Source organism: Salarias fasciatus, chromosome 8 (genome assembly GCF_902148845.1).
Source record: "Salarias fasciatus chromosome 8, fSalaFa1.1, whole genome shotgun sequence".
Classification (NCBI taxonomy): Eukaryota; Metazoa; Chordata; class Actinopteri; order Blenniiformes; family Blenniidae; genus Salarias; species Salarias fasciatus.
The window spans coordinates 6,726,233-6,869,417 of record NC_043752.1 but is presented as its reverse complement, the minus strand read 5'-3'; the positions used below and the strand labels follow the sequence as shown (position 1 = coordinate 6,869,417).

The 143,185-nt window shown below is 42.2% G+C and overlaps 7 protein-coding genes across 19 annotated transcripts; 5 read left to right on the top strand and 2 right to left on the bottom strand.

The window, feature by feature from the left end:
* The first annotated feature begins 63,925 nt into the window (after positions 1-63,925).
* LOC115393107 (urotensin-2 receptor) lies at positions 63,926-65,042 on the top strand. Its single transcript, XM_075410426.1, is given in 2 exon segments — positions 63,926-64,638; positions 64,640-65,042. Coding segments are annotated over 2 exon segments (1,086 nt in total). The 3' UTR covers positions 65,013-65,042.
* Positions 65,043-72,327: 7,285 nt separating this feature from the next.
* ogfod3 (2-oxoglutarate and iron dependent oxygenase domain containing 3) lies at positions 72,328-96,087 on the bottom strand. Its single transcript, XM_030097945.1, has 9 exons — positions 95,914-96,087; positions 94,737-94,963; positions 91,256-91,331; positions 91,133-91,175; positions 89,029-89,093; positions 88,484-88,540; positions 88,015-88,168; positions 84,634-84,757; positions 72,328-73,091 (listed from the first exon to the last, which is right to left on the bottom strand). The coding sequence occupies exons 1-9, from the start codon at positions 95,994-95,996 to the stop codon at positions 72,955-72,957; spliced, it is 966 nt and encodes a 321-aa protein (XP_029953805.1). The 5' UTR covers positions 95,997-96,087; the 3' UTR covers positions 72,328-72,954.
* Positions 96,088-96,200: 113 nt separating this feature from the next.
* On the top strand, positions 96,201-99,373 carry hexd (hexosaminidase d). Its single transcript, XM_030097756.1, has 11 exons — positions 96,201-96,349; positions 96,429-96,544; positions 96,659-96,746; positions 97,001-97,165; positions 97,236-97,419; positions 97,921-97,992; positions 98,168-98,366; positions 98,454-98,615; positions 98,691-98,798; positions 98,979-99,068; positions 99,202-99,373. The coding sequence occupies exons 1-11, from the start codon at positions 96,263-96,265 to the stop codon at positions 99,371-99,373; spliced, it is 1,443 nt and encodes a 480-aa protein (XP_029953616.1). The 5' UTR covers positions 96,201-96,262.
* A 393-nt stretch (positions 99,374-99,766) lies between these two features.
* Positions 99,767-101,943, bottom strand: cybc1 (cytochrome b-245 chaperone 1). Its single transcript, XM_030097761.1, has 6 exons — positions 101,770-101,943; positions 101,033-101,120; positions 100,912-100,953; positions 100,658-100,828; positions 100,436-100,580; positions 99,767-100,146 (listed from the first exon to the last, which is right to left on the bottom strand). The coding sequence occupies exons 2-6, from the start codon at positions 101,118-101,120 to the stop codon at positions 99,993-99,995; spliced, it is 600 nt and encodes a 199-aa protein (XP_029953621.1). The 5' UTR covers positions 101,770-101,943; the 3' UTR covers positions 99,767-99,992.
* Positions 101,944-102,843: 900 nt separating this feature from the next.
* Positions 102,844-109,754, top strand: narf (nuclear prelamin A recognition factor). 3 transcript variants are annotated; one of them, XM_030097759.1, is made up of 12 exons: positions 102,844-103,034; positions 103,720-103,881; positions 103,962-104,027; positions 106,226-106,354; positions 106,456-106,588; positions 106,835-106,969; positions 107,393-107,511; positions 107,633-107,762; positions 108,131-108,203; positions 108,291-108,428; positions 108,575-108,732; positions 108,825-109,754. In XM_030097759.1, the coding sequence occupies exons 2-12, from the start codon at positions 103,828-103,830 to the stop codon at positions 109,070-109,072; spliced, it is 1,383 nt and encodes a 460-aa protein (XP_029953619.1). In that variant the 5' UTR covers positions 102,844-103,034; positions 103,720-103,827; the 3' UTR covers positions 109,073-109,754. The 3 variants fall into 3 exon arrangements, with proteins under 3 accessions (XP_029953619.1, XP_029953617.1, XP_029953618.1); XM_030097757.1 differs by having other exon boundaries at positions 107,630-107,762; XM_030097758.1 differs by lacking the exon at positions 102,844-103,034 and adding an exon at positions 103,343-103,443 and having other exon boundaries at positions 107,630-107,762.
* Positions 109,755-112,513: 2,759 nt separating this feature from the next.
* Positions 112,514-118,029, top strand: LOC115393018 (uncharacterized). 3 transcript variants are annotated; one of them, XR_003931918.1, is made up of 6 exons: positions 112,514-112,712; positions 114,043-116,315; positions 116,607-116,696; positions 116,793-117,083; positions 117,176-117,265; positions 117,356-118,029. XR_003931918.1 is itself a non-coding variant. In XM_030097760.1 (5 exons), the coding sequence occupies exons 2-5, from the start codon at positions 116,633-116,635 to the stop codon at positions 117,559-117,561; spliced, it is 651 nt and encodes a 216-aa protein (XP_029953620.1). In that variant the 5' UTR covers positions 112,524-112,712; positions 116,607-116,632; the 3' UTR covers positions 117,562-118,029. The 3 variants fall into 3 exon arrangements, 1 of the variants encoding a protein (XP_029953620.1); XM_030097760.1 differs by lacking the exon at positions 114,043-116,315 and having other exon boundaries at positions 112,524-112,712; XR_003931917.1 differs by lacking the exon at positions 112,514-112,712 and having other exon boundaries at positions 113,553-116,315.
* Positions 118,030-119,762: 1,733 nt separating this feature from the next.
* fdxr (ferredoxin reductase) lies at positions 119,763-137,020 on the top strand. 9 transcript variants are annotated; one of them, XM_030097751.1, is made up of 16 exons: positions 119,763-119,942; positions 121,025-121,390; positions 123,277-123,401; positions 123,610-124,003; positions 124,535-125,522; positions 127,718-127,821; positions 130,048-130,143; positions 132,321-132,443; positions 132,537-132,650; positions 132,727-132,828; positions 133,062-133,169; positions 133,807-133,891; positions 134,929-135,122; positions 135,203-135,374; positions 135,594-135,767; positions 136,615-136,745. In XM_030097751.1, the coding sequence occupies exons 5-16, from the start codon at positions 125,441-125,443 to the stop codon at positions 136,743-136,745; spliced, it is 1,485 nt and encodes a 494-aa protein (XP_029953611.1). In that variant the 5' UTR covers positions 119,763-119,942; positions 121,025-121,390; positions 123,277-123,401; positions 123,610-124,003; positions 124,535-125,440. The 9 variants fall into 9 exon arrangements, with proteins under 9 accessions (XP_029953611.1, XP_029953607.1, XP_029953608.1 ...); XM_030097747.1 differs by having other exon boundaries at positions 123,610-124,017; positions 124,446-125,522; XM_030097748.1 differs by having other exon boundaries at positions 123,277-123,405; positions 123,610-124,017; positions 124,446-125,522.
* Positions 137,021-143,185: the final 6,165 nt, after the last annotated feature.

Sequence of the window (143,185 nt, the reverse complement as noted above, 5' to 3'; positions counted from 1 at the left end):
ACTCAACTACACGTTTGTATAAACATTTTGAAAAGTCCTAAGCAAGAACTGGAAGGACAAATTCACATCAGAGGACCCTGAACGCTGAAAGTCTGAAAGCCTGAGAGTCTAAACTGAGGGTAAAGAAACCCAAGAGGGACAGGGTTGGCTAAGGTTGAAAACAAGGTTAGGCCATACACACACTCATCTCAACACACACAAGCAGGCAGCATGCTTGTATGCAAAAAATATGATACACTCAAATCTCTTTGCAGAAATGTAATTATTCAATTAAAACAAATCTAATTAGGCGCACGCAAACTGAGACACACAAGCACACACTCAGCTGTCCACACACATACAAGGGTCATTTAGTGACTGAAATAGCGCCAAAGTAAAGCTATATATTCCAAGCTGAGTCACACTTGAGGTCAAGTAATCTTGGGGATCATTTAATTACTGAAAAATAATCGACTCTTGAAGGGAAAGCGGCCAGCGACGTGTTTTCAGTTCACCAGGAGTAAAAGTTCCTGACCTGAAGAGAAACCTCGATACCCTGCTGTGCATGCTGACACGACATTCCTCGGCTACCAGCGCTGCTAATTTCCCATGTATCAGCGTGACGGACGCGTTACCGAGCGCGGTGTCGATCGTTCTACACCTGTCCTACAAAGCCTTTAACTCCCGCTAGTCTTCAGAGCATGCAGTTACCCATGAGCACAGCTCGCCCGCTGTCTGAGCCGTCAGGCGGGGGCTCCGTCTGAAGGCTTGTCGGAGGTTAGCGTGGCTGTGTGACAGCTCCGTGACTCATTCCTGACCCTCACAGCTGGATGCAGACCTCTTGTGATCATAGCGGGTCGCTGCTTAAAATAGTCCTGTTAATATCTCCGAAGGGGGCTTTTCTGTCCGTCAGCAGCCTCTCGCTCCCCCGACACGTCTCACCTTATCTGGATTCACTCAGAGGAGCGACTCTCTTTGCAATTTTATTTTCTGTCTTTCTATTTTGTTGAACAAAAGGCAGTCTTTCAAAGAGACTCTTTCCTTTCAGCTCCAGATAATGAATGTGATAAAAAAAAAAATATATATATATATATATAGTTTTTCAAGTCAAGCACACATCATTTGCACACACTCTTCAAAAGCTGAATGTGGATGCAAAGAACTAAAAGTAAATCCTTTCCTCCAATACAGAAAGATTCATTTGCTTTCACCGCCAACGATGTGATTTAACGGCACATTTCATACAGTTTGTCTCCACAAAGCTGTGGTGAGACTCTTAAAAATGGGCAAAACAGATGGCTGAAGAAGGAAAAGTATTTAAAGAAAAGCCTGAGGTAAGATGGATGGGCCAGTAAAGTAATGCGTTATAATAGAGGAGATATGCTTATGATATTTCATGGCACTTGTATCCTTTTTTTCTAAACGTTTCATATATTCAAACTCATTTTCAATCTATGTGGTCATTGAGGTTGGGTGACTTTGAGGAAATCACATAAAATGTACATCCTGAATGTAGTTTATTTCTACTTTAGTTAATGGACTCGCTTGTTTTAAATGAAAAGGGAGGGGGGGAAAAAACTTACGCAGGTCACAAAAATACTCAGAGCTTAAAATAAATACAAACATTGGCAAGCTTTCCCTGTACATCAAAGGCGTACCAAGGTTGCGCGGCGAAGCGTCATATTTCAGAGCGGAGCGAGCGGCCAAATGTTTGTTCCGGCGCCACCGAAGAGTGGGCAGGTCAAGAAGAGCGAGCGTCCCAGCCGGGCGCGCTGAATAAATGAGTCGCCGGTATCGAAACGCTAAAGCGGTACACAGCGCGCTCAAGGACTGGGAGATCTGTAAAAAGCTGGAAATGGGCGTATTATGCAGGAGCGGTTGTGCTTTTGAAGCCTTTATTCTTCAATTTCATTAAAAGTTTGGAGCGAGTTCTAAGTGGCTTCGAACTGGGTTGACAGTATCTGAGACCTGTTCTTCACCTGTTTTCAATGACTTTGTACATATTTTGATAAATTATAAATTTAAATAAAAAATTTATAACTTACTTATGTGATTAAAATATTTCATCCTTTCAGTTCAGTTTTTATTGTCCCTGGACGGCAAATAGTGTTGCAGCAAAGTATAAAGCATGAATGATGCACATACATGGAATATCAAAAGCATAGGTAGCGTATATCATTTAAAAATCCAAGGCTGAGGGAGAATATAGTGTCCTGAAACAACTGAATGGTAAAATAAATTGAAATCAGCTCCAGCAGCCTATCTGCTATAAAACATAAGATCAGTGTGTATTATAATGTCCTGCCTACCTGAGACGCCACATCGTGCAGTGGTTCAGTGATTCTGAGCACCATTGTAGCTTCATATTCAAAATACATCGAAAGTTTCTGTTTTCCGCTTGAAAACCTTGTATTGTAAACGGAGCCTTGAGGCTCTAGGAGAAGTGGTTATGAACCGGACAGATAAATGTACATACTTTAGGAAACGGCATGCAGAAAACCATTATTTATGTCTCTTAAAGTGAAGGCTTAATGGGGATGGGAAACTCTGGAGGCCTAAAACGATTCACGATTCAAAACACTTGAGTTTGAAGTCCTGAGGGCTGAGGAAAAGATCGGCGGAGGTCAGCCGTGGCGTAGAGAGGAAAGGAGACAGCGATAAGGGAAAGTGAAGTGGAGTGAGTCCGGGCAGAGGCCACGGGAGGAGGAGACAGCTGGAGGAGGACACTGTGAGGATTCAGTGATTCCAGAAGGGCTGAGGACAGATACCGCAGTGCAGGGACGGCGACGGCGAGGACAAGAAGGCACAAGGCTTAAGCAATGTTAAAGCACGTGTCATTTACACCGTCTGCACAAGATTTCTCAAGGTAAATCAGAACGAATGCGGGGAATGAGGTTGTTTGGCATGATGCATCCATTACAAACCAGGCATCGGCAAAGACTCATGAGTCAGGATTTACATTTTTCTCTCACATTGAACTAATATACATGTATAGAGAAAGACCTTCTTGTGAATCAAATTCCAGAAGGAACTTTAACACAAAATGATGAATACTTGTTAAAAAAAAGTTTGCTTTAGTGAGAGGTTTTAAATAATCCAGCTCCGGTTCAATGGAGGAACTGCATCAGTGGCTTCACCTTCAGATATCTGCAGCAAAGACTTCATAAAACGCTGCTGTATAATGTAAACACTTTGTCAATGTCAGCGTGTTCTCAGTAATATTGCTTTGGCCTTTCTTCAGTGCTTTCCATTGATCTTTGTGTTTTTCCTCAAAAGCAATAAGCCAGAATCGTCCCCGGTCTTGTATTAGTTCGCCTGTAGCATACATCACCTCGTAGTGAACATCATGTCACATTATGGACAATTTGGACAATTTGGAGTAAAAAATAACCTGGCGAGCATGAATTTATATTCTGGGTGAAGCTGGACTTCCACATGGGGACAGAAGGGAAGGAGGTACATGCAAACCCCACACAGAAAAGCCCCAGCAAGGTATCAAACCCTGGTCTTTCCTTTGTGAAAAGCAGGAATGCGTACCACTACACCACCTGACATCGCTCAATTATTTGACCTACTACGTACTGGACATCTCAGACATCCAGAGCACATAGTATTTGCTGTAATTTTAGAAATATCTGCAGAGTTTAAGTATCTGTTCTATTCTATTGGAGATACATTTTTCGGGTGTTTTTTCCATGCTTAGAAATCTTGAAACAATTAATTAAAAAAAAAATCATAATTTGACAGCACAAATACATAATTGGATTCTATTAGTATTTGTGAAGGGTAATTTCAGACCCCATTGACATGAAAACACATCTTTTTTGTATGGCAACATTTTTAAAACGATGTCCGTTTACACAGAAATGACAGAAATTCAGAAATTTCTGTAGTTACCATGTCGTTCCATGAGATGGCGCTGTTGGTTGTTCTTGTAATAAAACCACACAAATGCAGATGTGCATTAGAAAAGTTTTGTTTTCCCCGGAGTCGGTGCATTTTCAAAACGCTGAGAGCTGCTTTCAAATAGTTGCATTTTCTGTGGCTGGATAATAATCACATCTGATATTGAGATTGAGTTTTAATGATCTTCTTCTGAGTGAACTGAGACACCTTTGAGTTTTGCATCCATTCATTTCTGTTTAATTGATCATATGAAATAATTCATTATTTGAATATTAAGAATGGCATTTTAACCATTAAATTTTTCTGGCAAATGTATGTTTTTTATCACTATTTTGTATTGTATTCACAGTATTCACAGATGTTACAGCGAAGAAAAGGGTTTAAAGGAGAAAACATTAGCATTAATTTTCCCATTAGGTCCTATAAAACAAGAAGCCACCTCAGCTGACACCAGAGGATTACCTGACTTTACCTCCCTACGTATGATATAAGTAATAGAAATAACAGCAACAGAACTGAGTTTCTGAATATTATTTTTATTTCCGATATGTTTTAATTGCTTCCTGCAGGTTGTCATTTATCACTGTGGTGCAGCATATGGATGTCGTCACAGAGATCATTTCAAAAGGACAATAATCAGAATTGGGCTTCATATTTCTTTTTTTACATTTCCACGGCTGTTTTGCCATTAATGCGGTTTCAGATAATGGCTTCCTTTCATGTTAAAGCAAGCCTATTTTTAACACATTCCCAGAGGCAGCCGGAAAGAAACACCTTTAATTAAGCCTGTCGCTATCATGGCTCCACAGACCGGCCACGCCAGCTGCACCACCACTGAGACGTGCGTGCCTGGTCATTTTGCCGCAGAGTTCACCTTAACAATGCTGGAAAAGTCAAGACACAGAGGTTTAGATCCAACAGGATATCGTTCAAGTTGTGCGTTAATAATTAAAATAGTAAGAATACGTTTATTCATAAAGCTCCACTTTGAAGAATCATCTGCACAACAATGAAAAGGGATCTCAAAAGAATGCAAAATTCGACCCAAAGGTGTCAGAAAACAACAGTGGACCCAGTACAGACCACTGCAAAGCCCCATGCCGAACAGCACAGGACTCAGAGAACATGTTGTTGAATATCACACCTTCTCTGACAGTTAGGAGCTCAATCACTGGAGCACCTGGCCTGAGAGGCCAACGTAATTCTCAGATATATGTTTAATAAAATACAGTGATCGACTGAATCAAAATCTGAGCTCAGATCCAGCAACAGAAGAGACGATGCCTCTGAGTCAACAGTAACAGATCATTCACCAAAACTGTCACTCTGTTGCTGATTTCCTCACCCCAACAGCACCGAACGGACGGACAAATGAAAAAAAACTGGTCTCCTCTTATCCTCATGCAAGCTCAGAGAAGTTGAACTGGTGCAAATGACTTGAAATAACACTTGTTTTTCATTTTCTATGAATCTTGCAGTTGAACAGACTTGCAGTGTGGCTACAATGTGTCCAGCCTGAAGGTGTTCTGCAGAAACTGCTTTCTGTTCTCCCGATCCGCCTCACTCTGTTCTGACATGATGTACTTTGTCGGTCGCTGCTAATGACGAGGTGCCATGGCTTCAACTTGACATTTGCTGTTTCAGTAAAGCAGCCAAACCTTCAAATTTAAGTCTTTCCTCTACGTCGTGCATCGGACAGAGAAATTACTTTGATGTGGTTTGAACTCTTGATTTCTATTCCCCTGTAATTTCTCACAATGGTCAGAGACCCATTGCACAGTTATTAAGTGTTGGATTTTCTTTAGCTTTTTATAGATTTTTCCATCAAAAGAAAATTCACCGGAAGTTTGAGCACCTTGAATGGCTGTTGTCACAGTTGATGTGTCAGCATGCGTATATGTGTGTGAATGGGTGAACAGTGTAAAGTGCTTTGAGACCACAAAAGCTGTGAAAAAGCACAAAAGAAGAAAACTGGGCTGGAGACATTTCATGGCTTCCACTAAAGTGATGAAATGTCGAAAGGAATACTGTGCAGGCGTGTGTTATTTCAGTCCTCCTACACAATACTGCATAATAATAATTTGCATTTGTCCTGAGATTTTATAATAACTTTTTAATTTTTGTCATTATCAAAAGGAACTGATTATATGGTTGTGCTGCAGAAGAGCTGACTGATACCACAATCATTAGACATTTACAAAAAAAAAAAAAAAAACTATTTCTTCGCTTTTTTAGTAATGTTCTGATGTTATGATTGTGAAAATAATGCCTGTTTAAAAAGTTACGCTATTCAAACTGAAACTGTCCAACTTCAATGAAGTGGGAAAAGCTGGGAAGTCACGACACTCAAAAGGGAAAAATAAGTTCCTGTTAATGTTTTCAAGTGAAAATATAAAACTTTCTTTGAGGTTCAGGTAGACAGTGTTCAAGAACTCCCACCTTACGGACTTCGTGACAATTAAGAAAATAAAAATATCTCTGTTTGGCCAAATCTTACTTTCCTGCTAAAAAAATCCTGCAGTAACCCAAATTAGGTAAAAGTAGTTTTCTTTCCAAAAAACGATCTCAGAAGAACTTTTGAGTTTCATTTTTTTCCCCCACCAAAAATTACATCAGTTTCCTAATATTTATTAATGTACTTTGGGGATGAAATGCTCTAAGAAATCACTGTGCTTGTGCTGCAGCCCGCCACATCCAATCTTAAAATAAAGTTAAACACTGAGCGTCGGGGCAAAAAACAGATAAGACCACAGCAGGGAGGCCAGGCTTCCCATCACAAATGTAATTTGGTCGGGATCATATATGCACTCATCTATAATTTACCGGTGCAGTGTGCTGTGGGAACTCTCCCGTGTTCGCTTCATCTCCAAGGAGTGCAGGTGTGAGATCTGAGGTGTAATTACCGAGCATGTTAGCTGGCTCAGACTCCAGCCCCACAGCTGCTCTCTGCACCCCCACATCGTCGGCCACCACCGTCACACTCTCTGATTCACATTTCTGATGTGTTCATCCAGCGTTTTTTTCTTTTTCTTTTCGAGAACCCGACTGTCATTTCAAGGGGAATGTTGCCGAATAATGCAAAGCACTTCAGTGTTTTTCGTTTCTATATTCAATCGGCTTCCCACGCCTAGTAAGCCTCAATGAAAAGCCCAGATACCACACTGTTATTTCCATCAGAAGTGATGCAAAAAGATTCTTAAGCTATCACTGAATTACACATTACGAAACTGCTATACTTACAGTGGAAAATTAATGACAAGGTTAAGTTACTAAGTTCGCTAAAGTCTTGTACAAATCATGCTAAGTTGCATGCTCAAACAAATGGCTTGGCTGAAAGCAGTCAAAGATATATTATCTTTACGTTTTGAAGGGAAAATGGGAATCTGTCATCGTGTTTGTTGTGTTCATTTGCCTGACGGAAGAAACTAGTTTTGTGGCGGTGAACTACTTTGTGGCACATACAACCTTGGTGCAGAACTTTCAGGGGTTAAGAGAATTAAGAAGGGGTAAAACAGACAATACCTTAGAATAAAGTTAGCATATGAAAGCTGTGGGGAGCCAGCTGTGAAAGTGCCTCATATAACATCAGCAGCAGCTTCTCTGCTAAAGACTGAGCACCACCTTCTCCAACGTATCAAAAACAAACACGATCACAAAAAATGCAAATACATCTAGACACTGGAAGAAGCATAAATTCTCTCAAGGATTTTTAAATACCCTTGCCTTGAATTGCACATGTATGAAGGCAATCTTCGTGGACTATGTTATTTTACACGCCTGTTAATTCCTTCCTCAGCCCGCCCCATTGAACTAGATGAACTTGTACATGTGTGGATTGTGTGACCATTTTTATCCGTACAAATCTATGGTGGATCATTCCCTTTGAGCCAAACATATTTGTCATTCCCCCAGTTGATGTGAGGTGTGTCAAAATACCCATTATAGTTCTTACCTTGCCGTCAGCGAGTGGAGGTCTAAAATTGTTCTGATGGACTCTACACATCCCCACTGGTATTAATTATCGTAGATTCATGGCCATAATTATAATTTTAAAACCATCTCTCCCACTCCCTCTGGGAAAACATGCCCATTTGATCAGTGACTGTTAAAGTATGTGCTATTAATGGGATAGTCACTTACTAAATCTCTGTGAGAGAAGAAGAAAATAAGGAAGAATCTACTTTTAAAAAAAATGCACGCTTCGACTTTTGCATCCGAGTCATGACCGAGCTCTCAACATTTGTGGAGCAGTGGCGTCCAAAAAATGAACAGCTGGTGTCATGAAAATGGGCAGGACAAGCTCAGGGCTGAAGGTGTCGGGCTCAGACCTTCCCGGGGCCGTTAAGTTTAACGGGGGACGTCACCGTGACTCATGTCTCCCTCCGACTGAAATACAGCAGGTCGGAGGAAATGCAGGTTGTTGGAAGTAACGCGTTCCAAAGCAAGTGGGGAGGCTGAAGGCTGGACCTCTGGCTGTAAATATGAAACTGCTTATCGACATAATGAAACCTGTTTGTTACTCACCTCACCTTAAAATAGTAATTGGCAGAATCAGCAGTATTATCTTTCAAGGAGTGAAAATGGTTGCAATGAAGACAATTACCATGTTACATGATGTTTATTAACAGGTGCTGTCACCTAAATGCATCATGTGTATTGCACCACATAGCAAACAAATAGTTATCTTGTGCACACAGCTCAAAACTCTGAAGGTGCAGCTGTTGACTGTGACAGCATCTCATCCAACGAACCAAATCGAGGCCCATGTCAGGTCGTCTCAGTAAGACGGTCATCGCTGTTTATCGAAACCCAGAAAATCATTCAGATATGACTAAAAAACAAATGGAGGCAAAGATAGAGGCACAACAGAGGATAAGGTATGTGGTCTTTTGAGCACAAAAACAAGCTCAAGAAAGGAGATCAAAGTCATAAATTACTTTAAATTTGACCTGTTTGTCTCTATTAAAACTTATTGGCCTATTACACGCTGGTCACAATGGAGATGGTTAAAACTGAGTAATTACTGAACGTCTTCTAATCTACATTGTAACCCCAACTTCATTTATTCTCGTCTTCATTTTCATTTAGGATAACTGGGATAGTATTGTCTGCCTATCATTAGTCCCTTTATTTTCTACTTTCTTGTTCTCTAATTTCTGACTCTGTTCCAGCAGTAATTACCTCAATATGCTTTTGCAGCCTCCTCCTCTCATGTCTCTGAAAACTCAGTTTCAGACATCTGTCTGAGCGCCGGGCAGCCTGCCTGGAGATCTTGTTACAAGGTGAGGACAGGAAAACTTTTAAAAGGACACTTTTACAGGACGTGTCAGACAGTGGATGTTCTATAAAAACAATATATACAAAAACTATTGTTTCCTAAGTTAATATTTACCCACATAGCACTGGAGGCAGCTGCCACGCCAGGAGATCAGTGCATCCACCGGGAGCAATTTAGGGGTTCATTGTCTTGAATGGGAGGCCCTGTGCACAGGGGCAGATGGGGAATCAAACCTGCAACCTTCCAAGTGAGAGACAACCACTCTATTAACTACACCACACCGGGAGTGCGGGTTTTCAAAAAGCTCTAACAAACTGGAACACAGGCAGGAATACAAGAACCCAGGGAACACAGCAGAATCCAGACGTTGAAATATATCATTGAGATATAATAACAGTAACAATTACAATATATTTTAGTGACCATTTAAAGATTCTTCCCAATGTCTCTAACAAAATCCCTCATTTGCACATAGCGTGTGTGTTAACCCTGCAGTGTGTGAGGACCCTGCTGGTAATCCAATCTTACTGCTCAGACATCCGAGACTGACTTTTATCGACAGAACTGTCACTTTCTCCAGCCTTACCTGTTTCGGATATTGTCAGGCCATCAAGATGAAATCTTTAAATCCTTAGAAAGGGGACGGATCGATCAAAGAAGAAAACCAGCTTATCTCCGGTAATTGCTATTAACGGAATTCTAAGCATCATGTTCACTTTTAATCTTTTATCTCCACTTTATTAACTCAAAGAATTTGTTACATAATCAGATTCTGTTTGGTTCTGCGGCATGGAAATGAAGATAGAACTGAGATAAATCATTTGATTTTGGTCATTCGTCTTGCAGGCTTTCTATCCATCTGTCAATCCTTTAAAGGAGGGGGAGTAAAGATATGGCCTGCAAGCCAAAAACTGGCCTGTCAGAGGATCTATGACCTCCATGGAATGAATGACAGAAAATATTGTGGACTTTTTGTCAGGGGTCAGTCGCCGTTATCGAAGTCTATCACTGCTGCCACCCTCAATTTGTAGATTTGTATTCATGTCAGAGTCTTGGATCATATCAGAGGAGCACATCTCCTGTAAACATACAGATTGAACTTCAGAGCACTTCACTTTGGCTAATTCCGCCAGCAGATTCCTCACGCCGTCTCTAATAACAAACACGAGGAGAAATTAAATATGAACAGCTTTGCCAGAGATGAGGTTTAAAAAGCGGCCGCTGCTACCTTCCAAACCGAACCTCTGCAGAATTTTAAAAGAGTGAATTCACCTCGACGTCTGAGGGTAATAAAATCCACTGCTTTGCTCTCTGAAATGTAATAGATAAATGGGAATGGAGGATTCAGTTTATATTAAAGAACCAACTATACGAGAAGTACGCACATACAAAAATGTAATGTGCCACATCCTTTCACTGCTGCATGCGTCTAAATACAGTATATTACATGAACCTCACAGTTCAACAGTGCTCACACTGATATCGTAAAAGAAAAACAAATTCATGCAAAACTGGTTCCCAACTTTCTTCCTCCTTATTTACTTCTCAGGAGAGTTGCAGGCCCCATTTTTGGCTTCTTATTTGCCAATCATAACAGTGAAGCTAAGCGCGGCTATGCAAACAAACACAATAAAGAGCAGCGGCCTGGGAAACACAGGCATTGGGCTGTTCCACAGGTCTGCTCTTCTAGGAAGCTTTCATGATGATAGAAACCAGATCAGAGATTCTCATGCAGACGGTCCAAGATCTCAACAAGTCGCGCTTTATTTATTACACTCAGAGGCTAAAGTTCAACAATCCACATTCCGAATATCTAAACCCAAGAATCCACAACACAATCTGGCATTTATTTGATGAGTGCATAAATATTTTGATTAATTTTTTTTTATTATATATTCTTCAATAATAGACCATGAAGACAGACCTTTTCAAACCTGTTGTTTTTTGTGTCGCACCTGTAAAATAGCAAATACTGGCCCTTCAGCCCCGGTGTAGATGCTCCCTGAAATTTGTTCATCCTATTAAATATTCTTGCAAAAAAGACAATCTTTCAAAGTGACTCTTATGCACCTCGAGATGACTAATGTAGTTTTTCATGTAAATTCGCCCACCTGCTGCCTTTCCCTGCAGGTGGTGGATGTTGATTTTCCCACTGCGTAAATAGGAAACTAAACTACAGGTCGATCCATAAAAAGACATATTAGCCTTTACTACCAACATTGTAGGTTTACTTCTTTGTTTTATATGTGGAGGGGAAAGAACAAGTAAAATTTTAACTCTAGAAATGGTTAAAAATGTGAAAAACGTTCTAAATAAAATGATTATGCAGCTCCTAAATGAGCGACCAAAAAGCAGAGAAAGAAGAATAATTTCTCTACTTGTTCACAAAATGAGATGGGACACACTGACAGCCGCCGTAGTTTTTCCACTTGAATGGCTTTATTCCCTGTAGAACGGTTTCAACCTTTTCCATTTGCAGCTACACGGCGCCGACTCTCGCTGCCAGGATGGAGAATTAAGTGTTTCCAGGAGTGTATTGAGTGGAAAGATATTTGTGATTGTGCGTAAACACGTGTGATAGGTGGTCAACTCAACACCCCCCCCCCCCCCCCCCCCCCTCCCCTCCCCACATCCATTCAAACACATATTTGTAATTGAGTAACAATCACTCCCTCAGAGGTGTCTGTCAGGCTATTTGCTGATCCCGAAGGAGTCGGAATCCCATCACGGCGGGAGAGTCGGGCTCTGAAACACATTTGACTGTCAGTGTGAATAATTGGATCCCCCGATTCAAAGACGTTAATCTTTCTCTTTTTTTTCAAGCCTTACTTAAAGAAAATGGGCTGTGCTTAATGGCAGCTGTGATCGAGTCAGAGATGCCGGGTCGTGGGTCAGGTGCCAGAGATAACTGCAGCAGTGGCATTAAAGCCGCTTCAATTATTCATTTTGTCTCATTTACACAAAATGACCGTTGCTCAACAACATGATGGCACTTCAGCTCATTGTTTTTATATTCCAGTGGTGAATCTACATTACCATTTGTGGAACGTCAAACTATAGGTTACACAGTGGCATTATTCTTTTATTGCCTCCCCCTCAGAAGAGGATCTATTGAGATCTCATCTGTTTAGTCCACACTATGCAGGTTGAAGTTCATGGCAACGCTGACCTGAAATCAGAGCAGATTATGAGAATCAGGCTTACTTCTGCCACTCAGTGTACACTCTAAAAAGTAATTCAGAGAAGCTTCTAACACCACTTGATTTAATACATGGATCCAAGTAAAAAATTGTAATTAGTTGATTTTGATAAACTTTCTAAGTTTCAAACTTATTTTTTCAAGTTATGAATAAATAAAAATGTTCCTAATTACATCAACTTAATTTTGCTTGCAATTTGAACTCAAAATTCATTGTTGATGGGTTTAAAACAAAATTTAAGTTGTTATAACTTAACAAACTTGGCTTCATAATTTGATTTTGTCAACGTTGACTTCACAATTTTAAGTTCCCTCTCGCCTCACACCATGCCTGGACAAGTTGGACAGTGGGTTAGCAGGATGAAAAACCTTGATACAAGCAACATTTCATGGCGAGTAAAATTTATTTCTAATAGTTCTAGTGGGGTAAGGACACCACATCGGCATGGTTAGTGTTGGTCACAGCATAAAGGGAACAGGCTCTTTGAAGAATTTAACAATGATGATGGTAGTGTCGCAATGAATCATGGGAGTTTGGGATGAGATATTCAAGATTTAAACACTGATTTCATGATTTATTTCAATGTTCTGATTTTAATAGTGTTATTGGTAGTTGTGTTTGGTTGTGTTCTTGTTGTTCAGTTAATCTAAATAGTTTAGTTACTTTTCGTGTCAAACCTGGAATGAGAAGTATTGAGCATTTGATCTGTCCCTGCTACTACTCTAAAACTCATGGAGTTCAACAGAACAGTTGCCATTTGCCTCTGGGGTTATTAAAGGCCAGAGACTGCCTGTGCAGAATCAGTCCACATTGGCTATGACAGCATTGTATTCCCAAATAATCGCAATATTAAGGTAAATCAAAAACTGGCCATTTTAACTACTTAAAAGTGGGCAGCCAATTTATTTAAGTTATCAACATAAAAATCTTGCATTTATTAAGTAAGCAGTACTTAAAATGATTTTTGACAGATGACAAAAAATGAATTCACCCAAAGCAATATAGTTTGTTGGTTCAATGTAATTTCTAATGAGGTTGCCATAACTTAAAAAGACTAATGCAAACTGTTGCATTGATTTTTTTTTTTTGTTAAGTCTAGACATTTGTTTTTAGAGTGTACGAGAATACACTCATACATTTTTTGCAGGATGTTTTCACCAAATGATGAAAAAGATAAGAAAATTGGATTTTGAAATCTGCAGCAGCAGCTCTCCTAGTCCGGGGGTCACAGATCCGAGCGCTCCTCCAACTATGGGAACCAAGTCAGCCTGAACCCTCCACAGCTGTTCCTCCAGCCCTTAATCATTTCTTGCCCTTTCTTTGTGACATTGCTTTCAGCCGAGAGGCATCTTGGACACATGATCATGACATATGCAGGCGTGTCAACATCTAAAACGAGCAAGAGAAGGTTTCCTCCGGGGCCAGGGTTGGTGACCGGAGTTATCGAGGAGCACCAGAGATCATATAGAGGTGAGTGAAATTTGTCGATGTTAAACATGTCGACTACAACACAAAGAGATCATGTTTATCTGTTCATATGAGTGGTTGTACCCACCCATCTGCAGCCGTTTTTTTTTTAGATGTTGACAGGAATGCAATTTAGCAACTACAGTGGGGTCATGGTTACTAGTCACACCAACAAGGCAGACTGAGGCCTGGATGGGTCTTTATCTGTCATGGTCCACGCTCAGGGTCAAATGGTGACCTGAACTTACCTGTAGTTGTCCTTTTGAGTGTGTCTTGTGTCTTTCTGCTATAGCCCGGTGATCTATCTACTCTGTTACTCTTGGCACATGTGAATAAAACGATGTAGATTGATGGATGAACCCTTCTTCAGAGGCTACTTCAACAACGTGTAATATCCACGTGTTCGTTCGTACCAAAAAAAAAAAAAAATGAGAAAGCTTTCTTTGTCGGCTGATAAAAGCCACAAAACGGCTCTTTTAGTAGTGCGTTGTAATTTACGGTCCTTAAGAAAGGCTCCGGATTTACTGCATCTTCTGAGAAAACAGCTGGACTGCCAGCGGAGCGTTTGTCTGAGCAGACTCCAGCGAGAGGCCTCGACATCTGGAGGAGATTACCGCGGCTCGCCGGTCGCCTTATTTCACCTCTCATTGGTAATCTCACTTTCAGTCACCCTGCAAAGAGCCTTTAGATTCAAGGTTTATTCTGCAGTATAATCCAGATTACATTTTATTAATCATAAATCCAAATATGAGCGGCTTGGCTCCGCTGCAGCCGTGTATCTTCTGTCAGGGCTTCGGCGAACGGGAGTTCCTGGCAGCCTCGGCACCTGTGGCGAGGGAGTTTATACCATTCCAAGGGGGGGATCATTCATTACATTTATAACTTTTTTTTTATTATGTCCTACAGTGTTTTGGAAGTTTGGTTCATTCTTTCGTAACTCAAAGTTTCAAAACGACTTCTACTGTTTGTTTCATTACAGCTTTACGACCGCAGCCGTGCCGACTCATTCTGACATTTTGAAGCCATTAAAACCGACGCGCTCACCCCGATCAGACCTTCGCTAATGTGGCTGTAAAACTACAATGCGACATGCACTCATCCGTGCAAAATAATCGGTACCTGCGTGTGTGCAGGTGCCGATTTCACGGACGCTTCTGTCTTCTGTAATTATATTTGGGAAACACATTTCACGAGTCGGTAGGAATCCTGTGAAGACTGAAAAACTTGCAGCATTGTCAAATTGGCTCCATGCAGCTCAGTGCTGTCATGAAAGCTTAGCAGAATAAGCCTTTTCTTTGTTTTTTAATTGTTTGTTTAAATTTAAAAGATACCATATAAACAGAGTCATAACTATTTGCCGACAAGAATAAAGACGACTAATGGAAAGAGAAAAAAGTCATTTCCAAACTGCAACAGATGTTGATATTAATTAAAGGAATACGCAGAAGCGTCTGTCTATGAGTTCATTATTGGAGATGATTAAAAATAATGAGGTGAGGCTTTTATTTAAAGAATTGTGAAAATGTATTCATACATCAGACATAGACTAAGTTGTTTTCTCTAAACTGACATTGCAAAACTGGGTCCATCCTGAAAAATAAGAATGAAAATGAATTTGAGCAAGTGGAATAAAAAATGACTGAGTATGTGTTTGCATACCTAAAGCAAATACCTAAAGCAAGATACTATAAACTCTCTAAAAGGCTGATCAACAACAGACCGTACAGAGCAAACAAACATCGTATTCTTGTTCTGTTTTCTCAAAGGTCGGCGCTGTCAGAAGAACCACTGATCAACAAGACAAATACACATGCCAGACCTGATAGGAGCCCAGCTCAGTATGAAGCATCCAGGTGAATTCTTACATCGTGACACATCTGTTGGAATGAAGTCATCTTCCAGCCAAATTTTTCAATTTCAGAAACCTGATGTAGAAATCAGGAATATCGCTCTTAAATTTGCAGAGAACACAAAGGGCACAGTGCTTGAGGCTGCACGCTCTCCTGCTTCGTTCATTGATCACAGTGAGAAACAACGACTGCCTCAGTCTCTGGGCCTAATTGAAAGGTGTGCGCGTGCATCCATGATTCGCTAATGATTAGCCAATCGCTCCTTGCATGTGAAGAAACCAAGGCCGTTGTCAAGGTTTTCAATCATGGCAAAGTAATTATTCTGGACGCGGGCGTTCCTGAACATTAGAACCCTTCCAACAACCAGCTCCAGCAACAATCAGCCTCCTCCTCTTGTCTTTTATTCCAGCCTCTCCTGAACAATCGCTAAATGTCACATCTGTGGTTCCCAGCTCGTGCTATTGGGATCGCTAATAAGCATGACATTATGAGCACTATGGGTATTTTAATAGTCCTCCCAGATATCGACTAGCACTTACTGGGTCTTGAGGTGCAAAATTGCATATTGTTCACCTGAAAATGTCAGAAATAATCCCTGGTCTTAGCCAGTGTTGGTTTCATCATTCTAAGGGGAGAAAAAAAAGAGAAACCTTACTCATGGATTGTGTGTATCATGGGTTTGGGGCGTTGGTAAATACAATGTTGACTGAATATAAATGGGTTTACATGATACACCAACGTTTACCCTGGACTGCACCACTGCTCTGAGAGTTGTGATGGATGTTGGAGAGCATGTTGTGGAAACCTTCCCCAGAACTATTCACCCCTGTCCATATGTAATTTCATTGCCAACATTGTTGAGGTCATTTCCCATTTCTTTCTATGCTTTTCTTCACATCACACATCCATCTTCATTTAATCACATCATCCTCACCTGACCTAAAGTTTCTGCTGTATTGGTCCTGATCTGTACATTCCTCTACACGACAGGGGAATTGAAAGGTCATTAGGTAGCAAGTTATATTATCTTATTATCTTTGGACTTCTGTTCTGACAGGTTGCAGCACTGTAGGAAATCCCGGCTGACATGATCCAGTCCTCTTGAGTGGGCAAAGGATATACTCCCCTGTATTGCCTGCTTTCACTTCTCCATTTCTTCTCAATGTCACATGAAGTCTGCACTCCTTGTAATGATCTTAATTCTCCTGAGCCAACTTTATGTTCATTTTTCCCCAGATGTGGATCCTTTTCTGTCTTGTTTCCTTTCTCAAAAACCTCCTTGCTTCCTGGAAAAGCAGAGGCATTCCACATGCCGCGAACACCTGCAAATGCCGAGAACAATTTGACATGGCATTTTCATCCAATTATCTAAAGTCAGCAGTCAACACGGGCGCCTTACGTTCCTTCCACAGAAAGGTTGGTAAATGTTCCTTTGTGCATTTGTAGTTAGAAATGATCGACTCAAACAGAGAGATGCAGGACACACTCACTCATCTGTGATTTGTGTTTCAAAATCAGAGTTTGCAGTTCTCAAACTCAAACTAAGACTGTCCTAACTCGATCAGCATGAATCTTTTATAACATACTGTGTGAATTATTTACAAGCACAGTCTCTCTTTAGGACTTTATTTATTCATTACAATAGAATTAAACATATGCTAAATCAGCAATACCTCCGCCTCCATGTCTTTGCCCAGAAATTACCTAAACTCTGAAATGAGAAAATGCAGCCTTTCTGAAATACTGCGACTGCATGCGCGCAGCACGCCTGCTGGAAACAGTTCTTCTCAACATGTAGATGCACGGACTGCAAGGTGAAGCCAATTGTAAATGCGTCATCTAAACACAAACAATCTGCGTCAACCAGAACCCTTGTATACCGGGATGAATGTGGATCGCTTTATATGTCGTCGATGTATATAAATGTGTTTAATACAATTGTTTTCAATCGGATTGGAGAAAACACCCATGTGCACTGAGCCGATGTCATGACTCCCAGTCCATATTCTTCTGGGACTCGGTAGTTTTCTAGTTGAGAGTGACCCAGAACAGCAATCCAACTAGACCGCCTGTTCATACGAATGTCTGTGCACCAGTGCAGCAATTTTTTTTTTTTTTTTTTTTTTTTTTTTTTTTTAATGGTTTCATTAGAAAATTGTAATTATAATTTAGGATTGGACCAGAGCATGGCAGAGGCAGACGAGGCCTGCATGTCCTACTCCACAAGAAATACTGCAGAAGATTGTAAAATCGATTACTTCATGGCTCTGGTCTTAAAAGCAAAGTTTAAAGACAAAGCTAGTGTTTTCCTACAAATTTGAGCACAAGCAAACAGGAAAAAAAAACCCAGGAACAGAGAAAAGTTGAAATTTTATTACTTAGTATTTCCTGACAACAACAACAAAAAAAAAACTGACTCAACAGATCAACCAGTTCCTGCGTTAATGGGCCTCAAGCAGCAAACCAGTACACAGACTTGTATTGCCAAGTACTGATAACCAAGCCAGACGTGCCAAATAGAGACAATCATCTGTACATCTGTTCTATTGATGATAGCAAAGGATTCAGGCACAAATCAGCTGATTGAGAGCAAAGCTGCTGCTCCGAATGGAACCCTACCCAATTCTGCCATAATTTCAGTTGTTTTTATGAGAGCAATTTCACATCTGAAGACTTTAGAGCAACATGCTGGGATTAAAATCCAACGTGGCAATGGAATGACTGACTGAAAGCTTGACACCAATGCATTACATTACGTCAATGAGTAACATTCACTGGGAAAAAAAGAAAATTTGATTTCAAAGAATGTAATTCCTTTAGGTGTTATCAAGTGAAACGCGTGATATATGCTGGTCCAACAATTTTCTTTTTTTCAGTGTTGAATAGATAATAACCAGACCTTTTAGAAGGTTTGTCACAGTAAGGCAACTTGCACTGTTACACTGTATAACCTCTGGCTCACCACTGGGATTCAAACCCAGGTCCCCCACACTCACATTAAAACCCAGTGTACAGTACCACCAGGTGCAAATTGAAATAAATGCTTAAGTGTCTATTTTTCGCCTTTTCAAAGAGCCCTTTTTATATAAAGCAAAGAGGTAAAACTACCTGGTAAGTGCAGCTGCACTTCCTCACATACACAGATTTCTACTTACAGCGCAGGTAAAGTGTGTAAGTGGAGGGTGCACTGAGTGCAAAGTCATGTCTTACATCCATCATTAAAAAATCATTAAAAAAAGACAGAAATGGATACTGTCAGAGGAGGGATTCACAGGTTTTCACCTTAAGTAAGGATTACCGGCATATTACTGACAAAAACACTGATATCGTATGCAACATGGCCCAATATATTTCAAAGGTGGGTCATTACAAATAAAATTTGCAAATGCTAAACAGTGAAGAATGTAATATATTTAAATATATGCAGGCTGAGCTGTGGTGGAGTGGATTGCACTGCTACCCTGACTTCATGCCTTTCTGGTTGGGTTTCCAGTTACTCTGGTTTCCTCCTACAATCCAAATAAAAGCTCATTGAATTTGTTATTGACTGATTTTCTGATGTCAGCTGGGATTCCGCCCCCTTGGATAAAGTGCTTAGAGGTGAGGGATTAATGGTCCAGGTGTGGACAGGACCTCAATACGAAGGACAGAAGAGAGGCACAACGTCGACGTGATGCAAGCACTCGCACCAGAATGTCAAAGACGCAGTTCGATCCTGGTTTTCATCGTGGCTCCCGTGTTGCCGATGTGTCACGTCTGCTGGAACAATCGTTCATCTACATTCATGACCAGTTACGTCTGAATTGAGATTAATTTGCGGGAGCATCACTTTTCTTCGGAGGATGAGGAGAAGCTCATATCGCTGTCATCTCTGTCAACAGAATCAGATATCGGGTAACTTACATCTATTCCAAATGAAACGGCCTGACTTGAAGATCCTTATTTCCCCTGGTGCTTCTCTCATCACAAACTCTGCCTGTTTTGATGGACCTCACTCCTACGTTGTGTTTCCTGCCAAATGTGGCTGATTATTGATTTATTGCGATAAAGCACTTAGATATTTCCTTTTGTTTATTATCTGGATGTTAACCCTGAAAACCCTGAGAACAAATGTGGCAGTCAGTATTTACTCAAAGGCAGTCTGGAGCAATATTCATTACTAAAATATCCATGTTCACTCCATTTGCAGCTACCAGACGTGTGTTTGAAGCGTCTAAAAAACAAAAGTGTGGTGAGTGTGAACATGTGCATCAGGAGGCTATCCTGCCTTCACCTTGTGATCCAAACAGCATAAATGATGCATGGAAGCATGGATGAATATCCATGCTCACTGTTGTAAACAACCAATAACTGAACAGCTAAAACAGTCAGGGCTGCAGAATATGTAAGCATAAATGTAAATGCTACATCATTTTAGACCAGGGATGTCAGGGGGAAACATACCACCCATTGTCATCTTGACAGCACTGGACAGTAAATACATACATACATACATACATAAATAAAAGACCTATAATAACCTTTAAATATAAACTTTGAACTTATTCTCTGTAGTGTAGTGTAGTGAGCACAATGAAAATGTCAATATTTTTCAGAAAAACCAAACAATTAATTCAAAAAAATCACTACAATCTCAGTATAATGCCAATATTAATGATATCTTCTGGTACAAAATACAGTGAAATGTCGAAAAAAAAACATCTACGGCTCCTTCTGCTGATGCATTATGGGTGTTTTTCCAAACTCACCCCGACAGCATGGCTTTGGGGCTCATGCTAGTTTCTTACAAATCTTAATAAATGTGTGATGCTGGTTTTGGCACACAGGCCTTATGTTGGACACCCCTGCGTTGTTTTGGGTGTTTTTTTTTTCTTTTTCCTGTTTCTTTTAATTCTTAGAAAGACTGGGCGTCTCTCAAGAGTCTATTCAAGTATTTTGAATCAGTCGAAAGAGAAACACTCACACCACTAAAGACATATATCGCTATATTAGCAAGTAAACAACCCCTCAATAACCCTCCACACTGTCATTCCTCCAACACTTGAATCGGCTCTACCCACCCAAAAGACACTGGTTTGGACAGAGGAGAAGTGGAAGATAAATAAACGAATGGACGGACGACGACGTGTGTGTTTGAAAAGCTGGAAGAGTTCCCTCACTGTCCAAGGCCGAAGTGAAATAAACTGACAGGGCTTGATGTGTTAGGAATATAAAGAGTCTTATATTCTGTTGAAGACAAAAACAGTTGTCAGTCTCTGTACCAGTGGTAAATATTTAACATTTTCTCAGGCCAGAGCCAAAACTGAAAATAGTCAGTTGAAGGATGAAAACATTTCAAAAGTACGATGGAGTATTGCTACTTGGAAGTACTTACAGCAGTCAGTACCAAGCAGTAGGCACATTTAAAATTTCTTGTAGAACTTTCTAGTATTTAATCTTAGTGGCGTGAGTATTTGGAATTTTATTATTTTCATATGTGGTGAAATGTATTCCAGGGAAAGTTGATATAAGAACTGAAACTGGATGAACTTTGTGTGGAATATAGTTTCTGGTAAATTAAGATTAATGGTGTATTTCAGTAGCTATAATTGTGTGTTCTGAAATATTAGAAAATGTCATTTAGGGCCAGTGGCTCTTCTAACATCTTTTAATAATATAATACCACTTTGGAGGAAAAACTCCACGAAATCCCCTGGAAACCTCATGAAAGATAATGCAAGTGGTAAATTTCCCTTTGGACGCTGCTCAGATAAATGGCACGGTGAGCGTTCACACAATATCAAGGGTGACTGGTGATTACACCCTGGAGCCGAGCTGCAGCACAGAAGCGCTGTTGCCCAATAAATCTAACAAGTTCACATCAACACTTCCCCTTTTTGTCTTCCTCTCCCGTCCTGTTCAGTTCGAGCTGAGCTCCGGCAGCCGACACTTCTGAATGACTCAGGGCACAGTCTGTCCCGTGAAGCCGGGCCTCCATCCCTCTGGACATTTTGACCAAACGCCCTTCAAGAGAAGGCGAGGAACATCCATCATATGGATATTTCTGAAAATGCTGTCAAAATAACCAATAATGTCCCCCATCAATCAAACCCAGACACAGTTTTATCAGAAACACTTCTGGCCAAAAATGAACCGGTCCTCGAATGATTGTTAGCAGGTACATTTATACGTCATTAATCTAAAAGTGAGGCGCGGTGAGATATTACTATATCTATTAATCTCAATGGCTATGTCGTCTCCTTGAGTTGTATTTTCCAAGGACATGCAATGCGGGATATGTGATAACTTCTCAGATTCCGGGGTTCAAAGGTCCGTCTTCCTGTTCTGGGCAGCATCATGGAGGACCTGACTTTCAGGATTGGCATCTTGCGGTTCATGAGGATCCACATCTGTCTGCCTCTGTCCTGCATAGCGCACACCTTTCAGCGCCCCACTTTTCATCCCTCTCAGGCAGAGCGGTCCACGTCTGGTCTGACCTGGGATGACCTCCTGTCGACTCGGTAGATAAATAACAGCTCATTCATCCATCGTCTATTCCACCGCACACTCTTCAGGGTCGCGTCATGCAAGACGCTGGTCAGTCAACAAACAGAGACATCAAGAGACTGATGTCTTCACTCCAACAACACCACAGATAACCAGGTTAGGATACGGTTACTTAGACTTACACCTAAACCCACTTTTTGTCTTACATCATGAACAGCAGAACAGTGAGAATTTGCTGGGAGTCAGTAGGCAGTGCAATCACGGAAGAGATGGTTCGATCCCCCGTCCGGCCCTGTCCACGTGACACTAAACCCCTCACTGGAGGTCGTGCGACTGTCGTCAATGGTGTTTATGTTAATGGAGAGACCATTTCAGTGTTGCGACTTCACCTGTACTGTCTGATAATTCAGCATAAAAGGAAAAGAGAAATCAATAATACAGGAGTAGAGAATCCACTTCAAGTGATTTGTAACTGGAACTTTTCTGAGCTGGTCAGGTTAATTCATCTTAGCACTTTAGCTCCAGTTAAGACCCCAAGTTTTTCCCGACGTTGCCACTTAATCCTCCTTGTCATGCTCCCATGCCGGCTATTGATCAAAGTGACTCTGCTGATTGAGTAATTGATAAAGAGGCAGAGGAGGCCGGCTGAACAGAACGACAGATCGGGGCTTTTAGAAGGTGATTAGTGACGGGGTGATTTAGTAAGATAAAGACAGTGGTGTCTGGGTCGATGAGAAGGCAGACAGTTTTTCAGTGTAGGATGTGTGTGTCAGACTTCAGTCTGTTTAGAGTATGATAAACAAAAGCAGGCGGGACTATTGGCTTCTGTCAAATTACAAACTGTATGTCTTCCTTTAATTTTCGCCATGACTTGCTCCTTTGAACTTACTAATACTCTGAACCGCGCTCTGTTTATGAAACAGCCCGCCATGAACACTCATTCGAAGTCAATAACTTCGGCCTTTGCGTCTGTATCAAAGGCCCTCTGCTCGGAGCACCGGAGCTCATTTGGCCTCAGCTTTTGATCAGTGTGACCCACAGATGCAACACTTTAATAGGCGAGCCAGAGAAGCCGATGTGTCGCGCACTGTGAGATACGCTTCGGCCCTTGTCTGTGTCCGCTAATACGCCCTCTTGTACCATTCCCTTCATCTCTTCCCTAACAGATGATTTGGAAAACAGGAACGCACAGCGGCTGCTGGTGTCACGGGTCATTACACAGCTCATATTCAGAGCGAGAGAGGAACGGAGCGCATGTTGATGGAGAAGACAAGAAATGCTTGCAGGTTTCAGAGTGACTGATGCATTATTGGTCCTGAAAGGGAACTGAAATAGCAAAAGATAATGACTTTGCAACATCAAAGGATCAATGGGTCTCTCGGTGAAACATGCTCTTTAAGATTAGAAACCATTCATAGAAGCCTAAAGGCAGTTTTCCTGATCTTTCCCTTTATTCCCAAAGTGTACTCCTTTGTGGTAGAACGCTGCGATAAACATCTCTCCTCAGCCACCACATCTACTCAGTCATGACGTCAAACTGGGCTCCTGTTTGAGAAAGCGGAGGAGGGAAAATCATCGCCATGGTAACCACAATACACAAAGCCATGTGGACTTCCCATCAATTGATGTCGTGTGTATGAGCATTAATAAGCTTCACGTCCGGAGATGTATATTCACCTGAAAACAAGCAGTTAATTCTGACTGGGAAATGTTATATTCATTGCTTTTTTAATGTGCGTGTATCCATTTTGCAGGTTGTGAAGTGTTTGTGGAAAAAAAATGATAAAAAGTAGTCAAAACAATGTTTCATTTCATTTCCTTCTTAAATGCACTTTTCTATTTTTAGACAACCCCACAAAAAAAAAAAAAAAAAAAAAAAAAAAAAAACGAAAACAAATCCTAGCTGCATGGCCCACCACTGCCACTTAATGATTCAATTCTCAATTATTCACTTTTTTTAATAAAAAATATATGATGAATTTTTTTACCTAAGATGACAGACTGCAATATCAAAGTGTGCTAACACACAATTACAATAGTTAAATTCATGATAAGTGGCACAGGTGGAAATACCAAAGAGAAAAATTATTTCATGCTCAAAATACTACATTGTGTTCAAAACCAGATTAAAATCTCTCTTCATTTGTCTTTTCTTAAATACTCAACCATGTTTTTACCCATTAACATGAGATATAATGGATCGATAGGTGTCAAAATGAGGGTTTCAACCCTCCTTTGTTCTCAAAATAATAAAATCCATATCTGATGTTTTGCATCGTACCTGTGCTTTAGCATGCTCGAGGTGTAAATGAAGCCTTGGCATTGTACCCTGCCAGCATTGCTCTGGGGAATTTAAATGACAAAAAGCAGAAATTTCACGCAATAGAATTGAGGTGCGCTGATAAAACTGCATAGTCCCAGGAGAATATGGACTTGGAGTCTTGCCACTCTGGAGGCTGCCGTTGTTCTCATATCTATATAGAACTCTCATAATACTCATTCATGAATACAGTGAGTGTTCTGAATGAGCACAATCACGCACAGCGGTCAAAGCCAGAGTGTCGATTGGTCTTCGCAGGTGCAGCTTTTGTTCGGCTCCTCCCAGCAGATATCATCAGCGTGCAGTTTGACAGGTTTGCCTTTGTCAGGGTGTCAGCAGCTCCTACAGCACGGGCTGATGGAAACCAATCAGCCGAGGAGCCCGGGTCAAACAAGTCGGCAGCTTCCTCTGAATGCACCGTGAAAATAAACACTTCTTCATGTGAAATGAGGCGTTTCAGTTTCTGTTGTTTGTTTTGGATTCTCTGATATTGAACGTATTAAGAGTGTTTCATTTGATCGAGTGTCCAAGCCAGTTGAGTTTGCTTTGGTCATGCTGCAGGGATGTTCGGGGTAGAAATGAAGCTCCTGTAAACATGTCCAGACTTGCAGTGATTGAAATTTCTAAAACAGAACCAGGTCCATGTGCTGCTTCATACATTTTACAGGAAGAGTGCTCCTGCATTTTCCTGGTTTTGAAGTCTTAATCCATCAGGAGGTCCATCGGTCTTGTTGTGGTTTGCCAAAACTACCTTCTTCTGTTTTTCCACCCACAACTTTGCTGTAGAAAATATCCTAAAAACAGCATCTCAGTGTTTGTCATTATTTTTTTTGTAGTCGAGGTAAATTTGGAATGATTATTTTATGAGCAACTGCAGCTTGTAGCAGAGTTCCCATTAAGAGTGGATGAAAAACTTTGCCTGAAGCGATTGATCTGGTTCTTTCTCGGGTTTTTTTTCTTTTTTTTAATGAACATACCAGATGTGAGGCAGATGACAAATACCTGGCGGAAAACTTCTCAATATCTAATGTTTATCAAGTAGATTGGCTGAAGTTTCCGTGCATCAATTCCAGAGTTAATAAAAACTGCAGACTCCCTGATCGTGAGTCATCAGCAAACATCTGTTGCAAACCGTAATGAAATTAAGAAATTTCCATACAAAGCAAATTTTGTTTTTTTTTTGTTGTGTGTGTGTGTGTGTGTGTGTGTGTGTGTGTGTGTGTCAATCTCGAATTAACAGCTGTCATTAAATCAGAAGCACCCAACACCCTCGCAATGATTGGCACGGTACTGATTAAAAAACCTGGAAACTTTTACACCTCTGAGGAGTTATATGAAGCGGTGGCAAAGCGAGCCGGCCGGTTTAATATTTTAATAGAGCGACTCGACTCTAAAACCAGTTTTATGAGGTTTGTAAAAGAAACGAGGCACTTCAAAACATCACCAGCCGATTCTGGTCAATTCGGCATTTTCTGACTCAGAAATTGGAACGCAGACACCGTGGTTATATGAGTGAAAAGGAATCCGATTAAATTATCATGTAAATATCACTATCTGATTAGACTGAGTTTACTGGAGTCGGTGATGTAATCCTGTATGTCGGGGGTGGACTGGCCGTCTGGCAAACCGGGCTGTATCCCGGTGGGCTGGAGTGTAGTGGAGGCTGATCAACATCGATTCTGACTAGAGGCTTCGTTTAGTTCACTACTATGTAGACCTCGCCCGCAGGCTGGATCCACCCCACACCCTGAACTCCCATGATGCATTGCACTACAGTAAGAGTGACTTGCTCCATGATTGCCATTGTACAGTAATGTGCAGGCTTTAGAGGCAGGGGGTAGAGCTTCAAATGTTTTTAAAAAACCGGTAAGATAAGATAGGGGGCGCTCGTGAGTCCAGAGACTCTCTACGCTACAGCTGCAGAGGAAGAAACTGCTCTCTTTATGGAGGATTATGGATCCAGGATTAAAATAGTGATCTTTGTCTAGAAGGATCGGCATATAAATTCCTTTTTTAAGTAAAAGTAAGACCAGAACAGTTTTTTTTTCTTTTTTAATGAAATCAGCATCATGTGATCTAAATATCAATATTTCCTTGAGCATGTATTTACGTTATCCTTACTTACTTTTTTTAATTTTTTTTAATATTCTATTAATATTTCATTCTGTTCTGCGTGGAGCAACTGTAAAAAGTTTTCTGCTGAAATTAATAAAGTGCGGCAGTGCGATGAGGTGTTGAGTTTGCATGTTCTCCCCACGTGTGTGACTTTTCTCCCACGGTCCAAAAACATGCATGTAAGGTTAATTTGTGGCTCTAAATTCAGGCAAACACCAGACACTTTTACTTCCTCAGGAAGCCAGAGCAGGCTCACCTCTCTCGCCCCCTGCTGGTGAACCTCTCCATCCAGTCCATCCTGACCTCCTGCTGAACAGTCTGGTTTACCAGCTGCACTGTCGAGAACAGGAAGGACCTGTAGAATAAAATAGAACGGAAATACTTCCATTTAAATTCACTCACTTAAACGATCAAACTTGTCCCATTTTTATGCTTTAAACATTTCCAACTGTGAGGATAAAGTACTCACTTGTTGGCTGTTGTGTTCCACCCACTAACAGATCTCAGGATAAAGAGATCATGTTATTTTCCCATCATCATACTTCAAACATGAACCACAACAAGCTAATTTCAGAGGTATGAGGAGCAGAGAACATCATGTTTCATGACGAAGGTACAAGAAAATAGCAGCATCCAACATAAACATATATTCTGCCCCCGTTATGAAAGCTCTGAGTCTGTTTTTAACCTCTCAGCAGGAATGAATGTAGAGGTTAATTCAACCTTTTAGCTGTTCTGTCAGTCCTTTTCTCCACCTGCTTGTTTCTTCGCCAACGAATGCAGCTCTGGATGAATCACCTCCAGGTTTTCTCACCGTGTTTGACAAATGCAGGTGCTGCACTCCAGATCTGATACATGACGCCTGTGTAATTGCACCAAAAGCTCCACAATGGCTTTTTTGCGTAATGTTGATAGATGAGAGCTGTCTCCATTAAACTGAACTGCTTCACTTTTCTGTGCTAGTCTCTTTTTTTCTTCTTCTCATCGTTCACTGTCACTCCGGCGTCCGTGGTGGATTGTGAGAACAGAGGCAGTACAATCTGCCAGTCTGCAGAGCGGCTTGATCGCTTTTATCGGTCCACGAATTGAGAGATGTAAACACAGATTCCTTAACACATTTACAAGCGAAATACAACGCTCTTTTTCCCTGTATTCAAACTCCTTTACACAGAAAGTGAACACACTAACCAGCCATAAAATTGCAATTACTTAACAGGTGAAGTGAAAAACATATTATCTTGTTCCAGTGGCAGCTGTAACAGCAAGTGAACACTGCGTTCTGTAAAGCAGATAAAAAGGCAATGTAGTGGATTTTGATGGCTAGATGACGAGAGCAGTGAAGCACCAACAGGGTCATGGGTGACCAGTGCTTCGCTGAGGGCCCTTGAGAGAATAACAGCCTGTTTGTGTAGCTTGATTCGGGAAAGGGCTTTAACCAGACACCGCTGAACCGTTTGTTTTTTGATCATGCATTCCCCACCAACACCATTTCAGAAGCAGAAAAGTTTTGCTGATTTGCATTTTATCATTTTTCCTTGATTTTTGTGCCTCTCTATTCTGGAATTTAACCACAAGGTATGATGCAATGGTGGAGTAATGAAGTGAAATGTGATCTGTCATTGACATGGCAAACAGTTCAGAGTCAGAAGTCAGTGCAAACGGTCCAAAGGACAGACGATGGAAAATCCTGAGACGCTGTCAAGAAAGAAAAGAAAAACTAGAACAAGGACCGAATGATTGACAGCTGACAACAAATGGTGATCAAGTGAACTGTGCACAGGGAAGAAGTGAGATCACAAGAGGAAAAACAGCAAATGAAGGAACAACAGGTGTTGTGACAGTTGCCATGCCATCGCAGTCCGGGACAGTCGGGCTCCTTCTGATTGGTCAAATATGAAACAAGCAGAGCATGAATTCACAATGTAGGGGAACATTATTCATCGCATGACAGTCTTCTTTGTCATTTTGACTGGTTTTTGCAATGTTTGATTCCACAGATTTGAGGAACCACAATGGCTTCATTTCTTAGCATAATCGCTTTTCAAGCAACATGAACAAGACGTTATGTTCAAGGAATTCATCAGAGCAGACTGCCGTCTTCTTTCATGGTTATATGGTCCTGTTCTGCGGTTCGGTTATCCTTTGTTACACAGGATCAGTGTGTCAGCACTTTGCCTGGTCTGCATCGCTTTTTATTCAGTGCACTGTGTGTTCTGACACATTGTTCCAAACCAAGTACATTCCTTTATGGGAATGGTATTCCCATGCAGCTCAGGCCTCTTTCAGCAGGATGATGCACCTGCCACACATTACAGTGTTTCAGGAAAGGTTTTAAGAACACAACAATAGCTTTATGATGTAAATTTTGCCTGCAACGTTTTCATCGTAATGGAGAACTGGTGGAATTTGGTGGATTTTATTCAGAGCTTCAACAGGTTTGAGCTGTAACAGGTTCACTAAAGCTTCACTACATCATGTGTTCATTGTATGAACTCAGTTTCAGGAACGAATTAATGAAAGCTTCATTCAGAGCTTCAGAGCTGAGCAAACTGGAACATGTCACTACATATATTCACCTTGTCACAGTTGTGTGTTTTTGCTTCATTTGTGATGATTTTTTTCTTCATTCAGTGTGTCAGATCACCCCAGGTCATGTTTGTGTCTCATTCTTCACCCCATTCCTGCACATATATGAGCCCCTGTGTTGATTTAACTGCGACTGACGGTTCCATTCTGTCTATTTTCCCTCCGGTTATCCAGCCGACGAATCCCCCTGCTTGTTTCCCATCAAGATGTTGTCCGTTCATGTGAAGTTATTTTATTTTTATGGAGTTTCTTTTCCATGGTTCTTTCTGTTTGAGGTTTTCATCTTGATTAATTAAAGACTGATCTTTTCTTTGAACTGTGTCTTTGAAAAAACACCACAAACAACAAGTTAAGCAATTACGGTATATTTCTGTGTTTATTGAGGTTGTTCTTATTTCACTGGAATTCTTTGTTAGTAGTTTAGTACTAGGTTTGAACTTTTGTAGTTGTAGCACTGTAACCATCGATATCTCTATTGCAGTTTTACTTCATTGTACAAAAATGTTTGATAATTTGCACCAGCATGCACATTTTAAAGCTCAGTGGTTCTCTTTTTCTATTCAGCTGCATTATGATAATTTAAAAGCGACTGCAGGCTCACGAAATCCCCGTGGTTCAGTTTGCAAAGCATCAAGAGATGAGTTGAAAGGCTTTAACTCTGAGTTGCAACGCTGCCGTGCACTTTTCTCCCCTTCTGTTTGCTTTGGTGTGCATGTATACGTGTGTATGTGTCTCTGTGTGTGTGTGTGTGTGTGTGTGTATGTGTGGTGTCTTTTCCTTCGAACTTTTCTCGTCGTCTCAGCTGCCTTTGTACCCGTCACTGCTCTCCGTTCTCCCAGTTCGGAGCCAGATGGCACAGTGACGAAAGTGCCAGCATGCACACACACTCTCTCTCTCTCTCTCTCTCACACACACACACACACACACACACACACTTGCTCGCCTGGTGGAAAGAAGCTCCAGGGGCACTGAGTTGCCATCATGCTGTTTCCAGCCAGCATAATACAAATAGACAGCAATTGCATGCCATTTACTCTTGTTGTTGCGTTAACTTTCACAGGCAGCACTTAGTTTTGCTCTAATATGCTTTTGTTTGTTTGTTTTTTAACTTGTAAAAGAAGCCCATTTTCTGCTTGAACGCTCACTTTAATATCTTCAGTGGTTCAGTGCTGACTTCGCCTCCTTGCTCAGAGGTGAAAGCTGCTGTCCGACAGACCGCGCATGTAGCGGGACGTGGATCTGGCAGCCGTCGTCCGGACCAAATTGGGAATCGGCTTTCCGTCTGCAGCGAGAATCTACAGCGGGGGAATTATCCGTCCCGTTGTCTCGGTTCGTCCTCCTGAAGCCAGCTGGAGGAGGAGAGGCTACTTCTCTGCGTTCCTCTCTCTCTTTGAATCTCAGTAAACCGCACAAAATTACCTTGATCTAGTTATCCATGAATATTATCAGCTGGTATTGAGGTTTGAGTCAAGCACTGTTTCAAATACAGGACTGTAGACTGGAATCCAGTTTTTTTTTTGTTTTTTTTTTCCCAATGTCCCCACTATTAGAGAAAGTGGTATTGAAGAAATACAGCTAATTGCAGATGGAGAATTCATTTTTTTAAGTGATATGCCAGCTGGGACTGATGCTGGCAGACGTTTCCATGTTTTCAGGTTTTCTATTACTTGTATCATCTAATTGCATTTTTGGAAAAGCAGTACTTTTTTCCCTTCTATCACGAAATTGATGAAATAAGATTTACTGTTCTGGGAAAGCAAAAGAAAAAAAAAAACCCTAAAATGCAGATAATATGGAACACCCTTGTTTTTAGCTGATGGTGCAGTATTGCTGTTGTTTTAAAGGGAGAAAGAACCGTCACACTCTTCACTCTGCTAGACACAGATACATTTTCAGCCAAAACAAAAACAGCTGAAGTTTCACAAGAGAAAAACTCTTCCCTCTGAGCTGTATCAGGATTTCTGCACACATTTCCAAGCCGGTGCACCAGATGGTTATGCATATTCCCTGACTAACGTCAACGTTTAGCTGTAAAGATTCTCTTCTTTTGTACTTTTCTTCTTTCCACAGAGGCAAACTCTCACACAGAAACAGTATATTTGTCACACAACAGTTGTGATAGTTATGATTCAAAAAATAATGCAATTAGAGATGCACCAATAACACTTTTTTAATAGATGAGTGCAAGTTCAAGTATCAACCTTCAGCTACTTGTTATTGATACGAGTACTGATACAACACAACTAAACATACTTCACACACAAATGGTGCATGAAGGATGTGCGCTGCCGTGAACCACCACCTGAAAGTCTTTGGTATGCAGCTTTTAATAAAGTCAGTGACACAATAATTCGCCTTCATGTGATAAAACAGCAAAATATTTTTGACAATCGTAATTGAGAGTGCTGCATGTATCTGCGCTGAATGAATATCACGACTGTGCCATCCATTATACTTATTTTTTTGCTAAGGAAGCTGCACTACACCTATAAAAAACCTTTTATTTCCAAGAATTCAATGTTATTTATGCATTTTGAACATTTAGATTCTTAATATAGTAACCTATTAAATTGTTAACAAATTTTTATCATGAAATTAACTGTCCTTTCATACCACTGGAGATTTATTACCTTATTGGCTGTATTGAATTTAAAAGGACCAAGACAATTACATTATTGGTAAGCATTGTGTTTTTCGCCATTATGACATTATTGGTTGGTGTAAACTCCCATAAACTCCAACAGCAGTGTGACCTGAATGATAGAAAATAATTGTGTACTTTACAACACACCGCTACAAACCAACTGAAAACATACAAGAGAAGGCTGAGAGCTATTCGAAAAAGAAAACACCCTAAACGCTTCACACAAACATAATATACTTTCGGGTTTGCATTATTTGTGGAGAAAAAAATTGTGAAAGGCAATTAAAAAAAAAAAACCCTCACACTCCTTTGTGCTAATGTTCTTTTTTTCCTTTCCTGCTTGAAGAACCTCCACCTGACAGATGTCCAGTGACGGGTTTAATTCCACGGTGGGAAAACAATCAGAACGTGTGAAAGATGAAAACAGAGCGGAAGTCGTATCTCGTGAGGAGCGCCAGTCCCTGCAGGACGGACCCCTGCTCACCAATCCAGACTTCATTAAAGAAGATTCACACGTTTTACGGCAATGAGAGGAGGAATCGTATGGAAATTCTGTACTGTGAAAAATCTAATACAGGAAGGTTTTGATGATTGAGATACAGGTGTTTGTTACAGCTTATGGTACGTGTCCACAGAGGTGTTTGTTTCTCTCACCGATGCGTGATAGATCCTGCTAAATACTGAGAGATCTGTTTAACAATGTCTGAAAATGTTGCAGTTGTATTCAATGCATTTGAGACGGTGGGAATCAGCTTAACTTTCAGAAATAATGCTGCTGCAGTGAGAAGCATTTCCTCAGGTGGCCCACCATGACTTTTACCTGCAGCCTTTATTCTCAGATAGTATCTCTGTTGTACCTTCAACTTTGACTTTGTGACAGATCATCTCCCATACTCTTCACGTGTAACTCTTCAATGTTTCTCGTCAACTTCTTATGCAGTGTCACATTTCATTTTTGACTTCATGCATCCTCTACAGCAAAGTCAAGCAAGCAAACGCAGAAACGATACCATTTCCATCAGATGGTCTCGTATAAACAAGACTTCATCCATGGAAAACCTTCATCTGAAACACAAAGTGAAAACAGATTTTGAACCATTTTGAACTGCTTTAATTTAACATTGGGTTCTGATTTCATGGCAGTTGGATAGAGTGTCCCAGCTCTTCTTGAATTGAGACTGTAGACCAGAGAAGACTCAACAGATCAGTAGAAGAGAAACACGACTACATTCAATGTTTTTCCTGCACAAAATGTGGAGTATTTTTTTTTCCCTTCACTATTAATGGTGCTAAAGCTCTGCCAGAGAAAGCACAGCAGAGCGGCACGTCAGCAGAGCTGCAGCATTAGCCACTTGAGGATCCGACCCTTTCAAAGGAGGAGCTCAAAGTGCTCTAAGTTCTGTGAATACACAGTAGTTCGGTGGAAAATGAAGGAAACAAGATATATTGAAGATACGTAGGAATATTTCCAGGAAAATGAAAGCTCTCTTTCTCTCCTGGCAATATGTATATATTTTTTTTATTAAATTAGAAGCACTATAATATCTTCCATTAGGTGTGCAGGAGATTTAATGATACAAAAATATAACAGCTGGAACTCTTAAATTGAAATGCTTTTTGCATGTTTCCTTTGAACGAAGGCCCCATTTGCGCGTTAATGTTTTCAACTGAAAACGGAAAACATCCGTCACTGTTTGGGGGTCCATTTACAGAAACTTCCCTGAAAAGTTAAAAACAGTTCTTCAGATATTGAGAACACAATAACAACAATAGATGTTTTCCTTTTTCTTTATTTTGTGTCACTATTTGTCAGTGCATTGGGCTCCTATAGATCCTATTCTTTATGACTAAAGTGATAGAAAATCCCAATTGTGATTCAGTCGGTGCCTTTCTATACATGCCTTCATCAAAAATTAATCCCCCCCTCTGTTCTCCTCCTCTCCCTCTGTTTTCTCTCTGTTTCCGTCCCCCCGGGTCATGTGGGGTTTCTGCAGGTGGGACGTGCGTGTTCACCTGAGGACCCCCTCCTCTGTACAGGCAGCTCATCGGACGCCCCGCTCACGTCCTCCTCGCTCATCCACATGTGCATGCAGACATGGCCGGTTCACTCAGAGGTGAGACCCTCCCCTGGAATACTTGCTTTTATCACTGGATGAAAGGGACTCCCCCTCATGAATTTGCCGTCACAGATGGATGCAGCGTCTGTGTTTATTTCCAGTGTCTAATTCGAAAAATAGCTGGTAAAAGACAAGGTGATGCAGGATATTTATCCTCTTTCTGCTGCACTTACAGCACTAACCGTTCAGTGTTAGAGATTTAAAAGCAAAGAAGCTCAAAATAATTAAAGTTAAAAGGGAAAATGCTTTTCTTCTGGAAATAGTTTAGTTTTCATTGAGAAGTGCCAAACAGGCTACTGAATACACAATCTACTGAGAAACATTCGTCTTGAAGGGGATAAAACTCTTGATATTACACCAGAAGCCATGATTTCCACTTTACTGTCACTTCACGAACTAAAATTGGAATTCATGTCCGTAAAATTCTGACAGTTTGTCTTTGCCACATCAGCTTCAGGACAGAATGAACGATGGACGGTTGTGTAAACACACTTACTGCAATCTGCCATCATGTCAGAATCTGATCTCTGCAAACCAACACGGTTGTCATCACAAATTAATCTGCCATCTTTTTAACCGACTGACGCTTTCTGTAGATTGGCGGAACTAATCGATCGGTATCTTCAGCAGGGGCCCCGTCCTCGCCGTGTTTACAGTCTGATGGACGTGGACGCTCGACGCTTTCTTGAGTTCTTAATGCATTGACGGCATTCGCAGGTCACATTTCATACCGGCCTCCATTTCATTTGCCCTCAGAGTCGTAATTAATGCCCGGACTACATTAGCAATTAGTGACTTAATCTGCCGCCTTGCGCTGCATTAGCTGATATCAGCGGTGCGCTGGAGGGGTCACCGAGCTCGTCTTTGATCCAACAAGACATACATTAATTGTCAGATCCATATAATTGCGTGTTAATTTGAAGCACAGCCCCAGCTGGGATTAGCACTTCTTAAAAAGATGAGCGTTGAGCTTTCCGCTGACCTTTTTAGCAGCTTCAGGCCGGCCCGAGCCGGGAGTTAATGAAACGTGCCGGTCTCATCGGCGGGCTCCGGGGGTCAGCGACGAGAGGAGAAAATGAACAACGGAGTGGCAGGAGGGACCTCGGGTCAAGACCTCAATTTCCACCGCAGAGAGGTCAACCTGAGGGGACGGACTGTCCATTTATTGACTGCAAATGACAATTCAGCAAACACCACGGAGCAGTAAAGCCCTCTAACCAACACATTGCTTTTTGGCGTTTCTCCAGATTGGATATCTAATATCAGCACACAAGGAAGCTTTACGGTCACTGCGCTTCAAATTCTGATGGTGCTTTTATCAGAAATGAGTTGTGAAAGTACATAGTTTGTAAGTTTGTGACTTATCCCTGTTCTAAAAGGTTTAAAAAAAAGATAGGATAATCTTCAAAAAGTAGTTTCAAAAACCTCTAACGTCCCACGTGAAAACATATCATTTTTGTATTTTCATTCCAGGAAAAATTTGGTCAAGGTGGGCATATAAGAAAAGGTAATGTCTTCCATCACTTATGGCAAGATGAAGTGTTCACCAGAAGTTGTGTGTTCCCCTGTTTCCACTGAGACAATGGTCTATTTCAAAATTAAAAATGACGACATCTTTCCAAAAAGTTTCACTCTCTGGAAGATGCCTCCAAAGAGTTGTGTTGCCAGTGAGTCCAGCTGGCTTTGTCACCTGAACGAACAGCCAACACCCACCAACAGAGTTTTATTTTCACTTTAAAATGCTGGTGAACATCTCCTCCTTTGATGTAGGCCTCCAGTTCATTTGATAACTTTATTCACCAACTCATCCTACTCCATGATATGTTTCTTTTTCTGCTTGTGGTTGCTCAGAGCTCCATTCAGTCATTCCATGGTGAACTCAAGCAACAGTGCATGCAGATATGTGCAGGATATTAGTAAATAAAGCCCTAAATTGAATAAAGAGTGGATAGAAGTTATACTTGAATTTTTAAACATGCCACATCTTCATCCCTACGCTGCACCCACCCCGAAATCACCTTTGGTCTTTACCATACATTATCAAGGAGAAGAGTTTAATATTACTAAAATTACTAGCAATATGGTATCAACAGTGCCACTGATTGATTATTCCAATAACTGGTTTATGGGCTGGACGAGCCTGTACAGAGCTGTGCAGCGAGTTTCAGCTTTCCCAAGGTTATCCCTGACAATTAGGAGTGAAGGCATTCCAGCACCTGGCTCCAAAACCCTTCATTGCTTTTCTGTTGGGCTGAACTGTAGAGACTGCGGAGGTCATATGATGCTCCTGGAGCAATTTTCCACACTAATCAAATCATTCAGTGATCCAATCTGTAGCCTGCACATAATCATATGGATCCATTTTAGACCCCATTTCTTAATTCAGGCTTCCGTGCTTAATCACTCACCCTTCTATATCTCCATAGCTCTAATTTACCACTGAAGAATCCAAACATTCCTTTATTTTTTTTAGATTTTTGGGTAAATTTTCAGTGTGGAGACATGCGCTGTGGAGGCAGCGCTACAGCTTACTGCGCCTAATGCTGACAATCTCCTATTGGTCATGGAACGCAAAATTGAATCTGAGCTTGTGACTGCACTCAGCTCCGTTGATGGAATCTAATTTACAGTGTTTGTCAGTGACAGTCACACGTCGGTTTTTATAATTCCCCAGGGTCTCCACACATCATCTGAAATAAGTTTCGCGATCAAGTGTCGCATTTACTTCGGCGCCGATTAATGAAACTCCCGTCTCATAAATACTTCTTGCACGGTTTCTTATATTCCATAACTATATTTTATGAGAAGAAATTGTTCATTCTACACACGTCTCCACCGGCTAAGATGGTGTGACGGTAAACATATGAAGTTTAATCGCTGATTGCTTTTCATGTCACCCTGCGATGGCGCCAAGGATGCAAGCTAACCTGAAAAATGCATTGCAGGATTAGGTACGCAACCTTTTCTTCACCTTGACGCTATCTAAGACATTCTAACAGAAAGAAGGGAAATAGGTCTGCATGTTCTCTTCCCACTGCGGTTTGTGCTTGCTCATGTTGGGTTTTCTGTTCTTACTTAAATTTGATTTGAAAGGCCACAATCCCCCCCCCCCCCCCCCCGCAAGCGCAGACTCAAACCAGGGGCTTTCTCACTGTGAGGCCACTACCGCACTGACCGTTCCGCTGTAAGTGTGTTCACTATGGTGACTTACGTGGTAAATCCTCAAAACTTAAACATACCAGTCACGTCACAACATTTGACATACGACCTTGTATCATTTTATTCTCTCTGCAACTTTTTGGATCAACAGGATCATCCGTTTAACTGAACATCAAATAACGTCACACACACACGTGTTTGTATATACTGGTCCTGAAATCATACACTCATATTACAGTCAATGGTTAAATTGTTGTCCGGCTCAGCGGTCAAGCAGATCTTGACCTTTGGGCGGGTGTTGTCATCATCAGCGGTGTAGCACATGTGAAGGTGGCAAACTCTGGGGCGGGGGTTCAATGCTATGTCATTTCCTGCTATCAGAATTGATTCCAGCAGAAAGGTCCCATCTCACCATAACGCACTTTGACTGCCAATTACCTGCTTCATCACCCACTCAGCAGATGCACTCTGGAACAGGAAATTGATGGAGAACTGGGGGAAAATGGCCGAGCTATTTTCAGCCGCGCGGCACAGAGACGCTCGTTTCCCACCTCACATGCCTGAACGCCGTGTCCATCCGTCCTGCGGGGAAATTACAGTGTGAGGTAAGAAATTTAGAATTCAGCATGATACTTTGAAGGCGACAGCTTTAGATTCCAATCTCTTTGAAGTGACTGAAGGGAAAAGGCAGACGTGCTGGTTCATGTTATGTACGTTTGTAGTTTTTTGAAAGTTTCTGCAAAATGTTTGGATCTTGTGGGTTGTACAGCCACACAGATGGATCTCATATAATCCCACTGTATGTGAATCTCGTTGTTTTCTACAGGTAAAACTGGAATGTATAGCGCAAAAACTTGGGAAGTCTTAGTGTTTCATCCTGGGGGAGAATCCGCCTGAATGCTGACCGCCTGGAACTCCATATGAAAAATTAATAGTTCACAATACAATAGCACCTGTCCATCTGCATTAGAAAATATGCAATTAGAAGATGAAGAAGAAGATGTTTGCAGTTCAGAGATCATCTTCTTCTTATTTGGAGCGGGTGGCGACCAACAATTTAGGTGCACAGCGCCACCTACAGTGTCTCTTGGTGAATGTACTTCAGTTTACATCCTGATCACCGTGTTCACTTCAGAGATCTGTAAAACCGCAACAGCATGTTTTTTGCAACACCGGGCTGTGGTGGGGGAGAGGCGTGAGCGGACCATGAGGAAATATTGGTGAAACTAATGAGTTTTTGGACGATTAAAGCCGTTTTGGGAGCCGGCGCCACACATGCCCCATTGGCTAACAGTATACGGAGGTCTGCAGCTCGACTTTGGATCTAAATTTCTCCCGAAGCACTGTTTGGAGCAGAAAGGCCTTCTGGGTGAGTATATTGTTCTACTTTGTTCTATAAAGAACGTGAAAACTGTTTAAACCGAACTTATCCTTTAATTACGGTGGGTTAAATGCACCTGTGTAAGCACACTTACATACAGTACATACAAGGAGACAGCAACTGTGACTATCCTTGTATGTACTGTGACTCCAGCGATGGAAATTTAATCAACTTGTGAAAGCAACAAACACAGCCTTGTTAGAGCGTTCATTTGGATGAATGAAAGAAACCTGTGGAACGTTCTCCTGGTGCCTGAGTGGGTTTTTCTGATATAGTTTGTATCAACCCAAAGGTTACCTGTTGACTGATAAGGTGGTCATGTAGGTGAACAAAGACTGTCACATTCACAGAATGGGATTTTTCTTCAGGTCCTCGTGACCTTACTTTAAAAAAAAGGTGTGAATATCAGCTGGATGGCAAAAAGCCATTCTTTCTTTATTCAAACCACAGCTTCATTCAGACCACAGTTCAAATGATTCCACTTGTTTCACGTGCGCCAATGTTTTCCCAATCCCTCAAACTGACCTTCCTAAGAAAACAATTAGAGTTGTGAGCAACCCTGAGAAAGTTTATTAAAAAAAAAAAAAACTTCTCAGACATGTTTCATTTGTTTGTGCACTGTGGCTTTACTATTGTAAGGATCCAAACCCACATGCTGATCCAAAAGCCCGAGTTCTGGTGTGAATTACAAAAACACTGGAAATGGGTAGACCCACTGGTCCAAAAGACAAACCCAAACAAATACGAAGAGATGTTGGGTCTAAATCTCTCACTACCATGTTCAAAACAGAATCCGCAACAAGACACAAAGGACTGGCAGCGCAAACAATTCAAATAATTCAACCGTTGTATAATTTCTTTTTTTTTTTTTCACACTTCTTCTACAAGTTTCATCAACTAACAGTTCGCACATTTTTCAAAACTAAGAAACAGTTCAGGAAGTCATAAAGTTTGAATATGAAGTGGGAAAAAAACTTATATTTTGTTAGAAAAAGAAGTTTCTTAGAAACATTATGACATCTCGCTGAAGATGAAAGAAAAACTTATTGTTTTCATTTCTCAGGTTCACGATCGGCAGTTGTTTTCTTGTCCAAACTAATTAGTCGACGACAAAGCAAAGTAATAAAAGCAATTGAGAGATCATTAAATTATTATGTTAGATATGTTCTTGCATCAATTCAAAGTGTGCTTTTCTCAAGATTAAAGGAACTTGTTCTCTCAATAAAATGTTTTGATGTCTTGATATAATAACATAATTCACTTGTCTTCTGCCCACTAGATTTGCTTGCAGTTAAACACCCCCCGACGAGGACCATTGAGACAACATGAGGCGTGAGTGATGCGCATTAAAGCTGCTGTACTTCACCTTAAATACTCTTCACGGGGCTTTCGGTCCCCCTGCAAGGCTGCAGTCTATCCGTCTTCATAGCGGCGCCTCATTAGAAGCGTTTTCCCTGCATCAGACAGCGACCGCACCGCAGGTACACAAGGATCACAAGCAGCCTTGGTGGATAATGACAGCCATTCATCTTTAGCTGCAGCTGACTCCGCGTGAGCCCGTCAGCGCTCAGGAAGGTCAAATCCTTATATGGGGAGACCCTCGGCGGGCGGTTAATTGGTCCCCAATCAATTAAGCAATCTCTTCCTGCTGAGAGTCGAGCCACGAAGATCACCTTGATATGCTGGACTGCAGGCTGAAACCCCCACACCCCATGTGGAATAGGAAGCGGCTATGCCGGGAAATTCCCATCTGTTTAAACCTTTGCTGCGTGCTGATATGGCTGCTAAACTCCATGTTATTAGAGGGGATGGTGGCTCCTGCTTAGTTCTTCCATTGCTGTGTTTGTCCAACGACAAGATTGCACGACGGCGGAGACAGAATGCGCAGCTTGCTCTGACACTCAGCCATCTGTCAAAGACTGTCGGAGCATTCAAATTCCTGATCATATACCAACAGAGATTATATTTACAATGTATTCAAATGCACTTACTATAGATTGCTTTTCAGAAAGCAGCAATTACAGCTCCCACGCCTCTGAGAAGCCTTTCCTAAAGATTAATCTATTATGGTGTCACCTTTGAGTCTGTAGTCTTACCAGGAGCCATTTGTAAATATGTCACTGTTTTTATGTGATTGAGCATTCTTACATGACAAATATAAACTATCATTGAGTAGGCATACAGCAATATAACTCTAATGTTATGTCATATTCGTTACAGTTACGCTTTGTACTAAATGTGAAAGATTTGAAGGAAGTGAAGGATTATTATTGCAACAAGACATCATCAGTAGGTAAAACTAACCTGTTTCACGACGGTCTAATCCCAGCTCACGTTCCCGATTAGTGGGGTGAACAATCCAACGCTTAGGGAATTCTGCTTCACAATGATAGGAAGAGCCGACATCGAAGAATCAAAAAACGATGTCACTATAAACGATTGGCCGCCGTCAAAACTATCATTCTAAAAAAGAAAAGTCCTTGCAAAAGGGAAGTGAAACTGAAATATATGCAGGGGAGGAGGAGGAAACCTTTCTAAACTCTAATAAAGATCATCTATGTAGTTTACCAGGTGGTCTCATTGATTGAGGGTTGTAGAGCTCGAAGGACAAATGTCACCCTCTTCCTGTGCCGTAGGAAATGGACCGCGGAGTCTGCAATTAATGGAAGAAGTCTGAACACAGGGAACAGGATGTGAGATGGATCCATATCCTACGGTGCTATCACAGAGCGTGGACAGAGATGTCACATGCTGGCCATTGATCTTCGCAGACAACTCCCATCAGCGATTACTGTCCTGCATGGAGATCAAATGGCGCCAGTAGGTGAAATATGTCCAAATGGATCAACAACAATAGCAATGGCAGGTTCTGAAGCGCCGCTTCTGCTGTTCAGTGCAACACTCACTTTGTACATTTTCCTACACCATCATCTGCATCACAGAGGGAGACGCTTGAGTGGATGTCGGCAGGGTGGAGTGCTACATTAAGGCGAGTGTGGCTCATGCTGGTGTGGTGACGTTAGCAATTAGTTCACAGCACCATGGTGCTTTGCTACAGCTTTACAAAGATACATTTTCCATCCAGTTTGGGCCTAGACTGTCCAATGTGTCTGACAAAAATCTGAGCATTATTTTTTTTTTCTTTGACATATACAAATTAAGCAGTCAAGCCCCTAACGGAGGCAGGAACCATTGTCCTAAACAGCGTGGGCGCCACACCTTGACCGAGCCATCCCACCCCCGTGAACTAGTCCTGAAGTTCACTCAAAATCAATTTGCGATGCATTTCCTTCATGCACACACACACAAACATGCACAAACATGAATTAAGGATGAAGATCTCAAGCATGTGGAATAACTAACTACCGTTTTGCTGTCCGCTGCTCTGCTGATAGCAGCTTAGATAAAGATGTTTTGCATCAATCATATGTTCACGAGTCCCTTTCACCAACAGCGCTTGACTTTATGTAAGCTCGCCGCATTATGTCACCACACAGAAACAAGTGCACGTTTTAATTGCAGTCTGAAAGGCTGAAACGGCGGCAGAGGCAGAGATGCTCATTAACATCAAGATATGAAAATGGAACATTGTCCTGAAATTAATTGAAACAGCGTTGGGAGCGGCCTACATTGAAATGCTGTTGATGAGATGTATTAGTCCTCAAGCATTTCAAATTAGCATACAGGAACACAATACGTACACAACCGCATATCATGTCGAACAGCAGCCCCTCAAGGGCGTCGTTTTAATTTCAGCTTTAGGAAAGCTGTCGACATCGGCACCGGGAAGCCCGAGTCCTGTTGATAGGCCTAAAGTGCTGCGATAATCCTGTGGCACTTAACGTGATGTTCCGGGGCCCAACTGAGACGTGTGGCCTATTAGCTGTAATTAGACACAAGCGGCAGAAGTGGCAAAAAAAAAAAAAAAAAAAAAATAGGAATGGGGACCACTTTTATGGCTTCAATGCACTTTCCACTACAGGAGTATTATATGTGAAAGAAGCAGCGTTACAGTCTTTAGAAATGTCGAATGAAGTTTCAACAGAGTGTCATCACTTTAATCTCCGGAGGGCAAAATAATTGCAGGGATATTAGAAGAGGAATTAGGTGGATTGTTTTTTTCTTTTAGCAACTTTAATGGAGAACTCCATTACTGTACATATATCCATCTCTTTTACATCCATCAACTTTACTAGCTTCGGTCCCAGAAGGCGCTCAGTAGTAATATGTCCATAAAGAAGACCAGATATCCATAAACTCCTTGTTCGATTGTGGACTGAGGCCTGCTACCCTGTGGAGAAATCTTGTTGTTGAATCCAATATCACAATTTCAAAAGGCAGTAACTTCACCAGTAGGGGGAAAAAGTGTCCCGTGAATGAGAAAAAAATTAACTTTGACCTAGAGTTTGTCTCAGGACACTTACTCATCTAATTTGAGACGTTACAAGCAGTGGCCATATTGGATTACCTGGCTTCTCTCGCTGACTTTGCTCTTTCTCTCTACTCCTGTCGCTCTGCAATACACGGTGTGATTCAAATTCATTTACCTGGAAATTAGAAGACAAACTCACCTGCCAATGACGTTAGGATGCAAAACATACGTGTTGATGGAAAGAGGGAACAGGACTTGGAGCTTTACTTGGAGCAGTTGTACTCAGCACTGTTGCAGTTTTGCAACAGTAGTGATTGGATGGCTAATGATTGAATTTAAAACACTTTTTGGTGGAGAAGACAATCAGATGGCAAATGTTGAACCAATGTTAATCATTCGAAGTGAATAAAAGCTGCTCATTGCTATCATCCACAACTTACCTGAGGGTTACAACACGAGTTTGAACGTTTTCCCCATGACTCGGCTCATCCCTTCACACAGACCATGTCTCACCTCTTTGACAAGCACAGAGCAGATTGATTCATCACTCCAGCTTTAACAACTCTAACTTCTATAGAATGACTAAACGAGCCAATGAGACACAGTAGAACTCATTTGTTGGGAAAAAATAATGAGATGAAACCAATGTCAAGGTAAAGGCATGAAAGGAGAATGTAAATTAGTGGAAAATGAAAGGAAGAAACACCAACATGTACATATGAAAAACAAAAGAACTGCTTTGGGTCATTCACACATGTTTTGAAGTATTTTCTGAAGTGGTTTCCTGTGCCGCTTTGGCATCATATCTTTTCACATTTTTCCGTCTGAGCTTCACTGTTATGGCTGGAGGCAGAGCCAATTACAGGTTCAAAAAAAAAAGGCTTCGATAAAATGGAAGCCCTTTCAAAGGAAAAGATCTGAAAAATAAGCTAATTGTGTTTTCAGATCTGATCCTTAGTATTTCAATCAGAAGCATTCTAACAATGTCCACCGAGAGCTGGCATTGCTTTGTTGTCTCCTTTCAAGATGAGCTCCAAGGTGCTTTCTTTGTAAAACATCTTCAGGATGAATTGAAGAAGGAGGTGGCAAGGAGTATTTAGAGCGGCTGTGCCCTTGCAGAATGTGATACTTGGAAGGAGAGATGGAATCAAGGACCTCAAAGGAAGGGAACTTAATTATTGTGAATGTTCGACTTTGTTCAGGAACTTTGAGGAACTGCTTGACACTGACAAACTGTCTTTGCTCCTTTCAGACAGATGCAAATGTGTCGGTCCAGCAGCTTAAATCCCATTTATGGTTAACACACCGGTGCATTCAAGAGATCATTGATCTTGTGTGTGGTCATGTGCAATAGAGTCACACTAATATCATAACTCAAGCAAGCGAACAGCCAATTATCCAACCTAAAACCTGATCTGTGCACGACGGTGAGGCACAGACACCCTCAGTCAGACCTTATCATTTTAATCAGGAAATGTGTCATTTCTGCTGTTCGATTATAAAAAAGACTAAAATTATTAAAAAATATCACACAAGCCGGTACAAAAATGTTAAGATTTGTTTCTATGTTATATTTTATTTTATTTTTTATACCTTCCATGTACTTCTCACCTGCCTCCAACCCAACACCTGGCAGCAGGAGGGGGGTTTCACATTTCTGACATCGATGATCGATGAAGGTAGACTCAAGATGCTGATACTGGCATCAGTGGAACAGAAGTTTATATTCATGATACACCAAAAAAAAAAAACAACAAAATCAAAAGACCAAAACTTCAAAAACACAAAATCCTGGAGATCAGAGAAACTAATGTGGAGACAGAGGAACGTTGCCCACACTGATTATAGAAATCCAGGTTGAACCCACAACCAAAAACCAAGACACCAGAGAGACAGTTTCAAAGTAAAGGGTTTCAATCATATTGTTCTTGTTTTGAAAGAATTTCTGCCTTTTTTGGGAACCTCTACCAGGCTGAGATATGAAATAGTAAACATGAAAAAGTTCAACAGGAAAAACGATAAGTTGCTATTTGTGATAAACATGTGCATCTAGATTAGTGTCTAAAACAGGATTCTGAGTTCTGAGGATAATTTTCACTGCCTGGATTGATGCAATGAGTAAAAAATAAGCAGATTAGTACTCCAACACACATTTACCTCAGCGGTGGGCGTGTGGAGCCAGAGAGTCTGAGACTGCTGCACTAAAGTCCTTTTAATGTAATGCCTCACCTCCTCCTGGCGCCTGTCACATACAATATCTTTTGTTTTAATTACTGCAAGCAGCACAACTTTCCAGATGTCCCCTCGGTCATTTGTCTCCATCACGGATGGATTACCAAACAGGCCGACTGGGATCAGGACCATGAGCCTCTGCAACATCACAAAGTTCTATCAAAAGATACAAAATAACTTGAAAGAAGTGCAAACTATTTGAAATTATCTGCAAGAGGCAAAAAACTACTCTGTATGCACAGAGGCAGCATTTCAGAAAAGTTCTGTTTCACCAGACGAGACAGAGAAGAAGCCGGTTCAACCTGGGGAGCTGTTTTTAGAAGGTTTCGTTTACACTGTTCTGACCACTGTTGCCAAATAAACAGGGCTGAAGCAAACAAAACTCCCAAATGAATCCATATATCGAACAACTCCACAAAAAAAAAACCATGTGACTTAAAACGAAAACCCCACAAAGACACATCAAACATGCACAGAGACACATAATTGAATATCACCCTCAACATACTGTATGTCAGTGAGATTGAAGAAACTAAATAGAAATTATTAACAAAACACAAAATTAATACTTACTGGATGAAACTCCAGCTTTCTCGAGCTTTCTTTGTCTCGGTGGATTGGCTCAGAGAGAGGAGTGCCACTAGCAAAGCCCGTAGGCGGGCTATGCACTTACGAAGTAGAACCACAAAAAAGACCAAGAAAGTGACTGTTTGACACACAAGAGTGACACAGGGAGAAATATCAGACATGAAAGGATTTTATGACAAGCAAAGAGGTTCCAGGAAGACTTTAATCTGCATCAGAAAGACATAAAATGATCCCACGGCGAGGTGAAACCACCAAAACACCCACAAATACTAGATAACCATGAAAATACACGAGACGGAGAATGAAACGTTAAGACTGGCTACATAACATCAACATAATGGACTTAAAGTATCTTAAAGAGTCGCAAAACCACGTGGGAAGGACTGAAAATGGGATGAAAAAAGTTTCACAACACAATAAACTGGCGACACAATATCACAGAGGAGCAAAACCATCGAGAGTCAAGACGACAGTACAGCTGTCTTTCACTACTTGTATATGGAGCAAGCAATGTGTGTGAGTAGATACTGTACATGCTGTAAGTGTACAATAAAAACAGGTTGAAGATACTGAAAAATTAACTTTTTAAAAACTGGCTGCCAAAGATGGAGCTTCTCACAAATCGCATGGCCGCGTGATCCGCTCAGCTCGTAAAATGACTTCTGCTGACGTTTCACGCATTTCAGGTGTTTTTCTGCTGCTGCATCAACTTGTCAAAGTCTGTCTCGTGCCTCCGAGTGGACACGGCCGTCATTTATTGTCCTGCTGACGGAGTGAGACCGAGAACCCTCCCTCCCTCCCCCGGCTCCCTTTAAATAAATTCATCATCGCGCCCGGCAAACCTTTGTGCAACGGCAAGCACTTTGTCCGGAGAGCCTCTTTAGCTTGTCCGCTCATTGAAATGATTCGGCGGAGACGTCCGTGAGAGCGAGGTCGGTCGAGGTGAGCCTTTTAATCAATGGAGGTGTGCTGAAGCGGCGCTCTTTTTCATGGAGGGGAATAGTAATGACACCAGGCTCGATACAACACAACCACTGGAAAACATCCAAGACGCACACGCGAAGAAAATAACACAATTTTTGTGGATATAGTCGTGGGCATTCATCCTGAAACTGCTCATTTATCTCATCTATAGATTGGTAAAGAGTAAAAATTCCAGAAGAAACTCAAGACTTGCATAAAGGTCTGTCTTTGCTATTCAATCTTTGCATTAGTGGGTGTCCTTTTGGATGGGATTAACCAGGATTTATCGCGATACATAAAGTAGCAGGGCCGCGGATGAGTTACGTCGTTGGCTCAATGATTAACTTACCGTTAAGGTCATGAGGGAGCTGGCAGCCAATATCCATCTCCTGGAAGAGTGATGGACCCCCCCCCACAGCTCAATAATTGCATGCACAGTCATGCTGCTGTATTTGCAGGAATAATTACTGCTACCATATATAGGCTGACATGAATGAATATTTATTGAGTGCGACGCCTGCTGATGGCCAATTGACAGTTAGTAGAGGGGATATCTTGTAAGGAACTGAAGCTGTGTGGTAGAATTGCAGAAATGGTTGTGGATAAATGAATAAGAGTTCAGGTTGAAGAAATTTACCTTGTTTCTGAAAGGTTGTGAACATAGCCGAGCATTAATACCTACAGGTGACAGGAATTGTTAGTTTGTTGCGGATTTTCCGTTTTGTCTCCTTTTAATTCAGCTCGGTAAACAAACTGAGATCCCAAAGAAAGACAGAGAGGTACTGACGAAGCGCTCGTAACAGAGACATCGCATTAATCTCCCCTCATTTACACCTCACGATGCGAACGGCCATGACAGCCTGGGCTTTGACCTCGTCAGAGCCCTGCAAGTCGCCGCTCCCCCCGTGGGGACGCACACCTGCACGCCGACGGCGCCACGTATTGCCTGGCTCTTCCGTGTTTATGCCTTTTTGATCACGCCTAATAACCCGTATCCCCTCTGAATTGGCAATAAGCTGTCAGGATAAGTACCCGCGCCACTTAAGCCTGCTTACATCCTTGATCTGACAATCCCCCGTTTCTCGTGTCTTTATCATTGATGTAGTAAAATTAAATGGTGAAACTCAGGTTTTCTAAATCCGTCATAATGAACTGCTAGCAAGCTCCTGTTAATATTCTAACCCTATAAGTCACATATCATTTTACCATATTCTTTTAAGATTGCGGCGTATCTGAGCAAGTAAAAGAAAGCAAGAATCACTGTGTTGCTAACAATATGCAACAATGAAGGGCAACAGTGGTTATAAAAGCTAGACAAATTTATTTTTTCTCTGAAAAGCTACCTGAAAAAGATTCCGTGCATTCAAACCCTGCTTTAGATGCCCCCGCTGATGAACTTTTATTGTGCAAATGTATGAATGAACCACATAGCGCATAAAATATCCCCTGACAAATTGCGTGGATTAAATGCCAGAGTGAGCACGGCACATTAGGTAGCAATTAGCATGTGATTTAGCACCTAGCCTCGGCGTCGCCATCTGCCTCTTTTTACCGGACAAGCTGCGTTTCCAGCTAATAAACTCGAGTTACCGCTGCATTCGTGACAGTTCTGCTCATAAACAACTTTGGTTCTCAATTATAGTAGATTCCCATCAGCGTTTTGCTTTCTTCTCTTCAGGTGAGTTGGCTTATGAAACACACCGTTGACATATTTTAACGCTGTTGCTCCATATTCATCAGGAACATCCTCTGGTGGTGGAGTATGACGTGACTTTTATCAGCTGCTGTCACTGACATGAGACCAACCTGTGACTTAAGAAAATCGAAATTAGTGTTCAGTGTTTCAGTACTTTTACAGACTCACTCAAAGGTATAGAAGTGGACGTCTTTTTCCTGTATTCAGCCAACATGATGCCAGTGAGCTCCTTTCTATCAATCTCTTTATTTCTCCCATACTTTCATTTAAACTTCCGTCTCTGGTGACGGAGGAATCAGTCATTCCTTTCCTTTATTCATCGAGGTCCTGCTGCTCAGCGATGGATCTCTGACACACATTAATGACGTTTGACGGATCCCTTGATGCGCAACATTAAGCACCTCCGGCGTCTTCACGTCAGCTTCATGATGGATGGCTCTGGGAGGCGGTGTGGGAGAGTTTCATGTATCGATGGGTTGATACTTTACAGTATGGATTACAAAATGTGTGTCTGCATCGTGTGTGTACCATAGCGGATGTACACAATACTAAAATGTATATGTGCGTATTTGTATAGTGTGCATACTAACTAACTTCTGGCTTTTATGTGGGAAATTATGACTTTTTTAAAGTGATTTTACAAATGCAAACTTAATGCTATAAAATCTTAAGTTCACAAAAAATAATTTATTTGTTTTTCTTCGTCTCTGAGGGGAAAAAAACGTTCTTTTTTACTAAAACTGAATTAATCATCTTTCTTTCTAACTGCTGCATCATAAAGGAGAGAACACGACAACTGCATCTGCTCACAAAACTTAGTGATTCATGTGAAATGCCTTCTTTCTCTGAAGTTTTGTCTCGCTGTCTCTCTCTCTCTCTCTCTCTCTCTCTCTCTCTCTCGCTGTTTCTACAACAGCCCAGCTTTGCTTTACATTTGCATGTGTATGTTCTCTTTGTCCCCACCTGACCCTCAGATTCACGAGTGGAATTTTAATAGAGGTGAAGAACCGAGCTGCAGACACAACGGACATCTCCAAACAGCTCGCATGAAATACTTTGATACTTCATCATGGACATATTTTTCAACTGACTAAGAAGAAAATAAAGTCTTTGCATACCAGGGCTCTCCTTGACCGAGATCTAGAATTGCATATTTGTGCAAATAATCTGTGTTTGTTGTTGTGTGCGTTACACAGAGACTGGAACGTTCAACTTAATTCTGTTTAAACCCCGTCTGAATCCTGCTATTTGATGTCAATCATTGTGTCCGTCATAGCGTGAACATGCAATTCAGCACATTTTCACAAAGGTGCACCGCGCAAAACTTATCGGAGTGCGCACAGCTGACTTATTGTAGCGACATTACTCACGCTGTCATCGCTAAGTGCATCAGTGCGATGATTTATTCCCTCATTAATTCCCAGTGAAGCTACATCAGTTAGCTGCACAGAGGCGCTCCACAATCTGGGTGTTTTCAAAAGATTTGCAAACTAATGTCACGGAGAAGAAGGAGCAACCAAACGGTTAAAATAAGCCAACGTGTTTGTTACTTTTTCAGTTGTTCTGAGTGCCGTAGTCATGTTAAACGGACACACAAAATGCAGCAAAAAGTGTCACGTTTTCAAATGAAAAGGTCATGTTAACAGGTTCTCCCACTGCAGCCAGAATCTTCCTCTAAACCGGAGCAGAGTTCATGGAGGTGACGTTCTCTTCATGTTGGTCCTGTGATGAACTTGTCGCCTGTTGACCGGGAGTCACACTGTCCATTCTTTGTCTGGCCGGATACCCGTGACGCACTCTGGAAAAGTGGAAGTAGATAGATGGATAGATAGATAAAACTTTATTAATCTCCCAAGGGAGAAATTCCGGTGTCCAGCAGCACACAGATCATGCAAATAATAAATAACAGCAGTACATAAATACAAGTGCTCGGATTGTACTTAGTTTGGCTCAGGCACATCTGTAATACAGCCTGATTGCTGAGGGGATGAACGACCTCTTGAAGCGCTCAGTTCTGCAGCGCAATGACAGGAGCCTGTTACTCCGCTCACTTTTTTTGAGCTGCAACTGTGTCGTGCAGTGGATGTTTGGAGTTCCTCAAGATACTCTGCATTAGAGCCCCCATCCTCCTCTCCAAGACTGCTCCAACAGAGTCCACCTCCTCCCCATCACAGACACACACCTCCTGATCAGTCTGTCCAGCCGATTGCTGTCTCTTTTTGTCATACTGCTACCCCAACAGACAACCCAAGAAGATAGGTGGATATTTTCAAGCCACTCAGCTCCAGACAGCAACGATTTTTCTTTCATCATGGTTGTTTGAAGGAAGCCTGCCACACGGTTCAGTCCAGTCTCAGTCATCAAAACTCTAAGCTGAAGGGTTCACAGGAGTGTTAATACTTCCTGTCACTGCTGTGCGGCATTCAGGTAGAGTGACGAGTTCACCGACGCTCTCAATCAAACAGAGACACTTCTGTCAAAGTCACATCAGAGGTATGTTACCAAGCTTTCAGGATTTATTGCTCATCCGCCTGCAAATGTTTTGTCAGGATTTAAATGAACAGGATTTACAATGCTCTCCGAGTTTGAAAGGTTTGCGTTACGAATGCAGCTTTTTGGGGTTCGCCTCTCGCTGGGCTCTCTCAGTGTGTCGACTCCGACTGAAGGCTCCATCGCTCGTCCTGCATTGATTTCACGGCAGGGTGGACATGTGCTGTGGAGAGCTCGGGTGGGCCGAGGTGCTGGCGCTACTTCTTTCTGATACACAAGTCAAATAAACAGAATGAGATCGGTTCTGCTATGTATTCACAACACATGAAGAGCATGTGTCCATTACAGCAGCTTGGTGATTCTGACATACATTCATAAAACGTTTTTCTATAAGCGTAGCCTGTTGTCGACATTTCTAAAGGCCAGAAACACAATCATTTATGAATCAATATGAAACAATATGAATCAAACACAATTCCTTCTCCACTTTAGTGAACAATGCTGCAGGGAAACAGCAAGCGACACAAGGCAGAAGTGATATAAGGAATAAAGGAAAGTAGAGAATGAGTTAAGGGTCAGAGGAACACAACAGCCTCAGATGACTGCTCAGAGTCTGGAGAAGAAAGATTCGAGGACAAACTTCATCAGATACTCATCCAGCATTTTACAGACAGTTGCAACTTGCAGAACTGCATGATGTTCACACTTCAACTGAAGTCTGGAGGCGTTAAACTAAGCCTGGGGAGTAGATGAAGCAGCGAATGGGTAGATTTCGACTGGAGGGTTAGGGTTGGAAAACGTCACAGACAGGCCACAAAGTTTTTGAGTTCTAGTAGATGAAGTTGTGAGACGATGCTTTCAGATCATCTGTCCGTTGATAAAGAAATGCTGACAATGCATGCAGTGAATGGATTTCACTCATCTAGCACTTTTTTCCCTGATTTATTTGCTCTTAAAGTGCTTTACATTGTTTCCCACTCAGCTAAGATGCATGATGCTCAGTTCAACCGTTCGGGAGCGCTTTGGGATTCAGGTCCTGTTTACACCACGACATTTTAAGTGAAAACACATTATTTGGCTACTTTCCCCAGTTCCCCCAGGATTTAAATAATAACAAATGATCCTCATGATGTATTCTGGGCGGTGTCTTTTGCCCAGATTAAGGCTGGATTATTGTTTGATGTGATGCACAGGGGGCAGTGTATCGCAAACACGCATCTTCCTGTGAGTGGAGAGTGACTGCTCAAATCACGACCAGCATCTTCACCCCCAAAACCCCTTTTCCTTCTGAGTTCCTCACCTCCTTATCCTTACGTGAACCACAAAACCACTGCAGGCTCTGACTGAACTTCCTTTGGAAAATACATTAAAGAACCACAGCGTGTAATGGGCCTTTGTCTTTCAACATCAGGCACTAAATACGCACATTTTGTAGCCGTTCACGTTACATTAATCACTCTACAGCTCATTTTCCTCTTTGTCTTGTGCGCTGTGATCAAAAATGTCAAAGCGAAAATAAATCTCCAGATCTCGATCTGAAGTGAGCGCATTGATTCCATTAATATTCATTCCCTTCGAGTCAATATTCAGCAGAGCCTTATTTGGCTGCACTGGAAGCTCTGATCCATATGAATTGATCCGTTTGCATGTAATATTGTTGTGTGGTCTGTAGTGAGAACACGTATTTGTAAAGTGTCAGAATTGGATCCAATAATTGTCTCCTTTCCTCAGGAAGAAGTGATTATACTTTCGTGAAGTAAATCGACACGGTAGCTTCAAACAAAGTTCAAAAGGAAAGTTAATGTATTGATTACACATTAATATCCAAGCTGTCGAGAAACCCCGCTGCGAGACAAAAGACGTGAATGATCCAGTTTAATGAAAATACATCTTTTACCAAAGTCATCCAGGTGAGCAATGAGCACGCATTGTTTTAATTTTTTTTTTTTTTTTTTTCATTGGGAAGTAGGATAAAAATGACATAGCCATGAAAACAGCTGTAATGTCTTTAACACAGTAAAATTCAATGTTTCAAGTGAAAAGGGAAACTTCTCGGTGTCCATTTTAGACAATGGTGCTGAGAGTCACTGAAAACACAACTTTTTGAAGACGGTTCCCAACGTGGAGCTTTTCAACAACACTCTGACACTGGAAACGAGGGGAAATGTGACTTTTTTGAAAATGATCTGACTGTACAGCTGGCTGCCTTTCACATCATTAGCACAATCCATCGGGCAGTGAATGGCCAAACAACCACCAGCCAGCAAAAGAGTTAATTTATCTTATTTCATTCACACTGATGTGCTCACGATCTCATTTATAAGGTTCCGGGGGTAAATATGATTCGGGGCGGGGGTCTGCAGCTGATCCCAGCTGGCTGAAGCCAAAGGCTCCTCACTGTGTAATAACAGAAAGTTCCCACTCGAGGAGAAAGACCGAAAAGCCCCCTGCAGCAGCAGCAGCCAACAGTAGCTACCTATCGATCCTGACCTTTGAGAGCTGGATCGGGTCCAGTAGCTTGCACCATGGAAGAAGAACAAACACAGAACGGTGTGTCGTGGGGTGGTCTGTCCAGATGTTGAATACAGAAGAAAGCAGGTGAAGCTTGACGGGAAAACCACAGAGTGAGCTCCCAATGAGGATGTCAGGATGGAGAGAGGCAGCTCAAAGATCAATACAGGACATATGAGACGTTAAATATAGCAGAGCTACCAATTCATCAATAAAAACATTAAACTCCAGAGGGGTACTATTAAAAAACTGGGATTGTACAGAAGGTTTTAGTGAGTCAACGTTTACACGACATTTGAAGTGGAAACACATCGTTGTTGGGTTGTTTTTTTTTTTTCCATTTAAAACAATGTTTCGGCAACATTTTGAAAACAGTGTCGGTTTACACTGAAAATGACGTCGTTTTTATGTAGGACCACGATTTGCTGTCGCTGGGTATTTTTTTAATGATTCACACACACACAACGCGCGCACGGCGCGCGAACAGAGAAGAAACACTATAAACATCTGGCTGTGTGGATGGAGCCAGGCCATTTTCAAAAAAGGCAGAAGAATGTTGCCTCATTCACCCAACAGTTTTCTCTCAATGCCTGAAAAGAATTTTCTTTAGAGGAAACTGCTATGAACATTTCCATACACTCCATAATGTACTGAAGAGATTTCAACTTCATGAACCTGATATATTGGAAACACATTGAGAGACTGTGAACAAAAATCCATTCTGTGCTTTTTGTCTGTTTAACAGAGAAAAGCTCTTGTGTGTCACTGGAAATCTTTCACCTAAGGTATCCAAACGTGATCCCAGATAATATCCCTGACACCTTCATACAGTCTTGATTACATGACCGATATGAGTCTGGAGGACCCTTAACCTTGAACCAGCCTCGTCGGCAGCAGCACGAGCGAAGAACCACAACCCCAACCTCATGCTGGGATACACTCGCGGTCCCACGTGACCATGAACAGGACCTTGAGGCACAAGAAATCAATAGATTGCTGCATAATAACAGTCTGTATGACGGCAGCGCATAAGAAAATCAACAAAGTCAAAGTCACAGTGAGCTTCATTGTCAGCGGCGACTGCACATGCAAGACACAAGCTAGCATCGAAACACCGTGAATACGTCCAATACACAGCACAAAACAGGCAGCCTTGGAATGTTTTTTTTCCGTATATACGGAAAAAAAACAAGTAAGCGACAATGGTATATCTGAATAGGAAGCTCAGTAAAGACACGATTACTTGGAAAGTTTTTTTGTACTTAACAGCAGAAGACATAACCAACAACCTACTACTGACACCACTCATGATATTTTATTTACCTGCAACGTTTCCAATACACCCTCATGCTTTTCACCTCTTCCTGCAAACACACACTGCAGCATCTCTGATGTCTCCATGGGAAAGAGGAAAGACGCATCTAATCTGGAGGTTATATTCAGATAATGTGACTTCTTTCACCATTTCTACTCTTTTACAACACTTTTCGTGTCTGTTACATCCTGAACATTTTGCCTCTGGTCTAAGAATTCTAAGCTTGCAGGGGGATGAAACGGAGCTCGGCGTTTCCTCCGCAGACCCATCTCGGTACACACTGTACAGCCACCGCGGTTTCCTCAGGCACGTTCTCACACACATATAGATGTCGTGTTTCTTCCTTACGTCACTCGTCCTTCATTTACTTTATGTTCCCTGCTCCTCTTCCTCTGACCGGACACCCCGAGATTATGAGTCTCATTCCAGCCAAATCCCTCTCCATACGCAGTCAGACCTCTGCACATCCTTACATGGGAAACATAAACACGCTGCCTCCGCCGTAACTTGCATGTTGTGTCGAATGGAGCATTTGGCCATGAGATGGGCTGAGACGTTTCTCTCTGGGGTCAGAGGATTGGATTTTATCACGGCAGGATCTCTCCAGCATTACCGGTGGCAGTAACTGAGAGAAATGACCATCGAATACGAGTCCATGCCAAGAAAACCTAACTGAGTTTGCTCCGAAGATTAATAGGATGTTCGATGTTCTGAAGCTTTCTCCATAAATGATAAGTTGTCCCTGAGCTGAAGTTATATATATGAAGTTTTTAAACATCGGCACAGTGGGAATGTCTTTCAGGGAACCTGCCGCGGCGGCCATGTTTCCTCTCATAGGGATTAATGACCGTATCAATGTCCTTCTTTATCTGCTTCAATATAAATGCTGACTTGTGGACGGAGATGGACCGTAAATGCTTATGCTAACAGTGAAATCCACCCCATTTTTCCTCAGTGAGGACAGAGTGTTTAGTCGCCTTGAGACAAAGCATCACTCAAGTTTTGTTTTCTCTGGTTTCAGCGCAGCATCATCTATCGAAGGCAGACGGAGATTATTCTTCGATGCACTTTCTCAGCAGTCAAACTGCTATAAATACCGTGAAAGAACAAAAACAAGCCAGACCGGTGTGATCAAAGTTACTCAAGCTCAATCAATCTTTTTTGCTTTGTTTTGAGGATCAATGGGTTTATTTGAATTAAGGCCACTGCCTCTGAATGGAAGAGTAAAAAAAAAAACCAAACTTTTTTTTATCTCATAAAAATGCCTTATATGTTTGAAACTATTTTAAAATGTACGTATTCAAAAACTTGTGCAATTATTGTGGAATTTATTTATTTAAATTAAACATTTGACTGGCAATTTAAATTTGAGCCAGCCAGTATTATAAAACAGCAAGTGTTTCTCTCCCCTTGGAGGCTATTTGGAGGAACTACATACATAGTTGAATCTAAATATGATCAAGCATTAAGTGCAGAATAGCCCCATCACTTGTTTTGCCCTGTGATTTTATATCGTTTGAAGATGATTCCCCGAGAATTTTACTCAGTGTTGGATCGGAAAGGAAATTGTTGGTATCGAACATCACTAATCTGTTGGGTTTTCTCTGTGAAAGTGTCTAGAAGTGACTAAGTTGTAAATGCCACTGTATAAATAAAGCTGAATTGAAACGACATAAACCGTCCCTAATTTCACCTGTTACCCCATTTTCATAGCGTCGGTAAAAACCGACCACAGATATTCATTTGCACCAGCAGCATCAACAATCAACCTTCTATTAAGTACATTTTATACAACCTATTTTCTCTTTGCAGCGACCGGTTCTTTTTGGATGAGTTTTATGTTACTTTCTGAGAAACTTTCTGAGAAACTCCCCAGAGTTTCGCTCTGTGCCACCCATCTCGCCCCTTCTTGCCTTTTTTCCCCATCATTTTCTCTGCCCAACGCCGCCTGACTAATGACTGTTTTATTTCTGGCCCTGGCGCCGCTTTGAGGTTCTTTTTTAACAGTGAGGATGGATGGTACAGTATCGCAGGCCCATCTCGCAGCTCAATCACCCGTGAATGGATGAATCTGAGGACACCTACATTACTGGCTCGTGATCGCTGGCTCTGAACGTGATCATTGATTTGGGGAAAGAAGACAGGGCTGCGAGAGAAAAAGTCCACAAGAAAGACAATCAAAGGACAACTGCATCGATTCAGCGCGGGACGAAATGAAACGAATTCCAAACAGATTCATGTATCATTCACTTGATTTGTTAAAAAAAAAAAAAAGAAAAAAATCAATCAACCACAAATCAAACTTTAATGTGTTTAACTTTTAGAGGTTTTGTGACCTGAATTAACTGTTGAAAAACTACTGGCGTTGTGGGTGGCACGGTCTCTGGGTTAGAGTCCACTGCCCCTTTCCCACTGGCCAAAAACCTGTTTAAACCCGCTAATAATCGCTCCTCGCGGCAGCGGGAAATGGTTTAAGGCGGCATTTCGACCCGAGTCGACTGACCCTGCAAGCGACCCGGGTACTGCAGCTCATCACCCCCTTCCACCCTGACATGTCCCCGATACGTCCAGAAGAGGGCAGTGCCATTGCTGGTTGATGTTGGAAGTAAAATTTCAAATCCAAAAGTCCATGAATAGTTTGTTAAAATAAGTATTTATGTCCCAATTAATTCAGCTTTCAGCGTTTCAATTCAATTAGTATTAGAAATTTGGTCCGGGGGGGGATATTAAGTTTGCTTTATGTTTTCAACGTTGCCAATAAAGACGTCTACAAGCTGGTACACAGGAGATCAGAAGCTTTTCGAATCCTCTCAACAGTTGTTTGTTCTGTTCACTGGTACATGAGCTATATTGAGTAACACTGCCCCCCTGGCCACCAGTGTCATTACTGCTTTTGCTGCACTCCCAAGGTTAAAGCAATACTATCAACATTTTTGGCAAATTGGCCCATTTAGGGCAATTCCCTAGTCATTTAGAACAGCCTACTTACTTTTTTGTGAGGGCGAGCTGTTGTTTATTCAGCAGTGGGTCTGAGGAGAGCTTCACGGCGGACATAATGGAAGTGGACAGTACAGTTGCTTCACTCGTCAAACTCATCAAATACACAATCCAACAACCCCAAAATACTTTGGTGGACATGTTATAATACCCACATTCACTACGCTGTGAAATATTAATGCAAAATTACAAGATTGAGTGGTTTTTGTGAAGATTGCTAAGACGGAACTACTTACTAAACATGGCATCTGGGCGTTGTGATCTCAAAAGAAAAAGTAGTTCCCAGTATTTGCTTTAGTGTCGTAGTGCTACAATATTATTTGTAGGTGTTTCACAGTGTAATGAATGTGCGGATTATAACGTGTCCATCCGAGTGTTTTGGGGTTGTTGGATTGTGTATTTGATGAGTTTGACGAGGGAAGCAACTGTACCATCCACTTCCATTATGCCCGCCGTGAAGCTCTCCTCAGACCTACCGCTGAATAAACAACAGCTCGTCCTCACAAAAAAAGTAAGTAGGCTGTTCTAAATGACTAAGGAATTGCCCTAAATGGGCCAATTTGCCAAAATGTTGAAGTATCGCTTTAAAAGTGTACCGAAATGCAGAAATAATGACATTGTTCAATTGTGGGTTCTCCCCAAGAACTGTGTTTTTGATGTACTTCCTTCACCCAGATAGAAAAATCACAATTTTCTTTAATAAAACAGTTTGTTGTTTTTGTTTTTTTTCCCCTGTGAAGAAGCTGGGAACCATCTACCAGCTTCAGCAACACACACTCCAAAGACTCCAAAGAAGACAGTCGGCAGGAGAAGAATAAGAAGGTTAAAAACATTTGACAGTGGAACTGGAATGCTGCCGTCACAAGACACCATCCATCATGAACCCAGCAGGAGTCCATGAGTCCAGGAACGAAGGCCAAACAGGACGGTACGACTGAAAGAAGGGTGCAAAAAGGCAACAAGTCTCAGAGAAGCACCACAGTCTCTCTGGGAAAATGTTCAATGAAGACCAGAAAACACAATTCAGCACCTGTTTGTTTGTCTGCTAAAAGGGAGAAATGGGCTGTTTTTAAAGTTACCAGAAATAAATCCTTAATTTACTCAACCTGCAGACCTTTGGGGAGGATTGAAATCTGCCACGTCTTAATGAATTCCTGTGAAAAACAACTCGAACGCACCTCGATGGAAAAATGTCAGAAATTAAATGCATGAGGAAGTTTGTGGCAGATGCAAGAAGCTTCCCCTAAATTAAAAGCAACTGTTTGAAGGCTGCTGCCAAGTATAAACTTTGAGATGGAAAATTCTTTTAATCTGACTTTTACAATAATTTTTTTCTTCCTGTTCGTAGTTTCAGATAGTTTATAAAACTCTTCAGAAAACAAAAAAAAGTGATTCCCTTACATTAATTAGTGAAGATATTCTGATTCTTCTGCACGATCGAGCATTGCACATAAGAATGAAAATTCCAGGGTAACATCAAATCATTTTAACAGTAGTTGGAATAATAAAGGTTGGAAACACAACCAAAGTCGTTCTTCCCCGATACGTTGCTGCTCAGAGAACATCTGTGCCTTAAAGCCTTCTTTGTAGCCAAAAAGTGTTTATTGAAAAGTCTGAGCTTTACTGAAAATGAAGCGTCTGCAGAGTTTTAATAGAGACGCTGCTGTTTTTACATTTATCTTCCTAAAGAAGGACGTTTCTCTGTGCTCATGACGAAGAAATGAGGGACCGTATGCGAGTGTCTTCATGACCTGACAGTCGATACTTTGAGGAGAACCTCATGTGCACATGTGCTGTAAATTACCTGCAAAGCAACAAGTCACCTCACAGAACATAAACCTGTAAGTCATGTGTGGAAATATTACTTTAGTTGCATTCTTTTGCATGATGAAAGCTCTTTGATGACAGCCACAGTATACAATGTCACTTTTGTCACATTATTATATTTTCAATGAGTGGGATTTAGTATTTTTGAGAATTATTCATCCATTTCACTTTTGTGAAGTCAATCACAGGATACACAGTCACTTAAACACCTTCAAATCCATGTTTTTAGAGCAAAGGTGTGAAGTTCATTTCAGTTTTGGGGCCACATGATACCCCGTCTTCTCTTCAATGCCATAATGACCTTTATATGTAAACTTTTTTTTTGTTTTCGTACTGTATATGTGATGAAAACGTCAATATTTTTGCAAAGCCAAACAATCATTGCTGCAAATGACTCCAATCTCAACATTAAGCCAATTTTAATGATACTTTCTGGTGCAAAATTCATTGATATGTCCAGTAAAACTTCCACAGGTGTTGCTTCATGTTTTACAGACTCACCCTGGCAGCATGGCTTTGAGGATAATGCTAGTTTGCATTGAGGTAATCTTTATGGGCAGCATCACCGACGTCTCAGTGCTGTGTCGTGTGTCTGCTGCTCATCAGAAATGTGTTTAAAGAAGTTGTAAAAATGAATGTCTTTGAATTTTTTATCATTTTTTTTCTTCCTCAGTTTGGCTGCCAGATTGGAGCCTCTTGCAGGCCGATATTGGGCCACGGGTCTTATGTTTGACACCCTCATCTCAGACTTCGGAAGAAAAGTGGAAGGATTAACTTTTGAAAAGGAAGATAACTCTCAGGCTTGGCTTTGGAGAAGTGGACACTGATCTTGAAGACCAGAGCTCTTTTCTTCCTTCTGTCTTTTTTTCTTTTCCCAAGGCAAAACCAAAACCCCAAAAACTCAAAGATCAAGGGAGCGTGAACCACAGAGACACCGGCACAAAACACAGCCAGACCGCAAACAGAACACAGAAGACGAGGCCAATATAAAACACACTCAGCAGGTGAAGACAATCAGAGCAACAAGCCTGAAACCTGAACCACACAGATAATAAAACCTAATTTGTTTGACATGTACAGAACTGTATTTTAAGTTGTATGCATAAAAGTTTCATACCTGCAAATAAAGCCCCGTTTATGCGAAATTACTGCATGAAAACAGGAACTTTCTTTAATTTTTTTTTCCTGCTGGATTTTTGTAATTTTAACAGTTTGACTTTTTTAGCTCTTTGTTAAATCAGTTGTTTTAGCTAATTTTCAATCTTTTTTTTTTTAATTTGTGTCTCATAATTTCAACACTTTAAGCATGTTTTTGACTGGTTGATATCATCTGTCTTTTTAGCCAGGAGATGACAGCCATCTGTGAAGTAAGTCATGAATGCACTTAAATAAAAATAAATAATAAAGCAGTTGATATACATATTCTTTTCCAGGCTGCCACTCCGGGTTGCAGATCTGTAGACTCCAACAGATGGCGCTGAAAACATTTTCTGACAGAAATAATTAGTTCGACAGTCCAGCAGCCTTGAGAATCCAAACTGCACCAGGCAAAAATAACTTCAACCGAAGTGACGCTTTAGAGGTGCAGTAAAATTATATAATACCACCTCTGTGCATTTTAGTTTTTATCCTGTCCTCTCTTTATTATTATTATTTTGTTCAGTCATACAACGACGAGGAAATTGATTGATGCTTTGAATATATATTAAAATAAAGACATATTTGAGCGCAAAAAAAGTGCAAAAGTTCCTTTTCAAACAAACGTCAGCAGCTTGGAGAATGTATTATATCAATGAAGAGACAAATGTTTGGCAGACTGTCAGTTATGTTCTGCCAAAACATCAAGAAAAGGCAAAAGTTAGTTCCATCAGAAATATCATAACATTCTCCTGACGGTAAATGGCTGAACCACCTGTTATTGTTTCACGGTTTGATATTGTTTTGAAGGAGGAACGATGGGTTTTACATTGAAATGTTGTCATGTTAACGCGGCCTGAGCGTGGTTTAGTGCAGTCCACAATCACTCGATTGTTTCAAGTTCATAAAAAGTCCACTCAGGTTGTCTCCTGCTTTCTTTTGTTTGGAAAATGATTTGCTCCTGAAACAAGCCGAACCATTCATTAAGCTGCTGCATCCACCATTGTATTACTGCAACCCCTGCCTGCACGGTGCATATTAATCAAGTTAAACATTTGGATTTTACCTTCACGCTTGAGGAGAAGTTAGAGCTCATCTTTAATTTGTGAGGCTCACTTTGGCATTCCTCCAACCATAATGAGGCCATAATAAAGAAAGCTCACTCCCACCTGTAGAGTAAAGAAAGAATCAGTGTGTTATTATCTGAACAGGACTCAGCTGAATTGGTCTTCTGATCATAAATAATTCAAAGCAGTGCAGCTGGAGTCTTCACAAACACAAACAGGACTGCTGGAGTCCTCAGGTCTTTCTTCTGACTTCCTGTCTCTGGATGATTCAGGCCTGGAAAACGTGCCTGATCTCCTCTCGTGTTGTGAATCACGGAGTCAGGCTGAAGACTTTTCTATTTAATGAAGCTGCAGTCGGGGCTGGTTCAGGCCGCCGTGGACCGTTTTCTAGTGAAGCTGAAGGTTCAGACTGCCGGGAGACGGACTCTGACCTTCTCTCCTTTCTCACTCACCACGTATTACCGTTACAGGTCGCTACCTGTCCCCCTCCTGTCGTCCTTCCTGCAGGATCTCTGGAACCGACTAGAACAGCAGAAACTCTCCTCCTCTGAGTCTGGATCTGCAGGTTTCTTCCCGTTAAAAGGACGTTTTTCCTTTCCACCGTCTCCTCTGCTTGCTCATGTGAAATTGTTGCTTTTTCTCTGTCAAAGTGCTTTGAATTGGCTGTGAGGTATTTGGTGCTATAGAAATAAATGGCATTAAATTGACTCTGGATCAAACCTGCTTTCTGTTCCCAGCCATAATCAAACATGTAGAAGCTGCTTTTTTAAGCATCAGCTACTTGGAGGAAGCGGCCACAGACTCTCTTAAAAGACGGATGAAGGCTTTTCCTCTCAGAGCTGCCTTTCAGTGAAAATGTGCTCATTTTCTCTTCTTTCCTTGTTTTACTGGTTTTACACATTGAGTTTGTTCTTAATAATTTTTTCATAATCTTCCACGTTCATAATCTTCCATATTCTCAATCCCAGCTGAATATACAGCGGATAATCCACACACAGAGACACACTCACTCACTCACTCACTCACTGGCAAAAAATCCACACATGCACAGGTAGAACATGCAAACCAGGGGCCTTTATTGTGCGGCAAAAGTGTTAACCACTACACCGCTCACTTTACTTTTCCCGTAGGTCTGATTTAAAACTTTCTTGCCCACTGCTGGAGTCACACAACAATAAAGCATTTGGCATCAACTGTACACTATTCATGCTGCTGCTTCTTACTCCTATTTTATTATTTGTATACAAACATTTCTTTACCTATTCTTTACCTTCTTTAATTCCATTTATCTTAATAAAACTTTCACTTTATTTATTCTCCTATGTGTTTCTTTATAACCATGTTTTAATATATTTGCTTTATTCCCTTGCAAAGTACTATAAATTGTGTCTAGTGGTCTAGAAATAGAATAGCTAATTCCTGCCACTGTCTGTGGGCAGCAGAGAGAGATCTTTATTGTACTTTGATATGTACACCATAATAATCTGAGTACTTTTTGTTAACTAACACTATCTCGCATGTAAGTTAAGGCAGAGGGAAAACCTTATTGACTTTAGCAGATATTTTGAAATGACACTTATTTGACACCGATGGTTTAAACACAGACGTTAATAATAAACCTGCTAAAGAAAAAGACTGCTCGGCCATTAAAAGAGCCATTTTCCCACATTGTCCCACTCCTTAATAATTTGCGCTGAACTCTGAGTGCTTATTCGTGTCACCATAATCTTGAAGAGACGTGGGGAGGATAGTATGGAGCTTATAGCTGCCTTCGCTTGAAAAGAGGGCTGACGCTTTGACCTCTTTCCTTATCGTCTGCTGGAAGAAATGAAAATCACACGGGGTGGGAGGGGGGGGGGGGCTGCAAGCGGCTCTGACATTAATTAATCCTGCAGCTCTGTGCGTAATACGCGCTCTTTATGTGGCTGCTGTCGGCGCGTCTCGGTGCTTTTGTTGCATCAGGTGCGCTCTCGATGGAAACTTTTTTTTTTTTTTAATATCAATCATCTTTGCGTAAAGACGCACGTCCAAATACTGGAATAAAAAAGAAAAATAGTTTAGCTGTCTTCCAGTCTGTTCCTCCTCATTTGCGCGTGAGGATCCTCCACCTGCTCCCGCTGTCCTGTGCAGGTTTCATACAAACTCCTCGCGGCGCTGACGTCAGGAGCAAAGAGCAGCGGCGCTCCTCGCGCATCGGCGACACAAACACAACCTGCGCCGGTGCGCACGGAGCCACATCGACATGAGCAACAGGACTCTGGCGGCGAGCACGGGTCCGCCGCGGGTCGGCGGAGGCGGCTCCGGAGCCGCGGACCACGAGCTCGTCATCACCTCCACTTTCGGGACGCTCCTGTCCGTCGTCTACGTGATCGGGGTGTCCGGGAACGTGTACACGCTCGTGGTGATGTGCCACACGATCCGCTTCGCCACCTCCATGTACATCTCCATCATCAACCTGGCGCTGGCCGACCTGCTCTACCTCTCCACCATCCCCTTCGTGGTGTCCACCTACTTCCTGAAGGACTGGTACTTCGGGGACGTGGGCTGCCGCATCCTGCTCAGCCTGGACCTGCTCACCATGCACGCCAGCATCTTCACGCTCACCGTCATGTGCTCGGAGCGCTACCTGGCCGTCACCAAGCCGCTGGACACGGTCAGGCGCTCCAAGAGTTACCGCAAAGCGCTGGCGTGGGGCGTGTGGCTGCTGTCCCTGGTGCTCACCGTGCCCATGATGGTCATGGTGGCGCAGACCACCAAGAACACCCCCGACGGGGGAGTCAAGAGGATGTGCGCGCCCACCTGGGCGCCCTTGGCTTACAAAGTGTACGTGACCGTCCTGTTCGGCACCAGCATCATGGCCCCGGGGCTCATCATCGGGTACCTGTACGTTAAGTTGGCGCGCACTTACTTGGAGTCCCAGCGCAACTCCGTGATCAGCAACGGGGGGAAGCGCTCCCCAAGCAGAAGTGCTGATCATGATCTTCACCATCGTGCTGGTGTTCTGGGCGTGCTTCCTGCCCTTCTGGATCTGGCAGCTGCTGCCCCTGTACCACACCAAGCCGCTGAGCCTCGCCTCGCAGACGCACACCTGCATCAACTACCTGGTGGCGAGTCTCACCTACAGCAACAGCTGCATCAACCCCTTCCTCTACACCCTGCTCACCAAGAACTACCGGGAGTACCTGAAGAACAGGCACCGGAGCTTCTACAGGTACACGTCCTCCTTCAAGCAGCGGCCGCCCAGCATCTACTCCTGGGGCAAGTCCGCGTCCTCCAGCAACCAGTTCGAGTTCACCTCCGAGACGCTGGTCATGGGTCCGCTGAAGTGACCGGGTGTGAGGAAGATGTTGGGAGAAGAGGAGCAAATAGGTGGGTGACAGTCTGCCCTCCTCCCGCACGCACAGGCCGGTGTGAGCCCGTGCGTAATGCGTGCGTAAAATGTGCGCACAGGTGGGCCAAACGCGGAAAACTTCCAGTTTTACCACAATGGTTTAAAAAAAAAAAAAAAAAAAAGAAGAAGTGAAGTGAGTAGTGGAGAGCAGAAACACACCGGGCTGTTTTAAATGCAATACTTTAATATTTTTGTAAACCTTTCTGACTTTGAAAACTAAGTGATTTACTTTCACTTAATGAACTCAGAGAAGATCATGCTTAGAAGGTACCAAAGTCAGTGTGTGATGCTTTAATGGAATTACATTGCCTCAAATTAAGCCTTGAAATTCATTTCATATTTGATCCTTTGTTTCTATCACTTTACATAGTTTCAGACTTGTTGCTCATTAGCCATGTGTTGATTTTAATAAACAAATGAACATTTAAATCCCAGTCAGAGCATGAAGACAGTCTGGATATGTGCATTTGTAGGAATAATTGCCAACTTTTATGTGACAAAATTTGTTGAAAGTAACTAAATTGACCATAACAACATGTATTTAATCCATTTTATCAAAACAAAAACCTCTCTAAACCATTTTCTCTGTGGATTTTTCAAAGATTGTCAGAACACTATTGAGCAAAATCATTCAATGTGTTGTTAGTATGGCTTACTGGACTCACATATCTTGAATTGGCCATACATTCACATGTATACATTTTATAAACAGTTTTCATCATAACTTTTTCTTCTGTAATCATTTTAAAACATTTGCTCAGTCATGCCATATTTAATTATATTCAGACTTTTGAAAGAAAAGTGGATGCTACAAAATGGGATCAATTCCCTGATAAAGGGCTAAAACAATCCAAAACAGTTAATTAGATTCAATCAGTGATTGGCATTTGCTATAAGAGAGTAATCCCTCTGGATTGGACCAGACAGATGAGAGGGTGGGAGTTCTGTCCATCACACTGATGTCCAGTCAGCAAGTGGTTCAAACATCTGTTGACACTGCTTCATGGCTTTTAAATCAAAGTATTCTGACTTTATAGTCAGAAAATAGTGAAATCTGCCTTTAAATGCTGAGAATATCATGAATTAGATGATCTGTTAGCAACAGTGGATTGTAATCTCCAGTACTGCACAATCCCCTGGTACTGAGGATTATGTGGTCTGATCTAATGAAGGGAGACACAGAGGATCACATCCAGTCTTCATAAACAGAGAATAATGGGTGTGCTGTAGATCTCACACGGTTGCTGGGAGGAGTTTATGCCGTACTGTTTGCAGACTTTATCAAAGAAGTGTCAAACATAAGGCCTGTGAAGCAGAACCAAGAGGCTTCAGTCCAGTCCGCCGAATCACCAAACAAATCGCAAGAGTTTTAGAGGAATAAATGATTTGTTTTTAACAGTTTTTTTTAAAGAGTAGAGAACACAACATAAAAAAACATGCATAATGCAACAGCCATAGGAGACGTTTTTGGATATTTCACAAGCTTTTGCTCCAGAAGACGTCATTTAAATTGGCTTTACGTTGAGGCCGTCGTCATTTTCTGGAGTAATTGTTTGGTTTTGTGAAAATATAAACAAATTCATCATGTATACTATTCGCTCCAACTTTAAAACAAAAACCTTTACAGTTTTAAACACTCCAGTATGTTTGATGGCTTCCCTCAACAATGCTGTTCTTGTTCTTGTGCGGGCCTCTGGGCACAGTCCAATCACTGCGCGGTAAACACGAGCAAATACATGAAGAAGTGATGCAGTTTCCAGCAGACGGCATCAAAGCTCTTATTTAAACTCGGCCCCAGCTGCCCTCTTTGTGGTCCTGCGGATGAATCCCAAAAATATTGGTGCCTCTGAGCCACTGCAACAATATTTCATTTTGATGTTGTCTAAAGGACAAATAAAGTCCCCCTCTCTCTGTCTCTCTCTCTCTCTGCAGATTAAATTTAATCCCTTGTCAGATTTGTTGTCACCTAAATTGACACTGACAAGTAATTTCAGCGCTTGGTGGCTGTTATTAGAGTGATGTAGAAAAATGACACTGAAAAGTACAGTGTGGCTTCAATATGCATCAAACTTTTTATCCCACTGCAGCCTCTGATGGCTTAAAAAGATTATTATTTCCCACAACAGCATGAAGTTTATACATTACACAGTTAATGATAATTGATTTGTAAAGTGTTGCTTTAAAAATTACTTTAATACTCTGAATGCTCTCTGTGAAAAAATAAAATTGGTCCCATCATTGCTGATTATCTGCATGTCTAATGAACCAAATTAGCATAATCAAATGATGGACAGGGAACTTTATTCATTATGGGGGTTCTGTGGGGTCCTATGCTGCAAGTTCACTTTGTAACGTACTGTCACATCAGCTATTAATGCTAAGAATTATGTTTTTCCTCTGCGCTCCCACGAGGAGTAAAACAAGACTGGTGTTGAGTTGGATTATCTGATACAAGCCACATCTGGAATAGAATTATAGGAAAAAACCTGCATCCATCATGCACAATCTGAGAACTTTCATATTCTCTGTTCCAAAAATTCAGACAGTTCAGTGGCTGATCTGTTAGCAACTCTTTTTGATTATGATCGCTCGAAGCACCAAACGGAATCTCATTCATTGTATCTACTGAAGGCTTTTTGCTCGTGAGTTCATCTGCTGCAAAGCCGCAGGAGAGACAAACACGAGGCCCGTGGACTGAAACTGGCCTTGACCTTATAAAGTGTAAAAATAACAGTAGCACAATATAAATTTGACTTTTTCTATTCACTGGGGGATCGTACTGCTTTTGTAGGACTTACATATAACTTTTTTTTCAAAACATGTTGTACTTTCCATTGTTAATGTGTGTAGCATGTGTGAATGTGTGTGTGGTTTCATTACAAAACAACCAACAGCGCCTACTCCTGACCTTACATCCTCAATACATCATTTTCGGCGTTGCCATTTCCTGTTTCCCAGGCATCGTTTTCAAAGTGCAAAATCGATGAATTTTCATTAGGAATGTCGTGGAAATGTGGCCATAAGTTCATCACAGTGAAAGCTTCATCACTTTTCCCTCATCAGCACCAAAGGGTGAATCTGTAAAAATGTGCAAATTGCACCAATTGGAGGACTTTTTCTGCACCATGTATTGACTGTATTTTGCACAATTAACAATTTAGCATGTAAGTCAGTTTTTGCATTGAAACATACATTTATGTTAAGGAGTTATTTTGCTCTTCACTAAACATCAAACTGAATTAGTCGTCCTTTCACCAGGTAATGCCGTCCAAACAATCTCTGTACAGAACAGTTTGCATTGTAATATTATGTAAAACATCCAGGAAAAAAGGCTTTATCTGTCAGATTTCCTGTGATTATGAACATTATCCAAATGTTATCGAGTCTTGTGACATTTGCAAACTGATGCAGCAGGTAGGGGCAGACAGTGTGTTGTGTGGCAGCTTGGTGTGTGTGTGTAAGTATGCGTGTGTGTCAGATATCCCAAACTCATGCATTTATTCATCGTGGTGAATCTCTCCGTGCTGCAAAGACAGTCGTGTCTCTCCCACCTTCCCTGTCTTTTTACACGCCGCCGCCCTGCAGGAACCCCGCTGAACCTCGAATCTGATCCTGTCATTGGCTGCATACATCCGACATTCATGAGAGGCTCAGGAGAGATTTGTCAATTTCTCTTCTCCATTCATCCATCAGTGGGTGAGGAAGGAGAACCCCCCCCCCCCTCCCTTCACCCCCTGTCTGTCATTCTAATCCCAAAAGAGAAGTTAGACAGATGGCAGTAATGATTTTGAGTTTAACTGATCATTAAACGAGTGAAAATGTCACGATAAGTGCTCTTATATGAACACACCGATATGAGCGGAAAAATGAGAATCACTTACTTTGGGATTTTGACATTATAGATATATTTTAAAATAAAGCCAATAAACAAGAATAATCACATATTGCTAGAAACATTGGAAAACTGTGGGACCTGGTAGGCTTTATTTCCTTACTGCATAATATAGACAGTGATTTTAGATTTCTTCCTTTCCAAATCAATAAGAAACCAAAAAAGTGCTGAAAATGACTAAAACATTGAAAAAACAGGACACTGATCAGCCCTAGAACTGGTCACAGTCATGTGATCCCAACAAATTCTGATTCTCGTCGTTAGTTTTATAGCTTTTGATTTGACACTGCTCTTCTTCTTAGCGAACATATGATCACATTTTAGGTACAGCGAATGATATCCATCAAAAATGGTAAAGACTAAAGAAGAAAAGAGTAAAAGCTAAGTTTTAAATTGCTAAAACCAACATCTGTACAACTTAAACTTCATCTCAAAGTCCGAAAATAATGTATACGTTCAGCTGATAATGCAGGATTTGATGCAAATTTTTCAAAAGGTTACTCAACCAAGCTCAGGTTTTTGCCACGGAAACCTTCAGGGAACTAAATAACCACACTTTCTAATGCAAACGGAAACTAAAAGCTTGTGGTTTGAAAGAGCAGAGGGAAGATAAGACTATACATTTTGTCAGTCTTTGCAAAAACTGACCTTTACATGACAAAAACAGGCCATCAAATGCTGTCAGATCTGAATGACGAGTCTATCAGATCTCCACGAGTCTCCGAACCGTGGCTCTTAATCCCGCTGTAGCGGCTCCAGGAAGCTTTCACAAAGTAAACATCACTTTTTTCTATTTGCACATCAGACTCATTTTCAAAACTAGTTTTCTCTCCTGGCTAAAATTGCCTTGAAAAGTCCAAAGATCTAAAATGTCTAAACAGCTAAAATAGTAAATATGTCTAAAACTGCAAGCATGTCTCCAAAACAAAATAATCCAAACAGGAGAAATTGCTCAAAACAGCTATAATGGAAAAACTTCACTTTCAGCTGTTTAGGTTGTGTTAAGACTGTCATTTTGGTTGTTTGAGACAATTTTATCCATTTTATCCAGCCACTTTAAGCTTTGGAGCATTTTTTTTAATCAGCTGTTTACAGCAGTTTAAATCATTTTAGCCATTTTAGTTTCAAGCTGTTCTGGCATTTTCAGGTATCTCTACCATGTTCATTTCCTTGCGTTCACCACGAAGTGACTGGTTATAGCAAATAACGCTGAATTTGAGCAAAAAAGAGGAGAAAGCCCAATACGGAAGACGATTGGTTATAAAGCCTGACTCACAACAAAGACGATTTCGCCTAATAAAGTCCACAAATAAGAGTCGAGGAGGGCCAGCTCAAGAAATGTTGTCAAATATAATGACTCACACTGCACACATAACTCTTTTTCTTTCCTTTAACATTCATTAATGCGCTAAATGGACATGATGTGTTTTTTTGTGTATCTGTCAGACTAGATCGTCAATACGATTGGCCGGTAGATCAGACCCAAAGAGTCTTACAAGCACTGATTTCTCAAGCTGAGCTTTTAAGCTAAGGATAGTATAATTTTCTTGGTAACATCAAAGGGTGAGTTCACAAAAATCTCGAACTGAACTCTGCACTATTATAGGGTAATAGACATCCTTTGAAGCGTATACCACTGACTCTAGTAATCAATATGTCACACAAGCCACGCAACACAATCTGATCTTTCTTTACGTAGACAGGAACACTTTCTTTGAAGGTTGAAGTAAATTATTGGCTCCTTTGATGGGGAAACGGCACGCTGTCATTACCTAAATAGATTAAAAACACCTAGACAGAGCTCAGCCACGTATGAAAGCAGCGACCGACCTTGTCACACCGAAGGGTGGACGTCGTGCTATTTTCATTGATTGATTCTTGATTCAAAGGAACTGGCGTTCCTCCCGTCCCTGTTCCACATGCAGGCCCACCGCCACGCCGCTCTCAACACTAATAGATGCGATAATAACTCCCCCGGGAGCTGAGAGGAGCAATATTTTGCCAGTAGATATGAAAACACTAAACTTGTTCATTCAGAGGGAAAGTAAGTGTAGGAATGATGCTACCAGGATGGCAGCACTTGTTTCAACTCAGATACACTCAAGACATTTAAAAAAAAAATGTACCAGGTTATGTAATGAGGCAGTAAACATGAAATCAGCTACGTTTTTAATGCAGATTTCACATTAAACTATTCAACATTTCCATATTTATAACTGGGAACCTCAGAATTCCAGAGTGTTTTTGCCTTTTTAAAGGTAAAAATTAGTAATTTTCTTTACATTTTTGCATCTTTTTAAAGTGCATGGCCAACTTGGAAAGGATTTAAGCCACTACTTTCTATGACAACTACATTGGGAGTCAGTAAAAAAATGGCACTTTTGAAAACATCTTTCAGATTGCAAAGATTCTGAAAGAAGCAATCCTGTACATGAGCAGTACAGTTGCATTTAACAGTTGGCTAATGTTTTGTTGTTTGTTTGTTTTTAGGTGTCGTGGCGTGGGACACCTAAATGGAGCTGAAAAGCAGAGTGTATTGCAAACCGAACAATTAACACCTAAAGTTCAAACTAAATTTGAGAGAAAATACTTGTTTAACCCCTGGGGAAAATTCCCTACATATTGTACTTTTGGAACGTCTGCAAGTGAAAACTATAGGAAACAAAACAGGTTCGACTCTGTGCAGAATGGTCACTGATGGGGCCGACAACGTTTCCACTGCAGTGAAAACGGTTTGCATAAAAACATCCTGCTGGGATATCGACTGGACTTTCACCACGGGGCTGCCCACATAAACAAATTGAACCCAAAGCAATGTCCTACACTGAGAGGCAAAGAAAAGAGCAAAATCAATACATCCACGAGAAAAATGGCTTACCCTTTATCACATATGGAGCCCTGAGAACAATGGAATACACTCATTTGGTTCCGAATATGATAAAGAAGCTACATGTTATTGAAAGTTAACAGGAAAAAACAAGCATTGATGTTAAAGACTTGAAAGTTTTGGCAAATTAAATATACATAAAATAATGGATTGTTAAAATCAGAGTGCAGAATCTATGAAGAAGAAATGGGAAAGGAGACGGTGGACTGCTGGGAGCAGCTGAGTGGAAAATAAGAAAGGCAAGGGTGAGGGGTTCTCCAACATACGGGAGTGTCTGATCAATCAGGCAATTCCTCAAACGCCGGGCTCACAATAGGAGGATAGATAAAACTATGGCAGCAATCAGTTGAGGTGTGCATGAATGATACTAATGGGTTCAATAAAAACTGTATGAAAACTCAACTCCTCTGGTTCAGGATGAAGAAGCAGGAAGAACTCCGACAGCTAAAATAAGACGAACAAACTGACTTTTCAGGTCAAATTTTTTTTTATTTAAAATCACCGTCACTGACCACACAAAAGCAAATGGACATACACCTTAAAAGAAGCACGGCCCTCGGATGGGGATAAGATTCTTCTCAGAAGAAAATCCTTCCTGGGCCACAAGCTGGGAGAGTGAGTGCGAGTGGGAGGAAGGAAGATTTAGAGCTGAAAGGAAGAATCAGCAGGCGATTTGCCAGGTTTACACACCCCTTCTTCCAGGGATCGCTGGCCCTTCTTAACACAAAAAAATCTAACAGAAAACACACAATCCTGCCCGAGCCTCTTTGAATCCACTTCTGCGGGTGTCTGATCAGAAAAGGCAGACTGTGGAGACCCGGATGGTCCTAAACCCAGAGATTACCATAATGCAAGAAATAAAAAAGAGAAACTGACGTGGACGATTGGATTCAATCGTCGAGTCAGAAAAAATTCCCACCTAGAAGAGGGACACTTCATTTGTTCCTCTTGCAGGGTTACAGTTACTCACTTTGATTGTTTTTATGAGTGAAGCCTTCACTGAAATCCTCTCCTCAACCCACCCTCTCCGACCCCTTCCCTCTGCTTGCAGGGCTTATCCGAGCCGGCGGGCAGCGCCGTCATCCATCATCTGTGGACTCCTCAAGGCAGGGTGGGGTCGGCGATGGCGTGTGCGGGGTCGCACGTGAAGGACACGGTGATGGCGTAGCGGGTTCCCCACGTTACCTTCTCCACCCGGTGGAGGTTCTCCGAGCCGGACGAGAAGAAAGACACTCGACCTGGGCAGATTTTTCAGGAGGAAGACACGTCAGCGTTTTGTTTCAGACTCGGATGGTGAAATTTAAATCAGCACAGTGCCTGTGTGGCACGCACACACCGCTGAAAGCAGGAGGCGGTTTAGCACAGCTTTGAGAAGACGGCGGTGATCACACGGCTCAACGTGCGCCGCAGCCGCTCCACAGTAAACCCATTTATCGTTTCTTTAATCTAAACATGAAAAGAAATGAAAAGGTGATTTTTGAGAAAGTTCAAAGCTGCGGCTTAGGGAGGCTTTTCATGCGTACAAGCAAAAAGATCCACCAACATCCCTGTGAAATGCCTTAAAATCGCACATACTTATACAGTTCTGCTCGAGTTACATGAAGGCAGCCAATCGATCAATCGGCTGTTGATGAACAACCGAAAACAGAGTGAGGGCAGATTTTCTCAATGGAAAAATGAATTCAACACTGATGTTTGGTTGTGAATTTCACTCATAATACAAAGAAAAGTTAATCACGGAGTACCACAGGGCTCTGTGGTAGAACCCTTACTTTTTTACATTGAACATACTTCTTGGAGGAAATATTAATAAGAAATTCTGCATTAGCCTCCACCGCTACACAGATGACACACTACTCTATTTTCCTACTACAATCAAAATAAATCAGATATATGGATCACATAAAGGTACTATTTTTTTCAGATTCAGATATTTTTTTTTCTCCTATTTTCTCTACGTAGAAAAATCAGACTGGTACGCTTCTAAATGCCACATTAGAGCGACTGATAATACGCCAAGAAGTCATGGAGGTAAAAAGTCATCACTTTTGAAGAAACTCACATCACTTCTTTTTAATTCAAGAGTAAAAATAATGACGATGCGATGTCAGCAACCTTTGCAAATGAACAAAGAACGATCTCAAAAAGGAAGCAGCAGCATTTAGGTGTTCTTTTCCCTTTATTGTCAATGCGTAATTGTTTCATGATTTATTTTAAGTTGATGTAAAAAAAACAACTGTGGATTTGGTGAATTATGCAGACAACACATTGACAATAAATGCACTTCCATGAACGCAGTGCATTTTCAAATCACGCATCCTTATATGTCTCATCACGGTTTAATCCAGTGCTTACTATCCACTAACCCCCCGCACACTGGCTGGGGTGTCAGTGGATCAGTTTCTGGACATGTGCCAGTGGTGGTTGACCTCAAGTAGGAAAACCCATTTAGCAAAGGTTAATTCAAATAAAGAGATGGCGCAATGCATTTTCCTTCCCCTTCCCTTCAGGTGAGAAAATTAAAGGTTGTCCTCTGCATGTTATTGTAAACATAATGGCATTATTCAAAGATACAGGGATAGATTTCAAAAGCACTTCAGCTATTTTAGGTCAGACAGTGTCCTTGCAATGTTTTGTTCTACTGCAGAGAGAGTGGCAGCAGGATCAACAACACACTTTAATGATGAACAACGGCGAGTGCACGGACATTTGTATGGACAGACGACCGAGTTGGATTGCTATTCTGGGGGACTTGAGTCATAACGCTTAACCGGCAAAGCTGGATTGATCCAGGAGCCTACCGACCCTGTCAATAGTGTCAAAGACATGCTTTTTACCAATTGTTTTTAGCCCTGCTGTTGTTTAAATGAACAGCAGGAGTGGAACACTTCCCCCATAAAGACACAGCAGTCTTCATTTCCAGCTGCTGTTTCCACTCTGTCCCCGAATAATTGATGGTAATCGATGGCACTGCTTGCATAGCCAGTGCGATTTCCACCATTTAAACTGTTGCCTCTCTCTTTCTGAATAATTTTAACAAACAAGAGCAGTCTGGAACTAACCTTGACTGCACAATGTTTTAATTTCAGGAAGAGAAAGTATTCATGTTGGTGGAAATGCGATGATACTGAAAGAGAAGAAAGACGCTGGATGAATGAAGCGAAGCCACTTTAAACCTTTTCCAGGACATTTTAGCACAAACTGAAATGTGATCAGACTGCCGGATTTTAACATTTACAAAACATGTTTCCTGGAACATAAACTGTGAGCTGGGTAAAGCTGTCTCAGGGTGAATCTCTCCTCACTTATCAAAGGTTTTGCTTCGTTGGGCCAGCTAATGAGCTATTGTCACTAACCAGCGAGTTGTTTTTTTTTCTTTAAACACAGCCTGCTGCTCCATCTTACCTGTATAAATGTTTACATCGCTAGTCTGTGGCTGCAGTCGACAATTAAAGGATTTCTAGTCAAAGAAATAAAAGTTTTCAGACTCTTGTTTTGTTTCAAAACTTCCAGTTTCTTCACCTTTTAATGGGTTTATCTCATTATGTGAAAAAAAAATCCCGGAATCATTGTGCGTCTCTTTGTGTGCGCTGCTTCCCAATGCTGATGAATTGTGTTAGCACCTGTTTGTGTGTGTGCGTGCGTGCATGTGTCTCTAAATCCCCCTGGCAGCGCATTAGCAGAGGACGTCGGGGGAAATCAGTACCTGCTGTTTACCGACGGAATTTACACTGAAGCTGGGATGAAGGAGAATTAATGTACAAACAAAAGAGTGTGAGCATCAACACAATGAGCGGTGGTCCGTTTGGAGTCACTGGGGGACGAGGGCATTTCCAAGTGCTCAAATTAGTGTCGCAGCTTTAGATAATTCAACAAAGAAATAATCTTGGAAAATAATCCCAATGTTTTCTGTGAAGGAGGCAGCAGATTCAGGACAGCGGCTTAGAGGCAAAACAAGAGAAGAGTCACGAGATGTTCAACAAGGTCCAGGCTCCTCTAAATATCACTCACTGCAGTATTTATGGGACAAGCTTAGAAAATGAAGGCCCTGGTCTCTAAAACTACCAAGTCTCAGGAGAATACAGGCTGGAAGTCACGACACTAGAGAGGCCGCCATTGTTAGTATTGCCCATCTATTCACACTTATGCAGGAGAACTATTTGCTGTGGCCGTGGTATGCATGAGCAGCAGCAGCAGCGTTTGGGAAAAGTTGAGTTTTACCCTATTTACACGGAGATGGACATGGAACCTATTCGATAAGTTGAATTTTCAGACCACTGTCATGTAAACTGACACACAAAAGGCCTTAAAAGTTTTACATTTTCACTTGAAAATGTTGAAATCATGTAAAGAGGGCTGGAGAGTTGCCGTGAAGTGAAATACCATATTTTCCGGACAACACAGCACACCTAAATAGAAGCCACACCTACTACAATTGAAAAGAAATATGTATTTTGTCACATATATGACGCACTGGACTTCAAGCCGCCGATATCCAGGCTGAGAAATCAGGCATTTACACAGAAAGATTTTGTACCATAAGCGTTTATTCATAACATAACAGAACTGATTGTTTCTGAACAGTGTCTGTAACATGGCAGTAAAAGTGCTGATCAAACAAAACAGAAAAGTCATTGACGGTTTTATTCATCTTCCTCCTGCGCACTGAAGCCACTGGAGTCGTCCTCTTCAGTGCCGGAGTTGAACAGCCTCAGATAATCTTCGTCACATACCTTTACAGTCTCTGTGTTGGTGTTGCTCCAGTCACTGCTGCGCTGCTCTCTTCGCCGTTCAGAACCCGTTGGTGATGCTGGATTCCTTCGCACTCCTTCATGCTGTTAAGATCCACTGACAGACGTCAGGAAACGTTGCGCTTCGCATGCAGCCAGTCCTTGTGAAAGATTTCTCACCACTGGTCATCCAAGCCTTCCACTCACCCTGAAGAGCCGCTCTATATGCTCCATTCACACTGATGTCCAGTGGCTGCAGGTCTCCAGGATTCACAGCTGGAATAGAGTTTGTTTTCTTGAGAGCTGCTTTCACAGAATCTGCGATATGGGCTCTCTTGCTGTCCAAAACCAGCAGTGCTTTTTTTCTGGTGAAAAAATCCTCCCGGGCGCTTACTGCAGCACTCTGTTAACCATTCCTTCATTAGGCTTTCCAACATCCACCCTTTTTTGTTAACTTTAACGACTATGTCCTTCGGAAGTTTTTCTTTTGGCACAAATATCCGCTTAAAAATCGCCATTGGTGGAAGCTTTTGTCCGGATGCGGTGTGGCCCAGAACACATGAAATGCGTCCTCTCCTGTCCACTTGTTTGTCTTTCAGCCGGATCTGCACAGCACAAACACGTCGGCCGCCTGCTCTCTGCGTGTTCACCCAGTCCTCAAGAACATCTTCATGTCCCGGCCACCTGCTTTTATGTCCTCTGAAAGCCTTTCTTGTCTTTTGGCATTGCATCAGTTCTTCCCGCTGCCGCCTCCAACGTCTCACCATGGATTCATTAACGCCAAGCTTACGTGTAGCCGCTCTATTTCCGTCACTGAGAGCCAGATCGATGGCCTTCAACTTAAAAGCTGCATCACAGGAATTCCTTCGTGAGTTTTCCGTTATGAGGGGATGAGGGTGTAAATATATTTTCATATTTTGCTATTGTTCGTCTTGGGTTGCTAAGAATAAAAACTTTTTGTTTGCCCTGACTGTTGCTGTCTGTCTCGTTTTTGCACTTCCTGCTACAGCGCCCCCTGAATGCTGAAGAAAACTCCATTGAAAAGCTGCACCTCTGTATATGCCGCATGGTTCGAAGCGTGGGGAAAAAAGTTGTAGCTTGTGGACCGGAAAATAAGGGACTGTATGTTAGCTTTCTTTGAAAATTATTACTGTCACAATCATCCCCTTTAAGGTTTCTCGAATGTAGACTGTGAAGTCTGGGATTTTATACTGAAAGGAATGTTTAACTGGCCCACTAAATAGTGCTTTGATCAATAAGTCAGTCAGGTGAATTGACTTTACTTAAACTGAGCATCTTTACTCTGCTTGACACATTCCTGCACACACAATCGGTAGCAATTTGGGGTTCAATGTCTTGCCCAAGGACACTTAGGTACATGGAAGTAGGGATCACATAGCCAATATTGTGATTAGAGGATAAACCTTTGCTTTTTAATCCTCCACAAACGTGATATACAAGGTCTTTCCTTGACAGAACCTTGAACTCTTGGGATTCAATAATTCCCTTGCTGGTGGACTCAATACTGTCACTTGAGGATTAAGCCTCCTGTTGCCGTCATGTCGATCACCTCTCTGTTTACCACAAATCCCAAACACGCACATAAGGAAAGCTGTCAGAAAAGAATCCCCGGCCACTGAGAGCAACCAGCTGAGTCAATCCAAGATATATCCAATCCAAGAATTTAATGAAACTTTGTGTGTGGCAGCATTTTAATTTTCACGAAGATAAAGGAGGTAATGTTTTATGAAGCTTTGTAGAAAGTCAATGTCTTTAAGCTTATTAAAGCTAATATTGACTTTATTCGCACAAGCCTAAATAGCACTTTTTGTGAGGAGGAGAAGGGAAGCTTTCAACTTCAAAGCCTTAATTCTTGGAGCATTTAGACCTCTCCTAAGGAAATCCAAGCAACGACCCAGTGCCCGGCAAACACACTGCTGACAAGATCAGCTGTTCCACTCTGAATGGAGCAACCGGCTGAAAAGGGCATCTCCATAAAAGCTTGAGGTTTCATGATGCAACGTGAGCAAAAGGTAGAGTCAAAACAAAGTTTCTAAATGTTAATGTCACTTTAATCTATTTAAAAAAAAAAAAAAGTTCAAGTGTTTTGAAGCTTTTTTGCTTGCAGTCTCCTCATGTGAGCTACTGAAGAAAACACTTGAAAATATCACAAACAGGACTTCGGTCCTAATTAGGGGTGTCTTCAGATATTCGACGATTTGACGGTTCGTTCGAAGGGGCCTGATTTGAACGCCAATCATTCAGTCGAAAGTTGCAAAATGTGGTTATGAAACGAGGACCATTCCATTACAGCTGTATGGGGGTGCTGAATGACTGATTTTACATAGAATTGCTTGTTTTTTTCCAAATAAACATAATATAAAGCTTATTTGATATACAAGTTAGCCTATCAAATATACTGTGGAAAAATTTACTTAACTTGTTCTTTTATTCAATATTCTGTCTGTTTAGTGTTTGTGAATGAACCACCATGGTGACTGGCACAATCCGATTTTGTGCAGAGCTCCATCACAGAGCAGCATCTCGGTGGTGATTTGGCTTAACTTTAAAAGGCTCACAATGTTGGAAAAAAAGCTTCAGAACAAGTCAAAGATGATCCAAAAAAAGTCAAATCCAAGCTGTGTCAGCAGCTCCTTTCTTATCACTCCACAACAACTACATGGCTTTCCACCTGAAACGGGTAAGTAGCCAGATAATTGGGCTAATAAAAGATGACTCTGTCACTCACTTCTCAGTTTTAATTCTGACTTTTATTTCATTTAATTGTAATATTTTAGGTTATTATTTATCTAAAAGGCTTATTCTATTTAATTTAGTGTTTGTTTTTGCATGGATGTTGCGCTGCGAAACGGACCCGACACAGTGCCATTAAGTCTATTTCATTTCATTTGAACAGATAATGTGAGAAATTGTTTAGCCTAAAAATGTGAGCTTATCTGCAGAGCTTTTAGATATAAATAAATTACATGCTTTAGCCAGTTTGTTAGAAGTGGGTTTGGTTCTGGTCATTTGAACTACTTTCATTTGTTTGATGTTTAAAGTTACCGACACTTTGTTCCAGTCTGTGTTTCAGTTGTTTGTAGGAAAAAAATAAGAGTTGTTTTACCTGCCTGCTTTTTTTTTTTTATTACTGTGACATTCTGCTGTAGACTATATTCATATGATTCTAAAAAAAAAAGAAAAGAAAAGAAGATAGATTCGACTATCAGTCGACGATTCGACTAAGTAAATTCTGTCGGGGACACGTCTAGTCCTAATAAATGACCCCAGTGGATACACCCAATACTGATCAGTGCCTCTTTCCTTTGCATCCTGTTTGTTTTGTCACCATCACTCTGCAGCTACTCGATCTGCGCCTCAAGTTGAGCCTCTCCTCTCTTTTCTGCCTTTAATAAACAGCCACACGTCACTGATTTCCACTTAATGAGGTCTTTAACTTCAGACACCCGAGTGCGACGGGGTCGGAATGCTAAAAAGCTGCTAAACGGTGTGTGACTCAGTCAATGCAGAGACCCAAGTTTGCTGCTGGAGGTGAGACGCCTGCCGGCAAGGCCAAGAGGCGCGGCGCACATCGGCTTGCCGTCCAGTCGATCCATCGATTACTCTCACAGCCTCATATTTAATTAGTTGAGGACAAGCGATTCAAGCAGCATGAAGTCTTGAAGAATGAAAGTTAGATGAAGACAAGTCGCACGGGTTGGGAGCTTTCAGAAGTCTCGTGCAAGTAGAACAAAAGTTACAAAAATAATATAAAAATTATTGACCAGCAATTACAGCGAATGATGTTGGAATTATTGGCTGCATCTTTATTCAAAAGGGACTGACGTTGCAGTTACGTAATCTTTTCCCTATTGAGGCTTCTCACTGCATTTGCTGATGAGGTGCTGCTGCATCGCTGACTGTCGGCCGTGAACGGAAATGAAAGTGACACCCTGCTATTCTAGTGGGTGGTGTGGGTGGCCCACGCTTTTTCCTCAGAATAACGTGTCTCTAGGGGTGCTTCATCCAGATCTCATTAAATTCACCTTGACTTCAGGCACAAGACAAAACAGAATGTCTGCCGAGCTACTGGAAATAAATGATCAAACAAAACGAGTTTAACAAAGACCAAGCAGATATGAATTGCGGTACCGCCGCTTCAAATCTATTAGCATCTAAATTAGAACCCAGGGGCCTCATTTATAAACCTTTGATTATGTTGAAAACCGGGCCTGAAAGTGGCGCACGCCAACCGCAGCGCCAACGTGGTGAGGATGAGCGCACCGCTACGCCAACTTTAACCCCGGCATACGGAGACACTGGACACATGAGAAACCGACTGCACAGATGGTGAGGTGGAGAACTGAAGCCAGATTCCTCTCATACTTTTAATTTCATCAATCATCGGACTTTCAAGGCTCCGAAGGTTTCACGCAGCTTTTATAATAAGACAGCAGCTTGTCTATTTTTAACAGCATCTTTAAATAAGCTGCATTTTCAGACAGACATCACACATTACTCATGACTTCACATTTTTGTTGAAACCTGAAGATTGGTAGAAATGTCAAGCGTACTTCTTCGCCAGTGGAATCCTGATCATAACAATCCACATTTTGTTCTATGAATAATCTGAGCTGATTTCTAAACATGGACTTGTAGCTCCACAGCAGTGAAACAATTTCTATCGAGGAAACAAGTGAAAATAGAAAACTTTGGTTCTGTTTTCGGTGTGTTTTCCTAATTTAAAATTTTAGCTTATTTGTCAAATTGGTCCATAGCAACGCACTCATTCGGGTTCATATTCAGATTACTGAATATGAACTAGGCTACAAGTCAGATAAATCAAACAAAAAGAAAAATCGATTTTAATTTAAAAAACAAAACATAAACCAAAGGTACGATTAACACAAGTTTTGAAAAGGCTTATTTAAAACAGGAATCTTGGTGCCATAAATTAATCAGGGTCTGTTTTTGAAGGTCAGTCCAGCTGAAGTTATCTAATTCCCCGGCGGCAGCATGAGCTTTCAGGTGAACCCCTGCTGCCTCCGGTGAGTGACAGATGTGCTTTTCTCTCCCTGCTCTGTATCTCCCCTTCCAAGCCGATCACCTCCTATCTCTCCATCGCATATCCGCTCTTTATCTATCTCCCAGTCGCTCGCTGGCTCTGACCTCTCCCGCACGCACTCCCTTCCCTCCCTACAGGACACACATCCACGTTCTGTGGAGCTGTCACCTTCCTGCCCGTCCTCGACTAATCCTCTGCAACTTCCGCAACACTTCCACCCCGCGCCCCTTCCCCCTCTGGTGCTGGCTGTCGTTTCATTCTCTCTCCAAGTCGTGATTGTCCTCCCGGTGTTATAATTACACCTTTCTATTTGCGTCGCCTTCGGAGCATCTTGATTACCCCGGTGAACTAATCACCCGTCCAGATTTGAGGCTGGCGCTCCCACACAGTCAAAACACGGCAGTCAGGTCGCCCAGCGTGGCGCCCGACGAGTCGCTGGATGGGGCGACGGCGTCGCCGTGGCAGATAGAAGGAAACGAACCGGGCCGCTGATGCATTATGCATGTCCCTGCATTTCTCCAGGCAAAAAAAAAAAAAAAACTACGGCAGCAGTTGGGATTCGCTGTGCTTCTTTGGATTCTCGGGCTCGCCCCAACTCCACTGAGAACTAAAAATCTGTCAGGGAGGACTGTCGAGGGCTGGTATTCGTCCTTCTCCTTGGCTCAGCTCTTTCCTCCTCTTCTCCACCCAGCAGCCTTCACTCAATTCGAGATTGAGCCGATACCGTCCTCACTGATCCAAAGCAGCCGTGCGATTCACCAACACCTGTCACGGGAGAGGAGACGCCGCACGACCTGCGCTCGTTCTTCATTATCATATGTCCTTCAGACGGCATCCCGCGCTGCTCCATCATAGGATGTCGTCACCTCCGCCGCCGCCGCCGCCGCTCACAGGCTGGGTAAGAGGTTTTTGACTGACTGGCACATTAGGGATTTAGACAAGGTGGAGAGCAAAAGGTGAAGGATAGAAGATGAGAAAGAGGAAGGACAAAGCGCTTTTGTTTGGTTTTCCCGCATTGCTCTTGATTAAATGTGGCACGCGAGCTGGATGAAAGGGCGGGAGATGACAGACAACCGCCGGAGATAAAAACGGAAGCAGGAAAGGGGAGCGCTAGGAAGAAGTGACAGAGGGGACAAGGGGGGCGGAAACGGCACGAGATGGTCCGCTGACAGGTATAATAGAGAGGAAGCTGCACCCCGGAGGGGAGGGAAAGGCCTCGGGAGATGCGGTCCATAATGAAAGGACTGACAGAGCCCTAAAACATCCAGGACCGAACACGACGAACAGAGGCAACGCAGGCGAATACGAGTCCAGCTGCCTGCTGCCTTCAGTTCACATCACACTTTTCCAGACACTCTTTAAAGGGCAAGGTCACTCCAACATTTCAAACTATGAAATAATGGACAAAGAAGCATTTATTTCAGCCATGTCACAGTGCTCTGTGGATTTTTCTTGTGGAAGTAAAATAAGTAAAAAAGGGATTCCAGGTGTAGAAGTGAGTCGTGCTTTTGCCTCATAGTAAAATTTTCCTCAGTTACCCTTCATCTGGGTATGGGCTTCACACCTTCCCTACATGCGTGTCTGATTTCTACATCATTTTCAGCGCAAACAGACGTGGTTTTCAAAACACTGCTGTCTAAACGTGACATTTTTCTGAAATGAGAACGTCTTCGCCAACTCCAGTCGACTCCAATAAAGTTAGAGAAGAAGTTCTTTTCAAACTTTTTTTTTTCCCAAGGAGCTTAAAAGAATAAACAGATATCATTGTGACTCTATGTTTAAATCATATAACCTCCAACACTTTGAAAAAAAGTAATTTATACCAGACATTTTTTTTTTTTAATACGAAGTCGCCAAATTTTTAATGAAGCACAAAAATTAGGCAACATATCCTTTTGATGCCCACTCTCCAAACTTTTAATGAAAGTCATTAAACCATCCATGAATACATTACCATCCATTAGCCTGGACTTTATTTCAATCCTAGTAATCATCCCAGTATTACTGTATCTGAGTCTCACTTGATGTGTCGAAGCACAACTACGGCCATACTTTCAAAAGACCAATATCGTATTTCTCAGTTTATACTCTCCGAGCTTTGGTGAGTTCTATCCTTGATAAGAAGTGTTTAGGAAACTAATGTAGACGTCAATTCGTTCTTGAAGGCCTCTGACACACATCGATGATTTTGAGCTAAAGCATCTAAAATTGTTCTGACTTCATTTGATTAACACATGACGTACTGTTCTCACACTGTCTTTCACGTAATATACTCAAAAACTCACTTTCCAATTCATTGGACTTCTAAAAAGAATCTGATAAACTCATTCTGGCAAATCCCTTTAAACTGATCTTCCCTGATGTGCCAAAAAAGAAAAAAAAAAAAACAGGTAACAGATCTCAGTTACTTTTAAAATATCCACTTCCCCTCCTGTTTTGACCACACTGTATTCATGTTCTATGTAAACATGACGATGCATTATTTCTTCAGCGACTAATCCGTCATCGTGCCTATCCCCCTGGGCGTTCCACCGGAGTTTAAACCTAATCCGCAGCACATTCGCTCTGCAGCACTCACGGCTGCTGATTACCCACTTAGAGGGGATTACACCCACTTGTTAGAGTGCTGAAACCACCTTCCGGTTCCCTAATGTAGCACTTATAATTCCATACAAAGCTTCCATAATAAAGCTCCGGAATCATTTACAAGACGGTCGGTCTTCCAGTACCAAAGCTGTCGGTTTGATCCCTCATCTCCAAAAGTCTTTAAATTGGATCTACTTTGGACAAGAACATGAACTCTGAGATTCTCCTTCTGCATGAAACACTTTGTACTTTTAGTCTTGTATCAATTTAAGTGACAGTGAATGGGTGGCAATGAGGTTACGAGTCTTTCCTGCTGATATTCCACGCTGAGACTGGTCAAACCTGACTGCGTTTGTGCTGAAGAGGAAATAAAGTCGGACCGTGGCCTTTAAGGATTACCTGCTCGTGGTTCCACTGTCCGGTTGCCATTTTGGTCCATGAAGACAAATCTTCCCCCCGTGAAATCGGAGTCGTAGTCAGACAGGTAGAGGAGAGAGGTGTAGTCGAAGGAGCCGTAAGTCACCTGGCAGGTGGCGAAAAGGGAGGAAGGGATGAGTTCAGGCTTGAAGGGTAAGTGAATATATCAAATCTGTCTGTTTTCCGGACGCTGGGTCGGTTTTTGCTTTCTTTCCACAAAAAGACTTTCACATCAGCGACTCTATAAAAACTTAGGAGAACTCTGCGAAAGGGAATCTAATATGTCTCAGTCGCCTCTCAGTGGCAGGTTAGTCCCTCCGTCTCTCAAGTTAACGAATAAAGAATAAGAGAGAACTGTCAAAACACACTTGAAAGTCTGATCTGATATTGAAAATACCTTGATCTCCGCTTTTAAACTGAAAATTAAATATGTCCAATAACATTGACATACAAAATGAAAACTATTCAATGGTTGTCTTTTAGGATAAAGAAAAAGTCCGTACTTTGTATAGTATCGACATGTTTCAGATTCTGCTCCTCTCAGCAGTCCTAACGGTTCCACAGAAGGAAATGCTAAAGGTTGTTCCATGTTAACACGCAATTAACTAAACAGAAAAAGCTCAGAGTGCATGACTTTTACCACGTAGAGCCCCAGCTACGCCGTGTCAGCTCTTCTTGCAGAGGAGACTAATGCTTTATCTCTTCCTCTCTCCTGAGGTCCCCTCCTGCTGAGTCTTCATTTCACTTACCGCCGTCATCAAACCTCTGGGATTAATTAAACACGAGCCAGAATGATACACGAAATAGCTCCAGAGTGGAGTCTTCGCCTGAAGGTGTAAGGAAATTCATTCATGCCAAGTGGTTTTCCACCAGCAGCACCAGCGGGACGCTGACGGGATATCTGGTTCGTCTCTCAGCGGATCTCTCACATTATCACTTTTAACAGCTGACTTTTTTTTTTTTTTGACTGCTCACAACTTTTGGATTTTCACATCCTCCACTAAGCTGAAATGAGTCTGACACCCCTCTATTAGAGGATTTGGGCTGAAAATAGATCCATCCTTTATGAAGAAAACAGGGTATAATTTGGTCATTTGAAAGACTGAAATGAAGCTAAAAGGCGGCGTTTGAACCGTCTTGATCTGGAGCTGCTAAATGCACCAGGATGCGTCGCTGCCCGTCACTACCTTGGTAATTTTCTTTTTAACAGCAAAAGTCTGCAGGCGAAATGAGCTGAGGTTGAGTGATTTTCTCTTAGTTCTAACTTGACCTTTTTTGGATTCCAGACATCTTTTTCATCCGTATTCAAAACACCGAAACTTCCAGAAGTGTGACAAAACTGGGGGAAAATAAAACCACTGCTTCACACTGAATGAAAGCCAAAGTTAGTTCAAGTGATGTTTGTACACAAACTTCATCACAATGAGGAGTGACTGCATTTGAAATTAATACCAACTCCGATAATTGAATTCCATAACCCGATCCAATCTGGCTCGGCCTCCAATGAGATAAGAACACGGCGTTCGCCGCCGTCACGTTACAACTGCTGCCGTGACACCGTATCAGCGACATGATCGATGGGGAGGGAAAAAGAATCCTACGACGAAGACGTCAGAGGCCATTTCCATTTAAATGAGGGCCGGGCGAGCCAATTAGACCCAAGATGGCGGCAGAAGCAGATGGGTGAGGCGAAGGGGCTCGCTTCGAAATTAAATTTTTCCAGCTGTCGAGGAGCGGCGGGGGAGGATGAGGTGACAAATATTAATATGGCCGCCGAACCCACAGGAGATGCTGCAGAGAACAAAAGGATGAAGCAAGGGCGGAAATACGCTGTGAGGAAGACTACAGGTAGAGTAAATATTTGATCGCCCGCCCACCAAGAGAAGTCAAGTGATTACTATTGACACTGAGGCTCCACAGGGTGCTTAAATAAGGAAAAAACATGGAAGGTAACGGATGTTATTGCCTGTCCACAACGGTATATTGTGAACAGTGAAGGTTTGACCTTTGGTTCTTGCCTCCTGAAGGGATTAAACACAAATAAATATAAAGAAATGTGGCCCAAAAAGGCCAATAAATCTTCTCTTTAAGAGGAATGAGATGAATGGACGTCGATGTAAAAACTTCTGAACTGAATTATGGAGCTCCAGAATGTTTGAATAGACCTTGAGAAGTATTCAGCATTTCACACTATTATTTTACAACTTGACTGAAGATCTGCTCTCAGTCCCACAACAACGAATGTGTCACGACAATGCCCGACGAATGAAATGAAGATTAAAGTACTCTGCTTTCAAGCTGCTCCTCATGAATACTCATAAAGAATGGATAGCGTATAACCCAACAGAGAGAGAAGCTCATTTACAAAACAGAATATCATCTATTTCTCAAAAGATTTGGGGAGATCAACTCATCAGAACTGATCTTTTGGCTGCTCCCTTCTGGGGTGGGATGATGAAATATGCATGTTTGATTTACGTTAAAATGTTTCCGTCAGCCGCTCTTCCTGGGCATTTGGGGGTTCGAAGAGATACTCATGGACTCACAGTGGAGATCTGTTTATGTTTGCAGTGTACTGCTCTCTGAGTGTGTGTGTTTGGCTTCTTGATAAAGACTGTGGTCTGGCCTCATCGGTTTTCAAAACATTGCTGTTTGAATGCGAAATTTTCCAGAAATGAAAACAGAAAATCGATGTGTTTTCAACCTTCTCAGCTGGTTTTGACTGAAAACACAGAATCCTTCAAACTCATTTCTAACTTTAAATTCTGATTTACCTTGAACGTGGATATCGTCGTCAAGGTTAAAGTTCTTTTCCTCCCTTTAGAAATGTCAGCCACCCTCCCTGACATGTTCTTTCCTCCTCTTTGGGTGAATTGTGGGACAGATAACGGCAGCCGCCATGACATGATATCTCGTCTTGAGCGGCAGACAATAGGTCGATCTCAAGACGAGGAGAATGTGTAAATTGCACAGCACTTTCTCAGACTGCGTGACAGCCGCCATGCAGACGTCCACATGTCGTATCTGAGGTCCGGGTCTTTTCAGCCGTTGTGGAAACCTGATGGGCATCAAGTGGAGGGTTTGATAGGAGGCCGAATGCTGCGGCGAGAGCTTTGTTTACGGCTTCAGTCAATCCACATAACACATCAAGACAATTCCCCCCAGCCCTTTTCACCTGAACAGATTACATCTTGTCACTAGGGTTGCAACAATTGATTTTTTTTTTTTTTTTCACTTCTGCCACTGTTTCCAAAACGCAGGCCTGCGGCACATCTACTCCGACGAAAATCAATACATCCAATCTATTTGTTTTGGCTATGGGAAGGTGCGTAAAGTCACACGCTCGTGTGTTTTCATGCTCACCTTGTCGATGTGCGGGTGCCAGTACTCGTCGTGTTGGGTTTTGGCTGCCGTGCTGTTGATTCTGGAGAAGAAGGTGGGCTTGGTGAGGTACATCAGAGTCGGGTCCAGACCGAACGTCTTGGCGATGATCGCCTGGATTCGCCCGCGTACGTCCCTGAAAATCAAATGCAGACAAAATACCCCCATGAGTCTGACAGCTCTGATTGCAGCATCAAGACTTTTCATTTTGAAAATAAATAATCTAGCAGAGAAAGTTGTGCGGAATGAGCGGAAGGTGAACGCCAACATCTCTTTGTTTAATATCAGAACAAGCTTTTTAAATAACAGGAGAAGACCTTCACAAGCAATTACTGAATTCTCAAGTGTTTATGTCATTAAAAAAAAAAAACAAAAAAAAAACGTTGGGAACAAAGCTCTGCAAATGCACGTCAAACACATGGCTGCTTTTCAATCAAGGCTCGTGAGTCACCTGTACAGCTGGAAGTCCTCCGGGGTGAACACATCTCCGATCTGATCCCCGAAATATCTGCCGCCGCCGCAGGATCGCAGACGACGCCAAACAGAGGAGGGATGGGGAGAGACAGGGGAGACGGGGGAGACGGGGCCTGTTAGCATAAATTAACGCTTGGCCGCGTGGCGCTGTGCGTCATTACCCAGACACTCCAGCCGCCGCCGCCGACACCGCGGCTGCTTCTGAACACCTGACTGCTTCGGCATGAAGAAAGCCTATTAGGTACGGGGGGAGTGGGTGAGGGTTCGGGAAGAGGGGAGCCTGATAGGAAACAGTCCCTCAGGGTTTAGGTTCAGCCGCCTGCCTGCTGGAGGAGGATGGAGAGGAGCGGGCTCTGCGGAGGTCATACGGGTCACCGGACGCGGAGAAGACGGCTCAAAAAACAGTATCAAGATTGATGACCGGCTCCATATTTGGGAGAGCGCTGCTTAGTGGGCTGGGTGACACGGCTGCAGGCATGCAGAAGCAGAGGCGATCAATAAAGCGAAGGTGTCCTTTCTCACCTGTAGATGTTGACGAACTGTTTCCCCATGGACAGGGCTCCAGAGTGCAGGTCCAGGATGGAGGCCTGCAGGGGTCACAGGACAGGAAAGGTTTCTCTAACTTTCCCTCTGTGCTTCAGACTCGGTTGGGAACCTCAGGGTTGTTTCTACTCCCTTCACTTAACATTTCATAAGCAGATCATATATTAGACAAGATCCTCTGAGGACACGGACCTCTGCAGATACAAGTCCCTATTTTATCTTCCAAAGTGCCAAATAAATCCACACCTTTCATTATTGCAGCAGGAGGCCCTCTGGTGGTGATAAACAGGAAGTGCTGAATGTACTTGAACGCTGTCTGAGGCTGACAGAGATTGATGGAGACGGTAAATTTACCTCAGGGCTGTAAAACACATAGCTGGATGACCTTGTATGAAAACTTACACTGAAGATAGACTTTTTCTTCCCAATAACTGCTGTCTCTAATTTGTTCACCGTTTTAGAAGAAGGAGCAGACAGGATACCGAAACCTGAACCCAGAGATCTGCGTTCCTGCAGTGGAAGCTGGCGACCTTGATGCGAGTGAAGTGGCATTTGGCTCAGAGGCGCAGCGTTTTACCGACATCAGCATGATGAATGTCAGACATCCGAGAAGATTGGCCAAGTAAAGCTTGTTTTTTTTATGCAATGAGAATTGTATTTTATACCAGAACAGAAAAAAAAATTGAGGTTTAGTCAAAAAAGATCCTGAACTGAATGATTTTCTTTGTGTTCATGTTCATCTTTAAACTGGAACAAAGCTACAGTCCTACTAACACAGGAGTCTGAAATGTTTATGACTAAATAAAAACACTTTTTCTGATTTTCCATCAAATTAAATTTGTCTGGAGCAGCAAAACATGTTAATATCTTAGAAAAAAAGACTTTATATACAAAAGTGAGGAAAAACTGAGGTTGTTGTCACGAAATGTCACAGCTGCAATTCAGATATATTTGTATTTTAGGTATATGCAAAACTTTTCTTAAATGAAAATGCAAAAACTATATATTTTATCCTTGAAACTGGACAGGCAGTGGTTAAATATTATCTAAATCAGTTCCCAACACAAGAGCGCATGTTGTGCCTGTAATGCTCTTTAATTAGCTCTTGTTTAAAAAGGTTTAATTGAAACGATCATGGCATATTTTAACTTTGAACATACTGTAAATTAAAGGACTTTCTTTGAAAAGAAATTAGCTGCAGGCCGTGCAGCACAGATGTTGAAACAGACGGTGCCTCGGTGAGGTTTTTAATAAGCTCCGAATAAACAGGACTCCCTCCTCATTAATTATTCAATTCAATATTTATTTACAGATTTAAAGATCACCTACGTTAAAACTGAAGTTTTTAATCTTGTTTACACAGCCAGTGGCTGCTTTTTAATAAGCTGGAAGATTCCTCGTGAGCAAAGGAAGGAACATTTCTGAGGATTTCTGTTTTGTTGCTCAAAGTCAAACAACAGGTGATACTAGCTCTGAAAAATCACTTGTACAATTTTAAGTTATCCAGTCAAACTGTTCTGCCATTGCTTCAGCTTAGACAGTAACACACTGTAGTTGAGTTTGTAAAAAAAAACCCATAATGCAACAGCTGTATGAGAAGTATTTTGGACATTTCTCTGGATTTCATAACAGAAGGCATAAAACTCGCTTTGCGTTCAGACTGTGGTCGTTTTTCCAGGATTAATTGTTTGGTTTTGTGAAAATATAGAAATATTCATTAAGCAAACTCTGCAACACAACAACGACAGACTACAAAACTGTCACCTGATGGCCAAAAGGAAGGATGTACATTAATTTTCCTCTAAAATTCACAATGTGTGGCCCTGCGGTTTATGACTTTCCTGCAACTAGACCAAAAAGTTGACTTCAGCTGTATATTCTAATGTAGAGAAAGTCATAATTTTTACTGCAGTGTGTATCATCTCACTAGGTTTTTGACTTTCAGCTGTACTAAGAGGTTTTCCTTGAACTTATGTGCTTCAGAAAATGAGGACAGCGTGAAAAACCGTCCGTGTGGAGAATTTCTACGACAGTTAATCTCTGCCTCGCTGCCATGTGGGTTTGTATGAGGTGATATACTCACTCCTCCCTCAGATCCGGCCAGAGCCAGGCCCCGCTCAGCCAGCCTGGGAGGCGAAACAGGGAGGACAGTCAGCAAAGAAGAAGATTGGAGAGAAGCGTAGGGCTGGATTGGGCGGCTGTTTACCTCCTGAGAACCTGAGCCTCCTCCCTCGTTACCACGCCGTCTGCAACCGCCCGGCCACACTTCTGAGGGGTGCATCCTGGGAGATAGGCAGGAAAACAGATTAAATGATGAGAAAGAGAGAGATATTGGTTTATGAGGAGATTAAAAACGCCTGCAGCACAGTATTTCTGCATACTTCAGGTCTCCTCTTCTGTTATATCATAACTACACTAATTTATTCCTGGAAGCTGGCGCCTCCTGCTGGGTTCCCTTTTAGACACTGGAGACGCACAGCTTGAATTCCTCACATCTCTTTAAAAGACAAATATCTAATTTGTCATGACAGTTTAGCAAATTTCTCAGAGGGCTCCACTTATGAACCACTTATGAACTTGTGAACTGTTCAGGAAGAGGATTAAGAAGCTTCACACGTTTATTCCTCCATTTATTCACTCTTCGCTGACCCTGGCCCGTCTGCTGCCCCGCATTTATAAAGAACACTGAAATCAGCAGTGAAGAGAATCTCTGATTATTATCGAATTATTTCAGGCACTTTTTAGCAAGCGAGATCAGTCAACGGCTCCAAATTTCTGCTTCCTGTCTTGTAAATTAAACATCGCCGGGGGCTTCAGTGCTTGTTTCTCCTCAATAAAACTTTAAATGACCTTGAATCGTTGATCAAGAGGGTTTAGCCGGCTTGGAGTTAGTGGAAAAGTTTGACATTTCATGCAACTTTTTTTGATTATTATATAAATGTTTGGGGGGGAAAAAAGAGTTGGAAAGGCATAGATAAAAAGTTTGAGTGGACAAGAAACTTCAGGATTACTTTCAGGCTTTCCACTGTTGACTGCTGCTGGTTGGCTGTTTAACAAGATAATTCAAAAAATGTGTAAATGGAATTTGATTTATAAAAAAAAATCAGTATGCTAACAGATGATGGGACAAGGACTAAAGCCTCGTTTCCGCTGCGTAGTGCAGAATGGGACGAGAAAGCGTAACCAGACACAAGTCTGTTGTGCGTCTCCACCGCAGAGAGAATGCAGGTGGGTTGTGAACGGCCGTGTGACGACACACGTATGTGCATTCTAGAAGGACTTCTCATTTATCATGATAAAAGATGATTTCAAAATTTGAGTCGTTGGAGATGCAGGTTATATATAACAATGCAATGTGACCAAGTCCATAGAAAGAGGAGAAGCAACCCTACCACCTCAAAATTGCAAGAAACTAGTTAGAAAACTATTCCCAGGCTGCAATTTTTTATTTGAAAAGCTCTTCTCAGTGTGTAGTTGAAGTGTAAATTTGTAAATACAGTCGACTCACTCAAACTGTCAGCTCTGATTATCCTCAGACCGTCACAATTAATATGGTTTATGGACAAAAACCATTGTCAACGCGCATAAATATTAACAAAACTTAGGTACGCGTTTGTATTCATAACAAATCAGATGACTGATTCTATGTTTTTAAGGTAAACTATATGTTCACCTCACATCGTGCAGCCCAGTCGGAGGCCTGATGCCTCATCTCACCCTGTTGAAGTGTCCTTGGACTAAGCTGATCTGTAAGCACCTGACACAGTACATTTACCTCTTTCCTCAGGCTGTCATGTAATTAAAGAGTGGAAATTAACAGATTGTGGAATTCAAACTTAGGTCTTGAAGTTTCCACAAGGATCGGCAGGAAAGTAACTCTACGCTCCTGTCTGACCACAAAAGACCCTGGGGGAGATTTAGCAGCGTGGTGCTGTTTCACAGCGACCTTCACCCCAGAGTCGTCGCAGAGAAACTTTTCTCTCGTCCCTGCATTAAAAAGCTGGTGACACAGCTTTTAAATCGAACGTTTACACGAGCCTGAGGGCTTTTGGAAGCAGCTTCCAAAGACTGATGAAGCGAGTATAGACTTTTCTGTCTACCAGGATCAAAGATACGTGGAGAATATCCTGAAATAAAAAAACAAGACAACAAGACTCTCCAGCTGTTCAGCCTGGAGGCGGATCAATGGTGCTTTTGATTTTTGATCCAGCCAAAGAGGAGGAAGCATGTGACTTACAGAGGAAAGAATACAATTAACTGAACATCAGCAATAGCTGGAAGTCAACATCTTCTGTCTTATGCTCTTCAACATGTCTTCCATAAACGGTTCTGGGAGCTGGACTAAACAACACACGGCCTCAAAACAGCAGCAGGAACTCCTCTGTCCTCCGTCTCAATAAGGACCACGTGCCTCTGAGGTCAGTCACTTCCTGCGTTTGGGACATGAGTCTGTTCACACTTTAATCAAACTTCCAGAGTTTGTCTGCAGCCGTGCCGGGACGTCCTTTTCCATTTGGTTGCACACCAAGACGCAGAGGGCAAAGTTCACACAAACACAAATGAACCACAACGATATAATCCAGGGTTTGTTGGTTTTAAACAGATCAAACATGATGGTTTTTCCAACAGAGATATATCTTAAATACGTCAGTGTCAACATTTCCAAACAACAAACTGTAAAACAGGAACTAAACTGTAATAAATTATCCTTACATGCACTCTGCATTCAGGTCAGTCATAAGATCGGCTCCTGAACTGAGTTGGCAATGGATCATATTTCACTTCCTTATTTCAACATGACATAATACATATTGATAAACAGGATGGAAAATCAGACACTGGATGATAAAGGAGAAATCATTCATGAAAGCCAGTAAAACACTCCACTCCAGACCAGTTGTGTCTGGTTGAAACTGGGTCCAAGGTTAGGGCTCTGACTGTATTGTTCTCTGTTTTTCATTACAAAAACAACCTACAGCACCAGCTCGTGGCCTCACTGATCATGCAATAATATCTTTCACTTTAGTGTTTTCTCTTTAGATCTTGAAGTCTTATCGTGATTATGATACATTACTGAATATTGCACGTTCAACCAATATGCTGACCCAACAAAATCAACCAAATAACTTGAACTTTTTTTTCTAACTTTCTCACATCACACTCAACCTTAAATGCATCTTGTCAGGATTTTAATCAAACCTCTGTTTGAAATACTTGAATAAAGAAACTTCAATGTACTTTGTTTAAAGTGTTAAAGAAAAGAAGTGTCTTCAAAGTTGTATTTGAAGATTTCAAGCTAACTTAAAAAAAAAAAATCACAATTCATTTCTTGAAATAAATTTCAATCTAAATCACTGAAGAGCTCAAATCCTCTCCCCCATTCATAAATTAATTCACGTATTCATTCAGTTTGACTTCCAATACAAGTAGAATTGTGTCATAGCGCCATCTGCTGGGCATATCCTAGACTGTTTACTGTGAGACCTGCAGAAATGAATGGAATTGCTGTGGATTATCTGTTTTTAGACTTCAATAGGCATTAAAATGTGATTATTAATAGTTCAAAAATCAGAGTCAGCCTTAACACTGACAACAGATCAGTTAATGATTGTGTTATGAAGTAGGTTTGTCCTCACGTTAACCCAGTGGACAGATTAACCCACACAGTAAAGCAGGAGGATTCTCACCCGGATAGCGTTTATGGTTCTCATAGTCCTCTGAGCACTGCACGGTGAAGACTCTGGGCTCAGGAGAGACCAGCTCCCTCTGGCTGGCTAAAACCTCGGTGATGTCGCTGTCCAGAGAAGACAAGTAGAGCCACGTCGCCGCTCCGCTCACGCACACCACGACCAGGAGCAGAGCCACCAGTCCACGGGATCCTCTCCAGGACGATCCCTGCCGCAGAGCATTCCCTCTGAGCAAAGAGAAGCAAAGGAAAAGGAATGACTGAGTGATACCTCAACCTGCAACAGCAGGATGTCTCTGAAAAATAAAGTCTTATGTCCCAAAAATTGCGTTTTGTACAGAAAAAAATGCATATTCTGCATTTGTAACAGTGTAACAGACAAAACAAGTTGAAAATCCGTCATATAATCAAGGTAGTGAAATATTTGTAAATACTCTCCTCTCAGTGTGTCAAGTGGTTACTACAGTGTAACAAGAGGTGATATCTAAGAAAATTATAGCCATAAAAAACTGTGCTTGTGACTTTAGAGACGTTTTCATAATAATAATAATAAAACATTTGTATGGAGTCGCAAAACAGGTTGAAACCAGATTGACACATTTTAGGTCAGGGGTCACGTGCAGGATGGAGTGGGCTGGACTAGTCAAATAGTTTCATTAATAACATAAAGGACATTTAAAATATACCTTCTGGTGTAAAACACAGTGGAATGTTTGAAAAAAAAGTCTCTTAAACCTGTTTAAACATTTTCTCACTGTATTGAAAATGAAAGGAAAACATTATTCAGATTAATGTTGCCATATGTGGAACGCAGTAGGTCATGCCTTTGTTGGGGGGTAAAATCTTTTGAAATTTAAAATTGCACCATTATGAACGCAAGATATATTTACGTGACGTTATAATGATATTGTAAACTATCTCGTTATGTTTAAAGCGTTAGCTGGGGGGTAAATAAGGGGGCAATTTTCTGTTTTTGTCAATAAGGAGCTCTTCCGACTCACGTACCTCTGCCCCTTTCTGTTTTCCACCACTAAACAATGAAACAACTTCGGCTTTAGCATGTATAATATGTTTTATTCAAATTTACTGATACTTTAAAGGCGCATTGAGAGCGACACTGCAGAAGTCTTAATAACCTGGACTGGTAAAAATACCTGCAGCATCGTAACTTAGCTCACCTTTTAATTTTCCTTTCGATCTCGGAGGCGTTCCCTCCTTTCGGGGGTCTCTGTCGCACCAGGGCCATGGAGCCTCGAGACATTCACAGAGTGCGACCACTCAGGCACGTCTGCTCTTTCTTCTTTCTTCTGGATCCATTCACACCAGCAGCTCGCACCAGCAGCAGCATGAACCGCCCAACTTCCGGGTGTGCGCAGAGCGCGCCCGCTGATTGGCTGTCCCGAAGAGAAAGCGTCACTGTGATTGGTCCACGTCCGGGTGTCTTTACTTCACGACGGGACTGAAAACAAACAGCTACAGCCACAGCACAGCACAGCACAGCACAGCATCTCAGCGTTACAGGCCGATATGAAGTGTCCACCCTGGCCGAAAGGGAAGAAACTGGTCCACCTGGATCTCAAAGGTGCACCGCCGCGTGTCGAGTACCTGCACAAGGTGAGGCGCGTGCTGCAGCGTGGTGCAGTGTTCCCACCAGATAGAGCTGTCCACTCATGTGTTTCTTTCTCCCCATCAGCTGATCGAGCTTTTCTCAGAGCTGGGAGTGAACGGCCTGCTGGTGGAGTATGAGGACATGTTTCCCTATGAGGGGCAGCTGAAGCTGCTGCAGGCCACAGTGCATCCTGCTTACAGGTGGAGGGATGCATGTTCAAAGACCTGATGGCACGGTCACCAGTCGGTCACCAGTCATCATCTGTCACACTGAGATGACATGTTGTGATGGGTGTGTGCTCTTTTTTCTTCTAGCCGAGAAGAAGTACTATCCATGCAGGAATTGGCCAGATCTAAAGGCATGGAGGTGATCCCACTGGTGCAGACATTTGGTCACATGGAGGTAAGAAAGTTTTTTTTTTTCTCTCTTCAATTCAGTTTATTTCTGTAGCACCAAATACAACTGTAATTCAAAGCACTTTTACAGAGGAAAACCCAACAATTCCACTAGAGCAAGGCTAGGAGATAGTGGAAAGAAAAAAAATACTTTTTATAGGAAGAAACCTGCAGAACCAGACCCAGAGGTAGAGACCACCTATTTTTTCAGTTGGGGTTCAGGTAAAGCTCACGTTCCCTTATGCATCCCCCTTGTCGTAGTTCGTATTGAAGCATCCTCATATGTGGAATCTAAGGGAGGCGGGGCACTGCGTGGGAACCCTCAACCCGCACAAAGAGGACAGCCTGAAGCTGGTGATGGAGATGCTGAGGCAGGTGGTGGAGCTGCATCCAGGTCTGAACACACTTCACATCGGAGCAGATGAGGTGAGATCTCGTCCTCCGATCGCTACAAGCACATTTAAAACAGAGTCATGACTGATCCCTTTTCTTTAAGGTCTACATGCTCGGCGAGGGCGAGGAGTCCAAGCTGTGGCTGGCTTCATCCGGTCACACGGTGGAGCAACTTTTCCTGAGTCACGTGACCAAAGTGGCGAAGGCGATCAAGGAGGCGTGGCCTCACATGACCATCATAATGTGGGATGACATGATGAGGGGCATGAGTGAGGCCACTCTGAAAGGTGAGGATGAAGCACTGCTGACAGACCAAAGATACCTGACATTCTCGATAATTAGGGTCAATTACAACCAATACAGTTTGAAGCTTTCAGACTGATTTTAAATGACAGCAAGGAGGAGTGTGAATTCATTAGCATTTATTTATATAGTCAATATGCATAATCTAATGGCTTAACATTCAAGATTTTGTTTTTGTAAGACAGGGATTGAATTTGCTTCATCCTATCCACACTTGAAAATGTATCACTATGAACTGAAAAGTTCTTTATTTTCTTATAGTGATAAACTAATGAGATAGAAAATCAATTATGATTGATTAGTTGATTAGTTTGTGTGTAGGTCCAGCCACCAATCCGTTTTTAAACCAGATTTATAAACCAGGGATGTTGAAAATATACGGCCCGTGGGCCAAAACCAGCCCACAAGAGGCACAGATTCTTCACACAGAGCCAATTTTTTAAACATTTCGATTGAATTGTTTTGATTTGCTCCGTCTGTGACAGCGAGCGGCCTCGTCGGACTGGTCCAGCCCATGCTGTGGGACTACACCCCAAACCTGGACGTGGACAAAACCGGTAGGAACCATGTCTTTCATATATATCCAAACGATGCATTTTAAACTTTTATAAAGATTTTCTGTTGAAATTCTTATCTGTATTTCTCAAACACATTGCAGCCAATCCAAAAAAAAAACCCTCAACATTTATTTCTTGCAGTAAAAGATATTGAGCATGACTTTCTGATTTCCAGTGTGCCTTCTGGAGAAGTACTGCAGTGCCGGCATGTCGGACGTTTGGGCCGCCAGCTCCTTCAAAGGCTCCACCAGCGTCTTCACCTGCGTGTGCAGCACTCAGCGACACCTGGACAACCATTTGCAGTGGCTGAAGGTCGCTGCTTTGCTGTCCGCCGCCGTGAGCCTGAAGGGCATCGCCATCACCGGCTGGCAAAGGTGGGGAAGCGCAGGAAGCTGGTCCAGCAGAGAGAAAAGGGAAGCACGAATCAGTTAGTCAGCGTTGTTTTCTTGCGTGTTCATCAGGTACGACCACCTGTCTGTGCTGTGCGAGCTGCTGCCCGTCGCCCTGCCGTCCCTCGCCGCCTGCCTCCTCACGCTCCTCCACGGCCAGTTCGGTGCAGAAGTTTCCTCCAGAGTGAGCGAGAAGCTGGGGATTCCCTCGGTGGAGGTTTCAGCCCTGGGGAGGTGAGGGTTCAGTGGAGCGCAGCTCCTCTGTTCACGTCTCCAGACTCTCAGGGTTTCATTCTCCGTGGCTCTCAGCTCATCTGCAGCCGACTCCAGCTACCCGGGGAGGAGGCTCGCCGAGCTGATTGTAGAGCTGGATTCTCTCCTGAACACGGACGACGTACGGTTTTTCGAAAACAACATGTGAGTTCTTGGTCATGATTCACACTTATTTCCAAGTTGTTCTTTTTTACAGTAATATTTGGGGTTGAGCTAAATACATCTAGGCACAGTTCCCAAAAGGCAAATCTTCATTTTCTGTAGGCTCCTGCAGTTTATTTAGTCTTGTGGTGTTTATTATCTTGCTTTTTTCTGGTGCTGCAGGTTTGTCAGAGGATGGTTGAGTCCGTACCACCGACAGAGGAAGATGGTGACCCCGCTCATCTGCATGCAGGCGCACAGTCAAGCTTCAACGTGAGCATGAGTTTCCAAAATATGTGCTTTTCTGTAGCATCTGAGACTTCATTGGTTTTAAATGTCTGGTTTCTAATCTCCATAAAACAAAGGATCGCCTCATTTTTAGTCTTTCCATCTGGTCTTGTCTCAGGTATCTGACTCTGATACAGCAGAAGGTGGAGGCGGTGAGAGAGGAGATGGTGCGTCTTTACCCAGAATCAACGGTCCAGGAGTGGATCGAGGAGCATGTCACTCCCGTGACGGCGCCTCTCCGGAGGATAACAGAGGACATAAATGTCTGTGTAAAGGAGATGGTGCCGTAGAATCATTTAAATGTGACGTGAATTCAGACACTCATTGATTGTTTTTTGATCTGCTCTGATCCGAAAGGAGGTAAGTCAAGGAAAAAGAAGGCAGGATCTTGTTTGTATTCAAATATTTAATATAAGTTTGACAATAAAAAAAAAAAATAAAAAAAAAATCAACCAACAAGCTGCAAATATCTCGACTTTCCCTTCATCCACTTAACAAAAACCCGTTTGGTCGATCAAACCGCTCGCCTGAGGTTCAGTCTTTGGTTCCCAAGAAATGTGTACAAAAAGAAAAACATCAGCGCATAATTCAATTACAGTGTGCACATGCACTCATACAGATCAGCATGCATAGAAAAGATGATTATCAGCAAGGTGGTCCAAAAAGAAACTGTGGGAAAAGCACTTTTTTCCCCACAAACACTCATTAGAATTCAGTAGAAAGGCACAGTGGATCTGTAATCTGGAGTGTGCTCAAATAGTAATTAGTTGGATAATGCCGAGGAATGACGTGGGTTTGAAGAACTACTGGGAAATACAAGTAACAAAAAGCTTCGTAGTCCCTGATCTTCCATGCACGTGCTCGCAGTTTGACGTGTGTCATAATGCCCCAGACTGGAGCTCGTGCAGGTCAGAGGTTCTCCGCCTCGTCGTCTGCGTCCGTGCTGTTATCCAGAGAGTCCTCCTCCTCCTCCTCTCCGTACTCCATCCCCTGCTGCCTCTGCTGCTTCAGCTCCTCCAGAGCCAGGAAACGCTTCAGCAGCGCCGCGATGGCCTCCACGTCACTGCAACAGAGGAGAAACTGATCCTGCCATTCCACCTCTTTATGAGATTTATGATTTATAAAGAGCGATCACAAACACGAGGTGCTGTGACTTGACTGATTATGATCAAGTGTCTAAAGTTGATGAATTTGTAATTTATGAGCCATTTTGTTTAATCAGGTTTCACATAAACATTCTGGTTGAAGCGACATTTGATCTGTGGGTGCCTCGAGATTTTCACTGATTGTATTCAAACATCTAACACAGCATCCCAATGTATTTGGACTTATAGTTTTAGCAGATGGTTTACCTGCGAGACCCCAGGGTGGCGCTCTGAGTGAGCGGGTAGGAGAAGCCGGCAGCCAGCCGCAGCATCACCAGGTAACCCTTCCCCAGATAGCGGACCCTCTCCTCCTGGACGCACACGTCACACAGCTGGGTCAGGTCCAACACCACTGAGAAGGATGAAAAAGCATTAAGATCTGATGTTCACCAACACTGATACTGCCGTACTGGCTGAACCTGCACCGACCTCTGTCCTGCCCCTTCCTCCATAGCGTCAGGACCAACGTGTACAGGCTGAAGGTCTTCAGCTCGATCAGGTTCTTGCTCTTGTCGAACACGGCCTCCTCCCAGTCGTCCATGTTCTGCATGGCCACGAAGAGGCAGCCGGTCACGTAGAAAAGCTTCCACAGAATGCTGTCTGCAGCGAAACGCCAGAGACGGACCCAACTTCAGCCAACATGAGGTTTTACTGAGCCAATATGTCAAATTCAGATAGTGTACCTGAGCTGTAATATGCAGCGGCTAAGCCAATAGATGCTATAGCTGCAATGGAGATGAAAGACTTGATAAGAGACACACAACAGAGCAATGGATGATGGGTCGCATTAAAACACAAACGTACCGACGAGAAGAGACCAGGAGCGGATGCCAGGAGATCTCTTGAGGTGTAGCAGGTTGAAGCTGTGCTCCTCTACGGTCATGTAGCCCATCTGAATGAAGACAGACATGGAATTCCAGGAAAATGCTGCCAGATATACCGATAATGATACCAGCGTCGGTGCAAGATGGAGTCAAGAACAAGATCTTGAAAACGTGGTGCCAAGACCAGTCATGAGTACTATACAGCGCTAATGACTGACTTACAGCAGGCTGGCCAGTCATGTCAGATCATTCAGTAAAGAGGGGCAGTGAAGGACAAGACTTCAGTGAATCACTGTCAAGGCAGTATTTTGATTTAATCTCAGAGACATAGGGAGACAATAGGCTGTTCTGTGATGCCAAAGCCTCCCTGACAGGTTAATCCAGACAGTCTGAGGACCAGTAACATCCTGGTTTTACCTCTGATGACACTGCCGCATTAAATATCTGAATATAAAAGCATAAAGGTGTTTTTATGAGAGTGTTGGGTGAACCAAAAAACAATCAGGGTCTGTTTATTTTTGTATTTAAAGAAATAGTTTTTAGAGAGTGATATATCTGCAAGATTTGGAAATACATCACAAAAAGTGCTTTTAGAAGACAAAAACAGGCACTGATGGTGATGGTGATGGTGGTGGTTTTAGGATCTGAAGTGCACAGAGCAACACTGTCTCATAAAACTGTATAAAATCACAACAGATAAATGCATTAATCGCTTACCTTGAGCTGTTTCTTTATCTGTAAACTCCGTGGATTTAGATTTAGGTAAACTTCAGGAGGAAACGCATGCACTAAATTTCGAGGAAGTTCATATTATTGCAGCAACTGTCTTGAATGGGTGACACTTCCTTCCGGTTTGCGTCAAATCTGATTGGTCGAGCTGGTTTTAATCTGCCTTCAAGATAAAAGCAAAGAGGAAATCCCAACACTTGAAACATAAATTGCCCAATTCTGTTCATAAAAGACATTTTATGTGAATTCATTTACCTTATCATTGGTGCACAACATTTTTCACTTTGAAGTCTTAATATAACAGTGTGAATTGATTATTGTAAGAATTATTTTTATTAACTAAAGAAATCTACTCAACATCATTGTGGCCATTAGTGCTCTCACCTCACAATGAGAAAATTTGGGGTTCAAATATACATATATGCTTCTCTGTGTGGAGTTTGCATGTTTTTACTGTGTGTGAGTAGGTTTCCTCTTTGTGCTCTCACAGTCCAAAGGGGGACCAAGTCCACTTACATGCAAAGTTAACTGTGGCGTTCAATCGCCCCAAGTGTGGATGTGTTTGTGTGTAGTTGTCTGCCTTTGTCCTGCGATCGACTGCAGATCTTCACGGCTGTACCCTGCCCCCGTCCATAGTTAGCTGGGATTGGCTGTAACGCACATGATAATACTATAGAAAATTAGATCACTGATGCTTGAAATATGACTCATAATGATATTGTATATTCTTCTTTGTGTTTTTATCATTGTTGTTATTGTTTCCGAGTCTTGAAGTGTACTTTAATTATAAATACAATACTCAACATGTGGATACAGAAAAAAAATCAATTGGCATGACATTTTTTTCCAGTCCAAAAGGAACTACTATGTTATATGGATGTGGATAAGAATGTGAGTAAAGGTTACCATTTACTGTAACAATTTGTTGTCAGAATAGTAGTTATAGAGATTACACTTGATGTTGGAATGAATGTAAGTGTTCCATTGCGGAACTAAAATTTACTCTGAAAAGCTCCCAGAGCAGCTTCCGGTGTTGCCCGGTCCTCCCGCTGCGCATGAGTCAGAGCGGCGCCGCACACACAATGGAGTCGGACGTGCACAGGCTGGAAGGTGTCCGATCCTGAGAGACAGAGCGGGAGGAAGAATGCTGTGAACCCCTGGAAGAGCTGGAGGTGGAAGGTTTCCGGGCCCGCGCCGGCAGCAGCGACGCTTGTGCACTGCCGGACGTGGACTTTAAAGCGGACAGATCACCGGTGAGTGACCGCCGGGTTCATCCGCGGTTCCCTGCGATGCTCCGGCGTTTCGGATTATCTGGTGCCCCGACTAACTGGTGACCGACTTCCTCTTTCTCTTGTTTTGGCTTGTAACAGTAGATGTTAAGAACCCAGACAGAAATCTGGAGCAATGCCATTGCATGTATTTGCGCCGCCTTTCGAATTATCATATATGTGGTGAGCCTTTTTTTTCCAAAAAAATCTACTTTTACAAGTAGCCACGACGGACGCCAGAGGCGGGCGTTCACCAGTTAACAGGGAAACCAGTTTATCCGTAACACCGGCAGCGGCCGCTGTGCTGGGTGCCCTCCCTCCGCAGTGTCCCTTTTTCTGGATATTTCCAAAACCTCCTCGAGTTCTGAAGGGGCTTGAAAAGAGCAAACCTCCGGTGGGTTATATCGGGATTTGACCTTGATCTGTAAGCGGTGTGTATTTTTTTTTACCAATTCAAATATCTTCACTTAGTAAAAGAAAGCGGACATAATTACGCATTTACGTGCGTGTGTCTGTTGTCTTCCTCTAGCGCACACCAAAGTGTTGTTTCTGTTTTTTGTGACTGCTGTGTCTGTAATTAAAGCATTTAAATATGATTGGGGGATCAGTTCTTGGCCTTTTCTTTCAGTTTCCCACCACTTAAAGGGGCTGTTGTGTTTGTGATAAACAGGGCTGCGTGTGATAGAAGAGGTGGAGCTGCACACACAGGAACCCAACACACCACCTCCACACACACCTCCGGGAAACACACACACACAACCCCCACCAGAGAGGAAACATGTCCGAGGTCAGCATCGCCAAACGCAAGAAGTGTGAGAACTGCACCAAGCAGGTAGGTTTCTGGATCAACCAGACGGTATGTTTAGTGTTTACACCTTTTCTTGAATCCTAACCTGTGTTTTCCTCACACAGTGCAACAAGAAGAATACTGATGAGGTTGTCGACTCAAACCCGGAGCCAGAAATTGTTAATGGAGAGGTAAGATCTACTTTCTAAGCACTGATTAGTTCTAATAGATGAAGCTTCTTTTTTTTTTTTTTTTTTGCACATCTTGATACCAGATCATTGATTATAATGAGGGTAGTTTGGGTTAAATGGATACTCTGTAATGTCTATATCAAGGGTACGTAAACCAGCCTTCAAGTGGCTTCAGTGTAGTCCACTAAACCACCAAGCAAATGTTAAATATTTTATAGAAAACATTGATTTTTTTTTATCACACTCCGTAAAAGTAGTGAACAAAATACTGAGACCCGAGCTGAGCTATCAGTGATGCTGCTACGAAAGCTCGCAAACTAGCCCCAAACCGTATCGAAGGTATAATTTAAAGATTGTAGTAATTATTGGTAATAAGTGTTTACTTTTGTGAAAATATAGACATTTTCATCACATATATATGCTGAGCCAGGTCAAAGGTGCAGTTTAAAGTTAACGGTTATTATGGCAGGATTTCACTGGCCTGGCCCACTCAAGATGAAATTGAGCTGAATGTGACCTCTGAACTGAAATGTGTTTGACACCCTGGTTTAGATGATGTGGAGTTTAAAGACATAGATACACAGTTTTTGTTGTTCTTGACGTGTCGACCATCAAACATCTGGTCCGTGTTTGAAACGGGGTTGATTCAGTGTAACCCTTTCAGAGAGGAGCATGGAGATGCAACACCGTATTCAGAGTTATGATGGATTGAAAATGAAGAATCTGTATAAAATACTGTAGCACAACCACTATTATAACCCTTTGAAGTTTGTGTAATGATTCATACTTTGTAAAAAAAAAAAAAACAAGCAATTTGTGTGTTTTCTCAAAGTTCTGTTCAGGAAATGTCATATTTCGAGACAAAATGTTTGCTTCTAAGTATTACCCAATACCCTTTATTTACACATTGTTTCTCAAGCATGGTCTATGATAATACAGGAAGCTTTTCTGCCCTTGTTCACCTTGTTTTGTTGAGAAACTAACTTAGTGTTTGCTTGCAGGGACTTTGTGAGAAGCCATCAGTGCATTTTGTAAGCATAGTGATCAATACAAGTTATTCATTCAGTATCCTCTTGTATTACTCAGTAGCCATAAAATAGTCTTTTAAAAGGTTGATGATCCACCATTCATCATCACATTCATGTGGGCATTAGCCATTGTTTGGAAACCTCAATCTTAAAGATTAAAACCTGTAAATCTGATCACTCGGCTCTGTTTTTATAGTGTGTGTTACCATTGGTATGAGCTTGAATATTTCTCTCAGGCCTTTAAAAGACAGAAGATGTTTTCAATCCTGACATAAGGTACCAAAAGGATCAGTTATTCACGTTTTGTTGAGAGCCGTCTTTTTTTTTCTCTGGACTGACGCAAATCCCAGGAAAATCTACTCGGGAACAATGTTTGCTTGCTAAGAACTTCAAATCTGTTCTGAAGATTTGCACCAAATCCTTGTTTCTGTTTGTGTTGAACCTCCTGTGTCTGAAGGCTTTAATATAAGCTCTGAGAGCGAGGGATGAAGAACAAAACTCTGGAATTTCTCAGCAATTATACAGTGAAAATTTCGGTCCTGTACAGATGAAGACTAAAGTTGCTCTAGTTTTCTGATGCATCAATTAATTAATGATTTTAATAAAATCTCAATAATTTCACCTCAGACTGGCTCCAAAGTTAAAAATGACGGTTTATGAAACGTTTCAGTAAAGAAAAAAGAAAAACAAAGCATCTTAAAACCCCCAATGAGATTAGAAAATAGATTATACACAAAACAAAGACTTGGACAAAAAGTGCAGAGACCCGAACTAACCCAAGTTAGACAAGCATTTCCAAGAAGTTATTTTTGCTCTGGAGGAAGTCACATGTTTTTGTTTGTTCCCTTTATGGTCACGATTGAGAAGATAATCTTAATTCACAGATTTTGTTTGGTGGAGGATCATATGTTTCCAAATGCAAGTCAGCCAGGAAGAAAAGGTTCTTAATGTGTTGCAAAACATTCTGGCAATAATAATAAGAAAGCCCATTCAAATTTTTAAAAAAAAAATTTCTTAGGCCCCGTTCCTCGGAAGCAATAAAGAAGTAAATGACACTTTGTTTTCTTCGTATGCCGAAAGTCATAAAGTAATGATCAGTGTTCAAACCAACTTTCATCCTCCTTGATGGTCCCAGTCTGATGTCCTGCTCTGCTTCCTGTCTGCCTGCAGGTGAAAGACGCCTCTCAGGTTCTGCTGAGCGCCTGCCTGTCGTGTGACGGCTGCCTGTCGGAGGAGGACAGCCTGAAGATCTCCAAGCAGAGCCTGGAGGAGGTGGAGCGGATCCTGGAGCTCAATCAGGTGACGCCCACCGCACCAGACTGGCGTGGCGCCGCGTCGCTGCAGTTTCACTTCACACCAGTGTTTTATTTTGGCTTTTTTTTTTCCCCACTTCTTTGCAGAGGTGCGACGTGTCGAAGCACAAGGTGCTAGTAGCATCGGTGTGTCCGCAGTCGCTGCCTTTCTTCGCCGTCAAGTTTGGGGTGGACGTCACCGAGGCGGCGCACAAACTCAGCGGCTTCCTCAAGACTCTGGGTGAGCAGGGAGTCGAGGGATGCCTCCCGCTTTTTGACCAGATTTCAACCACAAATGACAAAGTTCTCTGCTTTAAATAAAAAAAAAAACTAATTAGTTTCCATTGTTCAGCTGAAAACTTGTTCAGTTTCCTTCTCTACCACTTTAAGCCCCTTGCAGAAATCGCCACAGAGTCACTGGTATTTGCCACGGTTGCTCCACATTCCTCCTCCCTCCACTCCCTCACTCTGGTCGTTTTGCGTTCAGGAGTGAAGTTTGTGTTCGACACCACTCTGGCTGCCGGCTTCAGCATCCTGGAGAGTCAGAAGGAGTTCATCCAGAGGTATCGCCGGAGGAACCAGGACGCCCACGCCCTGCCCATGTTCACCTCCTCCTGCCCCGGTGAACTTCTTCTCTCATATTTTCACTTCCTGCTGCGTGTCTGGAGCCGAGAGGGGGCCAAGCTGATTTTAGAAGTACAGATAATGTCGGAGAGCTGGTGGCGGCAGATAGACGGTCTGACTCAAGCCACTCCCTTCAGCACAGATGGAACAGACATGTTTCTGAACTTGGCTCTCTATACATCCAGTGTGGCGTGTGTGTACAGTATGTACACATATGTAGTCTGGCTATAAGACTTATTTTTCATCATCAGTTTGTCTTTAGTCAGAACATGGTGGAAAATGTTCTCCAGAAGCCAAGATGCAGCTTAAATAGTTACTCTGTGTCAACTTTTTCTGTGATTGATATTTTAAAGTGCTGTGGTTACTGCTTTTTTTTTATCCTCTTAATATATTCAAACGTGTGTGTTTAATGCGTGTGCAGGGTGGATCCGCTATGCCGAGCGCGTCCTGGGCAGTCTGGTCACCCCTCATATCTGCACAGCTCGCTCACCTCAGCAGATCATGGGCTGTCTGGTCAAAGACTACTTCTCCAAACAGCAGGTAACGGAGTCTCTGCAGACGAGCCCAGCACAATGACGAGACTTTAGCTCGGCTCTTATCGGCTCTCTGTGAGAAACAATCAGTCCGACGGTGTTGGTCTCTCTGTTTTCTCTCCCAGCAGAAGCTGAGTCCAGAGAAAGTTTATCACGTGGTGATAGCGCCCTGCTTCGATAAGAAGGTGGAGGCTGTCAGAGAGGAGTTTTACAACAGTCTGCTGGAGACCCGGGACGTGGACTGTGTCCTCACCTCAGGTTAGATCATTGAAGAGGAGTGTCGGACACCCCAGAGGGGTGTGTGAGTGTGTGGATTCTGGCTTGATTGCATTTTATTTCCTTTTTATCTCTAACTTGTACACATCAGTGATTCCTTGCCTTTTAAGTCATGTGAGAGACCAGCGTTCCACATATTACAGTTGGGCATGCCTCAGTCTAAACAATAAGTTGCAGAGCGATTTTGTTTTTTTCTCGCTGAAATGTTGACAAATTACATGGAATGAAAGTGAAACATCAGTTATGAAAACCTCTCTAGAATGAAGTTTGTAGGTTGAAGTTGAATCAGCAGAAATAAATACAGTTCGGGCGTGGGGATGCTGCTCTAACAGGGGTGTCTGATATTTCAGGAGAAATCTATTACCTGATGGAGCAAAGGAAGGTGTCAGTGGAGGAGCTGGACTCAGTTCCACTGGACCAAGTGTGAGTAGAAGCATTTCACCAGATCAGGAAGCTGTCGTGCCGACAGAGGAAGTGTGGTAATTAAAACGTTAGGTATTGTGACCGCAGGCTTGGAGAGGCGGGAGATGAAGCTCTGGTGAGGCACGACGGCCGAGGTTCAGAGGGCTTCCTGGAGCACATCTTCAAACATGCTGCTAAAGAGCTTTTCGGCCTGGACATCCATGAGATCACATACAGGACCCTCAGGTAACATTAATGAGCGCTTCTTCATGACTCATTGTTTCCACAGCCTTTGTTTGTGGAGCTTATTCAAAAAGTTGTAGACTTGCAAACAAAGGTTTTGCGAAAGTCGTATAAATGGGGCCTCAGTCACGATCTGATCTCTTTCACAGGAATCGGGACTTCCAGGAGGTGACGCTGGAGCGTGACGGGGAGACGCTGCTGCAGTTTGCAGCAGTCTATGGGTTCAGGAACATCCAGACTCTGGTCCATCGCATGAGAAAAGGACGTGTGCCGTACCACCTGGTGGAGGTGCTGTCCTGCCCTGGAGGTAACGCCCAAAACCCGCCTGCTCACATTTTAGTCTCGCAACTCCTTGAATTTACCAGTAAGTCCAGTTTTGACTCTCGCTGCTCCCCTCAGGGTGCCTGAGCGGCCGCGGTCAGGCAGAGAGCGAGTCGGGGGGCCGGGTGGACAAGGCCCTGGTCCAGCAGATGGAGGAGGCGTACAGCAGCCTGCCAGTCCGGCTCCCGGAGGTCAACCCCGCCCTGCACATACTCTATCAAGACTGGCTCCAGGGCCACGACTCGTCGCGGGCCGGCAAGCTGCTCCACACAAAGTACAGAGACGAGAGTCAGATCCACACCCAGCCCCCTCACATGCAGTGGTGAGAGGAGTCTGGTGGGGGGGAGGGCGTCATTTAAAATTGCTGCTTGGACACGCTCATTACTCCACACCGGCCCCACAAAGAGCAACGAACTCTTGAAAGTCATGAATACTTTTATCCACAAGGGGGAGCTGTCTTCCTCTAATCAATGGCGGCTCATCTTTGCCAATGTTAACACTTTGCTTTTACATTAACAACTTGTTCGGGTAACAGCTGATGGAACAAATGAATATGAGAGGTCCAAAGTGGCCCGACGTGCCGGGCGATCGAACCAACGAGTGTAGCAAGCGTGGACTATTGACCAGTATAACCAGCAATAAGCCACTAATACTAAAGAAGCTGTTATCAAAACTGGAACCTGTGAACTCAGATGTACACATGAGGACTTTCTTTTCCAAATCTCCCACTTGAATCATGTTGGTTTGTTATTTTGTGTCCATGCCACCGATCCTCGACAGAAGACGTCAACTATGCAACCGCGTCGCCTCACAGGAGTCTCCATGAATAACTTCAGTGGTCACACTATCCGTCCCAACAGTGGGAGAGTCAATATTGGTACAAGTAAAGTTTTCACTTTACAGCACAGCAATGTATCTTTTTTTTTAATAAGTTATGTTTTGTTTGTTCTTTTACAAATTTAAGCTTGTGTCATATCTGTGAAGAAGTAAAATATTCTGACAAACAGATGGAGTGTTGTTTCTGTTGGTTCGCGCCGAATGGCCGCAGGATTGTGCAAGAGGCTAAAATATAGCAGCAAATAATCCCAAATGCGTTAGCATGCTCTGTTTTTATACCCCTGTAAGGGAGGGATACAGAGAATATCTGAAAAGTAATCATTTTGAATGTAATAAAGCCAGTAATGTAATGACTTGCCAATGCTATAATATTTGAGCCAGTTACATTTTGCCAATAAATTAGTAAGTTGTGACTTAATTGGCTAATTACTGAAGTAACATTAAAAATCCTTTAAAGTTTAAACGACAGCCAGTATAATCAAATATAAATAAAAGTGCATTTCTTGTTTATGTTTTTGTGATATTTTCTTATTTAAAAAGGTCTTCTGGATGGCTTAATTGACAGTGTTTACTTGAGGATATAAAAGTTATGTTTAAAATGACCAAAATTATTACTGTTTGAAGGAATGACAGTACCGGTTGCTACACTCCCCATGAACAAACTTTTTTAATTAATGGATAAAGAAGGAAATATCTCCACGTATGCAGATGATGGTGCTGTAAATTTTATTGAACACAAGTGTAAAAGACATGCTGTTTAATGGACATATAGCTAAACATATAGCTACACTTTTAAAAGACCTGTTTGTCCTTCAGAGTATCAGATTTATTTTACCAGATTTGGATGAAGTTTGTTTTCCACTGGATAGTGTTTTCTCCCTCTGACCACAAACACAGTTGCTGTGAGTGTGAAGCAGCCTTCGACACAAGTTGGAAGGTGATACAGCAAAATGAGGATTTCTAGTCACATTCTCAAAATGCTCAAACTGCCACTGCTCACTGTGCGGATTTTTCGTCTTTTAAAAGGTAAAGAGGACAATACCTACAGGACTGTCTCAGAAAATTAGAATATTGTGATAAAGTTCTAAATTTTCTGAAATGCAATTAAAAAAACAAAAATGTCATACATTCTGGATTCATTACAAATCAACTGAGATATTTCAAGCCTTTTATTATTTTAATATTGCTGATTATGGCTTACAGCTTAAGAAAACTCAAAAATCCTATCTCAAAATATTAGAATATTTCCTCAGACCAAGTAAAAAAACAAAATTAAAACAGCAAAACAAAATCAAACATTTGAAAATGTCCATTAATGCACTCAGTACTTGGTTGGGAATCCTTTTGCACGAATTACTGCATCAATGCGGCGTGGCATGGAGGCAATCAGCCTGTGGCATTGCTGAGGTGTTATGGATGCCCAGAATGCTTCAATAGCGGCCTTTAGCTCATTTGCATCGTTGGGTCTGGTGTCTTTCAGCTTCTTCTTGACAATACCCCACAAATTCTCAATGGGGTTCAGGTCAGGGGAATTGGCAGGCCAATCGAGGACAGTAATGCCATGGTCAGTACGCCAGTTACTGGTGGTTTTGGCACTGTGGGCAGGTGCCAGATCATGCTGGAAAATGAAATCATCATCTCCATCGAGCTTTTCAGCAGAAGGAAGCATGTAGTGCTCTAAAATCTCTTGGTACACAGCTGCATTTACTCTGGACTTGATGAGACACAGTGGACCAACACCAGCAGCTGACATGGCTCCCCAAACCACCGCTGACTGTGGGAACTTCACACTGGATTTCAAGCAACTTGGATTTTGCTCCTCTCCAGCCTTTCTCCAGACTCTGGCGCCTTGACTTCCAAATGAAATACAAAACTTGCTTTCGTCTGAAAAGAGGACTTTGGACCACTCTTCAACTGTCCAGTGCTTCTTTTCCATAGCCCAAGTCAGACGCTTTTTCCGTTGTCTTGAGTTCAGAAGTGGCTTGACCATGGGAATACGGCTATTGTAGCCCATTTCCCGGACACGTCTGTGAACAGTGGCTTTTGATACCTGGACTCCAGCTTCAGTCCACCGTCTTTGAAGCTCCCCCAAATTCTGGAAGCGGCTCTTCTTGACAATGCTGTTAAGCCTGCGGTCATCTCTCTCGGTTGTGCAGCATTTCCTGCCACATTTCTCCCTTCCAACAGACTTTTTGTGAATGTGCTTTGAAACTGCACTCTGTGAACAGCCTGCTCGTTGAGAAATTTCTTTTTGTGTCTTACCCTCCTGATGGAGGGTGTCGATGGTCCTCTGGACAGCAGTCAGATCAGCAGTCTTCCCCATACTTGTGATTTAGTTTACTGAACCAAGCTGAGTGTTTTTCAAGGCTCAGGAAACACTTGCAGGTGTTTCGAGTTATTTAGACGATTCAAGTGATTAGTTAAATAGCCTACTAGTATACTTTTTCATGATATTCTAATATTTTGAGATAGGATTTTTGAGTTTTCTTAAGCTGTAAGCCATAATCAGCAATATTAAAATAATAAAAGGCTTGAAATATTTCAGTTGATTTGTAATGAATCCAGAATGTATGACATTTTTGTTTTTTAAATTGCATTTCAGAAAATAAAGAACTTTATCACAATATTCAAATTTTCTGAGACAGTCCTGTACAGCATATGACACATACCTACTTTAACTATAGTTCAACAGTAATTTGTTTATAATTGATGCTCTGTGCTGATGCTTTTCTTTCAGATTAATCTTTGGCTGTATTTGGTCACATTTGAAGTAGCATTTGCTATTTATCACCAAAAGCAGAAAAGTGTTGTGCAATGCAGGCATGTACCAACAAGTAGCAGGTTGAGAGACTCAACAGGGAAAGTTATAGTTCCCGCTCCTATTTTCTCAGTTGTCCCTCGAGCATAAGCAAGAAACAAGTTCTCGCAGGGCCAGCGATTAGGCTGGGCATCCGGGGCACTTGCCCAGGGCGCCGAGCCATAGGGGGCGCCGCAGTGACGGCCCGTGTGAGCAGCGCACCGCTCGGCTTCGCTCGCTTGACAACTCTCCGCCACACTGCCGCGGGGCGCCCGTGTCGGGCTCGCCCAGGGCGCATGAGAAGCCCGCACTGGCCCTGAGTTCTCCATCAAGTGAGTAGTTTTCATTTGATTTAAGATTTGATTCACAGATTGATCAGGTAAAGACAGTTTTGTTTTTTAAAACTCATGTTCGTTTTAGATCAGATGGTAAACTATACAGTTTATAAACAGCTGCTGCAACACTTTCCACTGTCTAGTTTTAAAGGAATAATCCGAAGATTTTGGACCCAAGCCCAATCCCGATCATTTACACAGAGAGATAAGCTCATAAATACCTTTTTTGTGTCTGTTCGTCCAGCCGCTGGCTCCCAGCTGTTAGCATCGTAGTTAGCTTAGCTCAGCTGCGGGAGGTGAACAGGAGACAGAGCCAGACTGACGAAAGTGGACAAAATACTCCTTCCAGTGGTCCAGGGGACGGCGTATTAGCACATGAAGTAAATCTGAATGGTTATAAAACATTTTAAAAGACGTGTTTTCTTTTCAATCCATTAAAATAACGTTTTGATACACACAGACCTGCGCCTGCGCAGTGCTCCGCGGAAGGACATACCGCAGCACAGCAGTAGAAGCCATAGACTCAGCCACTGTGCGCCGGTGTATCCTTCCGCGGAGCACTATGCTTGTGCAGATCTGTGTGTATCAAAGCGTAATTTTAACGGATTGAAAAGATAACACGTCTTTTAAAATGTTTTATAACCATTCGGATTTACTTCACGTGCTAATACGCCATCCCCTGGACCACTGGAAGGAGGATTTTGTCCACTTTCGTTAGTCTGGCTCTGTCTCCTCTTTACCTCCCGCAGCTGAGCTAAGCTAACTACGATGCTAACAGCTGGGAGCCAGCGGTTGGACGAACAGACAGAAAAAAGGTATTTATGAGCTTATCTTACTTTGTAAATGATAGGGATAGAGCATGGGTCCAAAATCTTCCGAGTATTCTTTTAAATCTGCACTTCTCTGTTGGATTTTTTTGTACATTTACTAAACAGTGTTGTTGACTTTAAGAATATGCTGTATGAACAGTTTTTAAATCTATAGCTTTCAAGAAAATCAAAGAAAAGTGATGTGCCATGAATGTAGCCTCATTCAACAGGACTGCTGTCATTAAAGTTGCTACACATCAACTGTACCTGTTTGCATGTTCGTCAAAAACTAAGCCTGAGATTCTACAACATTTTAAGTGAAAATGCATCATTTTTATATATGTGTTTCAAAAGAGGTTCACGTTCACACGGCGACATTTTGAAAATATCTGTATTCTGGCTAAAATTCCCAACATCTTTTAGTTCACTGGATGTCCTGAATACAATCAGTGCCAAACCAGTCAGTTTTACTGATCTTAATATAGTGTTGATACAGTGTTTTTGCTTCTTTCTTTCAGTTTCTGAAAGAGCAGTACAACCGTATGGGCAACCTTTTGATATATGTTGGTCTGTTATTTGTTCTGCAAACCAGAGTCTCATCAGATAGAGGTAAACTGTTCTTTAACTGTTCCAGAAAAGCACCAATCAGCTCTAATATTATGACAACCTGCTTAATATTGAACTTGTTCCCCTTCTGCTAAAGGCATTTTTGATATTGCTGCGCTCATTGTCATGATCATCCTACATCTCATCAACAGGAATGTGCATCCACAAAATTCAAAAAGTTCTTTCCCAAAGCCTGTCCTGAAAACCATGTCTGTATTTCTGCATAGAAACAACGTCATGTCTTTATTAGAGGAAACACTTCTTTTTTGCGTTTTCATTTCACAAACACTTTGGGTTTCCATGATGTTGAAAACAATGTCTGTTTTACACGGAAACAGCAGAAGAACTGAAAATGCTGCTGCATGCTGGGGCACAAGTTGTCACTACAAACTTTAATAATGAAACAGTGGCGGGTACACGGACATTCGTATGGACAAGAAGAGCTGAGCAATAGCGGGTATGCACATGTTTGTTTGATATTTTCTTCTTTGCTTGTAACGAAGACTTGTTTCTATATATTTACAAAAAATATTGTGTGTACATCTGAATAAAGGCCTAAACTGAACTGACTTGTAGTTTTGACATCAACTGATGGGCTAGAAGAAGGACTCTTGTTCTAAATTGATTCTGAAGGAATCACTCTGCACAGCGGGGGTCCTCAGAGCTCTGTAAGACAAAGGCGATCAGAGTAACGGAAAATACAACTTTGTGAAAGCTCCCTGAATCCATCTGCATGAAAACAGGGCGAAAGGTAAGTTTTCTGAAACGCGGCTCACTGCCCAGCCGTAGTAAAGAGCTCTGGGAGTAGGTGGACAACTGCAACAACGGCGGCCTCCAGAGTGGCGTGACTCCCAGTCACAACAAGAGGCCACTTTTATCTGAACTGTGATTTAAAAAATAAATGAATTAATTAAATTTTCTAAATATGTGTTTGGTTAAACGTAAGTTCTTTTTTTCCCCTCATGCATTCCCATTTATTTTGGGGAGAGATTTTTTTTCTCCCTCTTACAACCAAAAGTTTACACATCTGTTTAAAATCAGTTCTCCAGCTCACACACTGCACTTTTTCCTCTTGAATGAATGTAAAAGATTACACAGTCACTGACTATATATTTGCTGTTATTGTTTTAAATATATGTTGTTCATTTTCTTTTCTGTTGCTCCTGTTCCTGATTTACTGTCCGCTGACTGCTGTAATGACACCATTTTGACCATCGTGGGAAAAATAAAGGAATAAATATCTAATCACCTCTGTGTGTGCGTGTGTGTATCTGGATGATCGTATGAAGCGTTCACAGTGATGCAATGCAATTCTTCAAGTGGGTCACTCGGTTCTTGAACACCAGTCGTTTTCAGCCCTGCAGAATCCATCATGCCAGCACACATACACATTAATGCTACCTTACTGATACCCTTTCATAGTAACTTATACTTTATTGATTTTTATTATTCTGCAGGATTAGGGTGGAGCTATCCAATGTGAGAATGTGGGAATCAACTGTCCGCTCAACATTCCATAGTTTTCCAGGAGCTGATCGGACGGGTAGTTGGCACAGCTCACTGTTTGTGTGGTCTGTGAGCTGAGCCAGATCGTCTTCTTATTTGACATACAGCATCTCCTTCTGTATTCTCCCCGTGTTCCTCTTGTGTTAATTGACCTCAGCCTGCTTTTGGTTTCTCTCTTGCATCGCGCTGTGGACACTTTAGCCTCTGGATTTTCTATGGTGATCCTTGATGCTCCAGCCTGACAGACAAGCCCAGGCTGCGTTTCATTTAGATTAATCTTGGGTTGTATTTTGTCGCAGTTACTCTAGCTTGAAGTAACGTTTGCTATTTATCAGAAAGAGAAAAGAAAAGAAAACAAGTGTTGTGTAACGTGAGTAGGCAAGTGTCAACATGCAGCAAGTTGAAAGATTTTAACAGGGGGAAAGAAAGATGCCACTTTTTTCCATTTTGCATCTCAGATGCTGTGTAACGTTGGACATTAAGTCAGCATGCAGGTTTCTCATGGCAGTCCACTCCCTTATCCTTTGTCTGTGTTGTTGTACCTTTCGATTCTGTCACCATCAAAGTCAGGAAAGTCCCCGGGCCAAGCATGGTGTGTGACACTATAAATTTTAGACAGTAGTTACCAATCCTGTTCAGTTGTCTGTGATTCCCGGGAAAGAAACAAGTTCTCCGTCGGGTGAGTGTTTCGTATTGATTTAAGATTTGATCCGCAGCTTGGTCCGGTAAAGACTGTTCATTTTAGAACAGACTGTAAAATATACAGCTTCTGCAGCACATGCAACTTTCCACTATTACAATACGTGTCTTTCTCATTTTCACCTAAAAACGTTGCATAAATGGGGCCTGAGGTGCATTTCATAGATTGCTCAATATTTTGAATAACAAAATCAGTACCAGACTAGTTGGTTTTGCTGATCTGACAACACAGGAACTTTTTATTGACAGTGCTGTTGCTTCTTTCTTTCAGTTTCTCAAGAAGGCAGAACTTCCAGTATGGGCAACCTTTTAATATATGTGGGTCTGTTATTTGTTCTGCAAACCAGTGTCTCAGACGAAGGTAAACTCTTCTTTAACTGTTCCATAATATTGCGACAACCTGATGAGAAGATAATTACTGTCATCTGTTTTTTGTTTTTTTTTTTTTCTCACTCAGTCGTATCACTGAACTGCAGGGATCCTGGTTCAGTCCAATTTGGAGAATCAGCGACCATCAACTGCTCCATCGAATGGAAGAAAGATCAGAACTGCCGTGTCGATCACTACGTTTTCAAAAATAACAATGTCGACATGTGTAGCGGCACTCTGCCTGGCAACGGGTGCGAATCTGATAACCGGACTTACATATCCCTGACCATCTCTGAGGTCCTCAAGGAGGAAACGGTTGACATTGAACTTCATTCGATACATGGACACGATTTTAAGTCTGTTGTAGTGAAGCCATACGGTGAGCAGATTTAATCATCCAAACATCTGTGTATCTAAATCAGACATTATATTTGATCCACGTGTTAAAATGAGCGTGTTTCATTTAACCAGGTGAGCCCAAGACAACACCACTACCACCAAACAAGACCAAGACCATCACATCAGAACCACTTCATCTTGGTGTCGCAGTGCAGCTATACGGTGAGCGGATTTAGTCATCCTAACATCTGTGTAGGTAAATCAGACTTCATATTTGATCCAGGTGTTTAAATGAGCGTTTCATTTAACCAGGGAAGCTCAAGACATCACCACAGTCGGGAGACTCCAAGAACACAGAGAAAAAGAGCGGAAGCATGATTTCACCCGTCATTTTTGGTGTCGCTGTACTCCTCATCGTTTCATTCGCTCTGTATATCACCTACAGGGCAACTACATCCAGAAATCAATTCATCCACCTTCCAAAGCAGATAGAAGGGTGGATTTATGAAGAACTGTGAAAAGTTACAATGGTCAACCTTTTACTACATTTTTAAGATCTGTGAGTAATAAAACTTTTTAAAACAATTACTGTAGTTTTTTAAGGAGATTTTAGCAGTTTCATCTATAAGCTGTTTTCCTGGGTTTATATTTTCTAACCATTATCATTTTAGTTGATTTTACTGTTTTAACTTTTTTTTTTTGATATTTTGACTTTTTATGAAAAAATGTTTTGGCTACATGCATGTTTTTGTCCTTTCTAGTGGGTTTAGCTAATTAAAATTACCAATATAAGTCATTTTGAACTCTTTTTTCAGATTTAGCTGCTTTTATTAATTGGTTTAGTTTTTTTCATTTATTTCATGTGTCTGGAAGTTGATTGTACAAACCATTTTGTGTCACTTTATTAAATCTCTGGGATGTACAGGGTACAAGACTATGTAAATGTAGCGATCTGTGTTTATTGTGACTTCAGTCTGTAAATATGATGACCTGATTGAAATAAATAAAACAAAGACATCTTAATGGACTTTTCTTGAAGAGGAATTCCACCATGATTCTTAGATCTCTGGGAGATTGAGGCCTTGGACATGTAGTAATTCTGAATATTCAGATATAGGATGAAACTCAGTTTAAATTTGGGAAAAACACATTACGAGTTAATAAATTATATTTTTAAGTGAACGAAAACAAAAGAAACAATAAAACACAAGATGTGCAAAAATACCCTTACAATGCATCACAATTAGAATCAAAATAAAGCAAAACAATAACAATAAATAACAAAAAGGAATGGAAGAAAATGAAGTAAAATTGAAACTAAGTCTTGTATGTAAATATACTAAATGAGAATTTTAAAACAAGTTTGGGTGCTGAAAGCTTTATGAAGCCTCTACAGAGGGACTAAAGAGCAGTGTTGAGAATAACGGCGTTAGAATAAACGGCGTTAGTAACGGCGTTATTTTTTTCAGTAACGAATAATCTAATTAGTTACTTTTCCCATCGTTGCAACGCCGTTACCGTTACTAAGAATATGAAGTGGCGCGTTACTACAATTAGACTGAATGAAGCGCGAGTGTCGCTTCTGCCGCACACATCAGCTGCAGGAGAGAGCAGGGAGGAGGGGGGAGAGGGGAATGGGGGGGGGGGGGGGGGGGGGGTGATGAAGACGCGATGATGATTGGCTGGTGGGCGGGCATGCCCTGCTCACGTGTCTCACTCGCTGCACGCGCTGACCAGTAAAAACACAACAAGACAGAGACAATGGCGTCGAGCTCGAGCCCAGGACATAGAAAGGTAGCGTTCTGGAACTGGAAGTCTCACTGGAAGACTTTATCCACGTCTGCCACATGCTAGCATGACACTTGTTGCTGCTGCTGCTGCTGCTGCTGCTAACCCGACCCCAAGGAGAGGAGCCGCTCTGTTAAAACAAGCAACCAGCAGGCGACCAGAGCCGAGCTGAACACTGACTGCAGGTCCACTGGTACACAGGAGGCCTAATGTACAGTTACAGAGATTTGCACTACTTAATGGCCAGAAGTTTACGTTTGTGTTTTCTTAACAGGCTGTAATTTAGTTCAAATAAATACTAAATGTTCTAAAATACTGTATAAAGTGTTTTTATTCTTCAATCAGTTGATATAAACATCTTTGATGTTATAGATGTTATAGAATGTGGTAATGTGTAGAACATGAAAAATAATGTCAGTTACTTTGTTGAGTAACTAATTACTTTTTCAATGAGGTAACTGAGTTACTAACTCAATTACTTTTTGGGAGAAGTAATTTGTAATTCCAACTAATTACTTTTTTAAAGTAACTTGCCCAACACTGCTAAAGAGTCATGAGTGGCTCCACAGCATCAGCAGGCAGACCCCTGGGATGTGATTTAATGTAATTTATTGCTTTATTAATAAAGGAATAAAACAACAGTTATATTTGTTAAAGATGGTGAAAACTACAAAGTAAGCCGTCAATGAGTTTGTAAGTTTAATAAAGGGCACTTTTGTCTTTGTGGCATTGATTTTACCTAACTTTTCTTATGTTTGACATTATGAAACGAGTGATTAAAATCACTGCGTATGCAGACGATGTCAGCTTCTATAGTTGCAGAAGGAACCTTTCCTTGTCATGCGCATCTGCTTGTGGTGAGCCCTTTCACGGCTTTGATGTTCTGCTACGTACTGAGTACATACCCACATACGTGAGGTACAAGAGAGGCTGTTCTCATTTCCTCTGCAAAGCCACATCACTCTTCTTCAGGCGTCATATCACAGTTGGTCTGTCAGTCTGCCAGAGTCTGGGGTTCGCACGCAAGCGTCCAGGATGAGGGTCCAGTGGTGGAGCTGCATGCTGGGGTTGCTCTGCATGCCCGCTGGGGTAATCCTCAACAAATGGACGGGTGAGTGTGTTTACGTGGGCAGGCAGAAGAACTTGTGAGATGAAGCTCCAGTAATGCAGATATGCGAGTGAGTCACTTTTTCCTGTTTACAACTTCAAGCTGTTTTTTGCCCTTTCGAACATTGAATGTTCGCTTGAGCATTGATGCAAAAAATACAAGAAATTCTATGAAAAAAATTTCTTTATTTAGAAAGTACACATCAAATATTTGCACCAAAAATCCAGAAAAAATATTTAAACCTTTCAACAGAAGGCAATGATCACTACGTCATACGCTTTAGTCCTCAGCAGTTTTAGATCAGTGTAAATCCTGGCGTAATTCCTAGAAAAGGAAGTCCAAATGCGCAAATCTCTTCTGAGTTTTAAGACTTGATCCTCTTAAACTTTTACTTATGGCAGATTCCCAGAACATTCACTGAAATTAAACCGATCACCTTGGTGAAACTCCATGAAGTGTGCAACTTCTAAACAACTAAAATAAAGTGACTGACTGAAATGTTTGTACACCAAAATGTCGGTTCAGTCATTAATAGAATACTTTTAGATGTACTAAGGAAAAACAAGAGTTCTTCCTTTGTTGCTTGCACACCCTTGGATAAAATTGTCTTCCGTCTTGATTCCTGCTCCAGGAATCTGGAGGAATCAAGCTCTGTTTTTGAGGTTCTGAGTTGTTCAGATCAAATATAAATTAAATGTTTGTGTTTTTCATGGCTTCCACTGCCAAAATTATTGATCAACTTCTATCACTGGACGAAAAGTTACTCTGTCTTGACTCTTTTCACATTACCTCTCGCATGTAAAGAAACAAGGAAACATGGAAAAAACAGCTGATTCTCAAGGGCTGTAAAAACTCTGTTGAAAGCCTGAATTAGTCCGGCACCTCGGCTGCAACTTATTCACTCAGTTAAGAATGATTTAAAAACTATATAAGAAAAAATTAAGAATTAGTGTATATATGAAGGTGTGACAAAGAGAGCGGCTCAACTAAATCTCACTGTATGGGAATGTGCAATGACAATAAAGAATCTTATCGAATGTGTCCACAATGCAAAATCATCTCTAACCATCTTTTCCGATCGACAGCTTCTCAACATCCCCCATCCACTTCTTTTGTGAGGATCAACTCCTCCACTGAGATCTCCTGCTCGACATCCTTGTCCAACCCCATGGGTCTGTCCCTGAACAAACGATTTCTCCATAGTGCCAATATCGTGTACCTGAACTTGATTGAAGGAGAGATCACCAAAAAAACGGAGGCGAAAGATTTCAAAAGTCGGATTCAGATATCCGCGGGGCAAAGGGTCAAGGATGGCCTCAGCTTCACCCTGCAGCTGTCTCTGCTCGGGGTGGACGACACCAACTTGTATTACTGCGAGTGGACTTACAATGAAGACGAGAAGATAGGAACTCTGCTCAGCAATGGCACGGTCATCATTGTTGAAGGTGAAGGTATATACACAACAGTTGATTATTTCTTTTCTTTAGCAGTGCTTCTTCACAATAAACCATTAAGAGGTTGATTATCATTTGTGCTGTGCCATGTTTGAAGGGAACTTGCCTTTTTGGGATGAGCGGCACAGCCAAAATTGCCAATGACAGTCGGTATATTTCATACCGACTTCCGTTTGGTATTACTGATACACCGAAAAGCAGAAGTGGGAGGATTCACTGCTGTGGCAACCTAGCACCGCCTCCTCATGGTGGTTCACCAGTCTACCGACATATTGCAGTTATTCAGAGTCAACTAATACACATTGAGCAGGTTGGGACTTTCCGGGCCATTTCAACCTCTTCAATCCAAAAATCTGCAACAGTCATCACTCATTATTGTCATCTTTGGCTTCACACTCCTTATTTCTCCACACCAAAATCATCTTCCATCACTCTGCCATGTTACTCTTTAAATGTGCAGCAATCAGTAAAGCGTATGCAGATCTGGTGACTGTGGCTCACAAACATCCTCAACCAACCTCAAGGTTGCTTTTCAATCCCCCATATCGAACCGTCCTTATTCATGACTCTCATCCCCCAAACTTAACCTCAGCACCTGTGGTGCACCGTACAAGGAAGCAATAGTAATTATTGTGTGTGTGTGTGTGTGTGTGTGTGTGTGTGTGTGTGTGTGTGTGTGTGTGTGTGTGTGTGTGTGTGTGTGTGTGTGTGTGTGTGTGTGCGTTCTCGTATTTCTATCCTTGTTGGGGCCAAATGTCCCCACAAGGATAGCAAAACGTGGAACGACGTGCCTTGTGGGGACCTTTTTCCGGTCCTAAGTAGGAGAAACAGTGTTTTCTTGACCATGTTGTTGTTACTGAAAAAAGTAAAAGTGCAAAAACATTTCTTTAGGGTTAGGCTTTGTTGTGGTGTGGGTTAGGGTTAGGGTAAGGGTCAGGGTTAGGGGCTAGACATGAATGGGAGTCAATGGAAGGTCCCCACAAGGATAGAAATACGAGACTGTGTGTGTGTGTGTGTGTGTGTGTGTGTGTGTGTGTGTGTGTGTGTGTGTGTGTTTTAAAATTGTGCATGCATGGATGATTGCATAGATCATACAAAGCACATTTTAATTTCTCAAGTGAGCTAAATGAGTCATGTCCAATTCCCACTTTTCACATTTAAATCCTCAGCTGGAGGCAGACCCAGAACACATTGCAAGGCATAACAAACCTATAACGCTCTGTTCACACGATATTTTCAAGTGAAAATGCAAAACTTTTGTTTTGTTTTGAGTGTCCATTAACAGGACTATGGTGCTCGGAGCCACTGGAAACGCAACATTTTGAAAATTGCTTTTAATGTGAAACTTTTCAAAAATGCTCCAACTCTGTTTTGGTGGAAACAGGGGAAAATATTTGGTAGCTTTATAGTTGAGAGACACCTGTAACAGCAACTCAACTTGGTCATCTTTCCTTTCAAATGTCTGTCTACTCGCCACGGTTTACATTTATAGCGTGTCGTTCTCTGCGCGCACGCGTGGTTTCATTACATTAACAAACAACAACACTCAATAGTGCAATACAGAATTTTCAGCGTTTCTGCTATTTCCGTGCAAACGGACATTGTTTTCAAAACATCGCCATCTAAATGCAAAACTTTCCTGAAACAAAAAATATGTATTTTCACCTAAAATGTGATGAAAAAGAGGCCTACATGTTCACCAGTAGCTCAGTATGTAACTCAAAAAAAATGGTTGCACAGTTTATCCCACAAATGCATGTTTATTACAAGATGGTATCAAAGGGAGTTCCATCTGCTTTCAAAGAGTAATAGAAACGTTCTACCTAACATGGGTTTTCATTATTTTCTATTAAAAGTGCCTTCGTTCTCTCTTTCCCTCACAGAAAAGAACCCAGAAGAAGCATGTGAATCGACCGTTATGGATCACACCCTGATTTGGTTGGTTGTCGCAGAAGTCGCAGCTATTGCCATCATCGTCATCGGAGTGCTAATTTTTAAGCTAAAGCAAGTGGGTGCGGGTTTTTTTTTCCTTTTTTAATTTAATGTTCAACATTTCACCCCAATCTTTTTCAAGAGGTCCTTTAATGGATCTCAACGACTGGCAATCTGAACTTGAACCATACACTTTTATAGTTGGCACTTTTGGATTTCTTGCACAATTACTTTCACTTTTAATTCTTCGATTGGGGGAATAAACATATCTGTGTTCTCCATAGGAGTCTTCACTGGCCTCCACCATGATTTCAGCCTCTTGGATTGCAGGATTTTGTCACTTGATCAACGTTGAGCGAAAAGGAAGCAATCCCAGTCTTTGATTTGTTTTTTAGAAATTTAATCCATATTTGTGTGTGGTCAGTTTCAGACGCCATTTATGCAATATTTGAAGTGAAACACATCATTTTTGTGTTTTCATTTCAGGAACGTGAGAGTTTTGCAAAAGTTGCATTTCTCCCATTACCATGGAGACAGAATCAGAAAGTCTTAAAAAAAAATTTCCCCATTTACAGACATGGTGTCAGAGCTTTGGCTGGGTTAGGATTTTACTTTCTCACTAAACACAACAAGAGCTGATTACAGAGGAGAGAAGGCCTTTTTCGGAGTTAAAACCAGGTGATCTGCTTAAAGTAACACTAAGGAACTTTCAGTTTCCGTTGATTTTGGCGGCGCCAGTGGACAAAAGCGGTAGTGTTTTGCCTAAAGGAATACTACAGTTCCCATGAGGACTAGTGCGTGACGTCGTAAAATGCTGCTCCCGGTGGCATGCTGTCAGACTGAACTCGCCTACATTTGTTTCCAGTGGCTGTGTGAAGGACGGATAGCGACGAGGTAATGAATCTAATGGTGGCTAAACAATATTATATCATAATGTGACGCATGCCGTGTGCTGGGTTCCTACCACCCTCCTCACAGTTTCTTAGTCCAAGTGAAAGCAATACTGACGCCCTCAGCCCGTGACAGAGGGGTCATTCAACCCGTTGTAAGTCGATGTATCATCACAAAAGATATTAAAATGTTTTATTAAGGTTGAAAAGTTCCTTAGTGTCGCTTTAAGTTCAAAAGATTTTTCAGAAGAGAGAGCTGTCACAGTGGGAGGCCACTTTTTCAGTCTGAGTTGATCTTGTTGTCTTCATGTTCCCACAGTTTAAAAAGACATTTGTGCCTGGAAGACATGTGAATCCACCAACAACAAGTAGGCATCGGCTTGTGGCTCCAAGGCAGCCGATCCACCACTGCCCCTACCTGGTCACCTCTGTGAGGCCTCCTGGCCTCAGGGGGTTCCCGTAATATCGAGAGCCGATGACCTCCTGAACCAGCGGCTTGCTGTCTTATGCTGATGCTGCTTCGAGTTTCCTTTTTCAGTCAGACTTTGCACTCTCTTTACAGAAAAAAGACTGAACCACATCCTGGCTGACATGAGGCACACAGGGTTTGCTCCGCAAAAAAAAAAAAAAAAAAAGAAGAAGAAGCATTTTCTCTTAGTTGTCCTTTGTTATGCACCGTGATATGACCTCATCTGTTCTCCTGCATGCTATGTATATTAAATCTAAATCTTTGAAACCCTGCAGCTCCTTCAGAGTTTTTGTTTTTACTTTTAAAACAAGGAAAATAAATAATCAGCAGTCAATAATAGCTGCTTTGTTAGTAGTTGTGGATTGATGAATTAATGTGGATTAATGTGAACATAGCTGGGTCAGCTGAGCTGTAAGCACTGTGTGAGATCCGCACAAGAAACGATTCACTCTTATTCAGCTGCAGTTACATCACGCAGTAGGAGGAAGATGCTCTATAATCTGAATGCGACATGAAATTACATTAGTGAGTGTGTTGGGGTTAGATTTGACGTGTCCATGCCCAGAACCCTCCTAATCCGCACTTGCATGGAACCTTTGAACGAAAGCCTCTGTTCCTGCACGGATTGTTGTGTGTGTTGCTCATGCCCCAGCCTTGAATGCACCTTGCGGCTTCGGCGTAACTAAAGTATTTTTTTAAAGGCGGTTTTAAGGATCTGACCGTCTGTGGGCTTCGAGTCCCGAGCGGAGAGCCACCATGAGCGGCCACAGGCTGCTGTCCTCCCGGCTCAAGCTGTGGACTTCGGGTCGGAGCGGATGGATGAGCCGACTCCATGAAGGTAACGCGCACTTCGCCAAACCCCACAGAAAAAACATCAAATTTTAGTGCATTGAAACAAATAAAGCACCCTTGCTCTAAATAACTGCTAAAACCCCTTGTAAAAAATTCCCCACAGTAATTCGGCAAAAATAGTGTGCAACGTTATTGTTAATTGAAATAGTAAACAAGGATGATAAAGTAACTATCCGTGATGTGCGGATCGATACAAACTGTTCACTGTTCACACTTTAGTTTGAGATTCACTCCTGCTGCCACAATCCATCAACTACGGCGCCGTTTATAGAAATTTTAGCTAAAAATGTTTTTCATTGCTGTAAATAGTGTCAAAGATTATTTATAGTATTCGTTTTATACCATCTGCCAGGACCCACCTCTTCTTCCCCCTGTCTAAGTAATAATGTGAAATCGGATGTGAATAAAATGGGAAATTCTCATGACGAATGTGGAAAATTATTATAATGGAAGGTAGAGGTTCCCTTTGCACGTCTATATAAGAAGGAACTGTGTTAGTTCAGCCAAAATACTGTAAAAGCTGCAACTTCTCCATAAGTGTGGATGTAAAGATGTTGGCTTCATATGTAGGGTTACATCCTCATTGTGATATCAAGAAACGCAATATTCATTCATTCATCTTCTTTGCGGCTTTGTTCAATTCAGGGTCATGGGGAGCCACATTTAAATGACAGAAATGCTGAAAATGATGTTGGCCAGGGGTGTCACTAGGTTATAAGGAAAGGGGGTGCTCAGCCCCCAGGAGAGCTTGTGGGTCTGTGAAAAATGTCAAACAAACTGATAAGAAATTAATAACCAAGCTCTATCAGTAAAAACAAAAATTGTAGATCTACATGTAGGCAGCAATGCACCAGTAAACAAACTAATTACTCCCACAGCTATGGACCAATAAAAACTCTGACATGACTGATACATATCGATAAATCTGTGATCCATTACCGGCATCACACACAGCTCCTGCCTCTACTCAGAGTTTCCAGCTAGTGACGATGGAAACACCAGCAGAACTGGGGAGACATCATGGCCTTTATCTGGAGTTTGGTTTCATTGAAAACAGAGACAGAAGGCCAGGATGTGTGGAGAGTCTTCGGATGGTAGCAGATGAAGCCACCAAGTTACAGAAGCTCCTCATTACCAAGAACCAGAGTTCAGAGACTAAAGAAAGGAACGAGTGAGAAGTATGTTGGCCTGAAAACAGGAATGGTGAATTTGTCTGTAACTTCAGAAAAAGCCCAGGGGGCTTCTTATTTATTGGTAGAGGAGGATCTTTGTCTATTTGTCATCCATCACTCCACGAATAGTGAAACAGGCTCACCTTCTCATCAACTTAACCTGTTAGTGATGTGAGTGACTGAGATATGTGTGATAAGACCAGTTACATATATTTATTGGATGACGAGAACTATTATGATGTCGTCCGTTTTCTGCCAAAGATTCAAAGTAGCAATACGAGTTGAACCACCTCAGAAGGTTTTCAGCTGTTTGTTCAACAAACGTCACTGGGACTGTGTCAGTGTTCATACTGTTTGTAGTAACTTGAGGACAAAGGAAAGAATCTTCACAACTCCACATTTGAATAGCAGGCGCTGCACAGCACATGTCACTGCACACACTAACTGGTTAACTCCTTAAATTCCTGCAGCCCACTGTAACTCCAGGACCCCACTGGAACATGTGAGCTGACCTCTGACCTGCCTGTCTGTAACATCACATCCACATAACAGCACTGCTCATGTTCGGAAAGCTGTGAAAGCTGTAAATTTAAAATTTTAAATACTGTGAAATGAAAATGTAGCTTCAATTTTAAAGATCGAAATTGCACTGACATTACTCCAGTTTGATTTAGTTAAGTTCCTTTCTTCTACACCAAAGGTGTCAAACTCCATTCGTCCTGCATGTTTTCCATGTCTCCCTGCTTCAACACAGCTGATTGCCATGAGGCTCCTTATCAGGCTTTCTGCTGGACTTGGCCATGAATCTTCATGAGATTTGAGTGTGCTAAAGCATGGAGACAATTAAAACATGCAGGACGTTGACCCTTTAATTTAATTACATGGGACATCCTGCTGTCAGCTGTAGCTAACTAGCTGTTAATGCCAGCAGAGGAGGAAGGAAGTATGTTTCCTGGACCTTTGTAATCCACTGATTTCCCTAACAGATTCTATTTTTATGTCTCTGCAGGTTTGAGTGGATGTGGAAGAGCTTCTTTCTCTTCCAGCAACCCCAAAATTTGTGTGGTGGGAAGCGGCCCAGCGGGCTTCTACACTGCGCAGCATCTGCTCAAGGCATGTGTCACTTCATTGGATTTAATATTAGTGGAGAATACAGATCCACCATTCTTTCACTGTACCTGCTGACTACAGCTCAGACGGGTGTCTTCTATCTTCATATATATTTCAGGTCTGTTTAAGGTGGTTGTAGAATTCCGGACAGCTGGAAGCACTTGTTCTGCTAGAGCTCCTACTTAGCCCCCCCTGACCTGGTTAATTAATGCGCAGACTTTCTTTCTAAGAATGTTTCAATCTTAGCAACATTCCCAAGAGATTTGCAGATTGTTCAGTTGAATTCTGGGTGCAGGCCCTTCACAGAAGTCTATTTTTTTTTCCTTCTTGTTTTATTTTGGCCTCATTTAAACCTTAAGATCGGCACCGTTATGGTCAAATTGATAATCATAATTATTTTTGATCAATATTCTAATCATAATTATTCATCATGTTTCATCACTCTCGAATGAACAATGTGTGAACAGTTTTTCCAAAAAAATGAAACTTTAAATAGGAATGAATGCTAAATAATAAAAAATAAAATTAACCTAAGAATTGAAAATTTACCAAAAGATAACTGAATAATAAATATACTATTCCAGAGTCCAATCACAAAGTGCAACTCAGTAACTAACAATTGAACAGTTTTTAGAGAAAAAGCAATAACATGAGACTGTTAGGGCGACAGATTTTCGGCCAGAAACACCAGCCTGTCAACATTTTCTGCCTTGAGAGACGAGCGAAGGCGGGTCACTATGTTTCTAAGTTTCACTTGTTCCCTTCCAGGGTCGCCACAGTCCATCCTGTGACCTGTCTGTTTGATTTGGCACAAGTTTTACTTTGGATGTCCTTCCTGATGGAGGTGAAGGACCCTATTCAGGGTCTCAAACCAACCTTCTGTACACAAGTTTATTTTCCTAACATTTAGACCACCACAGCATTGAGACAACAGGCGTCCCGAGGCCTTTGAATGACAGATTATCAGTAAACAAGAACATAAAAACATCGCTAAGGACTCTGTAAGCAAGACTGCTTATTGTAATGCCAATAGATTGCATGGATTTGATTGTATGAAGCCGTGGATGTGCATCAAATGCGCGCAAATGTTTTTCCACATTGGATGAACTTTCACAGGGATTAGAAATTTGTTAAACAGCACCATCGGATTTTTACAAATGTCGTTCCAGCATGATTCCTGAAGGTTGTTTAAAATTTAAATGATCAGATCAGACTGAATTGTAACCAGTAAGTTCAAACACAGTGTTTTTTTTGTTTTTTTTTACATCATGCAGGCCAAAGTTTTCCAGAGGGAATAAACCTGTCATGTTATACAGCGCCTGCCAAGAAATTACCTCACCTATAGTAGAATGTGCCATTCATTGAGAGGGGCGGTTATTCCTGCCACACCTCAACTAACCGAGCCTCTAATACTGTCTTTGAATCGATGCCACAGACTTTTTAAAACAGCAGGTGGAAATGTAGGGTGGGGAATTACTGCCACCCATGCGGGTGACAGGGAGGACATGTGACCCCTTGTACGGATCCAGTGTGTTTAGTGAAGGAAACAGGACAGCGATGACACACATCAACTGAATTCAGGGTTTTTTCTCTGTATTTACACTAAGTCATTGGTTTTTAAACTCGTTTTTAAAGTCAATTTCACACAGGCAGCCAGTGCAGAGATTGACGCTCAGGCGCTATGAGCCCCGCCCCCTTTGTGTGGGTGAGGACTCTGGATGAGCTGCAGCTGTCTGAGACCTGTAATCACATCATTACATTAATCCAGCCTGCTGAAGATAAACGCTGCCATGAACAAGTTTCTCTGAATGTCGTTCGCTCAGAAATCCTTTAATTCAGATGCCAGTGAGCTGGTTTTGTTAACGTCTTAATGTGCTTGTTGACTTTCAGGTCTGAGTTCATAATTTCGTCCACATTTCTGGCGCGACTTGATGTCCTGAGTGACATGGAATCAAGATGAGCTTTCATTTTTAAACTTTCTTTTTTCGAGACCAAAAACAATCACCAATCACAATCACCAACAATTATGAGCTGTGGTCTTTCACCAACACTGATATATAGAGCAGTGTGTCATCTGCCTGATTAAGACAGGAGATGTAGCGTTCCGTGATATGTTAAATAAAAGAGGCCCAAGGATGGAGCCTTGAGGAACCTCGCAAGTGATTTCTATCGACTCAGAGTCTCAGACTGATAGTTATCGATTGACAGATTTTTTTTTTTCCCTCACAGGCTCGTCAGGATGTGGAAGTGGACATCTACGAGCGTCTGCCCGTCCCCTTTGGACTGGTTCGGTTCGGAGTGGCCCCAGATCATCCCGAAGTCAAGGTATCAACTTCAAAACGAGATTTTTTTTTTTTTTTTTTTTTTATTCTCTAAAGGAGAAAATGAATTTCATTTCTGAAACTATTTACATTTTTGTTTCCATCATTAAGAATCCCAAATCTTTCAATATTAACTCAAAGTTACCTAAATGATGAAAATGTTGCTTTCTTTCACACAGACCTCCACCGGATGTTCTGTACACTCGTACATCATGTTATTGAACAGGGATTGGTTGTGAGATGAACACTCTAATTAGCATTAATAGAAATCAATGCACTTTTATTGAAACACAACACTGGCAACAGATTAAAATTTTCCATGAAATATTTAAAAACATGAGAAAAATCATCAGTGATCACATTTGAAAGGCCTTCATAGTTTTTCAGTTTCGCGTTAAGGTTTACTTTGTGTCTCTTCCCACTGTCCCAGGCCACACAACTATTTTGCTTTCTCTTTCTTTTCTTTTCTTTTTGTAATTGGAAAACGTTACCCAACAACATTCCGAAGAGCCACTTTAAAGGCAATTTTTTGAAAACAAGTTTGTGTCTGCCGTGCTTGTTTTCTGTCACCCACCTAGACAGATCTGAATCATGTGCCAGTTTATTTTCCAAAGTAAACAGGTTAACTTTTTATTCTGAACAGTCAGACTGGAAACCATGCCAAGGCCTCTGCTAAATTTTCCATTCACCTTATTCAACTGGCTGTCATCCAAACTGCAGATCCTTTCAGAAATGGATGCCAGTGAAAGGATAAACAATCGGTATTCAACCACCCACACAGATTGCAACATGTTTATTAATTGTTAAATACCTAAGGTTGTAGTGTGTGTGTCTCATGAGAACTAAACCTGAAAGTGGAAGGACATGCTCGTAAACATCTACAACTACACTTGAAGGTTTATTTACTACGGACGTACGGAGATTATAGTAGCAACCTGTGGACCGGGACTAAATTAGAGGAATTGCTGTTACAGTTCATATCAATTCAGAATGCCTTTGTTTCATACCAGTCAATGAAAGGAAATTTCTCTCAAAGTGTAAGTACAGTAGCGACAAAAGACGACCTGCGATAAAATTCAGACAGTGTCAGTGATCACAACTGCTGCTGCGACCTACGTCAACTAACTAACCAATAGAAATGCAGTATGATGTGATGTGCTGATCAGCACACAGTAAACTCATGCTGTGCCCAAAGGTTCTTAGATTCATGTTTGTGCAGTCTGGCTGTGAACTTAAGATTGTTAAAATCATCTGCACCTGGCCTTAGTAGTGGTTTCCATGAGTTTTAGCCAGTGTCAAAAAACAGACTGTTCACTGTACCACCTAGTGGAACAAAGTGGTATTACAGATGAATCCGGCTTCATCAAGGAACTTCCATCGATATTCTCACTTCATATTAAGATTTTGAGACATCGAACCCTCTTAATTAGAGATATTCCATAACGGTGCTTAAAAAATAACATGTATTTCATGTATGCATACAAAGACCACTGCTACACCCATTTTAACAACTAACAGAAGCACACAAACTAATGCTTTCTTCAATTTTTTACCAATATTTTTGTATGTACCAAACGACACTCACTAGCTATTTCCCAGCTGGAAGATGTGCGTCTCTTTAAATTTCCCAAATTGTTGAAGTGTTGTTACACGTTTCCTCCCTCATCTTTAGTTTGTTTAACGCTAACTGGGGCTAACACCACCTGCTATTTCACTTTAGGCTTCTCTGATTTTGCCCAGTTTTGTGTTTATGCTTGCAAATAGACACTATGAAACCGTTTCCTCCTCCTGTTAAAGGTGCTGTAGAATGCTAATTTTTCTGTGTTTTCTTTGGATTAAATGTTAGAGTATCCATTGATAATCCTTTAGGAGTGTAGCATAATTGCACTACCGCGAGGGCGGAGCGTTTCCATCTGTCTCTGTTCTGAGCTGAAAAGGAATCTCGACAGCTCCAGGTATCTTTGACCAATCAGAAGAGCCCCTGAGGCTCTAACCGTGATTGGTCGAGGGGCATTCGTCACATGTTCTTGTGGGAGGGGCTTAACTTGCATAAGGGCGTGATGTCAGAGAAAACAGGACAGGATTGGCTGTGCTGGGTTTCAAATCGCCATAGCAAGATGGCGGAGATGCTGAATCCTGCCTACAGCACCTTTAATGATTTTTCTGGTTCCGCTTCTTTAGAACGTCATCAATACGTTCACGCAGACAGCCAGTCACGCACGATGCAACTTCTACGGCAACGTCAACGTTGGGAAAGACGTCAGCATAGACGAGCTGCGGCGGGCTTACCACGCCATCGTGCTGGTGAGAACAAACCTCACCGAACTCTTCACAACCAAACACAATGATTGATGTTGATTCACCTGGTGATCTTCGGCCCTTTCTTTATTGTGGTAGAGTTATGGAGCGGAGGGGAACAGGAGTATGGGCGTGCCGGGGGAAAACCTCCCCGGAGTTTACTCCGCCAAAGACTTTGTGGGCTGGTACAACGGTCTGCCCAGCTGCAGGGAGGTACGAGCGAACGTGTGAGGAAAAAGATGATGAGAATTGTCTCTATTCTTCTGATTGTAAATTGCTTGGCATCCAGCTGACTCCAGACCTGAGCTGCGACACCGCCGTCATCCTCGGACAAGGCAACGTGGCCTTGGATGTCGCCAGGATCCTCCTGGCGCCCACCAAAATGTTGAAGGTGAGAAAGTGAGTCACTGTGCTGCTAGTAGGAGGCCCCGTTTAGGGAGCAACGTTTTCACGTGAAAACAGAAAAATTCTGTTTTCTTTTCGGTGTCCGTTTACATGACAACGGTGCTCAGCGCCGCTGAAGTAAAACTCCAAAGTGGAACTTTTTGAAAACGCTCATAAATCATACTGTGCTTTTGTGAATCGTATTGTTTTTAAGTTCTCCTCTTCTTCTGCTTCCTGCAGAGCACGGACATCACCCAGCCGGCCCTCGACGCTCTGGCACAGAGCCGAGTCCGCAGGGTCCTGATCGTGGGCCGGAGAGGACCCCTGCAGATCGCCTGCACCATCAAGGTGGGAGGAAGAGTTTAGCTTCAGTGTAACCATGGCAACCCAAAAGTTTAGTCAGTGACACAAAACCAAAAGAAAATTCCAGGGGTTTTGTGTTTAATCCATCATTGTCACTTATTTTAACAGTGAGTATTAAAATTTTATGTAACTATATTGTTATTCTAGTTATTTAAAGTGTTTTTGTATTATTTTTATGTTTTTATCTTAAAGATCATGGCCGAAGTATTTTTTTCCAGATTGCTCTGAAAATGGAATAATCAAATAAAGAATACTTCAGATTTTTAAGGAAAAAGCTCCGATCTTGGCCTTAAAAGAGAATGTATGTATTTTATTATGAAAGTTTGAGACTTTTATTTGTTTCTTCTTATTATTTTAGATTTATTCATAAGTTTAAAGTAGAACGACTGTAATTATTGCTATTGCTCATCAATTTTAAGTGTTTTTTTATTGCTTTAAGCTGAAATTGAGCTAACATGATAAGAATAATTTTGTTTTATTATTGACTTTTGGTACATTTAAACCAGAAATTAACAGCTTGGGATGACTTACCAATTATCAGCTACTTACTGTAACTTTTTGTCCCAGTCTGTGCTGTATGTCTAGATGTCAGAGTCATTTCTCTGTTTTTTTTTTTCTCCAGGAGCTCAGAGAAATGGTGAACCTGCCAGACTGTAGGCCGGAGATGGTGGCAGCTGACTTTGAGGGAGTGTCAGAAGCTCTGAAAGGTATCTGTCTGAAATTATTTCCAGTGTCCGTTTCTCTGCTTGACAAGAGTCCTCACTATTTTATGTTCAGCTCTCTTGTAACACTGCAGATGTATTCTTCCTGTCTTTGAACTTTTAACTTCCTGTTCAGCTGTTTGGTAGAAAAAAACTGTTTATTCAGCATGAAAATGGAAAATCCATTTGAACTGATTAAACTACAGTATTTCCATCAACAAGTCGGGGTGCGTTCTGACTTTTTTTCTTCCTAAATAAAACAGCAGTTTATTTTGAAGCCTTTCTTTTGATGGTACTTTTTGAAATACTGTTTGGGGGAAAAATGGAATAAAATAAAAAATGTTTTATTTTTTTTATTATGATTATTATTATAAATTCTATGCTGATTTCAGTGTTTTGTTTCTCCCAAAATATGTGAATGACTGAATGTCATCTCATTTGACCAACACAAATGGAAAATATTAGCGTGCGCTGCGGTTGCCGGCCGTCTTCAACGTATGCGCTGAGTGGAAACTTGCACACAGGAAATTCTGAGCGTTTATTTTTTCCTCACGTAGACGTGGCAGAGACGCCGTGTTCTCTGCATGACTGATGGATAAGAGCCTCGTCTTCTCTGGTCACGGACGGCTGTCGGAGCCTTGACTCACTGTTAGAAGCCGCTGCTGCAGCAGTTTCTGCGCAGTAGTGTCGAGGTTGTGGTCACAGCGAAGCGTGGCTACAGGAAGCTTTATGCACTACCTGTGACTTTAAATATTTCATGCAGCCTGTTTGTGTGTGAGTGTTTACAGTACACAGCTGACGTCTGTTTGCAGTTTGGGGGAAAAAAAAAATCTACTATAAAGAGAAGTATATAGAAGTTCAGTTTGTTCACACACTCAACAATAAGCTTCACAGGCTGCCTGTGACACACACACACACACACACGCATGTGATTGTAAATAATAACATGATGCTGATGAGTGAAAGGGAACATTCTTGAAACTAATAGAATCAGTAATGCCGGTGGATACAGTCGAACATCTGCCGTGTCTCTGCCGTTTCAGATGTGCCGCGGCCCAGGAAGCGTCTGACGGAGCTGATGCTGAAGACGGCCTTGGAGACCCCCGGTGAGAAGGAGCAGGAGAGGAGGAGCAAGGCCTCGCGCTCGTGGGGCTTTCGGTTCTTCCGGAGCCCGGTGGAGGTTCTGGCCAGCGGCGGCAGAGCGGCCGGCATCCGATTGGCCGTCAACAGGCTGGAGGTGCTTCGTCTCGCCGGGTCCAGCGTGCGCAGGCTCGGCTTGGAGTCCGGCGTAAAGCTGTCTTTTGTCTCCTCGAGCAGGGTTCGGGCGACGGAGCTCAGGCTGTGCTCACCGGGGAAGTGGAGGATGTGCCCTGCGGCCTGGTCATCAGCAGCATCGGCTACCGGAGCCTCCCCATCGACGAGTCGGTGCCCTTCGACTCCCGCAGGGCCGTCATTCCAAACAGCATGGGCCGCGTCCAGCAGGCTGCAGGTACCAGATCACAACTCAGATCAGAAAAGTTCAGTTTTCTTTCACTTCCTCAGAAATAAAGTTGTATTTTCAGTGGCTCTGAGCATCGAGCGTCATCGATCATCTCAGCCTCTTTTCACTTTTTCCTTTGCCTGTTGATAACAGTCACTCAGTAACAGGCTGGATAGTGTCGGTGTAACCGTAATGATTTGTAAAGTGTCCTTAAATCTGTGTTTGTAGGTCTGTATTGCAGCGGCTGGGTGAAAACAGGCCCGACCGGGGTGATCGCCACCACAATGAACAACAGCTTCGACACAGCTCGCTCGCTACTGGAGGACATGGACTCTGGAGCGTTGGATGTGTCTTCTACCAGGCCGGGCTCACAGAGCATCAGCGCTCTGCTGGCAGAGAGAGGTACTGCACAGCCCACTGACACATTCTCACTCTGTATGGAGGAAGTTTGCAAAGAAACTCCCAAAAGTTCCTGCTTGTTCTCATTCATCCAGCTTTGAGGGTGTGTGACTCATACTTATTAAGTCCAGTTCAATTCAGAAGCGGAGATTTTCTGCTGTTCACCCAATTTAATTGAAAAGATGTAAAATGAAAATGAGTTAAAAAATAACAAAAAGAAAGAAGAAGAAAAAAGTACCGAGACAGACCAAACCCCGAACGAGACTGCAGAGAGCGACACTTGGCAGGATGTCAACGGACTGCTGACAGACGACTGATCAGTGTCAGTCATCCTGTCAGCAGGACAAGTCAGGCCTTCAACTGTTACATATAGTCATTCAGGATAGCTTTTTTTAAATTGTTTAAATGTCTTTGTTACATTCAAGCTGCATTTATTTCCAAAAATCAATCAAATATCAAGTTGAACTTGATTTTTTTCTTCCTTTATCTTGATTTTTTTTTGGGAAAGAGCTACAGAATGTTGAGGCTGTTATGGGGAAAAAAAAAAATCTTCTTCGAGCTATTTCGCTGATCGTACTTTGGTTTAAACCAGTGGGCTCCACAAACTTTGGCTCAGATTTAGTTTGTTTTCAATTCATAATTAGTTTTTATACCATTATGGAATGTGTTCCATACAAGTATTTCCAGAACACGCCCCAAAACCTTTGAGTTGGATTTTCCAAAGGCTCATCAGAGAAAAATGTTGCCGGTGCGAGCGAGTGCAGAAAGTTCCAGTTTGTGTAGTTTTCCGTTTGTGAAACTATTGTAATCTTCTCAGATCGATCTCCACGTGCATCTTGCTTGTGTGCAGGAGTGAAAGCGGTGACTTTCTCCGGCTGGGAGAAGATCGACGACGTGGAGACGAGGAGGGGCGAGGTCAGCGGGAAGCCCCGAGAGAAACTGCTGACGGTGCAGGAAATGCTTCAGGTGGCTCGCTCGTGACGCGCTGCTCGCAGTTGAAACGCCGCAGCACTCGGCGTCCACATGGACTCATGAAATGTTATAACGGTGAGATCTGCCGGTGATTCGTTGCGTCGTTACGTTTGACGACAGCATCAATCAGAAGCACTGAGAGACTGACATGCGTCGTAACGCAGAGCTCACGGTAAAAGGTGCTTTATATGCAGAGAGTAAAATCAATGTGACTGAGATGTTTTCACACTTGTGATATTTGTCATCTGAAATGTATTTTGTATGAAATAAAGTGATTTATATTATTGGTTTCTTTGGAGTGTCATTTTTTATATGTATATATATGACTATTTTTATTGCGAAAAAGAATGTGGATCTATTTAACAAACAATAATATAAAAAAAAAAAAACACTAAAGAAACAAAGCCTGGAGCAGCAAATGACACAATAAATTACATTATTTGTATTTGTTTTGCCATTAGTTGCAGCCACAAATTGAGAGTCGGTGTTCTTACTTTGTCTTTTGATATAGTGGCCATTTCTGCAATGGCTTGATAAACAAATCTTCCCTTAATCCCAACATTACCTTCAGTTTTTCCATTTTCCTCATTTCCTGTCACAAACAACCTGTGAAGACGAGTCGGGTTTAAAGCAACTCCTACTTTCACAACTTTCACAAGTATGAAGAGATTCACTCATACCAAATTCTATTGACATGTTGACATGACAATCAATTTGTTTCCCCATTTTTATTTCATACACATTGATGAATTACCTCCAGATTCTCTTTGCGGTTCAATGTAGAAAACCAGTAATGCTGGACTAAACCAAAATCCTGGTCCCTCTTTCTTGTAATTGCTGAAGATGATCTATTATGTCGTCCTTGCTGCTGGATACTGGTAGCTTTGGAGAATCATTTCAATTCGATTCTATTCCTGTAGCACCAAATATAATCATTTCATTGCCGTTTTATTCCAAACAATTCCATCTGAGCAAGTATAGCAAACAGTGGAGGGAAGAGACCTGGAGAACCAAGCTCAGAGGTGAACACTTGCTGCTATCATAAAAACAGTGCATTTAAGCAGAAGCATGCAATGGTGATTTGTTTATCTCAAGCAATCAGTAGAAGTCAACAGCGGTGGGTAGACCTCAACAAAAAATGTCAATGTCTCATGAACTTGTCATGTGCCTTTGAGCATCAGGTACAGCTTGACAATGATGCCTCCTGCTGTTCATGAGTTCACCTGCTGTCTGCTGAGACAAGCCATTCTACTCTCCTTGACAGTCATTGAGGTTCTGGGGTACAGAGTTACCAGAGTTACTGTGGCACCTCAGCTGGTCCCAAAGTTCTTCTGCTTTTCAGGTCTGGAGGAAGTGCAGGCCACTCCATTCGAGGTAGCCCAGTTTCCAGCAGCAGTTCCCTCGTCCAGTGTTAAATGCTCCCGGGCTCATCCAAGACGATGAGCCTGTGCCTGGTGGTGTGGTCTGGGACCCTTGAAGGTCATATGACATGCAGACCACTGTGATGAAAACAGTTTCCAAAGGTGAGATGTGGCACTGAGTATTTTTCACCTATATACCTGAAGTCAAATGGTATTCATCATCCGGTTCTGTGGGTTACTTTTCACAATGAAGAGGCCATCAGTGTCTGATGTGGACAAAGGACGTCCACTTCTTTATCTTTCTGTGACTCTTTCAGTTTCTTTGTTTCTCTGTTCAACTTGAGGATGACACTCGGTGAAACTCACAGCTCAGTGGTCAGTCAAATCTCAGAACATCCTGTTTTAAGCCTTCAACGTCAAGGTTTTGCTGATCAATTGTGAGTTGCTGTCTTGATTTCACAGTGTGAACATGTGAACAGCGTGATGATGAGGACTGTTGAAAAACCAATTCTAACAGAACCAAGGGGTTTATTGGTTGATTCTAATATTCAAACATGTAGGAGTTTTTTCCATGAAACTCCTTGTGAAGGAACAGCAAGTTGCACAAAAAGTAGAGAAACACTGAACAGATGGGCATGAGCATTCGAGAGTTCAGAAAATTCAGTAAGTTCACTAAAAAAGGTGATCAAAAAATTTCACCCAAAAGCCCAGGATCCCCAACTTTTTTGTTAGCAGTGTGCAGTTGACTGTTTATTCTGCAGCAACTCATAGTCTCAATGGTTCACATGAAGAAGATGCAGTTGAGTACAGGAGAAAGTCAGAAGAGCAATCATTAGGTACTGAACAGTTATCTGCTGAGTAAAAGTAGCTCTTCCTGTTGTCCAGAAACTTCCATCCATCCATGAATTGGTAGACACGAGATGTCCATCACTTCTTTTATCAATCCCAGTAAATGTACGTTTTTTTCTGTGATTGCTTTGAAGAATTGTTTGAAAAAGATTTTTATCAAGTCAAATCTGAATTATACTGTTTATATATAAAGGCTGTGGTATTTATGATTTCTGATGCAACTTTGGCGATGGGCTACACAATTTTTATTTCTCCTTGAGAGCAATCTGCAGTGACTGGTCAGCTCACCAAAGAAACTCAACTTGGACCATTTTTAATTGTATGCGTCTGTTTGTCATTGAAGGCAGTGAATGTGGGATACCTTGATCAGACAAGTAGATTTGCTGAAGTCCAGGCTTCTGCCTCATCTGGAGAGAGACAATTACAGCTGATGAGCAGCACCTGTGGCACTTGCATGGTGAGACTATTTAAACAGGAACCTGCAGTCTGGTCTTTCATGCCCTAACCTGCACAATGGGATCTGTTTGGGCCTTCCTGAGCTGTGTGCTGATCATCTGGCTGGCTGAAGGTTTGCTCATCACTCCAATTTGCTTGGATGTTGGTAGTTATTGATTGGATGAGTTGTCCTACGGTCTACTGAAAAGTTTAACACTGAATCTGCTGTCCACAGGATCCTGGGGGCTGGAAGATGGACGGCAGAGAGGAAAACGAGGTAAGTCAGTATTTCTGGAGTGATTTTGTGACTCCGGCTTATTGGGTTCTTTTGTTTCAGAACTGTCCATCAATGAGATTTCCATTAAGAGAACAAAGGTCTCTGAGCCAATGCAGCATGTGTTGAGGCCAAACACAAAACAGGGTAAGTACATTCTAGTGAAGAATATGGAGCTGATCTTCAGTTTTCTGAAACTTTGTGTTGACAACTTACTGTTGTTGGATCAAATGAGCTTTGGGTGAATGAATGGAAACATTTTTTGCACCCCCAGTTCAACAGGAAACAGATGAATTTAAATTAAAAAAAAAAGTTAATCGTATAAAACTAGTGCAGTGGACCTCGGACCAGGGCGGCGGCCCCAACGGGACGGCCTGGGACCAGGGCGGCGGCCCCAACGGGACGGCCTGGGACCAGGGCGGCGGCCCCAACGGGACGGCCTGGGACCAGGGCGGCGGCCCCAACGGGACGGCCTGGGACCAGGGCGGCGGCCCCAACGGGACGGCCTGGGACCAGGGCGGCGGCCCCAACGGGACGGCCTGGGACCAGGGCGGCGGCCCCAACGGGACGGCCTGGGACCAGGGCGGCGGCCCCAACGGGACGGCCTGGGACCAGGGCGGCGGCCCCAACGGGACGGCCTGGGACCAGGGCGGCGGCCCCAACGGGACGGCCTGGGACCAGGGCGGCGGCCCCAACGGGACGGCCTGGGACCAGGGCAGTGGTAGGTGAATCTTCAGCTTTAATTTGATCTCTTGGTCCGAGTTGTAAAGCTGATCACTCTTTTCCACAGGGAAAATCGCAGTTCAAGCTTCCAGTCTCAAACAGCCCATCAAGAGTCAAGCTCAGGCTGGTGTGGGGGAACCGAAACGGAAAAGATGAAACCTTTTTGGACTTGAAATCCCCCATTAAGTTGAGAGGGATTTGTAGAAACAAATCCAGAGATTTTCAACAGGTGTCTAAATGCATCGTATCCCTCTACTCTCAATAAAAACATTCAAGTTCACTTCAGTCTCCCTTGATTCTTTACCTGCTGCTGAAAATTACGCAGGAAGTTAAAAAACTAGGGAGCAGTTTGGGATTTCACTGCACAGGAGAAACTAATCATTCTTCATAACCTGAACTTGTGAAGCTTTCAAACGTGATGCAATGGGTCACTGAAGATCTTGAATGTAGGTGTGTTTTAAGCAGAAGCTGTGACAGCCCCATGGTGCAATCAATGTTGGGCAAATATGTAAAGGGTTACAGATACTACCTGAAAAGTAACGGAGCTACAATAATTAAGTGAATGACCATGCAGTTATTAGGCTGTTAACAAATTTGGATCCCTTCTTAAAGGAATTTGAAGACATGTTATAAAACTGAATATGGATTAATGACGAAAATGGTCAGTTCAAAGGATAAATTACAAACGGGAAACACGACATTGTAATTTATTCAAATGGGACAACAGGGCTTTTGTAAATAAAAACATGGGAGATGTATATCAGACGAAAGCTGCCTTTGAATGACCAACGTGTTTTCGTTGGCTGTATCTGCATATGCCCCTCCTCCCTCAGCAACACGTCTCTCCATCCAGGAGCAGGATGTCAACAGACTTAAAGGTGCTGTAGGCAGGATTTTGCTCGTCAGTGCTAATTTTTCTGTGTTTTCTTTGGATTAAATGTTAGAGTATCCATTGATAATCCTTTAGGAGTGTAGCATAACTGCACTACCGCGAGGGTGCAGCGTTTCCATCTGTCTCTGTTCTGAGCTGAAAAGGAATCTCGACAGCTCCAGGTATCTTTGACCAATCAGAAGAGCCCCTGAGACTCTAACCGTGATTGGTCGAGGGGCGTTCGTCGCACGTTCTTGTGGGAGGGGATTAACTTGCGTAAGGACATGATGTCAGAGAAAACAGGACAGGATTGGCTGTGCTGGATTTCAAATGGCCATCTTAGATGGGTCAAATCGCCATCTTGCTTAGGTAACCCTAAGCAAGATGGCGGAGATGCGGAATCCTGCCTACAGCACCTTTAAGAGACAGAACCCCGGGCAAAGCTAGCAGGCCAGATTCTGTCTCTCCGTCTGTCCTGAAGCACTGTGCTGATCAGCTGTCTCCAGTGGTCAGACATCTTCAACACCTCACTGGAGATATGCCATGTTCCTGCCTGCTTCAAGGCCTCCACCATCATCCCTGTCCCAAAGAAACCCAGCAGGACACAATGACTACAGACCCGTCGCCCTGACCTCAGTGGTGATGAAGTAATTTCAGCGCCTCAAGCTGTAACACATAAAGGACTTGATTGACCCTCAGCTGGACCCCCTGCAGTTTGCCTACAGAGCCAACAGGTCTGTAGACGATGCAATAAACATGGCTCTGCACTTCACCCTCCAGCACCTGGACTAACCCGGATCCTAGTCAGGAAGCCGGTGATCCACCTGCAGGTGGAGACAGGCATGTTCAGCTGGGTAAACTCACCTCCGACTCCAAGACCATCAGCACTGGATCTCCTCGGGGCTGTGTTCTCTCTCCCCTGCTCCTCTCCCTGTACACTAACAGCTGCACCTCCAGTCAGCAGTCTGTCAAACTCCTGAGGTTTGAGGGAGACACCACCCTCATCGGGCTCATCAGTGATGGAGATGAGTCCGAACACAGGAGGGAGAAGGACCACCTGGTGTCCTGATGCAGGCTGAACAACACAGAGCTCAACGCTCTGAAGACAGAGGAGATGATCGTGGACTTGAGGAGGAGCACAGCCCCACTCACCCCCATCACCCCGAGAGTCTCCCCAGTGGACACTGTGGAGTCCTTCTGCTTCCTGGGCACCATCATCACCCAGGACCTCAAGTGGGAGCTGAACATCAGCTCAAATTGTCGCCATATTTATTGTTGTTGTTATTGCCTTTGTGTTATTTGTTTGTTTCTTAATTGCTCCTTTTTATATTTTATACTTGTGCCTTTTTAACTGTGTCCCTTCTTTTGTTTGTACCTCCACCAAAACAAATTCCTTGTATAGGCTACTGTACTTGGCAACAAACTCGTTTCTGATTCTGATTCATTGATTTACCATGTTTTACGGCGTCACGTCCATGCAGAAAGCATTATTCAGCCTTTAGATGATTGTTCTCCTAGTCACAAGACTTACCTCTTCCCTCCAGAGCTTTGTGTTATTGATAAAGCTTCTTTGCTGGCTCTGCAGGCACTGTGCTGATTGACTGTTAGCCCTGCTGGCTCTGAATGTAACCAGTCAGATGCTGGTCAGACGGTGGGACAATGCTGGATGCAGAGGTGTAACGCCAAAATAATTACGTTTCATATTGATCTCTTACCGGCTGTTGGATTAAAAAAAAAAAAGCTGATGCCGATATGCGTCAAAATGTCGAATATTGGCGTCGATAATTGGCCTGGCCGATGACCAGTCGATCCCTTTTAATTCCCCATTACTGAGAAAGTGACATTGTTAGTAACACTATTTATTTCAAAGCCATCATTCGAAATCACTGGTTATATTATATATGCATTCCTATAGAAACTGGTAGAGGAGTGGCAT

Excerpts from the sequence above, each read along its gene's own strand:
- ogfod3 (XM_030097945.1), bottom strand. The coding sequence starts at position 95,996 with ATGTCTCGAGGCTCCATGGCCCTGGTGCGACAGAGACCCCCGAAAGGA. Across the intron at positions 89,094-91,132 it reads TGGCCGGATCTGAGGGAGGA|GCCTCCATCCTGGACCTGCA; the intron begins GTGAGTATATCA and ends TGACCCCTGCAG. Across the intron at positions 88,169-88,483 it reads GAGGACTTCCAGCTGTACAG|GGACGTACGCGGGCGAATCC; the intron begins GTGACTCACGAG and ends TTTGATTTTCAG.
- hexd (XM_030097756.1), top strand. The coding sequence starts at position 96,263 with ATGAAGTGTCCACCCTGGCCGAAAGGGAAGAAACTGGTCCACCTGGAT. Across the intron at positions 97,420-97,920 it reads GAGTGAGGCCACTCTGAAAG|CGAGCGGCCTCGTCGGACTG; the intron begins GTGAGGATGAAG and ends CGTCTGTGACAG. Across the intron at positions 97,993-98,167 it reads CCTGGACGTGGACAAAACCG|TGTGCCTTCTGGAGAAGTAC; the intron begins GTAGGAACCATG and ends TCTGATTTCCAG.
- cybc1 (XM_030097761.1), bottom strand. The coding sequence starts at position 101,120 with ATGGGCTACATGACCGTAGAGGAGCACAGCTTCAACCTGCTACACCTC. Across the intron at positions 100,954-101,032 it reads CTCCTGGTCTCTTCTCGTCG|CTATAGCATCTATTGGCTTA; the intron begins GTACGTTTGTGT and ends TCTCCATTGCAG. Across the intron at positions 100,581-100,657 it reads GAGGAAGGGGCAGGACAGAG|TGGTGTTGGACCTGACCCAG; the intron begins GTCGGTGCAGGT and ends CATCCTTCTCAG.
- narf (XM_030097757.1), top strand. The coding sequence starts at position 103,828 with ATGTCCGAGGTCAGCATCGCCAAACGCAAGAAGTGTGAGAACTGCACC. Across the intron at positions 108,204-108,290 it reads TCAGTTCCACTGGACCAAGT|GCTTGGAGAGGCGGGAGATG; the intron begins GTGAGTAGAAGC and ends TTGTGACCGCAG. Across the intron at positions 108,733-108,824 it reads GGTGCTGTCCTGCCCTGGAG|GGTGCCTGAGCGGCCGCGGT; the intron begins GTAACGCCCAAA and ends TGCTCCCCTCAG.
- LOC115393018 (XM_030097760.1), top strand. The coding sequence starts at position 116,633 with ATGGGCAACCTTTTAATATATGTGGGTCTGTTATTTGTTCTGCAAACC. Across the intron at positions 116,697-116,792 it reads AACCAGTGTCTCAGACGAAG|TCGTATCACTGAACTGCAGG; the intron begins GTAAACTCTTCT and ends TTTCTCACTCAG. Across the intron at positions 117,266-117,355 it reads TGTCGCAGTGCAGCTATACG|GGAAGCTCAAGACATCACCA; the intron begins GTGAGCGGATTT and ends TCATTTAACCAG.
- fdxr (XM_030097746.1), top strand. The coding sequence starts at position 125,441 with ATGAGCGGCCACAGGCTGCTGTCCTCCCGGCTCAAGCTGTGGACTTCG. Across the intron at positions 130,144-132,320 it reads CAGATCATCCCGAAGTCAAG|AACGTCATCAATACGTTCAC; the intron begins GTATCAACTTCA and ends CCGCTTCTTTAG. Across the intron at positions 133,892-134,928 it reads AGTGTCAGAAGCTCTGAAAG|ATGTGCCGCGGCCCAGGAAG; the intron begins GTATCTGTCTGA and ends CTGCCGTTTCAG.